We start from the raw sequence: 144,179 nt of genomic DNA, 5'->3' as shown, positions 1-144,179 counted from the left end.
TTGTCTAGCCACCTTGTGTAGCAACGTTCAGTGTGAAGATAACAGCCTTTGTATACTTGATAAAATGATGAAATCACTGGGCAGCAGGATTCCTAAGTGGGGTCAGCATTTTATAGCAATGTGATAATTCTGTTTAATGAGGAAATGGTCACAGCACCTAATATGCGTGGAGTTTTTACTTGATGGCCAAATGTTTAAAAAAATCTGTAAGAAATTCTAGTCTGGTTATTTCATTCTGAATAAATTCCTAGCCATTGTATTTAATTGAACCCACTGAATGGTATATTAGTTCATACACATTCTCTGAAACATAATGTCTCTCCTCAGGCCTCTAAATTACAATTTTGCTGGAAAAATAGCATAGGAAGCATATTCTTTTTTTATTTCCCACAAATTTTCCCCTTGCTTTTTTCCCCCGAGTAATTTACTATGGTGACATTAGTTAATAAAATTACACAGACTTCCAGTACCCGGCGCTCTAATACATAATCTGTGTACTTATCATTCTATCACCATTTATCTCCCTTTACTCTAACTTCTCCCTACCACCCATTTCCCTCAACAGTAATCACCCTACTGTCTGTGTCTGAGTGTTTTTCTTTGCTTAATCCCTTTACCTTTTAACCCTGCTGCCAAGCCCCTCTCCCCCCCCATAGCTGTCTGTCTGTTCTCTGTATCTATGAGTCTGTTTCCATTTTGTTTGTTAGTTTATTTTGTTCATTAGATTCCATATATAAGTGAAATTATATATTATGTGTTTTCCTCTGACTGGCTTATTTCACTTAGCAGAAACTCAAAATGTATTGAAGATTTAAGTGTTAGACTAAAAACTGCAAAAATTTTAGAAGGAAAATATAGGCAGTAAAACTAGGGTATTTCTTGTAGCAATATTTTTTTCTGATATATCACCTCAAACAAGGTAAACAAAAGAAAAATAAACAAATGGAGCTACATCAAACTAAAACTTTTTGCACAGCAGAGGAAACCAAATGAAAAGACAATCTACTGAAGAAAGAACATATTTGTTCTACATTTGATAAGGGCTTAATATCCAAAATTTATTAAAACTCAACACCAAAAAACCTCAAACATCATAATTAAGAAATACAAAACCAAAACACTAATTTGAAAGAATATAAGCACTCCCATGGGTCATTGCAGTGTTATTTACAATCGTCAAGATACGGAAGCAGCCCAAGTGTTCATCAGTAGATGAGTAGATAAAACAACTGTGGGACATTTATATGATGGAACACTACTCAGCTATCAAAAAGAAGAAATTTTTTTCCTTTGTGACAGTATGGATGGACCTGGAAAACATTATGCTAAGTAAAATAAGCCAGTAAAATAAAGACAAATACCATATGATTTCACTCATATGTGGAATTTAATAAACAAACTAAACTAATAAAATAGAGACAGATTCATAGATAGAAAACAGGATGACAGCACAGGGGACATGGGAGAGGTTAGAGGGTACAGTGACTGAGCAAAAAGGAAAAAGGACTTATGGATGCTGACAACATTGTGGTGATTGTTCAGGGAGAGGGGTATAAGAAAGGTAATGGGAAAATACAATAAAAATTTAAAAAGAAATAAAAATAAAAAAAAAAAGAAATATGCAAAGGACCTGAACAGACACTTCTCCAAACAGGATATACTGATGGCCAATGACATATGAAAAGATGTTCAACCTTAGTAATCATCAGATAAATGCAAATTAAAATGACAATGAGATATCACCTCATACCTGTCAAAATGGCTATCCTTAATAAATCAATAAATACCAATTGTTGGCGAGGATGTGGCGAAAATGGATATGACCCAGAAATTCCCCTTCTTGGAATACATACCAATATATCCAAATAAACCCAAACACTAATTTAGAAGAATATATGCATCCTTATTGTTTCTGAACAAAAATGGGTTCATCTGCGTGCTACCACAAAAGCCAAACTTATGAGGTAGATGCTTTAGAAAAAGGAAAGAGGCTTTATTAAGGTTCTGCATGATCTGAGAGAATGGTGAACTCTCCATTTCAAGGCCCATCTATTCAGCAAAACCATGGGAAAGCTAGTTTCCAGAGTTCCTGCTGCAGCTAAAAGCACCTTCCTTTGAAGCTCACAGGAGGCTGCTAAGTGGTCATCCAAATAGCTTAGCATGTTCGTGGCTGCTCTCCATTTCAGGCTCCCTCCTGGGGACTGCACATGGAGCCCATGTGGCCATGGACCATGTGGCTGCTATGGCTTAGAGGTTGCATTAATGCATTTGTGAATGCATCATGAAGTGGGCAAGAGAGCAAGAAAGGCTCCCTCCTGGAGGCCATGGGCCATGTGGCTGCTATATTAGTTTTGGGTGTGGGGTGGACCAGGTGTTTTTTCAGAATGACTAAACCTTCATGTGCTTCAGATGGGTCTACCTCCCCTGCAGTCCCTTCTGCAGTCACCTTATCTGCTGCCATTTTGACGTCTATGGTGCATACGTTTGCCCTCTCTTGATCCCACCCCAATCTGGCACTGGAGGGGTGGGGGACAGCGCTTTTCATGCGTTCAGGGTAAACTCCCCTTGTTGCCATCTTAGCTGGGGAGGTGACTCCCCGGGCTCTGACCATCTGCCAATAACACCATGTTCATTGCAGTATTATTTGCAATAGCCAAGATTTGGAAGAAGCCCAAGTGTCCAACAGTAGATGACTAGATAAAACAACTATGGTACATTTACATAATGGAATACTACTCGGTGAAAAAAAGGAAATTAATATTTGCAATAGCATGGATGGAGCTGAAGCATATTCGTGAAGAAAGAAATTAAAGTAAATTAGAGAAGACTATCTTATGAACAACGCAAAGTGTCATTAACTCACTTAAGAGAGTAGATTTTAAATGTTCTCAATATAAAGAATAAATGGTAATTTTGTGACAAGACAGATGTGTTAGCTAACTCTAAGGTGCTAAACATTTTGTAGTATGTAAGTATCAAATCAATGTTTGTACACCTTAAACATATACAATGTTATATGTCAACTATATTTCAGTAAACCTGGAAAAATGTCTAGGTGAAAGGCTGGGTCTAGTTCAATTCTGTACATAGGTTCTTTTAAAGGTTAATTAAGGTTATCCGGTCTCACAGTGGGCAAAGGTTTTTTCCCTTCTTCTTTTGATCTACATGCCAATCTTTTTATCTCTGCTTTTTACAAAGTTTTTTTTTAGGACATTTTAAGTCTAAAAATCTGATGCTTAGATAGATACCTAAGAATGTCATTAGCCACTTTTTTGTGTCTTTTTCTTGAAAACTTGGAATTTATGTGTCTTAAATATGTGGAATGCATATAGATTAAAGAAAGGCTTTTTTTACCCTGACGATAGCAAAAACTTTAAAATTATTGATGAGAGAAAATACAAATAATATATTATGCATTTATTTTAGTTTCCTTCTTCTAAACTTGGATATGCCAATCACTGTTTTTTCATAGACTATGTTCTTGTTAGAAGTGCATGTGAACCTTTAATTTTTCTTCAGGATATTTTCAGGACTATCTGACCTTCCAAGTTTCATTCTCCCCTCAGCCTGACCTTTTGCTAACCAGTTTCTGTTCCTTTATTTATCTACCATCTTTTACATATGGATTGATTAGTTTTTTGTTTATTTAGGTAATGTTCCTTACCTGCCTATACTTCTTTGGTCCAGAATTGAACATGGAGACATGATCCTAGTGTTTATCCTCAGAGTGCTTACAGTCTGACCAGGGAAAGATGACACTGATAATTGAATTATAATTACAATGTTAAGCTCTGAAATATTCTTAGACATGCATATTTTCACATCTTCAAACTAGAGATTATTGTGTGTTTGTTCTATGACCTTTAGAAGCAGCCTCCATTTTTTGTTTATATGGGTGGTTGGGAATGGAGAGAGACAATGTTGGTATATTATTTGTGTAAGCACAGCTTTAGTGGCCCATAATTATGGGACATTGCCCACTGTACTGTCTGAGGTTTTTCAGCTCCAGAATATTCCTTACTTCCACAGATTTCTCTCAGGGCTCATGTTCAGCCACTCTGTATCAAGATGGCTTTGGCCTAGGGCCTTTGCCTCATCTCATCTCTTGATTGACAAGATATCTTCTGGGTTTTCTTCCCATATTTTCCCTGCAAGCAAGTTTCCTCATCCCCGTGTATGTGTGTGCATATATATATATATATATATATATGTCTGTGTGTGTGTGTATACATGCATATAGTTAAATTAATAAATATAACTCCACAACTAAGCATTGTGTATGTGTATTGTATTTCTATGTTTTAGGCTTAAAGGAGTTGGGAGTAAAGATTCACATATTTACTCGACTCCACCCCACCGTTAAAAAGACTCCATAACTTGACTTAGTGTTTGTGGTAATTATAAATAAATGTTAGTTAATATAATGATTATTCTTTGTATATGACCCAGCTCAAGTTGTAGTACAAAAATATGGATCTAATTAATTTGTTAATTTTTTATAGGGTTCTGAAGAGAAAAACATTTTTTAGGCAAGATTGACTCTTCCATCTGTGTTCATTAAGTTTGAAATTATTAAGGATCTGTCAAAATGTGGATATTGGGTACTGGCTGGTATGGGTCAGTGGATTGAATGCCGGCCTGTGAACCAAAGGGTCACCAGGAAGATTCCCAGTCAGGGCACATGCCTGGGTTTTGGACCAAATCCCCACTAGGGGGCACTTGAGAGGCAACCATGCACTGATGTTTCTCTTCCTCTCTTTCTCCCTCCCTTCCCCTGTTTCTAAACATTAATAACTAAAATGTTTTTTAAATATGGGTATAGGCCACTAGATTGCATATATATGTATATATGTGTGTGTATGCACACACATATAAATATATATATGTATCTATGAAATACAAGTTTTTAGAGTTTTCTAATTGGTAAAGTTCTAGGAAATAGAGGTTTGTGTGCATGAATCTCCAGAAATCTAAAGCTAACTTTAATTCTTTTTACTTTCTCACAATTATTTGCTCAACTAATTCAATGATGCTTACAAAATAGTTAATTAATTTGAAAACCACAAACAACATTGCTATTCCTGGACTTTCTCACTATTAAATGTCCTATTAGAGTCCTTATAGAGAGTTTGGGCTTGCTAAAGAGTTATTATAAATGTTCAAATTTTCTGACATAAAAAAGCAATGAATAACTTCTGAAATTTGAACAGGAATTAAAGTTAATATTAGTATAGTGTTAACATAATTATTTTTTGCATATTACTTTATTGAAAGCCTCCTTAATCACTACCTGGGAGGCTATTGTTTTCTTTAAACCAGTATTCTACTGAACCATTACTTCTTTCTAAGATTGATTATAGTTTTATCCCCATTAAAGATTTCTGTTGGTATTGAGTTACTCTGCAGTTTTGTTGGCATTGATAAGCTAAAAGAAAACTGTAAATTTGCCTTCTTGTTCTGCCACTTCCCCACTTGTTGCTGTTTGGGCTGACTCAGGTTTCCTGCTATTCCAATCGGCTGTAGGCTTGGGTAAATTTAATGGTTAATTTGGGGAAGGGAGGGACCAGAGAAAAAGAGCACAAAACCTAGTTGCTGATGTATGCCACTCCAGAATCCAGTGGTCCATGTTTTATCTCTGAAAATTATAAACTTATGCTTACTTCTTAACACCTACCCTTTTTTTTTGCTTGTGAAGAAATCAAGGAATTTTGTCTAAGAAGGCTTCTAGATTGATAGCAATAAGGTGAGGGAGGGTTCACCAAGTTTTTCCAGTCAGAGGTTAAACTCCCTTCCTGGATAGGAGTCAGAAGGTCAAATAGCTAGGGAGAGAGGCCTGCTAGAGCAGTATTTCTTAAACATTGCAATGTTTCATAATCTGGAACTCTAAGAAAGACCACAAAGGCCCAGGCTCCTTGAAATAGCTCCTTTTGCATTTATACTAAGTTCCACCAGCTGATTCTAATAACCAAGCAAAATTTGAGAACCTCTGCGGGTAGGGTTGAGAGATTTCTCTGGTGTGCTTTTCTTGGACACAGTTATAAAGAGAAAGGGGTAGAGGAGACAGAGAAGGACTGTCCTTCTTTCAGAGCCTCTTATATCCAGGTAATGAGTTGGTGCTTTCAGGGGTTATCACATTGATCTTCAGAGGAACACAATAAAGTAAATATGACCTTTATTTTACAGCTGAGCAAACTGAAATTCAGAACATGTATGTATTTTTTCAATTTATTTTTATTTAATATTTTTTATTTTTTAATTACAGTTGACATCCAAAGTTATTTTGCATTAGATTTAGGTGTACAGAAGGGTGGTTAGACAACCATACACTTTACAAAGTGTTTCCCATGATGTTTCCAGTACCCACCTGGCACCAAACACAGTTATCACAGAATTATTGACGATATTCCCAGTGCTGTTTATATCCCTGTGAGTATTTGGAAACTACCAATTCGTTCTCCTTAATCCTTTCACCTCTTTCAACCAGTTCCCCAGCACCCTCCCCTCTGGCAACCATTGATCTGCTCTCTGTGTTTATGAGTCTGTTTCGATTTTGTTTGTTTATTTTGTTCTTTAGATTCCACATATAAGTGAAATCATATGGTATGCAAATTTCCCACAGTGGCACAGTGTGTAATAACCAGAATTTGAATTCTAAATTCTGTTTTTGTCCAACCACCATATGCTTTCCATATTATCCATTATGTTGACTGTCTGAGCCTCAGTTTTCTCATTTGTAAAATGAAATTAATAATAGTAGCTTATTGAGTTGTGAAAACTGAACAGTATATGCAAGTCACTTAAAACAGTGCCAGGTCTTACGGTAATAAGCTCCAGTGTTAATTATCATAATCATTATTATTGCTATAGTTCTTGCTGTGGGATACACATGATGTTAGATGTGAGTGATATGAAGATGGTAAGATATTTCTTGTCCTGAAGTAGTTTAGGGATAGGGGAAAGACCCATGGTTGAAAGTAATATTATTCTTTCCAGGCTACCATTATATGATGTGAGTGAAGTTGGGTAGAAAAACAAGTTATGCTAAGATGTGGAGATGGAGTCTGTGGCAGGGCTCATGCTCATCCCTGGGCCAAGGGACAGGCTTTCTACACTCAAGCTTTGCAGTGAATGCAAATTCAAACTTGTGCTTCAGAAAAATTTACAATGAGGGCTCTAAAGATTCTTAAAGCACTTAGGCTTTGCTGTATTTCTTTCTATCAAACCTATTTCTAGAACACTGATTTTGATGTCTTTTTTTCTTTTGAATAAAGAAATTGAAATATTGTATTTGAGCACGATGCGTGTAAATAGTGACTTTATGTTTAAGGAAAGTTCTTCCTTTCAAGGCAGTGGAGATTTTAGATATTTTGAGTCTCCTCTTTAAAAAAAAAACTTTCTTATAACTCATAGGCAAATTCACCAGAACATAACTTTGCCAGAAAAATTAAATATAAACTTGGTTAAATTTTACTACACTTCAGCATTAGAATTAAGGTAATTGCAGAAGGAATAGTTGAACTTTGTGCCTACATTGAGGCTTTAAAAGTTTCTAAATTTCAGTGCTATCATTGACTCATATTTGAGTTGTTATGGATTATTTACTCTGTGTTTATTCATGTGGATCCTAGGTGTTAGTAGTGTCTGGCACAATGCTTGGCATGAAGTACATATTCAGGAATTATGTTTGGGATGGATGAATGCATGAATGAGAGTAGAGATGTAGCAAATACTAGTAAACTAGTGATTGGAGAATATTTTTGCGATATCTTACCATGTTGAATAAATTACTTTGGAATACATTTATATACTGGAATCTGAAAAACATGTCTGTAAAATCTATAATTATTTTGTGAGATTTTATTTCATTAGATCTCTTTTGGTGTCAGTTCCTTAGAAAATCATTTTATTACTTTGGTCTTCTTCACTTGTCCAGCTTTCAGGTTTACTCTTAGCAGTCATTGATAGATTCTATACAGTAAAGGATGCTATATTGTTACATATTCAACCAAGATTAATGGTTTTAAACCATATTTTTTGTACTTTATTTTCTGTCAAACTGATCATTTTTGGTGAGATGAGGTTTTTTTTTCATTTTTATTTTTTAATTTTTATTTTTATTTAATTCTTGTTCAAGTATAGTTTTCTGTCTTATATTCCCAGCCCTGCCCCCCGTCCCAGTGCTCCATACCTCCCTCCCATTTCCACTGCCCCACCTTAGTTATTGTCTATGTGTCCTTTATACTTGTTCATGTGAGTCCATCCCCTTTTCCCCTATGATTCTCTCCCCTCTGGACCGTATCAGCCTGTTCTGTATTTGAGTGTCATTGGTCATATTTTGCTTGCTTGTTTGTTTTGTTGTTTAGATTCCTGTTAATTGTGATATCATATGGTATTTGTCTTTCACCACCTGGCTTATTTCGCTCATCATAATGCTTTCCAGTTCCATCCATGATGTTGCAAAGGGTAGTAGTTCCTTCTTCCTTTCTGCAGCATAGAATTCCATTGTGTAAATGTACCATAGATTTTTGATCCAGTCATTTACCAATGGGCATCTAGGTTGCTTCTACAGGCCAATATTGCTGATGAACATAGATGCTAAAATCCTCAATAAAATATTGGTAAATCGCATCCAACAATACATCAAAAAGATCATACACCACGACCAAGTGGGATTCATCCCAGGGATGCAAGGATGGTTCAATATTTACAAATCAGTAAATGTAATTCATCACACAAACAAAAGCAAAGACAAAAACCACATGATCATATCAATAGACACAGAAAAAGCTTTTGATAAGGTACAAGGCCCATTTGTGATAAAGGTACTCAGCAAACTGGGAAGAGAGAGAGCATTCCTCAATATAATAAAGGCCATATATGAAAGACCTACAGACAACATCATACTCAATGGGCAAAAACTAAAAGCTTTTCCACTAAGATCAGGAACAAGACAAGGTTGTCCACTTTCACCATTTCTATTCAATATAGTATTAGAAGTTCTAGCCACCATAATCAGACAGGAAAAAGAAATAAAAGGCATCCAAATCAGAAAGGAGGAAAAAAAACTGTCATTGTTTGCAGATGACATGATAGTGTACATGGAGAACCCTATAGACTCTACCAAAAAACTGCTCAAATTAATAAATGAATTTGGCAAAAGAGCGGGATACAAAGTCAATATCCAGAAATCAAAGGCATTTTTGTATACCAACAATGGAACAGCAGAAGCAGAAATCAAGAAAAAAATCCCATTCGATATAGCAAAAAGAAAAATAAAATATCTGGGAATAAACCTAACCAAGGAGGTAAAAACATGTATGCAGAAAACTACACAACACTGAAGAAAGAAATCAAGGAAGACACAAGCAAATGGAAACATATACCGTGTTCATGGATTGGAAGAATTAACATCATCAAAATGTCCATACTACCCAAAGCAATTTACAGATTCAATGCAGTACCTGTTAAAGTACCAGTGGGATGAGTTTTAATGTAAGCAGGGGAATTGGTATTGTATCATGTAGAACCATATTTCCTTTCACTTTAACTGCATTTAAATGTACTCAGGATTAATTAGATTTTGTGAAGAAATTATAAATATTTTTGTTAAAAGCAAAAATATTTTGGTACTTGGTATTTAATATTTATAATGTATCTCACTGAGAACATTTCATTTGCTGTCATTAATAAATTATATTCTTCTAGCTACAAAGTACACTGAGCAAAGAAGGTGGGTAGCTAATTTAGTGTTTATTGTTCTTATTTTCTTTTCAGTGAAAGTGACCTATTTTAAATAATATATCAATATGAATTTTTAGCTTTCCTCCTGATTCAGTGTTTTTCTCAGGAGTGTTGCCTTTTTTAGATCAATTTTTAAGTTCACAGCAAAGTTGAGGGAAAGGTATAGAGACTTCACACATACCTTCTATCCCCGATGCACAGCCTCCCCTTTTATTAAGAGCCCCCACCAAAGGGGGGCATTTATTGCAATTGATAAATCTGCATTGGCACATCATTATTACCCAGAGTCCATACTTTATGTTATGGTTCATTCCTGATGCTGTACCTTCTATGGGTTTGGACAAATTCATAATAAGATATGTCCAAGTATTGTTACTTTTAAAAAAAAGAATAAAACTTGGTTAATTTTTCCTAGGTAAATTTGATAAAGTACTGTGATTTTTCTCCTTAGATTTAGTTATGTTATGAATACAGATGTATTTTACATATATAAAATGATTTATTTCTCTTATTATTCAATAAACACTCTTCCTTTTCCCATCTTTCCCCATCTCATCTTCTCTGTCTTCCTTTCTTTCTCCATGTTGCTCCTTCCTTTTATCTTCTTTCCTCTCCCTTTCTCTCTGATTTCATACCTCCTTCTCACCAAATATACTCAAGTAAAAACTGAGTCTGGATGTAAAGATTAGTAAAGCTGACACAGAACTAAGGACCACATTTAAAAGTTGGCTTTTGATGAGGATTTGAATTAGAAAGCTGTGTGGCTATTGTCATTTAACTTACTTTTTTTCATGATGTTTATGCTTAATGAATAAATGCCCAACTATGCCTTAAAAGCCTTATCCAGTAGTTAAAAGAAACCTTAAGTTTGTCATAGTGAGTGTTATATATGAGCAGCTCATTGTTAATCACTTACTTTGGGATTATTATTATCTTTTTCCTAAATGAAGGAAAAAGATAATAATCATAAAGTCCGCCTCAGCAGACTTTAGTCTAAATAGCAAAAGAGAACATGAAAGTATTAGAAGAGATTCTCCTTTCCCCATCCCTCTCCCTCTCTCTCTCTCTCACTCATTTCTGATCAGTACAGGAATACAATTTTGTTTCTCTTTATTCTTTTGAACTTTCTTCCTGCCTTCTGATTTCATCTTCTCCATGCTTTTCCTTTAAAAGGAAAAGACTTTTTCATATGATCCATTTATTTCTATATATCCAGGCAAGGGAAATTAAACCATATGTTGACGCAAAAACTTTCACACAAATCTTCATGGCAGCATCATCATAATAGTCAAAAATGTGAAAACACCCAAATGTTTGTAAGATGATTGTATAAATCAAATATGGTATATAAAGCAATTATATATTATTCAGCTATAAGAAATAAACTACTGATACATGCTACAACATAGATTAACCTTGAAAACATTGTGCCACATGGAAGAAGCCAGACACAAAAGACCATATAGTGAATGATTCCATTTACATGCAGTGTCCAGAATAGGCAAATTCATAGAGACTCAAAGTAGGTTAAGGGTTGCTAGGTGATGGGGAGAAGGAGGAATAAGGAGTGACTGCTAATGTTTTTTTTGGGGGGGGAGGGCACTATGAAATATTGTGTAATTAGTAGAGGTGATTACACAATTTATCTCAATAGTTAATATACTCACAAGAATAAATCGTATAGTTTTAATGTGAATTTTATTATATAAGAATTATATCTCAATAAAACATGAATTGAAAAGCAGAAAAAAATAAAAGATTTCTTAGCTGGAAATCAATTCAGATAATAAAGTATATTTTATGGTAGTAGTGTTTTATTGGTAAGAAAAAACTTTTAGCCATAAAAAGAATGATCAAAGAGAGAGATAAAAACAATGAGGAATTCAGCCAATTATAAATATACCAATGAGGATTAGAACTGAAAATGATAGAGAAGAAAAGGTAGTTGTGACAATGTCATATTCTATTTCAAAATAACAGGGATTGTGATTCTGCAACAAATACATCATGTAACATCAATCATGGCAGCAGAAATTTCCTCATTTGTTTTGTATAGTGGAGTGGTAACATCCCCCAATTTTTTCTTTCTCAAAAAATTATAATTTTATGGGAAGTGTATACATTATATGTATATAATTCCCAATATATATATAATGACTATATAAATATATATAGTCATTTTTGCTAAATTTTATAATTTGAAAAAATTGCCTTTTTTGTAGAAGTAGTACATATTTATTATAAAGTGAACAGAAAATGCAGAAAAGCAACAAGAATAAAATTAAAAACATTTGTAACCACCACCCCATGGATGAAGTATAGCTATATTTTGATGTATATATTCTTTAGGTCTTGTTCTACATATAAAATTGTATTTAAATTTTGAAAATGGAATTATACTCAGCATACCATTTTGTGGCCTCTTTTTTTCTCTACTTCTCAACAGGTAATGATCTTTTCATGTCATACAATACCTTCTAAAATATGAGTTTCAATAACCATATCTTATTATATATGTTATAGCCGCTTAATTCTTCATTGCTGGGCATTTAAGCATTTTAATAAATAATTACATTATTATAAATTATACTATTATGATGATTATATATTATACATGTTTATATGCTTTCATCATTATTATCTTAGGGTAAATTCTTATAAAGGGATATGGAGACCCAAAGGTTAGGCATTTTTAAGGCTCTTGATACACAGTTGCAGGTCATCCTTTATAATAGCTGTTGTTAATTGTTCCTTATGTCTGTGTTTATGAATGGCATAGTATGAAACTGTACGGAAGCCATCTGCATGTCCTTGTATGTGCTCAGTTGTAAGGATACCTAGTAAGCAGTAGTACTGTGTTGAGCTCATTGCAGTTATAATAATAATAATTATCATTAATCCTCACCTGAGGATATGTTTATTGATTCCAGAGAGCGTGGAAGGGAGGGGGAGAGAGAGAGAGCAGCGTCAATATGAGAGAGAAACATCAATCAGTTGTGTCCCATATGTGCCCAACTGGGGATTTAACCCATAACCCAGGTATGTGGCCTGACCATGAATCAAACCAATGACTTTTGGTGCATGGGATGACACTCTAACCAACTGAGCCACCCAGCCAGGGCTTATTGTAATTATTTTTATTTTTATGTGCGATTTATATGGTTGGGTAAATAACCATATGGATGGATAAAATAGGGTTAACTACTTTGTTGGTGTGTATTTTATGTATACAGTGCCTAAGTCGACTTTTCAAAATATAACCTAAGGGAATTTTGCTGAATGATATTCTGTAAAAGCAGAAGGTCTATATTTATCACTCAGCACTAAATAATTATAGATAGGTTTCTTCCCAAAGTATTAGAAAGAAGTATGCTTGTGGCTGAACACATAATATTTATGATAACATCAAAAGAAAGATGAGTGAGCAACGGTGGGTCAGCAGATGAAGTTGAAAGTCTGCGCTTGGTGCTCATGATCCTGAATTCTCCAGTTTGAAGCCCATATAAAATAAATTACACTTAGCTAATCAAGAATTAATACGCTGTGATATTCATCCTGGATTTAGGATGTATTCTCTCTCTGAAAACAGATAATTATTTGGAATACTGTGACTATTCTCTCATTTTTAGGAACTTTGAGTTGGACCTATAGTGAATGAAATTTTGAGCCAGTTGATGACTTAGCCTGTTAATTTTCAGGTAGTATAATCTGATGAAGTAGATCTCAGAACTGGGAATCATTTACTTTCCGTTGTTTGAAACTAGCTTAATGACTGTCACTTAATGTCTTTCACTTACTAGGAGGGCAGTTGTGGATAAAAGATGTTAAATCATTGAGATATTGTTGGAACTCTGTTACATCTAGTCAAATTTCATGTTACACATTATGAACTTAAAGAGCACAGTAGTTTTTTTTTATTTTTTTCATAATTTTTTTATTTAATTCAAGTTCAAGTACAGCTTTCTGTCTTATATTCCCAACCCTGCCCGCCCCCCGCCCCATGCTCCCCACCTCCCTCCCCTCTCCACCCCCCACCCTCAGTTATTGTCCATGTGTCTTTTATACTTGTTCATGTGAGTCCATTCCCTTTTCCCCTATGATTCTCACCCCTCTCCCCTCTGGACCCTGTCAGCCTGTTTCGTATTTGAGTGTCATTGGCCATATTTTGCTTGCTTGTTTGTTTTGTTTAGATTCCTGTTAACGGTGAGATCATATGGTATTTGTCTTTCACCACCTGGCTTATTTCGCTCAGCATAATGCTTTCCAGTTCCATCCATGATGTTGCAAAGGGTAGTAGTTCTTTCTTCCTTTCTGCAGCATGGAATTCCATTGTGTAAATGTACCATAGTTTTTTGATCCAGTCATTTACCGATGGGCATCTAGGTTGCTTCCAACTCTTGGCTATCGTGAATTGTGCTGCTATGAACATCGGGGAGAGCACAGTAGTTTTAAAGACACTTCAACAGTACTATAACTAGTGTAGATTTTTCTCTAGTCTCTGAGTTCTTAACTTGAAGTTATGGACCCATGACTTGAGGGTGAGAATGATGTGAAGGAATGTCTAATGGACTTAGTTTTATGTGTATGGTTATTATGCACATTCTACTGCAGAGGGTCCTAAGGCCAATAAAGATTAGGACATTGTGCTGTTAGGCCCAGGTAAGAGTTTGGCTTGAGTGCAAGAAGAAGGGAGGTATTATTCTCATAGACTGGGCCATGAAATTATGCTTTATGCTTCTGATCTTTGCTGCCTCTTGGAAAGAATGTTCTCTGACCCCAAGTATTGTGTTTTTATTTGGATTCTCATGTTTTTGAGCAGAATTATTAACTAATTATATGATAATTACGTTTGAAAACCATGGACTGGTTAAATGGCAGTTATCCAAAAGTATCTCCAAAGTTTATTTCAGGGTAAAAATTTTATCTTAAGTAGTAGCTTTATTTTATTTATTGTTTTTAATGATTTTATTATATTTTATATTATTTTTATTTTTTTATTGTTGTTCTAATACAGTTGTTCCAATTTTCCCTGTTGCTCTCCCCTGCCCCACCTACCAACCCCAACTCCCACAGTCAATCCCCACCCTGTTGTCCATGGGTCATTTATACTTGTTTGTTTAGGCCCTAGCCCTTTTCTCCTCCCTTATGCCCCTTGCCCCTCCACTCTGGTTCTGGTCAGTCTGCTCCTTGATTCTATGCCTCTGGTTCAATTTTGCTCATTTATTTGTTTGTGCATTAGATTCAACTTATAGGTGAGATCATAAGGTATTTGTCTTTTGCTGATTGGCTTGTTTCAGTTAGCATAATACTCTCCAGTTCCATTCATGCTGTCACAAAGAGTAGGAATTCCTTCTTTCTTTGTGCTGCATAGTATTCCATTGTGTAAATGTACCACAGTTTTTTTTATCCACTCATTTAGTGATGGGTGCTTAGGTTGTTTCCGGCATTTGGCTATTGTACATAATGAAGCTATGAACATAAAGGTGCTTAGGTTCTTTTGAATTGGTGTTTCAGAATTCTTAGGATATAATCCAAGCTGTGGAATCACTGGATCAAAAGGCAGTTCCAGTTTTAGCTTTTTGAGGAAATTCCATAGTGTTTTCCACAGTGGCTTCACCAGTCTGCATTCCTACCAACAGTGCTCTAGGGCTCCCTTTTCTCCTAAACCTTGCCAACACTTGTTTGTTGATTTGTTTATGATGGCCATCCTCACTGGTGTGATGTGGTATCTCATTGTAGTCTTAATTTGCATCTCTCTGATGGTTATTGATATTGAACATCCTTTCATATGTTCCTGGGCCCTCTGGAGGAGTGTCTATTCAGGTCCTTTGGCCATTTTTTAAAAATTGGATTGTTTATCTTCCTGGCATTTAGTCCGATGAGCTTTTTATACATTTTGCAACTCAAACCCTTGTCTGAGGTATTATTGGCAAATATGTTTTTGCCAATACTTTTATGGTGTTGTGGTTTATGTTTGTCTTTTATTCATTTTAAGGTTATTCTGGTGTATGGTGTAAATTGGTGGTCTAGTTTCATTTTTTTTGCATGTACCATTTAAGAACTCTCAACACCCTTGTGAAGAAGCTATTTTCATTCCATTTTATGCTTCCGCCTCTTGTCAAATATTAATTGGGCATATGGACATGGGTTTATTTCCTTTTTAAAAAATATTTTATTTATTTATCTTTAGAGGGGGAGGGAAGGAGAGAGGGAGAGAAATATCAATGTATGGTTGCCTCTCATGGGTCCCCTGCTGGGAACTGGCCTGCAACCCAGGCATGTGCCTTGACTAGGAATCGAACCGTGATCCTTTGGTTCACAGGCCCGCACTCAATCCACTGAGCTACACCATCCAGGGCAACGTGGGTTTATTTCTTCACTCTCTATTCTGTTCCATTGATCTATGTGTCTGTTCTTATGGCAGTCCCAGACTGCTTTGATTACAGTGGACTTGTAGTATCGTTTGATATCAGGTATTGTGATCCCTCCTACTTTTTTCTTCTTTCTTAAGATTGATTGCTGCAGGTATTTGGGGTGGTTTCTGATTCCATAAAAATTTCCTGAAATATTTGTTCTAAATCTGTGAAATATGTCATTGGTGTTTTAATAGGGATTGCATTGAATCTATAGATTGCTTTGGGCAGTGTAGCCATTTCAATGATGTTGATTCTTCCAGTCAATGGATATGGTATGTTCTTCCATTTGTTTGTACCTTCCTTAATTTCTTACTTCAGTGTTTTGTAGTTTTCTGAGTCTAGGTCTTTTGCCTCCTTGTTCAAATTTATCCCCAGGTACTTTATTTTTCTTGTAGCTGTGGTAAATGGAATTTTTTCCTAGTTTCTGTTTCTGACATTTCATTGTATTCTGTTTCCAGAATACATCAATCATGGCAGCAGAAATTTCCTCATTTGTTTTGTATAGTGGAGTGGTAACATCCCCCAATTTTTTCTTTCTCAAAAAATTATAATTTTATGGGAAGTGTATACATTATATGTATATAATTCCCAATATATATATATAATGACTATATATATAGTCATTTTTGCTAAATTTTATAATTTGAAAAAATTGCCTTTTTTGTAGAAGTAGTACATATTTATTATAAAGTGAACAGAAAATGCAGAAAAGCGACAAGAATAAAATTAAAAACATTTGTAACCACCACCCCATGGATGAAGTATAGCTATATTTTGATGTATATATTCTTTAGGTCTTGTTCTACATATAAAATTGTATTTAAATTTTGAAAATGGAATTATACTCAGCATACCATTTTGTGGCCTCTTTTTTTCTCTACTTCTCAACAGGTAATGATCTTTTCATGTCATACAATACCTTCTAAAATATGAGTTTCAATAACCATATCTTATTATAGTATTACAGAATAAGTATTACAGAATACTTATTAAGTATTCTGTATTCTTTTTCATTGTATTTCTGTTTCGTTTGTATTTTTGTAGTATGGGTTGCAATTTCTACTGTTTCATTTCTGATTTTATTTATTTTGGTCCTCTTTTTTTTCTTGATGAGTCAGATTAAAGGCATGTTTATTCTGTCTATTTTTTCAAAGAACCAGCTTCTGAGTTTACTGATCCTTTGCATTGTTATTTTAGTCTCTATGTCAAGGGTGTCAAATTCATTTTCACTGGGGACCACATCAGCCTCATGGTTGCCTTCAAAGGGCCAAATGTAATTTTATGGCTGTATAAATGTAACTAATTCTTAACAGTTAAGTGAGAGCTTAGCACTGCCACCAGGTAGGAACAAGGTGCCAGGTTGGATAAAACAAGGTGGAGGACTGGATTTGGCCTGCGGGCCTTGTGTTCGCCACTTATGCTCTATGTCATTTAATTCTGCTCTGATCTTGATTCTTTGCTTCCTTCTACTTGCTCTGGGCTTTGTTGTCATTTCTCTAGTTCTTGTGTGGTTATCTTGTTTTTTGAAATTTTTCTGTCTTCTTTAGGTAGCCCTATACTGCTATGAACTTTCCTCTCAGCACTGTCTTCACTGTGTCCCATAGGTTTGGGGCTGTTGTGTGTTCATTTTCATTTGTTTCCAGAAAATTTTTGATTTCCTGCTTGATCTCATTGTTAACCCATTTATTATTTAATAGCATGTTACTGTGTCTCCATAAATTTGAATGTTTTTGAGTTTTTCCCTTGAGGTTGGTTTCTAGTTTCAAGCCATTGTGACCTGGGAAGATGCTTGACATGATTTTAATTTTCTTGAGTATGTTGAGGCTTTTATTGTGATCTAACACATAGTCTATCTTTGAAAATGTTCCAAGTGCATTTGCAAAGGTGTATATTTTGCTTCTTTGGGGTGAAATTATCTGAATATATTAATTAAGTGCATTTGATGTAGAGTATTTTTCAATGCCACAATATCCTTGTTTCTTTGCTTGGAACAGCTATCTGTTGTGGACCCCACTGTCCACAACAGTGGGGTCCACACTGTTAAAATCCCCAGAGGGAGAGAAACATCAATGTGTGGTTGTCTCTCAAGCGCCTCCTACTGGCAACCTGGCCTGCAACCCAGGCATGTGCCCTGAGTGGGAATTAAACCATTGACCTTTTGGTTCCCAGGCCCACACTCTTTCTCTCTTTTTCTTCATCTTCTTAAAGCAGTCCCTTTAGCATCTCTTGCAATGTTGGTTTGGTTGAAATGTGTTCATTTAGCCTTTTTGTTGTTGTTCTGGGAAGCTCCTTATTTCGCCTTTAATTTTAAATGAGAGCCTTGCTTGGTAGAGTAGTCTCCATTTCAGACCTTTGCTTTTCATTACTTGGAATATTTCTTGCCATTCCCTTCTGGCTCTAGTGTGTCTGTTCAGTAATCATTTGATAGCCTTATTGGGGTTCTCTTTTATGTTATTAGGTGTTTCTCCCTTGCTGTCTTTAAGATTCTCTCTTTGTCTTTAAATTTTGCCATTTTTATTATGAGGTATTTTTGAAGTGGGTCTCTTTAGATTCATCTTGGTTGGTATCCTCTATGGTTACTGGGTTTATATGATTTTTTTTCTCAACAAGTTAGGGAAGATTTCTGTCATTAATTTTTCAAACAGGTTTTCTATGCCTTGAACTTCTTCATCCTCTTCTGCTACATGTATGATGTGGATATTATTAGATTTCACGTTGTCCTGCAGGTCCCTTAATCCTTCTTCAGTTTTCTTGAGTCTTTGTTTTGTTTTGTTGCTTTGTCTGGGAATTTTTTCTGCCTTGTCCTCCAACTTGCTAATTCGATCCTCTGCTTCATCTAGCCTCCCTTTAAATCCTCCTACTGTGTTCTTCAATTCAGACAATTTATTATTCATTTCCTCTTGGCTCATATTGATAGTTTCTATGTCCTTTTCATGCTGGTATAGTTTGCAGTAAGTTCCTTGTTGTTTCTCTGCTGTTCTTTGTAGTTCTCACTGAGCCCATTGAGCTTCCTTATAACCATTATTTTGAACTCAGTGTCTGATAGTTTAGCTGCCTGTCTTTCATTGAGCAGTCTTTCTGGGGATTCTTCTTTCCTTTTTGACTAGGGGTTGTTTCTTTGTCTCCCCGCTTTAGGGGAAATTCTTCTTGCTTGCTTCTGCTTTTTAGATTGACCTGCTTTGACTCCCAGTCTTCATGGTAGGAGACTTGGGGGATTCCATGGTGCATTATCCTTGATCTTCTGAAGGTGATACTCTTGAGCTGCCCTTTATGCCATTTATATTGGCTCTCTGGTTGTTAATTGGGTTTTGATTGTTGTTGGGACTTTCTTTGGTAGGTTCTTCCCCCAAGCTGGGTGACTGAGGGTCACTTCACCCACCACATCTCATCTGCTATTGTGCAGGTGCTGCCAAAACAAAACCACACAACCCAGGAAACAAACCCACACCCCCCAAAATAACCCCCACCACGATCACACTATCAATAGCAAATGAGCCAGTATTAATAAGGGTGTAAAGAGATTAATATTATTATAAGAAAGGAGAAACAAATATGAGATGACTAACTGAAGGAAAAGTGATTTTGAGATGGTATAAGAAGGAGCAATAATGAGTAGGGAATTGGAATAAGGCAAAGAGAGAAAATAAAATTTACATCATAAATAAAAAAGGGAGTGAAGAAGATGGGATGGAGAAAGAGAAGGGAAATGTACAGTATTATTTAAGCAAATTAAAAAAAATAAAGTCAGAGAGAAAGAAAAATGAAAAAAGTAAATATAAAAAATGAGAGCCAAATTTGAGAAAAGGATCCACCACTGCACTATCAACAACAAATTAGCTAAGATTAATATAGTTGTGATGGGAATATAAAAAGGGAGGGAAAAAACAAAGAAGGAAAACTTAAGAGATGTCTAGAGGAAAGGGTAGTGATTTTGAGATGATGGAGGAAGAAGGCATACTTAGAATGAGGAAGGAAAACCAGGCTAAGACAGGGAAAAATTAAAATTTGAGGGAAAAAAGAAAGGGAAAGAGGAAGGCAGAATGGAGTAGGAGAGGGGAACAGTAAAATTTGAGATCTGAAATACCAAAATAGTGACAATCTAGAGAGAAAATAAAAGATATGCAGCAACAATCAATGAGCAAATATTGGGAAAGGTAGATTGAGAACACAGGTATTTTAAGAGCAGGAGAAAGAATATGAGATGAACAATGACAAGAAAATAGTTTTGAGAATCTGCAGGGGGGAGAAATAGTAATAGTGTGGAATGGAAGCAAGTTGTAGCAAGAAAGAAAACAAAATTTAAAATGAAAATAAGGAAAGGAAAGAAGAAGGTAAAATGGGTTAAGAGAAGGGAGGAGCAAAATACTAGATCTGGAATAAACTATAATATAAAATCTACTGACTTAATATGCACAAACTTGAAGGACAAGAAATGAATGTTAAAAAACTATACAGGAGAGGAAATATTGCAAATCATGAAGAAGACTGTGGTGGGTTTCATCCTGGTAGCATGTAGTATTTACCACTGTTTTTTTCTTTCTGGATCTACCTCTGATGATGTCAGGTGGTGTGGAGACTACCAGCAATCCACCACCTGTGGCTGACTCCTTCAGTTGTTAATCTGGTCACTCTGTAACCGTCAATCAGACTTAAGCACCACAGAATGAGGCAGAGTAATTCCTGCAGGTGGGACTATTGCTTCCCCTCAGACTGATGACACTTGGAGAGGACTGCTCTCCCTGAGCAAGATGGCTCCAGCAGTATGGGGGAAGGACTCAGCACCAGGGTTCTGGCAGCTGTTCTTTTAGTTCTCAGCCCAAAGCCCCCGTCCTCAGTTTCTCCTCAAGTATCTTTAGTGCACTCTGCCCTGCCTTTGCTGGAGCCCAGGGTAAGTGGCTACAAATGAAAATTTATTGTTTGGCCCTTTAAAAACCCTGTGTCTGCAGCTCTTTGTCCCTGGTAGAGAGAAAGCCTGTTACTGTATGTTGTCTGGATACTTTTGGGGATCTGGTGCTAAAGATTGGGGAGTCCAGCTTGGGGTTTATATCTCACATTTCTCAAGGAGAATTCCCCAGCTACTGAAATATTCCTCAGTACTTCAGCTGCCTTCAGTGGAAGCCCAGCCAGCCCTCTCACATTTCTTCTGCACTCCCTACCATTCACGTTGTGGTGAAACTCTTTCTTCTGTCTGTCCTTGGTTATAAGTCTTCTCTCCCACTATTGTTCAGTTGTTTATTCCAGATGATTTCTCCACAATTTAGTTATATTCCATATTGGTTCTGGGAAGAGGTTAGTGTAGCCACCCTCACTCCTCCGCCATCTTGGATTTCTTAAGTAATAGCTTTATTATCACACACTTAAACTGGTAACTGCTTTTGCTTTTTTTGTGTTTTAACTTTATATTTATTTCAAGTCCTTTATTCATTAGGCTATGTACTTTATGTATGCTTCTCCATGTCTTGGAGATGTTTTGTCTCAATAGAATGGTATTTTTTTAAAGCTTTGTTATTTTTCTTTCTTTTTTAAATCAACCAACAAAATATCTGCTCTATTAGCAGAATTTATTATTCTGTTAATACAATCAGTTTTGTTGCATTTGACACAAATACTTGATTTTTTCAGTGCTTTGAGTAAATTATATCAGTGAACAATTAAATCTTTTGAGTCTTTTTTCATTGTTTCTTTTAGCTTCTACATATTTATTTATTTTATTATGTGTTTTAAATTATTTCCAGCTACTGATACTTGGTAGTGTGACTTGTTGATACATACTTTTGACAACTCTTTTGTTTTTCTGTTGGTGAAATATTTTCATGGATTCTATTATAGTGTTATGTGTTATCTTTTATTTATATCTGTCATCAAGAAGTTTTTCATCATTGTATGCTAACATTAATTTTCCATTCTTCATGGATAACCTCTCATATTAACAAAACAATTTGCTTTGATTGTAAGTTAAAATCAGGCTGAATGTGTAGACATATATTCATGTCTATAAATATATCTCTATATTTATGAATATCTATTATCAATAATCAACTTTTTATTTTATTTTCTGATTAAAAGGGAATGCTAGGATTATAATTAGAAAAGAAAATATATGTAGGACTTTTCTTGGTGCCACCACAATGTTTGAGAAGAAAGTTCAAGGAATGAGCAAGAGGAATGATGAATTTAGCACATGTCTCATTGGTGGTAAGGTGTGATTGTGAGAAAGGAATATCTTCTTGGGTGAGAAATGAAAACAGTTGTGGGAATAGTCTATGGTCAAGAAAGCAGTGGAAACCCTTCTTAGTGGTTGGCAGGTGACCCTAGGAAGTTTAGTGTAATTTTTAAAAATAGGAATATTCAAAGTATAAAGAAAATAGTGAAAAAAAGTCCATCTGGGAATGTTGAGAGGAAATGAAGTCCAAAGTTGCAGCTTTTTTGTGATCATGTGTGGTAAGTGTGGGATTAGTGGCTGTTCAGTTCCAAGAGCATACGAGACCTGTCCAGAAGGTGTCCAGCCATGTACTATAAAAAATGCAGTCATTTATTGTAGGAAATACAAGAAACATTGCACATAGGACAATGACGCTTCTGCCTCTTTCAAAGTAGGCATCTTGGGACCTAACACAATTCTCCCAATCTCCATCAGCTGCCCCATTGTATTTTCTTGAACCTCAATGATGATTTAAAAATCTCTTCCCTTTCAAAGGTGGAGTTGAGTTTTGGGAAAAGTCAGAAGTCACAGGGTGCCAAGTCTTGGCTCTAGAGATGCTTAGTCACGTGTGTGATTTGATGTTTTGCCAAAATCTTTACCAGATGTGATGTGTGAGTGGACACATTGTTGTGGTGAAGCTGCCAATCACCAGTTGCCAATAGCTGCAGCCTCCTGAATCGTCTGAATAGTATCCACAGGGGGACGTTCAAGCTTAATGCAAAATCTGTTGCAGATTCATTGCTCCATTCACTCAGTCAGTTTGAATGTGATGCCCACACAGTATATATCTCACTCAATGGTGTCTACCGCCCCTACTGATTAGTGCAGTGAAGCCGTCATTGTTCAGGTATGCACATTCCAATTCACTGTCCTTGGCTGCCAGATTATATTGGTGTTGCACAAACCGTTCTCATCATATTAACAATAGCTGGACTTTTTTAGGACAGACCTCATGTTATGATTTTTTTCATAATTTATGTGCAGGTATTGAACAAATCATATTAAAATATTATTGATCCTCAAGGGAAAAAACTCAGCATGTGGTTTCTGAATGTATAAAATGAAAAAATTAACTGGCAAATGATCAAATTATTTCCAGTAAAAATGTGGTATATACATTCTGTGATTCTAAAATAAATGTAAAAGTGAGAGAAAAATATGTCCTTGATGAAAAGACATTCATTATGCAATGAAAAAAATTCACAAAATTATAATTCTAGTGTATGGTAATTATAAACCTCTTCACATAAAAAAGAGAAGCAAATATTTTAATAATATATTTATTTAGTGTCAAAAAAGGATGAAGTTCTTTTCTTTCTTTTCTGCTTGATGACTCTTGTTTTAAATCTAATTTCAGCACTCTTTGCCAGATTGGAGAAGTGATTGGTCAGCAGCTCTGTGAAGAAAGCTAAAATGTGATAGGAATATTTGAAATGCACAACTATTAGAACGAAAGGGCAGGCCTATTTCCCAAGACTTTGAAGTAATTTTACCTTATTTTTAAATAGTGTTAGATATGCTAAATATTTAAGAAGCTCTTAAAGATAAGCACTTTTTTCACTCCTATTTTTCATTTCTCATGGTGCCTGATCACTTAGTTTTATCTGATTTTGGACTGATGTCATCAGTATTGACTTGAAACATTACTTGAGTCTTGTTCTCATTTTGCCTGATGAAATGTTCTGGCCAGTTTTTGTTGCAGGATGAGACCTTTTTTTATGATGAGAATATTGGCAACAGATGGATGTATTCCATGGGCACTGTCAGTGGAACCTGTCAGGGTAGGCTCAGTAATTTAGTCATACTTTTATTAACGCTATCAGTGAACTCTCTGCTGAAGCTTTCCTTGGGAAACTCTGGCCTTCACATTCCCTTGATGGCCTGGAGCTGTTCATCTTCCCCTGGGCCACAGGCCTGTGTAATAACTCATTTCAGTTTCGGAAGCGTTATGTAAGAAATGCCTATTTTAGTGTTTATTATGTGTGTCATAATTACTTTTTTACAAGTCACTCTCCCCAGCTTAAATGTGAGCTCGTTAAAAACAAGAGCTAAGTGCTTTTTTTTTTTTTTTGCATCTCCCCAGCACTCAACCCTGGGGTGCAAAGGAAAGCTCTGGGAAGGGTCTGGAAGGGAGTCGCAGGAAAGTCTCTTGGCTGTGTTTTACAGTTAAAATCTATTGATTTAAGTTAGAATAGGAGGACATTGTTTTGAATAGAAAGTCCTAGTGAGATTCATTCTTTAACCAGGAAAGTTAAAATGTTTATGTTAAATTTAATATATATTGATATATACCTATAATATACATATAATGTATTACATGTGTAGTATATATATATGTATATAACATTGAGATTCATCATAAACAGTTCTTTTTTTGTTTTTTATTTTTAAAAGATTTTATTTATTTATTTTTAGAGGGGAAGGGAAAGAGAGAGGGAGACAGATATCAATGTATGGTTGCCTCTTGTGCGTCCCCTACTGGGAACTGGCCTGCAACCCAGGCATGTGCCCTGACTGGGAATCAAACCTTGATCCTTTGGTTTGCGGGACCATGCTCAGTCCACTGAGTTACACCAACTAAGGCTTAAACAGTTCTCTAATAATATTTCGAATTGAAGGAAGATGATTGTTTCAACTGGTTGGAGTGCTTTTAAAATTTTCTCCTGGAGTTTCTACGTTTCATGTGTCTCATCATTTTATGTGTATTTTACTTTCTTTACAATTAAATATTTCTATAAACACCTTCCAATCAGTATGCTATTTCACATATCAGTTGACTATATCTGGTATAAGAAATGTTATAAATTTTAAAAATTTAGATTCTTGTCTTTTTGAAGTTTGACTAGAATCCACAGACATGACTAATGAAAAGAGATTATTGGCTTTCACTGAATTTAACTTTAAGCCTTCAATCTAGCTTCATTTAAATAATTCAAGAGAGTTATGTTCTTGGCTTTATTAATCTTAAGAGATTCCACAGACTGTTTGGTAATTTATTTGACCACATTTTATTATTTTTCCACTGTTTTGGTTAAGCTCATTTGAGAAAGCTTTTTAAATTTTTTAAAAGTATATATTTTTTGTATTTTTAAATTACAGTTGACATACTTTATTTTATTAGTTTCAGGTGTATACTCCAGTGATTAGAAATTATATAACTTAGAAAGCTTTTTAAATTCATGATACCCTCTTCTCAAAACAAACAGAATTAATTTGTTATTAATATGAAACCTATAAAAGTTATCTATCATTTTAACATTTAAACATTTTAATTATATCACATTTTAATTTATAACTGCTGTGCCTATTTTACAGTTACATTAATATCTTTAACATGTATTTATTTTAAAAATGCTTATATATTTTTACATATAATTAGTAATTCTCTCAATTTTCTTGAAAAACTATGCAGGTGTGGGCAGAGTCTATGTTACAGCTGTTCATTGCTTTGTTTGGATCCATTTCTCAAGTGAAATAGAGAAATAATACTTTAAGAAATGTATTAACCCCCTTGGCTTTCTTATTCTGCCTTTCCCAGAGGCTATTTTTATTTGCAGTGTTGCTTAACTGTGAAGTGCTAGAATTTCTAATCCATTATCTATGTTTCCTTCAGGTTATTAACTTAATAAGCCGAACAAAAATTTATTCTGGTAGTACTGAAAGTGACATTTCCTTACTGATATAACCTGTTAGCCCAGTTTTGAGTTCCCATTAAATTTTTATCATCAGTGGCAAGATAAATTAATTTATAAGTATAATCACTAAAAAGGTTTACTGTGAAAGTTTTTAAAAAGTACACTTAATTTCATTTTATTTATACTCACTATTGGTTTTTTATATTTTAGATTGCTTTCTATTTGAGTCATCCGTGTAGTGAGGAAAAATCAATCTGAAATTAACCATTGCAAAGTTTCTGCTTTCCTAAAACTTTCTTTTTGAAGATTGGATGTCATATGATTGGTTGAGTTGTTGATTGCAACTACTGAGAGACAATGTCTAAAATACAATTTCTGACTGGAATAAATGAAACTATGTGCAGTAGTTAATGTAATTTTTCTGTATGGGTCATTATCAGTAGATGGTTCTTCATCCTGATGGATTTTAAATCTTGAATTCTGTAGAGTTTGGTAGTTTGAACATTACCAGGAGTTTATTATCAAAGTTGTTAAGATACGGATTTCAAATTATTCCCAACTCTGTTTAACTTTAAGGGAATATTAGTTTATATTCCTTTATACTCCATTTCTTGAAAGAAATCAGTTCTCAGATGAAATTAAGGTGAATGAATATCAGATTGGCCCAAATTAAGCTATAAAGGATGGATTAGAAGAAATGAGAAAGGAACAAGTGAGACTACTCATACTGTAACAGTCTTTTGTAAAATCTGTAGAGCAAAGGGCTGAGGCACACATATGCTGTCATGAGTGTCACCCTCCAGTTGACTGACTTGCAAAGTATATGTCTTTACAGGAATAAAGTATTTCTATGTTGTCTTGCCTAATATTCACATGTGTTTTGGTTAAGGACAGTAATGCCATGGATGTCAGTCATGTGTCTTATTCATATTTGTATTTTTAATACCTGATACAGAGTGGCTGCTTAGTAATTTAAAGACTATATGAGTGAATGTGTTGATGAATGAATGAAAAATTCTCAGTTTTAAGCATGGAAATTCTAAATTATCAGGCTATATTAGCCTGCCTGTCTGTCCTATTGCAATGTCTCTCTACTAGTTAAGCCTCTTTAGAATATTAAAATCTGAAATAACGTTCTTGTCACCATGACTTTCAGAATGGAACTGACCTCCTCCCATATTTAAGAAATCCTAAGCACTGTCGCATATGTCTTAATGAAATTAACAGTATTACTTTGGGTTCATATCATATCACTACTTATTTTGGTTTATTCCTGAATAATACAGCAATAGTGAGTAATTTACCAATAATGAATAGTAAAATGTTGTTGTCATTGATTGTCCCTTGAGGCTAATATCTTTTGTATAAATGAAAGAAATATTTTTAAAATAAAATATTTTCTGATGATTATAAGATTTTGAAGTTGTTAGGGTTATGGGCTATCAGGAAAGGTTATCAGACAGGGTTATCAGGAAAGATTTTCATGATAATATGGGACAGGCCACAAAATTTTGTTTAGTACTCTTGATGTTTCTTTACTTTCCTCTTTGATTTGTGTGTGTGTGCATGTTTTTTACTGGTGTCTGTTCCTTCATCTGTGTCTTAAAAGTAGGTTCTCCAGATTTTGGTTGACTTTCTGTTTTTATCTCTCTAAAGATAGTTTCTCCTTTGGAGAATAGCTTCTGTTTTCAGGGATTCAATAATCACTTCTATGAAGCTAATTCCAGAATATTTCTCTTTAGTTGTAATCTCACCATTCACCTTCAATTTCAATATTATATTATTCAGCATACATTTTAACCTATGGTCTCCTAGAGAGTCTAACATGGCTAAGAACAGTTTTTTCATTCTTATCATTCTCTAGCTTCAGTAACTTGTACTCACCTTTGACCTCAGACTCACCTTTGAATCCATCTACTTTATTTCTCTTCAACAATGTTTTCCTTTTAGGGGTGAGTGGTGATGACCTTTGTTATCCTTTTCGTTTTCATTGCCAGCTTCCCAATTTAGTCACTTGCCTCATCATACCCATAATCATTTTTCTTAACTATTCTTCAGGTCTTCCTACCTCCTTGATCCAATATATACTGCATATAGCTGTTTATTTCCGCATATTTCTTTGCCATAAAAAACTGTCAGTATTTTACATTGCTCATAGTTATTATCTAAACTAATTTTCTTGGAATTAAAGATTTTCCTCAATTTTTCTGTGCCTTGCATTTCTGGTTTTGACTCCATTCCTCTGGCTTCTGAAATCAGCCATTCCAGCTAAACCAGTCAGCACAGGTACTCTAAACATGCCTTGATATTTTACTTTTTGCTCATGCCCCTTCATAATCTAACTCATATCGTTTCTCATGAAGCTGGCCCATTCCAGCATGCAGCTGTTTTAAGCTTTCCATGAATTATACTCTTTATAATATTTTCCATGTGTCTGAAAAATATTAATTCAAGAAACATTGAAAACTTTATTAAGATTATCCTGTGTGCCAGGAACTGGTTTTAGGATCTGTTCGCTCTAGTGTAGTATGATATGTTCTATATGTAGGATAGTAATCGATCACATTAATTGATAAAGCAAGTTGGGTGTATAATTCAAGGAAAAGAAGTGGTGATTAAAAACTGGGTACATCTAATTTAGACATATTTGGCAACTGACTTATCCTCATAGTAACCTATAAAAATAACTCTCAGAGTTTCTATCAAAAGGACCCCTATAATTAATTTAAGATACTAAGCTTGTACAACACATGATCTGTAGTCTCCAAATATAATATAGTATGAGCAAATATTTTAAAAGGAGACAAAATGACATACAATTTATATATATATTTTATAATGTATTTTATTGATTATGCTATTACAGTTGTCCTCTTTCCCCCCTTTCATTCCCCTCCACCCTGCACACCCCGTCTCGCCCACATTCCCCCCACTTTAGTTCATGTCCATGTGTCATAAGTTCTTTAGCTTCTACATTTCCCACACTACTCTTGCCCTCCCCCTGTCTATTTTCTTCCCACCATCTATGCTACTTATTCTCTATACCTTCTCCTCCTCCCACTCCCTGGTTGCTAACCCTTCATGTCATCTCCATTTCTGTGACTCCATTACTGATCTATCTGTCTGCTTAGTTTGCTTTTGTTTTAGGTGTGGTTGTTAATAACTGTGAGTTTGCTGTCCTTTCACTGTTCATATTTTTTATCTTCTTTTTCTTAGATAAGTCCCTTTAACATTTCATATAATAAGGGCTTGGTGATGATGAACACCTTCACTTCACCTTATCTGTGAAGCACTTTATCTGCCCCTCCATTCTAAATGAAAGCTTGGCTGGATAGAGCAATCTTGGATGTAGGTCTTTGGATTTCATGACTTGGAATACTTCTTTCCAGCCCCTTCTTGCCTGGAAGGTTTCTTTTGAGAAATCAGCTGACAGTCTGATGGGAACTCCCTTGTAGGTGACTGTCCCATTATCTCTTGCTGCTTCTAGAATTCTGTCCTTCATTTTAATCTCGGGTAATGTAATTATGATGTGCCCATACAATTTATATTTTCACCAACAGTGTATAAGGCTTCCTTTTCTTTGCATCCTTGCCAATATTTGTTATTTATTTTTTTGCTAATAGCCATTCTAAGAGATATGAGATGGTATCTCATTGTGGTTTTGATTTACATTTTCTTAATGATTAGCGATGTTGAGAATCTTTCCATGTACCTGTTGGTCTTCTGTTTTTGTTTGGGAAAATGTATATTCAGATCTTTTGCCCATTTTTAAAATTGTCTTATTGTCTTGCTTTTGAATTGTATGAGTTATTTATATATTTTGGATTTAACCCCTTATCAGATATGTGATTTGCAAATATTTTTTCTTGTTTGGTAGGTTGTTTTTTAAAATTTTTAAATTATTTCCCTTGCTTTGCAGAAGCTTTTTGGTTTGTTGTAGACCAACATGTTTATTTTGGCTTTTGTTGCCTTTAATTTTGGAGTGAGATTTAAAAAATTATTGTCAATACTGATGTTGAGGAGCTTACCAACTACATTTCTTCTAGGAGCTTTATGCTTTCAATTCTTACATTTAAGGGTTTAATTTATTTTGAGTTAATTTTTGTGTATGGTGTAAGGTAGTAGTCTAGTTTCATTCTTTTGCATGTGGATATCCAGATAACTCATTTCTTTTTATTGCTGAGTAATATTCCATTGCATAGATTATTGTAGTTTGTTTATTTATTTATCTATTGAGGATATCTTGGTTGCTTCCACTTTTTGGCACTTATGAATTAACACTACTGTAAACATTTGTTTGTAGGTTTTGTAAATTTTGTTATTGTTGTAAAAATGCCTAAGAAATTTTACCATCTAAACCATTTTTAACTATAGTTTTATAGTTTTAAGTATATTCATATTGTTGTGCAACCATCTCCAGAAATTTTTCACCTTAAAAAATTAAAGCCTGCCCTGACTGATGTGGCTTAGTTGGTTGGGTGTCCATCATCCCACAAAGTAAGAGATTGCCAATTTGATTCATGGTTGGGTACATGTCTGGCTTGTGAGTTTGGTCCCTGGACCAGGGTTGTGTAGGGGCAGCCAATTGATTTTTATTTCTAAAATTGATGTTTCTCTCCCTCCCTTACCCTCTTTAAAAATGAATAGATAAAATCTCAAAAACAAAACAAAAACAAAACAAAACTAAGGCCCAGTAAACAGCAACTTCTCGTTTTCCTTTACCTCTAGCCCCTGGAAACCTCCCTTCTACTTTCTTTTTCTATGAATTTGACTGCTGTGTAGATACCTCACATAAGTAGCATAAAATAGTATTTTTTGTTACTGGGTTATTTCATTTAGATAATGTCTTCAAAGATGTAGCATATATCAGAATTTCCTTTCTTTTCTAAGGCTGAATATAATCCATTGTATGCATACACGACATTTCTTTATTCATTTATCTGTTCATGTGTACTTGGGTTACTTTTATCTCTTGGCAATAGTAAGCAGTGTTGCTATGAACATAATGTGTGTAACTATTTTCTCAAGATTCTGCTTTCAGTATGTATACACACACACACACACACACTCAGAAGTAGAATTGCAGGATCATGTGGTAATTCTATTTTTAAGTTTTTAAGGAACCATCCTACTGTTTCTCAGCATAGCTCTACCAGTTTTCATTTCCACTAACAGTGTAAGAATATTTTGATTTCTCCACATCCTCACCAATATTGGTTATTTTTTGTTTGTTTTATAGTAGCTATCCTAGTGAATATGAGGTGATATCTTCTTATGGTTTTGCTTTTCCCAGTGATTAGTGATACTGAGCATCTTTTTGTATTTTTATTGACTGTTTGTATAGGATCTTTAAGAAATATCTGTTTAATTCCTTGGCCCATTTTAATTTAAATTTTTAAAAGTAAGAAACAAATTTGGCTTTATTGAGATAACATTGTATAAGTTTAATGTGTACAATATGATGCTATGATATTATTTATTTGTTTGTTTATTTATTTTAAGTTCTCTTCTGAAGACCCCAAGAGATGTTTTTTATTGATTTTAGATAGAGAAGAAAGGAGTGTGGAGAAAGAGAGATAGAGAGATAGAAAAAGAGAGAGAGATCAATGTTAGAGAGAAACACTGATTGGTTGCTTCCCATATGATCCTTGACTGGGGACTGAATCCACAGTCGAGGTAAGTGCCTTGACTGTGGATCAAATTTTCAGCCTTTTGGTATATGGGATGATGCTCTAACCAACGGAGTCCCCTGGCTAGGGCTGTGATGTAGTGATTTGATACACATACATATTGCAAAAAAGACTACAGTAAGGTTAGTTAATATGTCCAACATGCTATACATTTGATCTCCAGAACTTAATCATTTTATAACTGGTAGATTATGCCCTTTGACCATGACCTCCCCATTTCCTACACCCATCAGCCCCTCACACCACCATTCTACTCTATGTTTCAGCCCTTCTTGGAGCCCACATATCAGTGAGATTATACATTATTTGTTAGTCTCTGTCTGATTTATTTCACTTAGCATAATGTCCTCAAGGTATTTTGGATATTAACTTAATCATCTCTGTTGTTTTGTAAGTATATCTTCTCACTCTTTAGGCTGTGGCATAATTTTTGTTAATTGTTGCTTTTGCTGTGCAGAAACTCTACAGTCTTATGTAGTCTACGGATTTGTTTTTGCTCTTTTTTGCTTGTGCTTTGGTGTCATGTCAAAAAAAATGTTGATAAGATGGTGCCAAAGAGAATTTTCCTTACTTTTTTTTCTAGAAGTTTCATGGATCATGTTTGATGTTCAAGTTGTTTATTAATTTTAAGTTATTTTTTGTGAATGACATAAGATGGGAGTTCGGTTCCATTCTTTTGCATGTGAATATCCAGTTTTCAAAACACCATTTATTGAAGAGACTATCCTTTCCCCATGGAACATTCTTTTCTTGTCTTTTTTATTATTGTTCAAGAATAGTTGTCTCCCTTTTTACCCCACCTCTGCCCTACTCCCACCTCCCACCCTTGAACCTACTCCCTTTGGCTTTGTCCATGTGTCCTTTATACATGTTCCTTGATGGAACTTCTGTTTCCCCCTATTATCCCTCTCCCCAATCTCTCTGGTTAGTGTCAATTTGTCCGTTAATTCAAGGTTTCTGTTTATATTTTGGAGTGTTCTTGACCACTTTTCAAACAGTAATTGACCATATATGGATAGGTTTACTTTTGGGCTCTCTATTCTGTTCTTTTGATCTATGTCTCTTTTTTATGCAAATACTATTTTGATCAATAGCTTACTGTATTTAGTTTGAAATCAGTACATCTGATGCCTCCAGCTTTGTTGTTCTTTTTCAAGATTGCTTTGGCTGTTCTGGGTCTTTTGTGTTTCCATACAAAATTTAGGATTATTTTTTCTATTTTTGTAAAAAATGTTGATGAAATTTTGATAGGGGTTGCATTGAGTCTATTGATGACTTTGGGAAATAGGGATGTTTTTACTATTAATTCTGACCAATGAACACATGATATCTTCCCATTTCTTTCATTAGTGCCTTATAATTTTCAGTGTTTAGATCTTTCACCTTTTTGGTTAAATTTATTGCTAATCGTTTTTGATGCTATCATAAATGGGATTTAAAAATAAATTTTTTTGGAGATAGTAGTTAGTGCATAGAAACACAACTTTTGTGTGTGTGTGTGTTGACTTTGTATCCTACAACTTTACTGAATTTTTTTACTAATTTTCACAGATTTTTTTTTTTTGGTGAAGTCTTTAGGATATTTTATATATGAGATTATATCACCAGTAAAGAGTGACAGTTTACTTCTTCCTTTTTCATTTGGATGTCTTTTTCTTCTTTTTCTTGACTGATTGCTCTGGTTAAGACTTCCAGTAGTAGGTTGAGCCCTGGCTGGTATAGCTCAGTGGATTGAGCGCTAGCCTTCGAACCACACAATCACGGTTCAATTCGCAGTCAGGGCACATGCCTGGGTTGCAGGCCAGTTCCTGGCAGGGGACACACCAGAAGCAACCATACATAGATATTTCTCTCCTTCTCTCCTTCCCTTTTTCTCTAAAAATAAATAAATAAAATTAAAAAAAAAGACTTCCAGTAGTAGGTTGAATAGGAATGGTGTGTGTGTGTGTTGGGCGGGGGGGTGCGTCGTGGGAGGGTGCTGTTGTTTTGTTCCTGACCTTAGAGGAAATATTTTCAACCTTTCATCACTGAGGCTGTGCATTTATTATGTATGGCTTTTATTATGTTGAAGTACTTTCCTTCTATACTTAATTTTTTGAGAGCATTTTTAATCATGAAAGGATATTGAATTTTGTCAAATGCGTTTTCTGTATCTCCCGAAGTGAGCATGATTTTTATTTTTCATTCTGTTAATATGATGTATTGCATTTATTGGTTTGCATATGTTGAACCCTCCTTGTATGCACTGGATAAATCCTATCTGATTATGGTATATGAATGATTTCTTTAATATGCTGTTAAATTTGGTGTGGTAAGACTGTTGAAAATGTTTCTATCTATATTTGATGTGGACATGGGCCAGCAGTGTCTGTGGCATTATGGATGAGATGAGACAAATTCACACGGACTACTGAGTCTTGTGGAGGAAAAGGAATGGCCCAGCCACTCTCTCAGGAGGAGAGTGCCCTGACCCTTGCCTTGACAGGCTTCTACTGGCTTTCTAATAGCATACATCAAAGAGTGTTTTCATTCATTATACTCAGGTTTGCTTTAGGTAATGATTTTTTACAGATAGCAATGGAAGGGATGTTACTGATTAGTTCTTACAGATCAACAAGGAAAAAATGTTGCAAATGCAAGGGAACAATAAGAGTAATAGGTCTGGTTACACTTCAATCCTTGGGAGAATTAACTTCAGGAAGTTACTTGAAAGATATGCAACAAGCACTCGCCACCTAAACTCAGGGTGAGGGAGTTTTTGCAAGAGCAAGTCACAAAGCAGCCTAGTTGTAATGCAGGCCTGATTTCCCATGGGAGAACAGATCTGTGGGTTTGGCTTCTGCATGCCATAACCCACCTATTGAGTTTTTCAATAGGGCTGAGCTACATTTGTCATTGCCAGGCAGATCGGTTCCCTATATATATTCATCAGAAATATTGGTTTTACTTTTTTTTTTTCTTACAGGGATTTTACCTGGCTTTGGTATTAGAGTAATGCTGGGTTGGTAAAATGAGTTCAGAATGTTCTCTCATCTTTAGTTTTTGGAAGATTTTGAGGAGTGTGCTAAATTTTTATATATTTTGTAGATTTCACCTTTGAGTCCATCTGGTCCTGGCTTTTTTCCTTTGTGTGGAGGTTTTTGATTACTGATTTAATATCTCATTATTGGTGTTTAGATTTTTTTATTCATGATTCAGTCTTGGTAGGTTATATCTTTCTAGGAATTTTAAATATTTATTTGCCTGTTTATTTATTTATTTATTTAAGAGAGGGAGAGAGAAGGAGTAAGAGAGGGAGAGAAACATCAGTGTGTGGTTGCCTCTCATGTACCCACTACGGGGACCTGGTTTATAATCCAGGCATGTGCTCTAGACTAGTAATGGAACTGGCAATCCTTTGGTTCTCAAGCTGACACTCAATCCAGTGAGCCACACCAGACAGGGCTGTTTCTAGGAATTTATCCATTTCTTTTGTGTTATCCAAGTCATTGGTGCATAATTATTTATAATAGGTTCTTATGATTCTTTGTATTTCATCGGTATAATGTCCTTTCTTCATTCCTGATTTTATTTTATTTATTTATTTATTTTAAAGATCTTATTTATTTATCTTTATGGGGGAAGGGAAGGAGAGAAATATCAATGTATGGTTGCCTCTTGTGAGTCCCCTGCCGGGAATTGGCCTGCAACCCAGGCATGTGCCCTGACTGGGAATTGAACCGTGATCATGTGGTTCGCAGGCTAGCGCTCAATCCCCTGAGCTACACCAGCCAGGGCCATTCCTGATTAATTTGAATCTTTTTTCCTTAGTTTTGATAAAGGTTTGTCATTTTGTTTATCTTTTCAAAAAAACAGTTCTTCATTATATTTATCTTTCTATTGTTTTTCTGGTCTTTATTTCATCTACTTATACTTTGGTCTTTGTTGTTGCATTCCTTCTGCTAATTCTGGGTATAAATTGCTATTTGTTCTAGTCCTCTGAGATATAAAGATAGGTTGTTTATTTGAGATTTTTCTTTTTCTAGATGATTTTTTTCTTTGCTGTTATAAGTTTTGTTATGTTATATTTCTATTTCATTTGTTTTAAGATTTTTTTTATTTCTCTTTAGATTTTTTCTTTGACCCCTTTCTTTTTTTTATTTGATTTCTTATTGTTCAAAGTGTGTTGTTTAATTTTCATATATTTGTAAGTTTTTTTAGTTTTACTCCTGGTAGTGAGTTCTAGTTTTATACCATTATGTTTGGGAAAGATACTTGGTATCAGTTTTTCTTTTTAAGTTGTTAAGAATTATTTTGTCATCTAACATATGATGTATCCTGGAGAATATTCCATGTATGCTTGGGAAGAATGTGTATTCATTTTGCTGCTGGTGCATGGAGTGGTGGTCTGTGTGTTTCCAGTAGATCCATTTGATGTAAAATGTAGTTCAAGTTCATTTTTTCTCTATCAATTTATTTTTGTCTGGTTGACCTATCCATTGTTGAAAATGGGATATTGACATTCCTTACCATCATTGTAAATTATCTCTTTCTCCCTTCAGATCTGTCAATATTTGCTTAATATATTTAGTTGCTCCAATGTTCTGTACATATGTATTTATAATTATACTCTTATAATGAGTATAAGAGTTATACTCTTTTGATGAGTTAATCCCTTTATTATAGAATCATTTCCTTTGCCTATTGGTACTGAATTTGACCTAAAATCTATTTTATCTGACATAGATATAGCTTTCCTTCCTCACTTTTTGTTTCCAGTTGCATGGAATATCTTCTTACATCCCTTCATTTTCAGTCTATGTGGGTCTTTAAAGCTGAAGTGAGTCTCTTGTAGGGAGTATTTATTTGGGTCTTGATTTTTTATTTTCATTTAGCATTTCATACCTTTTAATTGGAGAATTTAATTCATTTATAATTGTTATTTATAATTATTCATGAATAATTATTGATAGATAAGGGTTTACTATTGCCAATTTATTAGACATTTTCTGGTTGTTTTGTAGTTCCTTTTTTTCTTGCTGTATTTTTTGTTGTGAATTAACGATTTTCCATGGTGGTATACTTTGATTCACTTTTCTTCATATTTTCAGTGTCTGTGTAGATTTTTGCTTTATGGTCACTATGAGGCATATAAAGCATCTTATAAATATAACAATACATTTTGTCTCCTCAGTTTGGCGGCCTTCCTGTGTATTAGGTACAGCTGCTTTGACTCCCTGTCTTAGTACTGTGGCCTACTGTAGAAGAGAGCACCTATAAATTATGTGGGGTGGAGCCTTAGGTAATCTCTAGAGTAGGGCAACCCTTGTCACCATTTTGTGGCTCTATGTAGGGGAGGGCTCGGAGAGGGTGCAGTGCTGCTGCCTGGCCTCTGGAGTTTTGCCTCGGAGGAAGCTGTCTCCTGGTACTTGCCCTGTTGCCATTCACTTCAATTTTTCCTATATGCCACTGGTGCCCATCCAACTGTTTTGGTGCTGAACCCCAGAGAGGGTGGATCTGTGTAAGTCCTAAGTTCTTTGTGGGCCCTTTAAGAGGGGTCACCTGAGAATACCACAGTTTCTTCCACCACCCCAACCCCCACTGGTTTTTGCAGCCTAAAGTTACAGGGACTTATCTTCCTGGCTCTGGAGCCCTGGGCTGGGTGGTCTGGGCTGGGGCTGGGATCCCTTGCACCTAAGGTATCCCTCCCAATTTTTTATCTACCACACATGGATGTGGGACCACCTGCTCTGTGTCTCTACACCTTTCCATGTCACCTCTTATCTCTGTACCTCTCCATGGCTCTCTACCTTTCTCTGTGCCCCTCCAGGCTTCTCCATCTCTTTGCACCTTCTACTTGTCTGGATGAATATGGCTTCTTTAAATCCTTCCATACAGCTTGATTTCCTAATGAATATGGCTGATATTTGTTTTGTAGTCTAGTTGCAATTTTGCTAGAGTTGTGAAAGGAGGCAAAGCATGTTTACCTACACCTCTACTACAGCCTTGATTATTCTATCCTGCAAATCTCTCATTTAGAATTAAAGGGGAGATAAAGTGCTTTCCAGACAAAGTAAAACTGAAGTTCATCATCATTAAGCCATTATTATATGAAATGTTATAGAAAATTAAATAAGAAAAAGATCAAACCTATAAACTTTAAAATGGCAATAAATTTGCAACTATCAACATCTGTATCAAAAAAATAAACTAAGAAAACAAGTAGAATAGGAACAGAATCATAGATATGGAGATCATTTGGAGGGTTATCAGCTGGGAGGGGGAAGGTAGAGATTGGGGGGAAAGGTACAGGGATTAAGAAGCACAAATTGGTAGGTGCAAAATAGGCAGGGGGATGTTAAGGACAGTATAGGAAATGGAGTAGCCAAAGAATTTGGATGTACAACCTATGCACATGAACCGTGGTGGGGATTGCCGTAGGTAATGCAGGTATCGGGCAGAGAGGGGCAAAGGGAGAAAATTGGAACAACTGTAATAGCATAATCAATACAATATATTTTTAAAGTACATTTTAAACAGATAACTTGGCTTGAATTATGCATAAAACTGTACCCTTTTATTCCTCCCCTTAAATTTTATGTTTTTGATGTTACAATTTATATCTTTTATATTATATAGCCATTAAAATTATCATAATGTTGTAAGCATAGTTATCTTAATATTTCTTTCTTTAATCTTTATACTAGAGATGAGTGATAACTTACCACCATTTTACAGTGTTAAAATTTTTTGAAATTCACTATATTTGCCTTTACCAATGTGTTTATAGTTTCATATGTTTTCACATTAATAATTATTTCCTTAAATTTCAGCTTGAAGAACTCCTTTCAAATTTTGTGTAAGTCTCGTCTAGTAGTGATGAATTCCCTCAGCTTTTGTTTGTCTGGGAACATCCTTATGTATCCTTTATTTCCAGAAGAAATCTTTGCCAGGGAAAGTTACACCATTTTGCTTTCAGAGTATATTATTCCACTGTCTCCTGGCTTGCATAGTTTCTTCTGAGAAACCTCTGTAAACCTCAAGTGTTTTCACTTGTTTGCGTGTAGTGTTTTTTGTTGTTGTTATTGTTACTTTTTAAATTCTCTGTCTTTGATTTTGTACACTTTTATATAATGCATCCTGGAGAGGATTTTAGGGGTTGAAAGTTGTTTGAGTCTTTAGGGGCTTCATGAACTTGGATATCCAAATCTTTCCCCAAATTTGGGAAGTTCTCAGCCATTATTTCTTTAAAAAGCTTTCTGCTTCTTTCTCCTTCCATTCTTTGCCTGGGAGTCCAGTAATTCATGTTTTCATTATTGGTATCCGTAGTTCATGTAGCCTTTATTTTTTTTTCATATTTGTCTTCATTCTCCTCTGACTGGGTAGCTTAAGATGGATGACATTCTCCTCCTGTTCATTTTCCTCTGACTGGGTACTTCACAGATTATTTCTGCTTGATCAAGTCTGCCGTCCATGCTTACTATTGTATCTTAATTTTATTCATTGCATTTTTCAGCTGTAGCATTTCTATCTTTAAAATTTTCTTCTTTCCATTTTCTTTCTCCTTTTCCTCCTTTGTTTCCCCTGCCTCCCTCTCTTTCTCTTTGTTGCCCTTCTTGTATTCCATTATGCAAAATTATACCTATTGTAATTGTCCCACAGTTCTTGCATGTTCTATTCTGTTTAAAAGCTTTCATTTCTGCCCTGGCTGGTGTAGCTCAGTGGGTTGAATGTGGGCTATGAACCAAAGGGTTGTGGTTTGATTCCCAGTCAGGGAATATGCCTGGGTTGCGGGCCAGGTCCCCAGTGGGGGCCATGTGGGAGGCAACTATACATTGATGTTTCTCTCCCTCTCTTTCTCCGTCCCTTCTCCTCTCTCTAAAAAAAAAATAAATAAATAAATAAAATATTTTTTTAAAAACCCAAATTTCTGTTTGTTTCAGTTTGAGAAGTTTCTGTTAACATCTTCAATCACACCGATTTTTTTCCTTGCACATGTCCAATTTATCTGTGAGCCCATCAAAGGTATCTTTTTCCATTTTTGTTGCAGTGTTTTTTATTTTAATCATTTTCTAGAAAAATTTTCTAGAAATTTTTTCTAGAATTTACCTTTTTTGGCGTATATTATCTGTCTGTTCTTCCATGTTGTCCCCTTTTCCCAGTAGAGCTCTAAACATATTAATCATATTATTTTAAATTGCTGATCTGATAGTTAAAATATCTCAGACATATCATCTGATTTTTATGCACCATTTGTTTCTTCAGATTGTGTTTTATTTCCTTTTCAGCATGTCTTGTAATTTTGTTGTTGCTGCTGAAGCCAAGACGTGACATACCATGTAAAAGGAATTAATATCTGCTGGAAAATGTACAACAACTTGTTTGTTCAAATTGTGCCTAAAATCTAGGAAAAGTAAATATTGGGTGAGAATTTTTAAAACTCTCCTCTGAATTTTGTTTATAAACTTTATGATATTACGTTTGAGACATCGGTTAAGTGTGTCTTAGGGTTTGGGCATTTGGTGGATGGAGATGCCAACTTAATGGCTTATGAGCAAATGGGGTTTTATCCCATTGCCCTAATTTTTAATGAATTATTTATTAACATTAAACTCCAAACAAATGTAAATATTGTTCTAGGACCTATAGAGAATCTGCATATATGTCTCCTGTAAATATTTGTAACAGTTGTTAAACATATTTGAAAGCTTAGGTTTGATCATGGATTTCATAACATCAATTGCTGAAATATGGAATCCAGAATGAATCAAACTTGAATCTGTTTTTCTGTCTGGTTTATTAGATATGTTTATCTGAGAGATTGCTATTAATCATAGGATTGTGAGAGTGCCTGTAGTGACGGAAAGCATTTCTTACAAAGTAGAGCTTCTGTAAGTCACCAAAATAATTAAAATGTGTAAGACACATGTGACAGATGGTAAAAGTGTTTAAACTAAATGTGTGTGAGTTTTCACTATGCAGTTTTAAATGATAATATGTACAGTGAAGGTGGTGGCCTTTAGTGATAACTTCTGTAGATATATAAAATGGAATGTGCTCCCTGGAGTTACCAATATCTGGCGATATTAGAATCAATATGTGACTACTTTCCTAATGCTTTATTTATAACTTTACTATTGTAATATCAAGTGAAAAACTGTCATTTGAGGTTTCTTTTCTGTGCTATTTATCCCTTTTCTTCACTCAAATGCTTTGAAAAAATTAACTGGCAATTAATGTTGTTTCTGTAGCATTGAGATCCCCCTATTAAACTTTAAAAGTAATGTACAGTTTAATTTTCTTAATTAAAAAACACAACTATTATATTTAAAAAAAAAGAAAGAAAAGGTTCTCCCAAATAATCAACCAGCCAAATGAGAACACAGCATATGGAGTACCACAATGTTAATAGAAGAAGAATGTGTACTCTGTCAGAAATGGAAGTACAGTATAATTTGTACAAACAGGACTGAAAATAAAACAGAAATAGTGATTAGAGTATTTTACTACATTGTTCTGAATAATGGCAGAGATCATATGTAAATTTGGTGTGAATAAATCACTTTATTAGCCTCAAAAAATAAAAAAATGCATATGAATATAAAGAGAAACATTATACTCTTTGATTTCATTGCATTAAGGAACAATTCCCATTTATTATTTATTCCCTTTATCCTCAAAGAAATACAGTCATATATCTGGGTTTATTTTCCTGTGATGATAGTGGACTTTTGATAATTCAAATGTTTTGATTATCGATTGTGTAAGAAACCACCCCCAACTTAGTAACTTAAAGGAATAATGATTTCAATAGCAACAAAGACTAAGTCCTTAAATAAGCCAGGAGGTGAAAGACAAATACCATATGATCTCCTCTATAAGTGGAACCTAATCAATAAAACAAACAAGCAAGCAAAATACAACCAGAGACATTGAAATTAAGAATAAACTGACAGTAACCAGAGGGGAGGTGGAAGAAGCTACTGTGTTGTAGACTACTCTGCCTGGTTCTAGGAATTGTATCTCAACCCCTTGTGGCTAAGGGTAAGGAATGACCTCTGGAATGAGGGCTGCAGGAGACAAAGCTTGTCTCTGGTAGCAAACGCTGCCTCAGTTTCCTCTCCATGCCCCCAAAGATTGGTCAGAAGTCAATAATGGGTAAGACCCCTCACAGTGGGAGTCTGGCAACCTAAGCCAGACTCAATCACTTGGGAGGCCTTCATGGAAGGACTGGGGTGGGGGCTGCAACAAAGAGAGAGCAGTGGACTCTCTTCCCCCGGCTTTGACATAGCCCGAGTCCCCATGTTCTCTGGGAGAAATATTTCCTGTCTCTAATCCCCTTAAGCCTAAATACCTGTTGAGGAGAGGTGCAGCTCCTTGCCTTGCTAGAGTGTGTCCTGGGGAAAAATCTGGCATCACAAAGACTTGCTGATAAACCTGTGAAATCTGCTCTGCTATGAGTGCTTTCATTCATACGTTAAGGGTTCGAGCAAGAAACCCTAAAACTCTGTTCCTAACAGACTCTGACTTATAGTAAGCCCTCAGATTTCTTTGAAATGTTATCTACTGTTTGATCCTTGCCACCCTGTATTCTTGTGTATTAGAACCCAATAAAAGGCACTGGAGGAAGGGGCCTTCTGAACTGGCTGCTGCTGGCCTTTGTCTCCCCTGAGAAACTGGTCACTGCCCAGGGCCTTTTTCCTCCAGGAAAATGGCCACTTCTCCTCCCCAAGCAGATCACATCATGTCTCAGTCATATTTACTCTCATCTGTGGCAGCTGGGGGGACTTGTGAGGAAAGTTGCTCCCACACTACTGGTGAGGGAAAGGGGAAGGGTTGTCAAGGAACATGTATAAAGGACACATGGACAAAGCCAAAGTGGAGTAGGATTGAGGATGGGAGGTGGAAACGTCTGGAGGGGTGGGGGAGTGGTAGAGGAAAATGGAGACAACTGTACCTGAACAACTATACAAAATTTTAAAAAGAATAAACTCGATGAGAGATGCACAAAACCTGTACTAGAAAAAATTTAAACATTACTGATGCATGACTAGAGTTAGAACAAACAGAATGACTTCCCTGTTCTTATATACACATCGAACATTATGAAAATGCCAGTTCTCTCCATATTAGTGTACAAACTGAATAAAATGCCAACACAAGTACCAACAATCCATTTTATGGAATTAGGTAAGTTGATTCTGATGTTCATAAAGAAAACAAATGTAACAGTAGCTAGAAAAATACTGAAAAGAAAAAACTACAAGTGGTAACTAGACCTACCAGACATCAAAACATAATTGAATACTAGATAACCTCTATAATTAAAACATTGTAGTACTTGTGCATAAATAGAGCAATGGAATGGGAGAAAATGTTCAGAAATAAATCTAAATACATATGGAAATTTAGCATATGTTAAATTGAGTATCTCAAATGACTGTGATAAAGATAGACTTCTTGATAATGATTTTGCAAACACTGTGTGGCCATTAGGAAAAAGTTATTTTATACCATATCTTACATTATACCTTAAAATAATGGATTTGGGGTCTCAATGTTAAAAAAATGAAGCCATGCAAGCAGTAGAAGAAAATATAAATGTATTCTTTTTTAAATTTGGTGTAGGGAAAGATTTTCTAGCTCTGACTCAAAATCCAGAGGCAATAAAGAAAGAGTTGATAAATTTGACTACAAAAAAAAATTTTAAATAGTGTATAGCCCCAAACACCACAAAGTTGAAGGACAAATGCCAAAGTACAAGAAAATATTTGCAACATATATACAGACAAAAAGCAATATCCCTAAATACACAAAGAACTATTAAAAATGGGGGGGGAGACCAACTGCCCTATAGAAAAATTTATTAAAAATATATAAATATATGATAAACATGAAAAAACTTCAAATTCACTCCTGATTAGAGAATGTAAATTAAAACACTAAAATACAATTTATTAATTTTTGGAATGGCAATATTTTTAAAAGATCTTATTCATTTATTTTTAGAGAGAGGGAAAGGGAGGAAGAAAGAGAGGGAGAGAAAGATTGATATGAGAGAGAAACATCAATTGGCTGCCTCTTGAATGCATCTTGATCAGGAACCAAACCTACAACCCAGGAATGTGCCCTGACCTGGAATTGAACTGGTGATGTGGACTTGGGCTTGTGGGGTCCACCACATTGTGGATGAGATATGAGAAATTCTCGTGGACTACCAAGTCCTGTGGGGGGAAAGGGCAAGCATGGCTTTTCTCTCTAGGGGAGAAAAAAACCACGGCCTGTGTTGTGACTGGCCTTTATTGGGTTTCTCGGCACATTACATGATGGCCCTCATTTATCAGGCACAGGTTTGCTTTAGGTGGTTACCTTTTACAGAAAACAAAGGAACCAATGCCACTAATCACATCACAGAAGGAGGATATTAGCAAATGAAAAGGGAAAAGTAGTCCAACCCGTTACATTCCATACTGGAGTTTTCGCATGGATTTTAGGAAGTTACAGTAAGCACTTTCTGTCTCAATTCAGGGTGAGGGAGTTTTAGCAAAAGCAAGTCTCAAAGAGGCCTAGGTACATTGTAGACCTGATTCCCCACAAGAGAACCTATCTGTGGGCATGGGCCCAGCTCCCACTCGGAGATGCACAGGACCCATGCCACACAGAATGGTCTCCTATAAACTGGTGACCTTTTGCTTTGTGGTAGGACTCCATAGTAACTGAGATACATTGATCAGAACAAAACAAAAACAACAACAACAAAATTTAAATGACAAATTCTGTCAGTGAGACATTCTGTCAGAAGGGAGACATTCTTATACATTTTCTGGTAGGAATTAAAAATGACACAGTCATTGAAAGGAAATTTTGTAATACATAACAAAAGTACATATTTATATACTGACCTAATAATTCCACTCTTAGAACCTATCATGATGATATACCTCCAAAAACAAGAAAATGAATATGTATGAGGTTACTTACTTCAGCATTATTTGTGATTGAAAAATATTGGAAATCACATCATTGTCCATACATTCGAGAGTGGTTGAATATTGTGGTATATTCCTTATTTACCCAACGAATATTATGCAGCTGTAAAAAGTAAGTAAGATATCTATGTTAGAAAACTTTAAAAAATGCAAAAGAGCATTTATAGGGTGCTATTTTTAATATAACAAAAAGGACATAAAATAAACATATTTGTTCAAAAGAAATATAGGAGTGATAAACCATGATCTGAAAAAAGCAGTTATCTATCTCAAGTGGGTAGAAGTGGTATATAAAAGAGGAAAATAAGAACAGAATAGTAAGGATGAGTAGGGAATACTTTTTGTTTTATATTACTTTGACTCTAAGAATCATAGTAATATTTTACATATTAAATGAAATCATTGAAAATCAAGCAGGGCAGGATTATCTAAAATGAATACAGATGATAACAAGTGCACCTATTGTATCACAAATGAATAATATAGCTATTTAAGGGGATGGGAACCAAAAGAACTATAAGTAACTTTGGCAAACAGTATTTTGACTAGACTATACAAATATTGTATCCTGTTTATAAAGTATGGTTTTTCAATGGTGTGGGTTAGTAATTTGCTAACTGCAAATCAGCAGTTAGCGAATATTAGGTTTGAATATTAGGTTTGAACAAATAAGTAAGTATACTATAGATAATGAGAGCCAGGTTTCTCACTGTCAGAGAAAGAAATAACAAATAAGGGGAAGACTGTAATGAACCTTGTAATGAACTGGAATCAGAGTTATCAGCATGAACTTATGGTTACATCTATCTATAATATTATCTATCTCTATACCTATATATCTATACATATATTGAATGATGTAGAAATAAGTACAGATGTATATATTCATAAATTAGTGTGTGTGTACATATACATATATACATATACACACATATATACACATACACACACATATCTCTTAGCATCTTAACTCTGTTCACTGACAGGGCCTAAGAACAATGATACCTCCATAGTGGAGAGCCTACATACAGGTCTTGGTTTTTAAATACCATTTTCCAGTAAAAGAAACCAGAGCTTCATGGAAAAGTGATGCATTTTGGGGATGGAGGAAATACATATGAGCCTGAAAATTCTTGTGGTAGGATAGGGGCTAATTAAAATGATGTAAGAGCCAATGGGAAGGAGTTCCTAATGGCCAGAACTTGGAACAGTTTGAGCAACACCACAACAGGGAGGGAGGGAGAGAGGGAGGTAGGATGAGGGGGAGAGAGAGAGTGACATATGTGAGAGAGAAACATTGATTAGTTGTCTCCCACACATGCCCTGACCAGGAATCGAATCCGTAAACTTTTAATTCTGAATATGTTTCCTTTTGCTAATTATTTTATACTTTAATAAATTTTCACATGACTATTATAGTTGTATATTTATTTTAGTGAAGAACTCCCTTTAACATTTTCTATAAAGTTATTTTAGTGGTGATGAATTTCTTTAGCTCTTGTTTGTCTGGAAAACATTCTGTTTCAATTTTCAGTGACATCTTTGCTGGGTAGAATACTCTTGTTTAGAAGATTTTCCTTTTGGTATTTTGAATATATNAATGGCCAGAACTTGGAACAGTTTGAGCAATACCACAACAGGGAGGGAGGGAGAGAGGGAGGGAGGATGAGGGGGAGAGAGAGAGTGACATATGTGAGAGAGAAACATTGATTAGTTGTCTCCCACACATGCCCTGACTAGGAATCGAACCCGTAAACTTTTAATTCTGAATATGTTTCCTTTTGCTAATTATTTTATACTTTAATAAATTTTCACATGACTATTTAGTTGTATATTTATTTTAGTGAAGAACTCCCTTTAACATTTTCTATAAAGTTATTTTAGTGGTGATGAATTTCTTTAGCTCTTGTTTGTCTGGAAAACATTCTGTTTCAATTTTCAGTGACATCTTTGCTGGGTAGAATACTCTTGTTTAGAAGATTTTCCTTTCGGTATTTTGAATATATTAATCTATTGCCATCTAGCCTGCAAGGTTTCTGCTGCAGAAATTCACTGATAGTCTAATGGAGGTTTTCTAGTACATAACAAGTTGGTTTTCTTTGGCTGCTTTTAAGATTCTCTCCTTGTCTTTAACATTGAGAACTTAATCATAATGCATCTCAGTGTTGGTGTCTTGAAATTTATCTTATTTGGTACTCTTTGGGATATGGATGTCTTGTTACTTTCCCCAGGTTAGGGACATTTTCAGCCATTATTTCTTTAATAATCTTTCTGCCCCCTTCTCTCTTGTCTTTCTGGGACTCCTGCATGTGTGTATTTGTCTGTTTCATGGTTTCTTGTAAGTTCCTTAAGTTGTCTTCATACTTTTTTTCCCCTTTGTCTAATTAAATCTATCCTGGTAACATTGCTTAGTAGCATGTGTTTCAATTTTATAATATGTCATTTGTATATTGCATTTTTGTGCTTAGCTCCTGAAGTTTAGTCTTTTTCTGTCACCATATATTTGACCCCCTTTACCCTCATAATTCTCTGCCCACCCCACTTTTTTCTGGTAACCACTCTACTGTTGTCTGTGTCTATGAGTTTATTTGTTTTGTTAGTTCATTCATTGCATTCCCTTTTGTGTCCCACATATGAGTGAAATCACATGGTTCTTGTCTTTTTCTATCTCATTTCACTTAGCCTGTTACTCTCAGGATCCATTCATGTTGTGGCAAATGGCAATATTTCATTGTGTTTTATGGGCAGGTAGTATTCCATTGTATGTATGTGCCACATCTTTTTTTATCCAATTATTGATTGGAAGTCATTTAGTTTTCTTCCATGTCTAAGATATTATGAATAATGCTGCAGTGAACATAGAGGTACGTATATTTTTATGAATAAGCATTTTCAAATTTTTCAGGTAGATGTTCAGAAGAGGGATTACAGGGTTATATGTTAGTTCCACTCTTAATTTTTGAAGAAACATCCATACCATTTTCCATAGAGGTTGCACCAGTTTACATTCCTACCAATAGTGTACTAGGGTTCTCTTTTCTCTACATTCTCTCTAATGCTTTTTAGTTCTTGTCTCATTAGTTGCAGCCATTCCAACAGATATGAGTTTTGATTTGCACTTCTCTTATAGCTAGTGAAGTTGAGCATCTTTTCATATATATGTTGGTCATCTCTATGTCTTCTCAGGAAACATGTCTTATTTGGGTCCTCTGCAGCTCTTATCTCTGTCCTGTCCCATCTCACTTCCCCTGCTTTGATTTGCCTCACCTTCAGATATCTCAGTGCACAAATATCTCAGAGGTGTTTGTGTGTGGAGCAGGGAATCCTTTGTTGATTTATAGTAGTCTAAGTTGTAACTGTTTATTTTTTATTTTTTTTATTGTTCAAGTACAATTGTCTCTATTTTCTCCCCACAACTCTCCACCACCCACCCACATCAACCTCCCATCCTCAGTCCTACCCTGCTTTGGATTTGTCCATTGGTCCTTTATACATGTTCCTTGACTACCCTTCCACTTCTTTTCACTGTTAATCACCCTCCCCTCTGGTTACTGTCAGTTTGTTTTTCATATCAAGGTCTGTGGTTATATTTTTGCTTGCTTGTTTGTTTTGTTGATTAAGTTTCACTCCTATGGGGAGATCATGTAGTATTTGTCCTTCACTGCTTGGCTAATTTTACTTAGCAAATGCTCTCTAGATCCATCCATGCTGTCTCAAAGGGAAGGAGCTCCTTCTTTCTTTGTGCTGTGTAGTATTCCATTGTGTAAATGTACCACAGTTTTTTGATCCATTCATTTACTGATGGGCACTTAGGCTGCTTCCAGCACTTGGCTATTGTGAATTGTGCTGCCGTGAACATTGAGGTGCATAGGTTCTTTTGAATTGGTGTTTTAGGATTCTCAGGATATAATCCCAGTAGAATTGCTGGGTCAAAAGGCAGATCCATTTTTAGTTTTCTGAGGAAATTCCATACTGTTTTCCACAGTGGCTGCACCAGTCTACATTACCACCAACAGTGCCCTAGGGTCCCCTTTTCTCCACAGCCTCACCAGTACTTGTTGGCTGTTGATTCATTTATGATGGCTATTTAGAGCAGTGTGAAGTTGAATCTCATTGTGGTTTTAATTTGCATCTCTCTGATGGCTGGTAATACTGAACATCCTTTCATATACCTCTGGGCCCTCTGTCCTCCTTAGAGAAGTGTCTGTTCAGGTCCTTTTGCCATTTTTTTCAATTGGATCAGTTGTCTTTCTGGCATTTAGTCCTATGAGTTCTTTATATATTTTGCATATCAACTCCTTGTCCTATGTATCGTTGGCAAATAACATTTTCCATGTGGTTGGTTCCCTTTTCATCTTGCTGATGTTTTCTTTAGCCACGAAGAAGATTTTTATTTTGATGAAGTCCCATGTTTATTTTTTCCCTTATGTCCCTTGCTGTAGAGGACATATTGGTGAAAATATTGCTGAGTGGAATATCTGAGATTTTCCTGTTTTTGTTCTCCTCTAGGATTTTTATGGTATCATGACATATTTAAGTCTTTTATCTACCTCGAATTTATTTTTGTGTATGGTGTAAGTTGGTTGAGTTTCATTTTTTTGCATGTAGCTGTCCAGATCTCCCAACTCCTCTTGTTGAAGAGGATATTTTTATTCCATTTTATGCTTCTTGCCCCTTTGTTGAATATTAATTGGCCATAGAGACATGGGTTTATTTCTGGGATCCCTATTCTGTTCCATTGATCTATGTGTCTGTTAATATGCAAGTAGCAGACTGTTTTGATTACAGTGGCCTTATAATATAGTTTGATATCAGGTATTGTGATTCCTCCTACTTTGTTCTTCTTTCTCAAAAGTTTCTGAGACTATTGGGTTGTTTATAGTTCCATACACATTTTTGAAATGTTTGTTTTATATCTCTGAAATATGTCATTAGTATTTTAATAGGGATTGCATTGAATGTATAAATTGCTTTGGGTAGTGTGGACATTTTGATGATATTCTTCCAATCCATGAACACAGTATATATTTCCATTTATTTGTGTCTTCCTTAATTTCTTTCTTCAATGTTGTGTAGTTTTCTGAGTACAGGTCTTTTACCTCCTTGGTTAGGTTTATTCCTAGGTACTTTGTTTTTCTTGCTATAGCACATGGATTTTTTTTCTGATTTCTGTTTCTGATATTTCATTGTTGGTATATGAAAATGCCTTCAATTTCTGAGTATAGACATTCTATCCTGCTGTTTTGCCAAATTCACTAGTTAGGTAGAGTAACTTTTTGATGGAGTGTGTAGGGTTTTCTATGTACACTATGATAGTATCTATAAACAATGACAGTTTTATTTCCTCCTTTCCAATTTGGATGACTTTTATTTCTTTTTCTTGTCTGAATGCTGTTGCTAGGACTTCCAATACTATGTTGAATAGAAGTAGTGACAGTGGACATCTTTGTCTTATTCCTGATCATAGTGGGGAAGGTTTTAGTTTTGCCTGTTGAGTATGATGTTGGTTGTAGGTCTCTCATATATGGCCTTTATTTTGTTGAGGTATGCTCCCTCTACTTCCACTTTGCTGAGTGTTTTTGTCACAGATGGGTGCTGTATCTTATCAAATGGTTTTTCCGCATCTATTGCTATGATCATGTAATTTTTGTTTTTGCTTTTGTTTACATGATGTATTACATCTACTGATTTACAAATATTGAACTATCCTTGCATCCCTGGGATGATTCCCACTTGGTCATGGTGTATGATATTTTTGATGTATTGTTGGATGCGATTTGCCAATATTTTATTGAGGATTTTAGCATCTATGTTCATCAGCGATATTGGCCTGAAGTTTTCTTTCTTTGTTGTGTCTCTATCTGGCTTTGGAATTAGGATGATGTTGGCTTCATAAAAAGAGTTTGGGAATTTTCCCTTTCCTTGGATTTTTTGGAATACTCTGGAAGGATAGGGGTTAGCTCTTCCTTAAATGTTTTGTAAAATTCTTCTGTGAAACTGTCCGGTCCAGGACTTTTGTGTTCTGGGAATGTTTTGATTAGTGCTTCAATTTCTCTGGCTGTTATTGGTCCATTCAGGCTTTATGCTTTTTCTTGATTCAGTTTTGGAACAGTTATATTTGTCTAGAATTTTGTCCATTTCACCCAGGTTTTCAAATTTCTTTGCATATAGTTGCAGTAATTTCTTATAGTCCTTTGTATTTCTGTAGTATCAGTTGTAATTTGTCCTCTTACATTTCTTTTTTTTAAAACAATTGTTTTTTTTAAGATTTTATTTATTTATCTTAGAGGGTACGGAAAGAGAGAGAGCGAGAGAAATATCAATGTATGGTTGCCTCTCATTTGTCCCCTGCTGGGAACCGGGAACTGGCCTGCAACCCAGGCATGTGCCCTGACTGGGAATCGAACCGCAATCAAGTGGTTCACAGGCCTGTGCTCAATCCACTGAGCTACACAAGCCAGGGCTGTCCTCTTACATTTCTAATTTTATTTATTTGGGTCCTCTCTCTTTTTTTGCATGCATGAGTTTGCTTGAAGACTTGTCAGTTTTGTTTATCTTTTCAAAGAACGCTCCTGGATTTATTGATCCTTACAGTTGTTCTTTTGGTCTCTATGTCATTTAATTCTGCTCTGGTCTTGGTTATTTCCTTCCTTGTATTTGCTGTGAGCTTTGTTTGTCATTGTTCCTCGAGTTGTTGTAGATGTAGAGTTAGGTAGTTTATTTGAAATGTTTTTATCTTTTTTAGGTAGGCCTGTATCATTATGAATTTCTGCCTCGGGACTGCCTTTGGTGTGTTCCATAAGTTTTGGACTGTTGTGTGTTCATTTTCATTTGTTTCCAGAAACTTATTGATTTCTTCCTTGATCTCATTATTCACCCATTCATTGTTTAATAGCATGCTATTCAGTCTCCATGAGTTTGAATACTTTTGTTTCCTTGAGGTTGGTTTCTGGGTTCTGGTTCTTCTGGTCCAAGACTATGCTTGATATAATTTCAATTTTCTTGAATTTCTTGAGGCTTGTTTGTGTCCTGTCATATGGTCTATGTTTGAAAATGTTTCATATGCATTTGAAAAGAATGTGTATTTTACTTTTTTGGGACGAAAGGAATCTATATCAGTGAAAGGTATATCAGTTAAGTCCATTTAGTCTAGGGCATTGTTCAATGCTGCTATATCCTTTTTGATATTTTGTTTGGAAGATTTATCCATTGTTGACAGTGGGGTGTTAAAATTTCCTAGTATAAGTGTGTTGCTGTCTCTATCTTTCTAGAAGTCCTTCATTATTTTCCTTATATATTTGAGTGCTCCTGTGTTTTGTGCATATATGTTTATAATGTTTATGTGTTCTTGATGGATCTTTCTCTTGAGTATTATGAATTATCCTTCTCTGCCTCTGTTTTATGGCATTTGTTTTGAAGTCTATTTTGCTGATATGAGTATTGCTACCCTGGCCTTTTTTGTGTGTATCCATCTGCTTGGAATATCTTTTTCTAGCCCTTCATATTCAGTCTTTGTAGCTTTTGTTCTGAGGTCAGTTACTTGTAGGCAGCCTATGTGTGGGTCATGTTTTCCCATTCATTCAGCTTTCGTATGTCTTTTGGTTGGAGTATTTAATCCATTTATGTTTGAAGTTATTATTAATAGATACTTAATCATATTTTCCATTTTGTACCTCTCTTTCTCTCTCTCTCAGTCTTTTACTTCCTCTTCTTAAATCAGTTTCTATAGCATCTCTTACAGTGCTGGTTGGTAGAGGTGAATTCTTTTAGCTTTCTTTTGTCTGGACTCATTATTGTCCTTCTATTTTCATTGAGAGCCTTGCTGTTTGCAGTAGTCTCTGTTGCAGTCCTTTGCTTTTCATTACTTGGAATATTCCTTGCTATTCTCTTCTGGCTTTGTTTCTGTTGAGAAATCGGCTGCTAGCCTTATTGGACTTTCCTTTGTATGTTACTTTCTGTTTCTCCCTCACTGCCTTTAAGATTCTCTCTGTCTTTAATATTTGGCCTTTTAACTATGATGTGTCTTGGAGTAGGCTTTTTTGGGTTCATTTTGATTGGAACCCTCTGTGCTTCCTGAACTTGAGTAGCTTTCCCCACTCCAGTTTTGGGAAGTTTACTATCATTATTTTTTCAAACACATTTTATTTTTTATTTTTATTTTTATTTTATTTAATTCTTGTTCAAGTACAGTTTTCTGTCTTATATTCCCTATCCCTTACTCCTTTTCTTCTCCTTCTGTTATTCCTGTGATTTGAATGTTGTTGTGTTTCATGTTGTCCTGCAGTTGTCTTAGGCTGTATTCATATTTTTTTAGTCTTTTTTGTGCAGCTGCTCTACCTGGGTATTTCTTTCTACCTTGTTTTCCAGCTCAGTAATTTGGTCCTCTGCTTCATCTAGCCTGCTTGTAATTATTCTAGTGTATTTTTTATTTTGGATATTATATTCTCCATTTCTTCCTGGTCTTGTTTATAGTTTCTATTTCCTTTTTAATATGGTTTCTTCCTCGATCTCATTTTTCACCCATTCACCCATGATGCAGTTCCTACTCAGTTCCTTTTTCTTGGCAGTGAGTTCCTTGAGCATCCATCCTTATAACTATTCTTTTGAATTCTGTATTTTATAGTTTGCTTGCCTGTACTTCATGTAGCCCTTTTACTGAGTATCTTCCATTCCTTTCAGTTGCAAGTTCTTTCTTTGTGTCCCCATTTTAGATGATTCTTTTTGTTTGTTTCTGTAGTTCCCAAATATTCTGCTTTGCCAGCTCTCTTTGTAGGGTGAACTTCTGTGGTAGGGGTTCTTTGGGTTTCATTGACATGGTCTCTTTGATCTCCTTTTCTGGATGCTCTAGGGTTGCTCTTTCTTCCATTTGTGTGGGTCTCTTGTACTTGGGGTTTACATGTTGGTGGCTCCTTTGTTGATGGGTTCTCCCTTCCAGTGGGTTTACAGATATTCACAACTTCCACCTTGTCTTGTATGCTGTTGTACAGGTGTTGGTCAACAAAGCAGTATTACCAGACAACCAAACTTATGCTGGCAAAAAGAATCCCCCTACTACATCAGCAGTCTCAACATCAATTGAACTAAGATGAAAAAGATGAAGAGAAGTTGCCGACATTATAAGATATGACAAAGGGAAAAAGGAAAGGGAAAAAGGAAAGGAAAAAAGGGGGAAGAGAGAAAACAATGATATAAAATTTCTTACTCAGCTGATCAGGGGCAGGGCAAAGGCAAAATGGAGTAAGACAGTGGGGTTGTATTCCATAGGATTTAAAGTACAATCAAGTAGTGAGCCAATAGGAGTTCCTTTGGAGAAGTAGAGCAATAACTGTGAAATTTCTCCCAACTAGCCATTATTTATAAAACCTGAAAAAGAAATAAGACTTTTATTAGAAGGGAAAAAGAACGTGAACAGACTTTAGAAAAAAGAGTGCTTATGCAAGGTTAGAGGGAGGAGAAATAGTGAGAGTAAGGGTTAGAAATTTGGCGTAGTATAACAGTAATAAAGCTCAGGAAGATAGCAAAATGGATTAAGACCAGTGTGCTGTGTGGGATTTGGAATAACAGTAATATGATAAGAAATATATAATCTGAATAAAAAGTAAAAGAGCAAGAGTAATGTGTTATTTGGAATATGAGTGAAGTGGAAAAGAAAATTAAAATGCTATATGAAAGGGAGAATAAAAAGCAAATCAAACAATAGAAATAAACAAAACAAAAAACTAAATAAATGGAAAGAGAAATTTTAAAAAACATGCAAGTTTTGAAAGATAGCAAAGTGAAATTTGTCTCAGCTGTTGGTTATTTGCCTTTTGACTTCTTTCTCAGTCGACTGTCTCTGGTTTTTTCACAGCTCCAGGTCTTATTGTCTTATGCTTGCAAAAATAAAATTTAAATTTAAAAAGCCTCCTGCTGATTTTAACCTTCGAAACCTATTTTACAGGTCTTCCTGGATCCTGCAGAAACAGAGGGGCTGGGCTCCTTTTTTTCCTCTTTCCTGTAGTGCTGCAAGGATGGGGACTCTCTATCTGGGCTACAATAATCACACGTGCCTACTTTTCAGCCTACTTCATCAGAGCACTGTGTAGCCCACACTGTCCCACTCTGCGCATTTTCTCCAGGCTGTCACCAATAATCCACCTTGTTTTGCAACCCTTTGATCAGACCGTGATGTGCACTTAGTGGGAGCAATCACACCCCCTCTGAGCTCCTGCTGCCCTCTTTTGATCAATCTGTGAGGCACTCCGAGTGGGAGCAAATCCCATCTCCACTCCTCCCTCTTTACTGGTAAAGCTGCTGTGCTGCACATGGTCACTGCATGCATGAGGTCCCTGCACAGAAACTAGTTCCACTTTTGAGAGAATTCCCCTTGGGTGCCACCTGCCACTCCAAACAAGTGCTCGGCTTTCCACACAGTCCAGCTCTCTGAGCAGTCCAGAATCTAGCTGGGTCATGGCCAGTTGTAACCCATCTCTTCTCCCAGCTTCAGGTGTCACCCAGCTCCCCAGTTTCTCTGGTATTGTCCCAGGTGGTGACCACTGCCCCAGCCAATATATGCTGCTGGCTTTGTGCCACTTACTGCATTTTTATTCCCCCAGTGGCTTTAGGCATCCAGGCCTCTCCTGGTGCAAGTTTGAGACTCCCGTTCTCTGGGAGGGCAGGGAGATGTTAGGTTACTAGCACTGACAGGCTCTCCTCCAATGCTTCCAGGGCAGCTGTGGTCTCTGGTGCAAGGCCCAGGGACCTTCCCGTCAGCCTACAAAATCTTCCTATCATCTGTTTTAAGCATCCTCTGCGTACTTTGGCTTCTGAACTTCATATCAGCTGGGATTCTATGGACTGTTCATTCTGTTCTTCTGAACATTGGCTAGGTGTCCCAGTTGGGTGCATGAGCAAGTGGGCTCAGCTCCCACCTACATCACCCCCGTCTCCCAGAGTGAGTTGTAACTTTAAGGGGAGAGATTAGGAGGTTCTCTCCATCTGCCATGGTGTTGATGTCACCTCACTCTTTCTAGTTCTTTTTTTCCCTCCTCTGATTGGATTAATTCCACTGCCCTTCCTTCAAGTTTGCTGGTTCTTTATTCCACTTTATCTATCTGCTATGAACCCCATTATTGAATATTTTAGTTATTTTATTCTTCCTCTGTATGTTTTCAGTTTGGTACTTAACATTTTCTCTCTTTTTAAATTCTGACTTTGTTCATGCAGTGCTCTCATTATCTCCATGAACATCTTTATGACCACTACTTTGAAGTTTCTGTAGACATTATATCATTTCTCTTTGTTTCTTTTTTTTGTTGTTGTTGACTATCTGTATTAGTTTCAGTGCATTTGATAAAACGATCTCCTCTCATAGTCTTGACAGAATGCTCTCATGTAGGAGATGAACCTTGTCTTAGCCCCTGGCTTTCTTTTAAACCTTTGTGATTGTCCAAGGCACTGTCTTTGTTCTTAGTGGCTGCCAGTATTTGAGGATGTACAAAGATGCAGGCTGATTAGAAACCAAATCCTCAGGCAGGAGCAGGGATAGCATACAGTTATGCATCTAACAGGGAGAAACTGGGAGATGAGTGTTTTTGCCTGATCTTTTTGTGCAGAGCCCAGATATATAGCTGTGTAGGGGTATTCCTGCATCTGTTTAAAATCTGCTGCTTTGTTTTTATAGTCCTATGAAACTTGTGAATGCAAGCTCCATTGGTTGCCAGAGCTAGGTGGTTTTGGAGCATATTCTTCAGGTGGCAGCCATAAAAGTTGGGATGCTAGATGTGTGACCAAGCTCCTTCCAGAGATAATTGGACAATTTGGTTTTATTGTTGAAATGAACCAGAGGGAGAAATCAGGTGAAATACCCACTGGCCTCCCCAGGATCTGGAGAGGATTATACTCAGATACTAGATGCATGCTAAATTAGAAGTTGATGAACCGCCAGGCAGCAGCTTATAAAGTATACAGTCAAACCCCTTGGAGGGAAAGACTAAGAGATGAATGGTTTTGCCTGTTCCCTCTGCACCGAGCCTTGAGGGTTAAGCTGTGGTTATTATGTGCACGTCTGTTAAGAACTGCTGCTTTTTTCCCTTGTACTCCTGTGAATGTTGGGGATGCAAGCCATAGTGGCTTTAGGAACTGGGTATTTTGCATGCCTCTACCTTGAGTGGCATCCCTAAAAGTTGGGAGCTAANTAGAAGTTGATGAACCGCCAGGCAGCAGCTTATAAAGTATACAGTCAAACCCTTTGGAGGGAAAGACTAGGAAATGAATGGTTTTGCCTGTTCCCTCTGCACCGAGCCTTGAGGGTTAAGCTGTGGTTATTATGTGCACGTCTGTTAAGAACTGCTTCTTTTTTCCCTTGTACTCCTGTGAATGTTGGGGATACAAGCCATAGTGGCTTTAGGAACTGGGTATTTTGCATGCCTCTACCTTGAGTGGCATCCCTAAAAGTTGGGAGCTAAATATGCAGTTCAAATCCTCTGATCCTCAGAGAGCAGTAACTGGAAATTTTCTCCGAATTGTACAGCACTGTTTTGAGGGTGATGTTTATGTTGAGAGTGTGTCTCAGCCTTTCCTACCCATTTTATGTGGATTTTTGTTTAATATTTTATTTTTTAAAACATATTTTATTATGTTACTACATCTGTCCCATATTTTTTTTCACCATTATTTCCCTCCACCCTGTAACCACTTCCTACCAGCATTCCTCTACCCTAGTTCATGTCCAAGGGTCATGCATATAAGTTCTTTGGCTTCTCCATTTCCCATACTATTCTTAATCTCCCCCTGTCTATTTTGTACCTACCATTTATTCTTCTTTTTTGGGGGGAGGGACCAGGGACTGTATCTTTTTATTCTTTTTTTAAACATTTTAAAAATATATTTTATTGATTATACCATTACAGTTGTCCCATTCCCTCCTTCATTCCCCTCCACCCTGCACACTCCCTCTCCCACCATTCCCCTCCTTTAGTTTATGTCCATGTGTCACAAGTTCTTTAGATTCTATATTTCCCACACTATTCTTGCCCTCCCCCCTGTCTATTTTCTACCTACCATGTATGCTACTTATTCTCTGTACCTTCTTCCCCCTTCTCCTCCTCCCACTCCCCTGTTACTAACCCTCCATGTGATCTCCATTTCTATGGCTCTGCTCCTGATCTAGCTGTCCTCTTAGTTTGCTTTTGTTTTAGGTGTACCTTTTTCCTCATTATCCCCCCTCCCTCCCCACTGATACCCCTCCATGTGATCTCCATTTCTGTGAATCTCTTCCTATTTTAGTTGTTTGCTTAATTTATTTTGTTTAATAGGTTTGGTTGTTGATAGTTGTGAGTTTGTTGTCATTTTATTGCTCATATTTTTTATCTTTTTCTTAGATAAATCCCTCTAACATTTTGTATAATAAGGGCTTGGCGATGATGATGAACCCTTTTAACTTGACCTTATCTGGGAAGCACTTTATCTGCCCTTCCATTCTAAATGATAGCTTTGCTGGATATAGGAAATCTTTGATGTAGGTCTTTGGATTTTATGACTTGGAATACTTCTTTCCAGCCCCTTCTTGCCTATAAGCTTTCTTTTGAGAAGTCAGTCAATAATAGTCTTATGGGAACTCCTTTGTAGGTAACTGTCTCCTTATCTCTTGCTACTTTTAAGATTCTCTCCTTATCTAGTTTAATGTAATTATGATGTGCTTTGGTGTGTGGTTCCTTGGATCCAACTTTTTTTTGACTTTCTGAGCTTCTTGGACTTCCTGAAAGTCTATTTCCTTTGCTATATTAGGGAAGTTCTCCTTCATTATTTGTTCAAATAAGTTTTCAATTCCTTACTCTTCCTCTTCTCCTTCTGGCAACCCCCATGATTCATATTTTGGAAAGTTTAAAGTTGCATTGGAGGTTCCTAAGCCTTTCCTCATTTTTTTGAATTCTTGTTGTTTCATTCTGTTCTGGTTGAATGTTTACTTCTTCTTTCTGGTTCAAACTGTTGATTTGAGTCCTGGTTTCTATCCTGTCACTATTGGTTCCCTATACATTTTTCTTTATTTCACTTTGCATAGCTTTCACCTTTTCCTCTATTTTTGTGACCATACTCAACCATTTCTGTGAGCATCCTGATTACCTGTTTTGAATTCTGCATCTGATAGGTTGGTTGGTTATCTCTTCATTGCTCAGTTGTATTTTCTCTGGAGCTTTGATCTGTTGTTTCATTTGGGCCATAGTTTTTTGTCTTGGCATGCCTGTTATGTATAAGGGGCAGAGTCTGAGGTATTCACCAGGGCAGGGCAACCCAGATCTCTGTGTTGTGGTGCTGTATGTGGGAGAGGGGTCCAAGAGGGAATAATGCCACTTGTTTGTCTCTCTGCTGGTTTTCAGTCATTTCCTCCACTACCCACAAGCAAATTGGGCCCTTCTGGTGCTGATTGCTGGGTGGGTGGGTTTGTGTACATTCTAGGACCCTGTGAATCTCTCCACTGAACTCTTCTGTGAGGCTGAGAGTTTCTTCCCCTGCCACAACCCCCACAGGTTTTTTCAGTGAAAAGCTTTGAGGCTTTACTTCCCCACACTGGAAATCTGGGTTGTGTGGTCTGTCTCAGTCCCCAGTTGTTTCTCCTCGTTTATCTGCTCCCAAATGTGGGACCTTCTGGTCCACCATTCACCACCTTGCCCGTTCTACTCCTCCAGCCACAGCCTTGCCATGAGTCTTCTTCGTCCCGGCTGCCCATCTCTGTCTGACTTATTTTGTTTAGCATAATACTCTCTAGGTACATCTGTGGTGTTGTAAATGGTAGGGTTTCGTTTTTTTTGTTTTTATGGCTAAGTGATATTTCATTGCATATATGTACTACTTCTTTTTCCACTTGTCTGTCGATGAGCACTTGAGTTGCTTTTGTATCTTGGCTGTTGTAAATAATGTTGCAGTGAAAATAAGGGTGCATATATTCTTTTGAATCAGCACTTTGGGTTTTTTGTATGTATACCCTGTGGTGGAACTTCTGGGTCATATGGGAGTTTTATTTTTAAGGACTTTTCTTTCTGTTTTCCACAGTGTCTACACCAGTCTGCATTTCCAATTACACTGCATGAGGATTCCATTTCTCCACATCCTCACCACCACTTCTTGTTTGTTGATTTATTGATGATTGCCATTCTGACAGATGTGAGGTGATATCTTAAAGTGGTTTTAATTTGCATTTCTCTGGTAATTACTGACATTGAGCATCTTTTCATAAGTATATTGGCAGTTTCTCTATCTTCTTTGGAGAAGTGCTCATTGAGGCCCTGTGCCCATTTTTAAGTTGGATTGTTCATTTTCTTTGGTTTTGGATTTTATAAGTTTTTATATGAATTTAGGATTTTAACCCCTTATTAGATGTATCACTGGTGAATATATTTACCCATTTAGTAGGTTGTCTTTTCATTTTGTTGATGGTTTTCTTTGCTGCACTAAAACTTTTTAGTTTGTTATAGTCCCATTTGTTTCTTTTTTCTTTTGTTTCCCTTGCCTGAAGAGATATGTTAGAAAACAACATTCCTGATTTTTCTGATGGCCTGCCTGGTGGAGCTTGCTGGATATCTTCTGAAAGATTTTTTTTAATGCTGACTACTTTTTTGGATTGCCATAAGGGTGGTTACCAGATTGTTTATAACCCACCTAGGTCCTATGGGGAATTAAAGTAAGCCTGACATAAAAACATTTTCTAGTGAGGTTGACATATGTAATATTAGGGTTCACCCGGATTTATCTAACGTAGTTTCCTACATCTTCCATCACAACAATTTTTTCCATTCTCTTAGCAATTAAAAGGTATAATGAATGTGTTTGTGTTTGTTAATTGACTATTTCAGACCTTAAAGAATACCATGTAAATTGGCTGTGAATAATAGAATAAATTGAGAAAGACACAGATTTCATGAAGTTGGTGTAAATGATATTGGAGAACTTATTGAATCATATCTAAAGCCATGGTAAATACAGATTTTGCAGTTTATAATTGAAACAGAGAAAATTGGCAAAGGTTATAGGATAATACTTCAAAAAGAGCCTGCAATAGCAAAGGATTAAGAAAAATTCTTTGGAAAGCTGATGAAGTCCTCAAACATTTGTTAGATGATATTTATTTCTGTTTTTTTNTTGTTAATTGACTATTTCAGAACTTAAAGAATACCATGTAAATTGGCTGTGAATAATAGAATAAATTGAGAAAGATACAGATTTCATGAAGTTGGTGTAAATGATATTGGAGAACTTATTGAATCATATCTAAAGCCATGGTAAATACAGATTTTGCAGTTTGTAATTGAAACAGAGAAAATTGGCAAAGGTTATAGGATAATACTTCAAAAAGAGCCTGCAATAGCAAAGGATTAAGAAAAATTCTTTGGAAAGCTGATGAAGTCCTCAAACATTTGTTAGATGATATTTATTTCTGTTTTTTTTAGGTGTTAAATGTAAATTTACTGATGTTATATTTCACAGTATCATGAAATAATTTCAGAAAAATCAACAGCAACTTTATTGCTGCTATATTTCTTGATTTAAAATTATCACAAAATTATGTTCCATTTAACTAAAATTTTGTTACGTGTAACATAAAGGCAGATTCCATTTGTGTATTTAAAAATTCTTTTTTAAAGATGAATTGCTATAAATGGACTCAAGTGAACTTTGTAGAGATCAGTTAGTCTTAGATATTTTCTCTGTACCACCTGTTTCTTGTTTCCCTATGCTCCTCCCCACACCTCACTTAGGATCTCTCTAATTCAGATGTCTGAATTAAGGCAAACACCTGTTACCTATTTTCCACATCCCATAAACTGGCCTTTAAGTGATCTTACCAAAATTGTGATATAAAGAATTAATTTTAAGAGATTCAGATTTAGATTTTGGTACTCTACACTAAACTAAGGTGGTGGTAATGAGATCCAGTTGATCAAATTGAGTAGTTCTTCCTACAGAGTAAGTTTGAGGTAGAATAAAACCAGCTTATGAAAGACTTTAATTATTAGTCTAAAGGAAATGAACTTTAATCCTACAGTTAGTGTTTCTCAAACTGTGGTCCATAGCCCACTTATATCCCCATTACTTGTGATTTATGTTAAGAAACCCCACTCTTAGTTATGTTGATACTATTGATTATGACGATGTAATGAGTACTGTACTGCATCTCAGGGAAAGCCACAGTGAAGGGAGAAGCTGCTTAGTTTTCATATTCCAGCTAGCAAGTTACTTAAAGTGTAGCACAAGTTATGAATAACAGCAAAGTTCTTATAAGGCAGAATTAATTTTATACTGTTGGTGTAGTACATTTGACTTGGGGTGGTGTGGAAGAATTTGTATGAATTCAGTATAATCTCCATAAAAACGATTTAACCAGAATTGTCTTTATGGAGAATGTACTGAATTCAGATATTACGGTATGGCCAATAATTTCTACATTGAAGACCCTTCTTATAGTCCCTCTATAGGCTCATAGAAAGCTGGTTTTCAAGCTTTTGAATCCTTAATAAGCATAGTAGAAATTGGCTTTCTGTGACAATACTTTAGATTTCATGGCTCATGATTAGACTCATATTTAATCCTAATGTGGACAAGATGCAAGTAAATGTACTTGTAGGTTGATCATATACTTCTAGGTTGAGAATATGTGGTTTACACCTAGAATGGATGATTTTTCTCATCAGCAAATATTAGTTGGATATAATAGGAGGTGCTTAGGATAAGACATTGCTCTATAATAGTTTGCTTTTGAAGGATGGAATGGCAACTTTTTTCCATTACTCTTCTTTTTTGTCATATTTTAGATTGATATTTTTTATTTTTTTATTGTTGTGCAAGTACAGTTGTTTCCATTTTCAGCCCACCACAGCCCCCTGCCCCACCATCCCTGCCTCCCATCTTTGAACCTACCTCCCTTTGGCTTTTCTTTTTAGAGAAGGAAGTATGTTAACTGATCATCTTGAAAGTACATTTCTGATTGCACATTGACTGGAGTTGTTTCTTTGTGTATATGTACTAATGATTCATTTGTAAAGTGAGGATTCAGAACTGGCTTGCATAGCCTTTAACTGCATGTAAGATCTTCATATCCTGTATCCTTGAAGCAATTGTGCTACTCTATAAAATTCCCAAGAGCTCTGACAGCCTCCTTTAGAAGGATCAATTCTCTTCCTAGAACTTACCTGGAATTTATTCTTCACTAAGAAAAAATAAATTACAAAAGAATTTTTCCCAAATCTCACTCAGAAATCAGTAGAATTTTTAAAAAGATTTTATTTATTTATTTTTAGAGAGAGGGGAAGGGAAGGAGAAAGAGAGGAAGAGAAACATCAATGTGTCGTTGCCTCTTGTGTGCCCCCTGCTGGGAGACCTGGCCTGCAACCCAGGCATGTGTCCTGGCTGGGAATTGAACTGGTGATCCTTTGGTTCACAAGCCTATACTCAAGCTACTGAGCCACACCAGCCAGGGCTCGGTAGAATTATTATTTGTAATTGGTAGTATAGGTCTGGCCAAAAGGCTTGTAATAGCATACAGTGATGTCTTACAACAAATAGAGGAAGGTACATGTAGAGAAGGTCTTTGAAGTCATCAGCTTAGCTCACAGGCCTAAGTTTAAAAAGGGATCAGTCTCCCCCAATGCTTTGATACAGTACAATCCAAACCCACAGGACTCATGAATGTTTGAATAGTTTTGTGCTTTGAACCACTCTTTAACAAAAATAACTCTATTTTTTCCAGTCTGTGACTTTCTTAAACTAATTCAGTGTTTTATAATCTCCTAGTAATAAAGTAGTGTTGTTTTCTGAACTATAACAGTTCACTTTATTTTTCTGCTCTGAAAAATATTGACTTGAGTGTATAGAATATAGATAAAGGGAGACTTAATAAATTTGTTTTCATAATTAATTTTTTTGTATTTATTCTTGTATAATTGTTTTTAATAGGAAATATTACAGAATTGAAGGTGGAATTCTTAGAACCAAAGTTATTCTTAATAAAAATCATGTTGTTGGACCATGAAAAAAAACTTAAATTTTTGCTCCTCACCTGTGAATTGGAATTTCTATGGCTAGTTCATGAAATACACATTAAAAAATTCAGAACTATTACTAAACATATAGTTTTAGGAATTTTCCTCTGCTTTTTCTTTTTTAATTTTAGGTGTTATGATGGTATATTATAGGAAAACTTTATCACAAAAATCTTTATGGTAATGTCATAGTTACCTGAAATTATAGTTTCATTAATTGTTTCTTCAGATATCATTTCTACTTGCTATAAAGAGAAATAAATGTTTCATATGTTAACTCTGTGTATGAAGTAGTGTAAAGATAGCATTAGCACTTAATTCTGTTTTGAGATTCTCTTATACAAACAAATTTTCTTTGAAAGTGTTATTTAAATCTTTTTCAGTTTCTTCATATGCAGACCCCTACTGTTATGCAACATTGAAATAACAACATTGTTTTCACCCATTAAAATACCACTGTAAGATATTGTGAATTGGCTCATTTGCTTTAATTTTTTTTAACAAATAAGGCAGTGTTTTGAGTTATGCCAGATGTACAAATGAGAGATTTGAATGCACTTGTAGAATTTAAATTGAAATGCTAATGAGATTCTGACAGGCAGAAAAAAAAAACAACACAGCCTACATTTTCATCTGTTTTAGTAAAGTTGTTATTTAACTGGAAAAACACATTATTTAGAGCTTTTTATTTACGTGACATTGGTAATTCAGTGCTTACATTTTCTCCAATTAAGATGCTTCTCATTCCATTTCACTTAATGTGGTGAATTGTTTTGGGCATTCATCTTTTGCTCTGTTTCATTCAGTTGAAGAGTGGCAGTAACTCAATTGAATGAATCTTTCTCTCTTTTTACTAATGCTTACATGTGCTGCTTCATGCTGTGGTGCTGCATTGACATCTTTATTTTTTATCTGCAGTAATTCCAATAAGATTTCATCATAGATTATCGTACCAGATTGTTTATGGTTGTATCACGCTTACATTATTTTCCTAAAATTTCTAAAATGGGGAAGTAAGGGAAAAATAACCTTGCACAAAACCAAACTTTCCAGAAGATAAATTGACCTTAGAGAGAAATAGACATAGTGCACTAAAACACAAAAGTCCTTATTTTAATAGAGATATCCAATGCCTTAGCAAAAATATTGCTAATTTTTAAACTTTTAATTATTACCTATTTGGATATTACCTATTTGGATATTTTTAAAGTTTTTTAAAGTTCCTTTAAACACAGACTTTTTTCAAATGGGACTTGTTCAAATGTATTTTGTGCATTGACTTAGAAGCGCTTTTAGGTTTCTTTTACTCATGCTTTCTACCTACCTCATAGATGAGAGAGAATATTTGAGGTTATAGAGTTTTAAAATTTCACATATATACAAAATCAGTACTTTTAGATGAAGAAATAGTACTACGAAATTTCAAGGGATAGCGTGAGGCTGGCTGAGGTCAAGCTCGTGTTGGAATGCAGACATTATGGGAGGGTCTGGAAGACATTGTTCTTCCTTGAAAAAGCAACTTGTATGAAGAAAATAAAATATGAGTCCAGAATTGTACAGATGTCGCCATGAATGTCTGATCTTCTTTTGATTACATTTTACAACAGGATTCTAATATTGTAAGAATGCCTCATGTGTTTTAAACTGCTTGATGTTGCTTTTAGGAAAATCTGTGGTCGGACAAACTATTAGCATAAAAACCATTTCAGTTAATGTTCAGTGAATAAAATGCTACACTAACTGGAAATTGAACCAGTGACTGTCAGTTCTGAGACATTTATGTAGAGGTTCTCTCAGGGGTGCTCCATGAGGCAGCATTAAGGAATTTCATGCATAGAACTGTATTGTTATATATAAAATCTTGTGAAGGGGGGAGACTTTTGATGTGGCAGAAAGGATGGTGAACTTTCAATCAGGATCCTGAGTTCACATTCAGACTCTAGCTACTCATGTGTTCTGTGAACCTGGATATGTCACTTGACTTCTTTAGGCTCAGATTCTGTGTCTGCAAAATGAAGAGTTTGGTGATGACCTTGAAGAGCACTGCTAGCTCTATATCTCTGTAATTTTGTGATTCTCTCCTTTCTACCACCAGTGTAACCTCAGTCATTGTATTATTTATGTAGCTGCATTTCTAATGGTGATACTCTTATTTATGCTTAAGAAGCTAGGGCATATAACATCTAAATGACAGATTATGTTTATCATATCTTCATGCCTTCTTAACATGGTTGCCAGAAATATTTTCGAAGATGCAATAGTTGGGCTGAATGAATTTTTAATTAGTAGTCAAAATACTTTTAGAAAATAACTTTTGGGTGCAGCCAACTTTTGATTATCAAATAATGCAGGATCACTTGTCTAACTGAAATGTGTATAAAGTCTTTACTCCTAATTTTATTTTCAAATTTGTCTGTCTTTGTAAGGAGCGTATGAAGAGTTGCTGAAAAATACTTGTTTGAGTTACATCTTTAACCTGTCTTTAGTATCTTTATGTAGCTCTATTTTTACACACTGGCTTACTTTGGTAAAGAAAAGAATATAATTCATTACTAAATCATAGGAATTTACCTTGTTTTATCCAGGTTTGTTTTTGTTTGTATGTTTGTTTATCTCCTTAAAGGCACAATACACTCAGACCCATATTCTTCTGATGTAAGTTTATATGCATGCAGGTACTATATTATGAACATGCCCCAGCTTTTGTGCCTCCTTACATTTACTCATGTTCTTCTTGTCATTTTTTGACTTCTGTTGCCTTCAGATAAACTTAGCTAAATTCTACCCATCCTGTAAAGTCCACCCTTCTACTTTTTGATGTTTTCCTTTAGCATACAAGCCTATTATCCAAAATATTGATTCCATACATATTCTGGTACTAAAATTTCATACTTCTCTGATCTTGAGAAAAGTAACAGTCACTCTGCCCTTCAGTTCCCTCATCTTTGGGATAATACCTGAATCTTAGGAGTGGTTTTTTTTTTTTTCATTTATTTTCTTTTTTTTAAATTTTTAATTTAATTATTTTAAAAAATATTTTATTTATTTATCTTTAGAGAAGAAGGGAAGGAGAGAAGGAGAGAAATATCAATGTATGGTTGCCTCTCATGAGTTCCCTGCTGGGAACTGGCCTGCAACCCAGGCATGTGCCCTGACAGGGAATCGAACCGTGATTGTGTGGTTTTCAGGCCCGTGCTCAGTCCACTGAGCTACACCAGCCAGGGCTTTTATTTAATTCTTGTTCAGGTAGTTTTCTGTCTTATATTCCCAGCCCTGATCCCCCCAGTGCTCCCCACCTCCCTTCCATTTCCGCCCCCCACCTTAGTTATTGTCCATGTGTCCTTTATACTTGTTCATGTGAGTCCTTCCCCTTCTCCCCTGAAATTCTCTCCCCTCTCCCCTCTAGTCCCTGTCAGCCTCTTCTGTATTTCAGTGTCTTTGGTCATATTTTGCTTGCTTGTTTGTTTTGTTGTTTAGATTCCTGTTAACAGTGATATCATATGGTATTTGTCTTTCACAGCCTGGCTTATTTCACTCAGCATAATGCTTTCCAGTTCCATCCATGATGTTGCAAAGAGTAGTAGTTCCTTCTTCCTTTCTGCAGCATAGAATTCCATTGTGTAAATGTACCATAGCTTTTTGATCCAGTCATTTACCAATGGGCATCTAGGTTGCTTCCAACTCTTGGCTATTGTAAATTGTTCTGCTATGAACATCGGGGTGCATAGGTTCTTTTGGATTGGTGCTTCAGGGTTCTTAGGATATACTCCTAACAGTAGAATTGCTGGGTCAAAAGGCACGTCCATTTTTAGTTTTCTTAGAAAATTCCATACTGTTTTCCATAGTGGTTGTACCAGTCTGCAATCCCACCAAGAGTGAACTAGGGTCCCCTTTTCCCCACAACCTCTCCAGCACTTATTGTTTGTTTCTTTGTTTATGATAGCCATTCTGACTGGTGTAAAGTGGTATCGCATTGTGGTTTTAATTTGCATCTCTCTGATAGCTAGCGATATCAAGCATCTTTTCATGTGTCTCTGGATCCTCTGTATGACCTCCTTGGAGAAGTGTCTGTTCAAGTCCTTTGCCCATTTTTTAATTGGGTTTCTCTTCTTCTTTGAGTGGAGTCATGTGAGTTCTTTGTATATTTTGGAGTGTTTTAAATTTTAATACATAATTCAGTCATTCAGACATTAAGTTGTGATATTATACATCAATGATCACAATAGACAAAAAGCCCTCCCCTCATAGAACTTTTATCCTGGTGGGGATAGACAGATAAATACATAAAAACCAAAATCTGTAATATGAGAAATGGTGAGAAGAGGGAGGGTAGAGAATGCAGAAAGTAGAGGAATAGCAAAAATTCAATTTTAATTAGGATAATTTGCAAATAACTTACTGAGGTGGCAGCATTAAACCTGGAAGAGACTAGGGATATCTGAAGAAAGAGTATTTCAGACAGAGGCAACTACATGTGTGCAAAATTTCTGACCAGGGTGTGTGAATAATGTTCCAAGAACAGCAAACAGGTTAGTCAGCTATTTCAGGGTGAAATGAGGGCAGATAGAACAATGTCAGGTCATGCAGGGTCTTTAGGTCAATTTCAGTAAGAACTTTGTCTGTGAATGTGATGAGGAGCCATTGGAAAGTTTTGAGGGCAGGAGTCACAGGAACTGACTTTTTACTTTTATAAGTACTGTCTGGCTTCTGTATAATTTGGGGGAAAGGAGCAAATGTAGATATTGAGTAGGCTGTATTGAATATATCAGGTGAGAGCTCAGCAAACTATGTACAATGCCACTCGGCGTCTGACCTGTAGTATGCATTTTGTAATTGTTAAACGCCTTCCTTCTCACTTCCCTTTACTGGTATCCCTAGTCAGAAGTTGTTTCTTGTTCCTTTGAACTCTGTATTATGGCACACATCATGGTTAAAATAAAAGTCATTTGTAAGTTTTCCTTATTTCTTTTACTAGTCTAAGCACTTCTTGAGGACAGTTTCTAGAAACTCAATTCTACTTATCTTTATATAATCCAGAGTTCAGTGCAGGGCATTGTATGCAATTATTGAAAACATTTTGATAGAATGAATAAATTTGTGAATAGATCTACTTGTTTTTTGGGAGGAAACTTATAGCAGAATGTAATTCTGGGATGTTGGCAAGATAGGTTGGTTAGAGTGAGTACCCTGTGATAAATTCTGGACTTTTGTGGAGGTATAGTTATAAGGAAGAAGTGTGCCTTGTGTGTCACTCTGATATGGGGTGTATGAGAAACATAAGGCAGTAAATACAGTACGTTGGATCCTTCTTTGGATGGTGTTATATGAGGAACATGTTAAGAATATGTTTGAGATATGATGGTCAGTAGCATTCAAGAGGAAATGGTTAGTTAGTGTGGGAGGACAGGGAAGTAATAGCTCAGGTTGGCATATCTTAAGATATATTAGCAAGGAATAATGGCTTAATTTTATTAAGTAGGATAAGTGTTTAGTAAGTAGGAAAATACATTGGTCCTTTTACTACAGGTGAGAGATGCCAGGACAGGTCCAACTAGGTATGCTATCCAGGGATATTGGCCATCTTCATTTGTGATTCATGTAGAAGTATAGTGGTGTCCCCCTGACACCTTCAGCTTGAAGCATTACAAATGTCATGTCTTCAATACAGTCTTATCTGTATTACAGTCTTATCTGGTGGAAGAAAGCCCATGTTTTTATACAGTCTTATCTGGTGGAAGAAAGCCCATGTTTCTTAGCTATCAATGGAAGCTGTGAAGCTCAGTCCTGTTAGACCATCCTAAGACAAGTGTCCATTCTTACCAGTTTATTTATAGTGTGCTAGGATTATATTGGTGAGCATGGCCCTGAGCATCATACTCTATGCTCAGGGTCATGGATGGAGTAAGTTTACCTGGAAACATATGGGCTCTGTGTGGTGGTAGTAGAAATCTGAAATGAAAATTAGGTTGCTTTATTCAGTGACATGTGTGGGTGAGGTATGGATTTAGGCCCACCCAAACAGTAGATATTTAGTTTAGAAATTATATTGTTAGGGCCTCAGAAGAAAACACAGTTCACATGTATTCTATCTTGCCCTGATTGGAATAGTTTACTACTCACAGTTGAGTCAAAAACTCAACAGGTAAATCCAGTTCAAACAGATGATTTTGTGAAGGGAATTAGGATGGCTTTGTCAATATTCCTCCAGAGACAATTCTATAGGTTAGATGTTAATTGCAGTCACCAACTGCTGTGACAAATACCTAAATGACACTGTGACAAGAGGTTAAAAACCACCTAGGTTAGGCAGGAAGCTCAAACTGTGGCCAGTAATGAGGTGGCAAACAGAAGTAGCATCGAACCAATTCCACTGGCAAGCAGGGCAAGTAACAACGTTCTTTGAATCAGCTGGGGTTCAGCCAAGAACACCTGATGCAAAGTTGGAAAACAGGGGAAGAGATGGATGAACAATAAAACTATTAGCTGAGTCTAATATTATTTCATAGCAGAAAAAGGGTAGTGTTGTTTCACATTGGATAAGAAAGCTTGGTTGATGTATAGAGAGAATTACATGATGTTTAAAAAAAGGTCATTATTTATTACACAATCAAGTAATGCAAACATTATCAGCAAGCTTGGAACAGTCGTTTTTTTTCCCGTCCCCCACTGGATGTCCTGTATTTTTATTTGCTAAATCTGCAACCTTGAGAAAGAAGAAATTGAAAAAATTACTTTAGATAACTTAGAGAGTTTGCCATACATGGTATCATGTTAAAGAAATAGTTAACTTTTTATGTTTGCTCACAGTTTAAAATTTTTTTAAAGTGTGGTTTTAGCGTGTCATTTTTAAAAATATATATTTTGTTTATTTATTTTTACAGAGAGGGGAAGGGAAGGGGAAAGAGTGGGAGAGAAACATCAATGTGTGGTTGCCTCTCATGTGTCCCGTACTGGGGACCTGGCCTGCAACCTAGGCATGTGCCCTGACTTGTGAATAGAACCAGTGACCCTTTGCTTCACAGGCCCGTGCTCAATCCACTGAGCTACACCAGCCAGGGCCTAGTGTGCCATTTTTTAAATATATTTTGTTACTTATGCTATTACAGTTGTCCCAATTTTTTCTTCCCTTTATCCCTTCTGCCTTGCACCGCCCCCCTCCAGCCTTCCCCACTCCCCCTGATGTAAGAGTTCATGTCCATGGGTTGTACATATATGTTCCTTGGCTTCTCCATTTCCAATACTATTCTTAACCTCCTCCTGTATATTTTGTGCAAACCAATTATGCTTCTTATTCCCTGTATCATTTTCCCTCTCCCCTTCCCCACTGATAATCCTCCATGTGATCTCCATTTCTGTGATTCTCTTCCCGTTCCAGTTGTTTGCTTCGTTTTTTTTTGTTTGTTTGTTTGTTTTTTTAGGTTCAGTTGTTGATACTTGTGATTTGTTGTCATTTGACTGTTCATAGTTTTGATCATCTTTTTCTTGGATAAGTCCCTTTAACATTTCATACAATAAGGGTTTGGTGATGATGAGTTCCTTTAACTTGACCTTATCTCCAAAGCACTTTATCTGCCCTTCCATTCTAAATGATAGCTTTGCTGGATAGAGTAATCTTGGGTGTAGGTCCTTGCCTTTCATGACTTTGAATACTTCTTTCTAGCCCCTTCTTGCCTGTAAGGTTTCTTTTAAGAAATCAGCTGTTAGTCTTATGGGAACTCTTTTGTAGATAAATGTCTCCTTTCCTCTTGTTGCTTTTAAGATTCTTTCCTTGTCTTTGATCTTGGGTAATGTAATTATGATGTGCCTTAGTGTGTTCCTCCTTGGGGCCAACTTCTCTGGGACTCTCTGAGCTTCCTGGCATTCCTGGAAGTCTATTTCCTTTGCCAGATTGGGGAAATTTTCCTTAATTATTTGTTCAAATAAGTTTTCAATTTCTTGCTCTTGTTCTACTTCTGGCACCCCTATGATTCAGATGGTGGAACATTTAAAGTTGTCCTAGAGGTTCCTCAGCCTCTCCTAATTTTTTTAAATTCTTGTTTCTTCATTCTGTTCCAGGATGTTTATTTCTTCCTTTTGTTCCAAATCATTGATTTGAATCCCAGTTTCCTTCCCTTCACTGTTGGCTTCCTGTATGTATTTCTTTATTCCACTTTGTATAGTCTTCATTTCTTTCTTTGTTTTGTGACTGAACTCAACCATTTCTGTGAGCATCCTGATTGCCAATGTTTTGAATCATGATAGATTGGCTATCTCCTCATCACTTAGTTCTTTTTCTGGAGTTTTGATATGTTCTTTTATTTGGGCCATATTTCTTTGTCTTGGCATGTCTGTTAAGTTGTAAGGGGTGGCACCTTAGGTTTTTTTGGTAAACCTAAATTATTTATTTATTTATTTATTTTTAGTTTTAATTGTTGTTCAAATATAGTTTTCTGTCTTTTACACCCATCCCAGCCCACCCCTCAGTCCCCCCCACCTCCCTCCATTTTTATACTTGTTCCTGTAAACCCTTTCCCTTTTCCTCTGAAATTCCCTCCCATCTCCCCTCTGGTCACTGTCTTTATCTGGGGTTATTAGACCTGTAGTTCAGGTGAGAGACTGTTACCAAGTCTAATCTATTTATCAACCCTTGTGTAATGAGAACATAATAGTGAATGAAAGTATATATTCAGTTTGCAGCTAAAGAGACATATTATAGACACATATCATTTTTTCCTACTTTGTGGGTTTGAGCCTAAATTTTACTTGAATTCTTTTTAAAATGAGCTCCTTATTCAGCCTTTTAAAATGAAAAATTTGCCATTTGATGGGAAATTTTATTTATTTTTAAAAATTAACTTTATTCTGGAAAAGTTAAAGAGTATGAAGAGGACAAATGAGTTGGAAAAAAATATAAAAAGGAAAAACTGTCAAAAATATTTAAAGATAGAGGCATAGCACAACAACCCCCACAGACATATGCCTAGGAAACACATCTTGTTTTCCCCTTGCATTTCTGTTGGTCCTTCCCTGCTTAGGTGCTTGGAATGCCCTCCTCCTTTAAAGGCTAACTCTTGCTTGTCCTTTAAGATTCTCGGCACAGGTTGGCTTCCACACTGTCTGACACCCTCCTTACTCTCAGTGCCACCCCAGATAGGCTTATGGTATGCAAATCTATGTTTTGATTCACTTCTCACACCATATTGATATGACTTTCTGATACATCTTCTTCATTACACTGTTAGCCGTTTGAGGGAATGAGCCACAATGAAGCAGCAGATAATAGCCAGAATAAATAGCTTAAGTGTAAGGGAGAGCATAGAAGCAGTTTCTTGGTGCATACTTCAGCATGAATAAGGCATGATGAGGACAGGGATACAGCTGGGCTTTGGGAATAACTGCAAGTAGAGACTTGTATGCTGTTTGGACTCTGGCTATTTTTTGAATATATGATTTTATTATATATGTATTTTATGGTTGTTCAAGAACAGTTGTCTCCATTTCCCTCCTATCATTTCCCCTCACCCCACCCATCTCCACCTCTCACCCTTGATCATACCTTTTTTTTGGCCTTGTTCATATGTCTTTTATACATACTCCTTGATGACCCTCTTCCCCACTTTCACCTTGTTATCCCCTTCCTTCTCCCCTCTGGTCACCATCAGTTTGTTCTTTATTTCAATGTCTCTGATTATATTTTGCTTGCTTATTTGTTTTGTTGATTAGGTTCTACTTATACGTGAGATCATAGGCTATTTGTTTTTCACCACCTGGCTTATTTCATTTAGGCTAATGTTCTCCAGATCCATCCATGCTGTCAGGAAGGGTTGGAGCTCCTTCTTTCTTTCTGCTGTGTAGTATTCCATTGTGTAAATGTACCATAGTTTTTTGATCCACTGATTTACCAATGGGCACTTAGGCTGCTTCCAGCACTTGGCTATTGTGAATTGTACTGCTATGAACATTGGGGTGCATAGGTGTTTTCATTTGGTGTTTCAGGATTCTTAGGGTATAATCCCAGCAGTGGAATTGCCGGATCAAAAGGCAGTTCCATTTTTAGTTTTCTGAGGAAATCCCACAGTGTTTTCCACAGTGGCTGCACCAGTCTGCATCCCCACCAAGTGTACTAGGGTTCCCTTTTCTTCACATCTTCTCGACCACTTGTTTGTTAATTTGGACTCTGGCTATTTTTATATTGGCTTTTTTGTGTATTTGGATTTTCTCTTTCTCTGCAGAATGGTTTTCTATATTCAGAAAATACAGTTGCTGACAGCAGTTAAGTGTTACATAATAAAGCTTTGCCACTGCAGAAGGACTAAAGATTTTGACTTGGCTTTCCTGCTTCAAAGGTCCATGTATCGCAGGAAATGTCCCAGTTTGGGGCAGTTGTGCCCTCCCCCTCAGCTGCTCTCATTGTAATTAGGTATATGTGTGTGTTGGGGCGGGGTGTGATTCTTGTAACCAAACAGTATATGCTGTGTGCTCAACATATTAATGTACTATGAAGTAATTACATTTTGAGGGCTGTGCTTGCCAGTACATATATTTAACTCTAGGCCATGAACATTTATGGAGGGGAACAATAATGAAGACAAGTGCTTCAAATGGTTAAATGAATGTTATTTTGGCATTTAAAATGTATATTATTACTTTTATTGGAGATATACCTTCTTGTTTCCTGTTGGCTTAAGATGCATTTTTTTTCTTGCATTTGTAAGCATAAACTGACAGAAACTTTCAAATTGGGAAACGTTGTCTGGATAATAAAAAAAAGTTGACTTGGGATAAAACAGGTTATGGTTAATTGATAAAGCAAAGATATTGCTGATTAACTAAACATAATTTTTAGTTTCCCGAAAGGTATTACTGAGATATTGCAAGTTAATTTTTAAATGGCACTTTCAACTGAAACTTTCCTAACAGCTACTTACTGCTCTCAGGGCATGACTGACATTAAAGCAAAAGAAACTGGCATATTTGCCACTCACAACAGATGAGTAGATGAATATAAGCTAGAGAATCTTTTAAAATATCATGTGTACAGCATTAAAATTTGTGTGCATGCATGTAGCTTATATTCACTGGAGGCTGATCTTAGATGTTAGTCAAATGGGTATGATTTTAGAAGTGATACGTTTATATTACGGAAGAGAGAGGCAGAACAATGAGCTTATTTCTCTTTCTCTTTTTTGCACCACAGGATGGGAAATAGTGGGTGGTGACCCTGGCTATAGGTCGAATTACTGCCTACTTTATAACACCTTAATTGGGTGCTGGATGTAGATGTAGTGGACAATTAGGGGGCAGGGGGTGTGCTCTGTGATTTAGTTATCAGAGAGAGGACCTCTTGTAATTTGATGTCTCATAAATTTATTGACTATCCCCTTTGTGTACACATCCTTTAGGAATGACCAACAGGGAATGATAAGGCATGGGTTTGCATGGCCAAATATTTCTTGTAATTTGAATCTATGAGTCTCTGAAACCAGATATTAAGTTGATGGACCAATCAAATGAATCAGGAGATAATCCATTATTTCTGTAATAATTCAATTGGCAACTTGATCTTCTTTCACAATCTAAAAACCTGGTTATCCATCAAATGGGAATAAAATGTTATAAGACAAGGACCTTTCTCCTATTCCATATTAATGAACTCAGTCCACCGATCTTTGTCCAAACATGATACCCCTGGCGGAGTGTCTGCTACTTCTGTTTTTTGTTTGGCAAGAGACAATTAATGTATCTTTACCTATTTCATCTCCACCCTTCACCCCTGTGTTCTCCCCAACTCCTGCTCCTAAAACATGCTTTTCTGTGAGAATTCAAGAAGCCAAAGTGCCCTATGTAACCTTTGTAAATGACCTAAATGAAGATTTTTTTCTGTAGCAACAGGAACTGCTGATCTTAAATATAATTGCATTTATTTATACATCTTGAAGCCAAAAGGGTTTTCTTTCTCTTGTATTATCATAATGCAATTTGGATTTCTTTCTCTCTCTCCCTCTTCTTAGTAAAAAACATAGCAATGTTTGACTCTTAGTTGTTACTGAAACTTATCTACTGAAAATAACTTTGAAAATTAGTTACCATAAATAGAGTACAAACAGTCTTTGGCTTCTATATAATAAGTGATCCTCTTCAGGAACTATTGATTCTAGTCTGTTAATATTGCAAATCGAACTAAAATAGACATTATCTGTGCTGTATGGGGGTGAGTGACAAGGGTTCTGCACTTAGAGCTTTTGCTGGGAAACTGGATGGCAGCCAGCTGAGAGCACTGTGACAGACTTTTAAGAAGTTGGAATTTGTGAATGGTGTCTCAGGAAGAAAGGCTTTCAGTTTAGACAGTTGTATAGTTAACGATGATTAGCTCCAGACAACTAGTAATTAGCTCTAGTCAATGAAGCCAATTTCTAGCTTTACACCTGAAAGGATAGCTTACATAGCCAAAATGCACAGTAAACTCTTAATTTATGCTGTCAAATTCCTTAGCAAAATCATTGTTTGTTTTTTGTTTCACTGTTCACATTTTGGTGTAGTTTCCTTTGCTAGTTGGTTGATATGACCCATGTTAGTGTCTCACTTTTTCACATAGCCTTCTACCTTAGCCTTTTTTATGTTTTTAATTTTGATTGACTGCATATATTTTTATAGCAATAATTGTGTACCAGATTGTCTATTTCATATACATTAATTTATTTAATCTTTAAAACAACTCTCTGATGTGGGTACTATTATCCTCAGTTAAAAATGTGAAGCAGCTCTGGCTAGTGTGGCTCAGTGGATCGAGTGCCATCTTTTGAACCAAAGGGTCACTGGTTCAATTCCCAGTCAGAGAACATACCTGGGGTGCAGGCCAGGTCTCCAGTTGGAGGCATTCAAGAGGCAGCCACATGTTGATGTTTCTCTCTATCTCTTTCTCCTTCCCTTCCCCTCTTTCTAAGAATAAATAAAAGCTTTTATAAAATCTTTTAAACAAATAAATAAAAATGTGAAGCAGTCATGGCCAGTGTAGTTCAGTTGGTTGGAGCTTCTTTCCATAACCAAAAGGTTGAGGGTTTGATTCCTGGTCAAGGAATATATCTAAGTTGCCTCTTATGATCCCTGATCCAGGTGGGTACAGTGGGCAACCCACCTATGCTTTTCTATGGTATCAATGTTTCTCTCTCTCCCCTCTTCTCTCTCTAAAAGCAATGGAAGAAAATGTCCTTGGGCAAGGATGAAAAATTATGAAACAAAAACTGGTGGTGGATTGTTGACGGTCCCAGTGCCAGTACATGGCAGAGTAACTTGGAAGAATGTTGATAGAGGGAACTCTAAGGAAAAGATGGTTATAGGAAGGAACTGTAAGGGAAAGATGGGCAATATGTTAAATTAGTTTATACTTTGTGAATATTAGGTGCTGATACACCTAAGGTAGAAATATTCATGACTTGGAATCAGGGAGAGAGAATAGAATCAAAAGCTCAAATGGAAGAGTCACTTCTTAACTAATAACAAGGAAAAAGAAAGGGAAAGTGAAATACCATTGCTATGGAAATAGGCAGAAGTTACAGGAGCTTTAAGAGAATGGTTTCAGTTGTCTCTGTGAGACTGGCGCCTCAGTACTTGATAAAATTGCTAATGTCCCCTTAGCATGCACAAGTATACCGACTCTTCTTATGGGGAAATCCCTGTGAAAACTTGATTAAGGATAAAAATTAGAGATGATTCTGAAAGCTATTTAAGTATAAACCAGAAATGAAGTGCTGCAGTAGTGCAGCCCTATCTGCAGTGGCAGTAAAGAACACCGATGAAGAAAAAAATCTCAGCGCACTTCAGGCAACACTTCTCACTGTCCACTTAACATGGAAAGAGAGATAGCCTGAGGTCATACTGTATACTTATTCCTGGAGTAATACTGGAAAATGTTTCTCAGAGGTTTGGGGGATATTGTGTCATTGAAACTCTCGGAGTGGCCTAGAAACAAAATCTATTTGTATTTAATGTGGTTGCTCAAGTAAAGGGTCCTATTTTATTTTTATTTTTTTAAGATTTTATTTATTTTTAGAGAGAGGAGAAGGGAGAGAGAAAGAGAGACATAAATGTGTGGTTGCCTCTTGCATGCCCCCTACTTGGGACCTGGTCTGCAACCTGGGCATGTGCCCTGATTGGGAATTGAACCTGTGACTCTTTGGTTCATGGGCTGGCACTCAATCCACTGAGCCACACCAGCTAGGGCTCAACTGAAGGCTTTTAATAAAAAGATGCTGGGATTATATCCTAAGAATCCTGAAACACCTTTTCAAAAGAACCTATACACCCCAGTGTTCATAGCAGCACAATTTACAATAGCCAAGTGCTGGAAGTGACCTGAGTGCCCATCAGTAAATGAGTGGATCAAAAACTGTGGTACATTTACACAATGGAATACTACACAGCAGAAAGAAAGAAGGAGCTCCTTCCCTTTGTGACAGTATAAATGGAATTGGAGAGCATTATGCTAAGTGAAATGAACCAGACAGTGAAAGACAAATAGCCTATGATCTCACCTGTAAGTAGAACCTAATGAACAATCAAGCAAAATATAACCAGACACATTGAAATAAAGAACAAACTGACAGTAACTACAAAGGAGAGGGGAGAGGGATAATGGGAGCAAATAGGGGAAGGGCCATCAAGGAGCTTGTATAAAGGACACATGGACAAAGCCAAAGAGGGTAGGTTTGAGGGCAGTAGGTGGGGATGGGTGAGGCAGGGGGCTGAGGTAGGGCAAAAATGGAGACAATGTACTTGAACAACAACAAAAAAATTAAAAAATAATAAGTGCATGTGGTGTTCTTCTTTGAAGATGTCGGTTATTTTCTCAGTGAACTCAGAAATAAAGTGCATGTGGTGACAATGATGGAAGCTATGCATGGCTGAGTAGCACAGACCTCTCAATGAAACATACCTGGTTTCTTCTACTTCTGAATGACAAATATTCTAGCAACATTAACATGTAGCTTTGTCCTGAGTCCGAGATAGGTTACCAGACATTGAGAACAGTGAGTTACATGGTGTTTGATTATAGTGGCCCAATTACACTGTCAAGTGTGCAGGAACTTGTCTTTTTTTGTATTTGTATTCCTTTTTTTATGTTTCCTGCTGCTACTACCATCAGAAATTAATTGACCACTTTTTATACAAGCCTGATATAGTAATTCACATACTGTTGCCTCAGATTAAGCAACCCACTTTACAGAGAAAGGTTTAATGCCAGTGGGATTTACTGTCTTATCATGTGTCCACTAACTCCAAATCAACTGATCAAATAGTGTTGGAATGGCTTACTAAAGACTCCACTAGAAAGCCAGCTGGTAACCTTGTCATTATGGGATCCTGACCCAGAGTTTTGTATAGGATACTATCCTTCTCACATACTGGCCTCTCTGAGATGAAGGTTAGAGGTATACACTTTTCTGAATTATACCTAATGACCTACTAAAATTATTTTTGCTTCCCATCCACATGACTCTTAGCTTTTCAAGCATAGAGATTTTAATTGCTGGAGGATGGATGCTTTTCCTCCTTGGAATCCTAGTTCTATTGTGAGAATTAGGTGATATCTTCAGTCTTTGGCTTGGAGACTGCTTCTGCCTCTTCATGTTACCTGAATCCTAACTTGCCACGGTCCAGCTGCAGCAGAGTCCAGGGATTCCTAAAAGATGGGTAAGGCGTCGGCGATGGGTAACAGATGACAACACACCTTAAAGGACAGTGAAGCTCTGTTCCGTTTATTGCAAGTACAAGCAGATTTTTATATTTTCATTTTTGGTAGTGATTAATATTTGCAGGTGCATAGCATGATCAGTTAAGCAGAAAAAATCAATAAAAAGGTAACCAGGAAAAGTACGAAAGTTCCCATAGATTCAGTTATATTAAACAAAAGTTGTTTTGACCTGGAGAACCATTAAGCAGACAATTTAAAATAGCTCTATGTACAGAGTTTGAATGTCTTATTGTTTATTAAAGTTCTCTTAGTTTGTCATGGGGCAAAAGGTACGCTAGACCAGGCAGAGGTTAGGAAATTCATTATAAGCCTTTGTGATGTCTACCTTAGCTATCTATCTTTCTGTCTAAAATGTTTCTTTATGTACTATGGACTCTAACTCCTTGGTAATCATTTCTACATGCTTAGTTTGTAGTAGCTAACCAGCTTCTCTTGTTTCTTTGCCTGTCTAATTCTAATCGATATATATTCCTATTCAAGGTAAAGGATGGGCTGTTATTCCAACAACTTTTAGACATTCAGAGACTATTTCATTAGAGGGGATTTTTCCATCTTTTCAGGCAGTTCCATGGGGAATACTAATGTTTTCCCCTGAACTGTCCCTTCTTCTTGGATAATTTTCACAGGAATAAGTAAGTACAGTACAATGCCTATATTCAGTAGTAAGAGTAAAATAATTCAAATAAAACAGCCAATTGTTAACCCATTTTGGATGCTATGTTCTCTTCCGTGGAGACGAATTCCTTGAACTCGAGTCCTCCATGCCTGGACCTTGTCAGACAACATGGCTGAAAGAGGACGTGGGATTAGCTTTTGCAAAATGTTCATGTTCCTCTGTTAACAGTGCTTGGGATAATAATGATTCGAATGAAGTAGGAGCTTAATGATGTCATCAGGCTAATTTTGCTTCCTCATGCCACTATGGGTATAGGTAAAAAAGGAAATCATGTATTAGCTGGGATGATTGACTCTGTCTATAAAAGGGATATAGATTTGTTTATTCCAAGTAGACATCAAGAGGAGTATGGTAGAACCCATGGAATTCCCTGAGATTCCTCTCACTCCTACCATGCCCAGTAGTATGGGCAATAGAATTTTTCCTACAATATTATAATAGAAACATTAAGGACTCAAATGGAGATTTGGATTACTCCACTAGACAAAGAACTCATTAGGCAGTGTTTTTGAATGTGAGGTACAACCCATAAACCTAAATTTGAAGCACATGGAAAGGATACTGGAGGAAAGAATTCTCAAATACCAGATAAGGCAAAAGTAAGTCCTTGGTTTTATTTGTACTTTTTTATTGCTGATAGAGAATAATAATTGTTTCCTTTAAAATAGTTATGATAATTAAAATGAAAATAATTTCCACATTGACAATTGATATAGTGTGTATATATAGCTGAACTAGGGGAATTCTGGAACTTCTAGAGATTCTGGACTTGAAGAAGAGTATATCCATGATATCAAACCTGGTTTTAGTTGCTGAAAGTGTCTTTGGTTCAACTCCCTTTAGGGAGGGGAGCAATTATGTTGCCTTTATGACGGAATAATTGAATTATGACATTGTTAGATATACAGGAATCAGGGAATATTCCAATAAGCTGTAGGGGCAGGAGTTGAATGCTATAGGTATTTTTGGAGGTAGTGCTCAGCACATAGCCATTTTCCAGAAAGACTTTCTCTTTTTTTTCCCCCAATTTTTTTATTTAATTATTTCTCAAGTACAGTTTTATGTCTATTACTCCCATCCCATCCCACCCCCGTGCTCCCCCCTCCCATTTCCACCTTTCTCAGTTATTGTCCATGTATCCTTTATATATGTTCCTCTAAATCCCTCCCCTATTTCCCCTGAAATTCCCTCCCCTCTCCCCTCTGGTCACTCTCAGCCTGTTCTCTATTTCAGTGTCTTTGGTTATATTTTGCTTGCTTGCTTGTTTTGTTGTTTAGCTTCCTGTTAACAGTGATATCATATGGTATTTGTCCTTCAACACCTGGCTTATTTCACTCAGCATAATGCTTTCCAGGTCCATCCATGATGTTGCAAAAGGTAGGAGCTCCTTCTTTCTTTCTGCAGCATAAAATTCCATTGTGTATATTTACCATAGTTTTTTGATCCATTCGTTTACTGATGGGCACCTAGGTTGCTTCCAACCCCTGGCTATTGTAAATTGTGCTGCTATGAACATTGGGGTGCATATGTTCTTTTGGATTGGTGCTTTAGGGTTCTTAGGATACAATCCTAACAGTGGAATTGCTGGGTCAAAAGGCAGGTCCAATTTTAGTTTTCTGAGAAAATTCCATACTGTTTTCCATAATGGTTGTACCAGTCTGCAATCCCACCAACAGTGGACCAGACTCCCCTTTTTCCCACACCCTCTCCAACATTTGTTGTTTATTGCTTTGTTTATGATAGCCATTCTCACGGGTGTAAAGTGGTATCTCATTGTGGTTTTAATTTGCATCTCTCTGATAGCAAGCGATACTGAGCATCTCTTCATGTGTCTCTGGATCCTCTGTATGTCCTCCTTGCAGAAGTGTCTGTTCAAGTCCTTTCCCCATTTTTTAATTGGGTTAGTTGTCTTCTTAGAGTGAAGTCTTGTGAGTTCTTGGTATATTTTGGAGATTAAACCTTTGTCTGAGGTATCATTGGCAAATATGTTTTCCCATACAGTTGGTTGTCTTTTTATTTTAATGCTGTTTTCTTTAGCCGCACAGAAGCTTTTTATTTTGATGAGATCCCATTTATTTATTCTTTCCTTTATATTCCTTGCTCTAGGGGACATATCAGTAAAAATGTTGCTGTGTGAAATATCTGATATTTTCCTGCCAATGTTCTCCTCTAGTACTTTAATGGTGTCACAGCTTATATTTAAGTCTTTTATCCACCTTGAATTTATTTTGGTGTATGATATAAGTTGGTGCTCGAGTTTCATTTTTTTGCATGTAGCTGTCCAGTTCTCCCAACACCATTTGTTGAAGAGGCTATCTTTACCCCATTTTATGATACTGCCCCCTTTGTCGAATATTAATTGACTGTAGAGATTTGGGTTTATTTCTGGGTTCTCTATTCTGTTCCATTGGTCTATGTGCCTGTTTTTATGCCAGTACCAGGCTGTTTTGATTACAGTGGCCTTGTAATACAGTTTGATATCAGGTATTGTGATCCCTCCTACTTTGTTCTTCTTTCTTAACATTGCAGCTGCTATTCGGGGTCTTTTATGGTTCCATATAAATTTTTGAAGTGTTTGTTCTATGTCTGTGAAATATGCCATTGGTACTTTAATAGGTATTGCATTGAATCTGTAAATTGCTTTGGGTAGTATGGACATTTTGATGATGTTAATTCTTCCAATCCATGAACACGGTATACGTCTCCATTTGTTTGTGTCTTCCTTGATTTCTGTCTTCAGTGTTGTGTAATTTTCTGCATACAGGTCTTTAACCTCCTTGGTTAGATTTATTCCCAGATATTTTATTTTTCTTTTTGCTATATCGAATGGGATTTTTTTCTTGATTTCTGCTTCTGCTGATTCATTGTTAGTATACAGAAATGCCTTTGATTTCTGGATATTGACTTTGTATCCCGCTGTTTTGCCAAATTCATTTATTAGTTCCAGCAGTTTTTTGGTAGAGTCTATAGGATTTTCCATGTACACTATCATGTCATCTGCAAACAGTGACAGTTTTGTTTCCTCCTTTCCGATTTGGATGCCTTTTATTTCCTTTTCTTGTCTGATTGCTGTGGCTAGAACTTCCAATACTATATTAAATAGAAGTGGTGAAAGTGGACAACCTTGTCTTGTTCCTGATCTTAGTGGAAAAGCTTTCAGTTTTTGCCCATTCAGTATGATGTTGGCTGTAGGTCTTTCATATATGGCCTTTATTATATTGAGGAATGCTCCCTCTATTCCCACTTTGCTGAGTACCTTTATCATAAATGGGTGTTGTACCTTATCAAAAGCTTTTTCCGCGTCTATTGATATGACCATGTGGTTTTTGTCCTTGCTTTTGTTTATGTGGTGTATTACATTTACTGATTTGCGGATATTGAACCATCCTTGCATCCCTGGGATGAATCCCACTTGGTCATGGTGTATGATCTTTTTGATGTATTGTTGGATGCGATTTGCCAATATTTTGTTGAGGATTTTAGCATCTATGTTCATCAGTGATATTGGCCTAAAGTTTTCTTTCTTTGTTGTGTCTCTATCTGGTTTTGGAATTAGGATAATGCTCGCTTCATAAAAAGAGTTTGGGAGTTTCCCATCATTTTGGATTTTTTGGAATAGTCTGTGAAGAATAGGGGTTAGCTCTTCCTTAAACGCTTTGTAGAATTCTCCTGTGAAACCATCTGGTCCGGGGCTTTTGTGTGATGGGAGTTTTTTGATTACTGCTTCAATTTCATTTGCTGTTATTGGTCTGTTCAGGCTTTCTACTTCTTCTTCATTGAGTTTTGGAAGATTATATTTTTCTAGAAATTTGTCCATTTCACCTAGGTTTTCAAATTTCTTGGCATACAGTTCTTCATAGTAATTCCTTACAATCCCTTCTATTTCTGTGGTATCAGTTGTAATCTCTCCTCTTTCATTTCTGATTGTGTTTATTTGTGTCCTCTCTCTTCTTTTCTTAATGAGCCTACTTAAAGGCTTGTCTATTTTGTTTATCTTTTCAAAAAACCAACTCTTGGATTCATTGATCCTTATAATTGTGCTTTTGGTCTCTATGTCATTTAATTCTGCTCTGATCTTGGTTATTTCCTTCCTTGTACTTGCTCTGGGCTGTCTTTGTTGTTGTTCTTCGAGTTCTTGCAGGCGTCGGGTTAGGTTGTTTGTTTGAAATGTTTCTATTTTCTTTAGGTAAGCCTGTATTGCTATGAACTTCCCTCTCAGGACTGCCTTGGCCGTGTCCCATAAGTTTTGGGTTGTTGTGAGTTCATTTTCATTTGTTTCCAGAAACTTTTTGATTTCTTCCCTAATTTCAATCTTGACCCATTCGTTGTTTAATAGCATACCATTCAGTCTCCATGATTTTGGGTGTTTTGGGTTTTTTCCTTTGGGGTTGGTTTCTAATTTCAGTCCCTTGTGGTCAGAGAAAATGCTTGGTATGATTTCAATTTTCTTGAATTTGTTGAGGCTCATTTTGTGTCCTACCATGTGGTCTATCTTTGAAAATGTTCCATGTGCATTTGAAAAGAATGTGTATTTAGCTTCTTTGGGATGAAGCGCTCTATATATATCAGTCAAGTCCATTTCTTCTAGAGTGTCGTTTAATGCTGCTATATCTTTGTTGATATTTTGTTTGGAAGATCTGTCCATTTTTGACAGTGGGGTGTTAAAATCCCCTACTATAATTGTGTTGCTGTCAATATCTTTCTTGAAGTCTTCTAGGATTTTTCTTATATATTTGGGTGCTCCTATGTTGGGTGCATATATATTTATGATGTTAATGTCTTCGTGGTGGATTCTTCCCTTGAGCAATATGAAGTGACCTTCTGGGTCTCTCTTTATGGCCCTTTTTTTGAAGTCTAATTTGTCTGATATGAGAATTGCTACCCTGGCTTTTTTTCTTGACCATTTGCTTGGAAAATTTGTTTCCAGCCTTTCACTTTTAGTCTGTGATGGTCTTTTGTCCTGAGGTGGGTCTCCTGTAGGCAGTATATGTGTGGGTCATGCTTTCTTATCCATTCAGCTATTCTATGTCTTTTGATTGGAGCATTTAATCCATTTACATTTAAGGTTATTATTGAAATGTAGTTATTCATTGCCATTTATGTACCTGTGTTCCTCTCTGTCTCTCTATTTTCCTTCCTTTCCTTAAAGCAGTCCTTTTAGTATCTCTTGTAGAGCTGGTTTGGTGGAGGCAAATTCTTTTAGACTTCTTTTGTTTTGGAAGCTCTTTATTTGGCCTTCTATCTTGATTGAGACCCTTGCTGGGTAAAGTAGCCTTGGTTGTAGGCCTCTGGTTCTCATTACTTGAAATATTTCTTGCCATTCTCTTCTTGCTTGGAGTGTTTCCACTGAGAAGTCCATAGCTAAGCTTATTGGGGCTCCCTTGTATGTTACTTCCTTTTTCTCCCTTGCTGCCTTTAAGATTCTCTCTTTGTCTTGGAATTTTGCCATTTTAATGATGATATGTCTTCAAGTGGGCCTCTTTGGGTTCCTCTTGAATGGGACTCTCTGTGGTTCCTGGATTCGTGTAACTTTTTCTCTCATCAACGTAGGAAAATTTTCATCATTACTCTTTCAAATAGGTTTTCTATCCCTTGTTGTTCTCCTTCCGGTATTCCAGTTATTTAGATATTATTACGTTTCATATTGTCTTGCATTTCTCTTAATCCCTCTTCATTCTTTCTGAGCCTCTTTTCCCTTTCTTGCTCTGTCTGGGAGATTCTTTCTACTGTGTCCTCCAACTTGCTGATCTGATCTTCTGCCTCATTGATCCTGCTTTTCATTCTTTCTATTGTGTTCTTCAGTTCTGAAATTGTATTCTTCATTTCCTCTTGGCCTTTGCTGATAGTTTCTATTTCCTTTTTCATGTTGATATAGTTTGTGGAGAGCTCATGGTAGCTCCCCTCTAGTTTCTGGTAGCTCCCCTGGTAGTTTTTGGTAGCTCACTGTGAGGTCTTTGAATTTCCTGATAACTAGTGCTTTGAATTCAATATCTGATATCTGACTTGCCTCTCTTTCATCTAACATTATTTCTGAGACTTCCACCTTTTCTTTCATTTGGGCATTGTTTCTTTGTCTTCCAATTGTTTATGAGACTCTTCTTGTTAGCCTCAGCTTCTTAAATTGATCTTTTCTGACTCCCTGGGCTTATGGTGTGAACTTGTGTGGTAGAATAACTGTGAAATTCAGTGGTGCAGTCTCCTGCAGGTATCTTGATGTTCTCCGCTTCCACCTACTCCTTTCTTGGTGTGTGTGATCAGTTGGAGGGGAGGCAAAATGGTTTATGACAGCAGGAGAGTACTTTATGATATTTACAGTCACAGCCGGTAGAGAAGAGATAGAAGATCTTTAGGCTATATATAGTGTTAACTGTAATCTTCATCCCAATTTGCCACTTTTAAGAAAGGATAGACCAAAGGTAAGTCTCTTGTTGGGGAGGGAAGTCTTGTGAGTTGTATCTAGAAAGCAGTGAGGTTGTGGGTGGTCAGATTTTGAGGTAAGGTGAGAGTAAAGAATAGTAAATAGACGTAGCATGTGAGCAAGTAGAGTTAATCACTACAGTAATAGAATTCAGGAACCTGTAAAGTGGGGTAAGATCCGAGAGATGTGTTGTGAAGTATTTACAGTGGTATAGAAAGCAACAAAACAAACAAACAAACACACACACAAAAAAAGGGCAAGAGAAGTGAGGAAAAAACAATAAGTTTGGGGTGAAAGGAAGAAGTACTAAAACAGGAAAAAAGAAAGGAGAGGAACAGAGTACTGAAAGATACAGCAACAATAAAATTAAAAAATATATACGATTACTGAAAAAAGGTTAAAAAAAGTTAAAAAAACAAAAAAACTCCTTCCTTGTTGGTTTCAAACTGTCCAATCCGGTTTTTCTGGTTTCAGCAGGACCCCTCTGTGGGCTGGGTTGTAGGCCCAGGCACACACCCGCCCGCCAGCCAGGCTACCAGACTGGGGTGTGGGCGCCCGCCCTCCCGGCAGGCTGCCTGGGTCCTATGGGATCTGGTACTGGTCCTTCCAAGTCCTGTGGCTGGGTGAGAAGGAAGTCAAGCTGCCTTCACAGGAGAGCACCCCAGTCCACTTTCCAGTAAAAACTTCTCCAGAAAGCGTGCCTCTCAGCCCAGCCCAATCCCCAACCTGCCTGGTTAGGACAATGCTCCTCTCAAATTTCCTGGGCTGGCAGGCTGGTGGGCTGGCAACCACAGAGATCACAACGGAACATGGTCCCCTCTCCTTGCCACCCTCCCTGCACACCTAGGCAGACCGGTCTCTGCCACCCAGCCCTACCTAGATGGTGAGGGAGGGAGCCAGCTCTTCCAAGGACCCCGCAACCGGCCCAATGCTCCACTGGGTGGTGGGCTCCCTATGAGTTCTCCGTGGCACTGGCTGCAGATGGAAGCCTCTATACCCCTAATGCAGTGGCAGTGGCGGCTCCAAGGCGTTTTGGGCTGTCCTAGGGCAGCTGGCCCTGCCGCTGCCGCTTTTGTCTTTACTCACAGGTGCTGGGCTCCCGATGAGTCCTCTGCGACAGACACCCCGATGCTGGCCATAGACAGAAGCCTCTGGGCCCTAGAAGCTGTGGCAGCAGCAGCTCCAAGGTCTTTATGCACCGGCCAATGGATGCTAGTCCTGCCGCTGCTGCTTATGACTTTACTCTGGGGTGCCTGGCTCCCAAGGGCAGCCGGCCCTGCCGCTGCCGCTTTTGTCTTTACTCACAGGTGCTGGGGTCCCGATGAGTCCTCTGTGGCAGACGCCCCTGTCGCTGGGCTTAGGCGGAAGCCTCTGGGGTCCGACCGCTGTGGCAGCCGCACTCCGAGGTCTTTCCGTGCCGGCCAATGGCTGCCACCGGCCTGGCTGCCTCCGTCCTTACTCGCGTCCCTGAGTCCCCAACTACCTGTAGCTGTCTGGTTCGTCACTATCTCTGGTCTCTTATTTTCATAAATGCCAGGGAATTGTTGGTTGGGGAATTGATTGCACTGTTCTTCAGTAAATCTGCCAGGATTTTCTCCCAGGGGTACGAGAACTGGAGTCGCTCCGTCCTACTCTGCCGCCATTTTTCTCTCCCAGAAAGACTTTCTCCCAAAGTGCACAACGGGAGTTCTGTTTATCGTGCTGGTGCCATGTAGCCTTGGCTGTAATGCTACAACTGAAGGACCAGAAGTTGACAACTGATCAAAGCTGGACTACTCAGATTCTTTTATGGAAATATGAAATTTGGAACATTGTGGTTGATAGGGCTAAGTTATATTAATAGCAGTGCTACAGAGAGTACGTTCTCAAATTCCTACTGTAGAGGTCTCCAGAGCTGATTTGATTTCTATTTTTCCCAAAAGTACTTGTTGATCTCTTTTTTTAAAATTTCCATTAAGACTATCTAGTGCTCTTTCAATAAATTCCCCTTTTTGTTTATGCTGATTGGACTTGGTTTTCTGTTTTATTCCAAGAGTCCTAACTTATATAAATAAGTTAATAAATAAATAGAACCTCAAAAGGAGTTCCAAACTTGAATTTTGACAGTAGACTAAGGAGCTAGAAGTGGCGGTGAGGAACAAGGGACATATTGACCACTTCTCCTAAAAGTAGAGGGAAGATGCCTAGTGTTTGAGAGAGTTGGGAAGGACATGGCTCATTTGGTGAAAATAGTTTTCAGGTAATAAGAGGAGGTAGAAGCAGTATCACAGCCTAGAGCTGACAGTGTTACTGAGGTTCTCACAAGAGATCTGGGATGGCTAGAGGACTAGAGAAGGGGTCATATAGCAGATGTTCAGTAAATACTTATCAATTGTGGAGACACATAAATAGAAGGAAATGATCCCTTCTCATTACAACCTCAGTAAAGAAGGATGTGTGCCACTATTGACCTGTGATTCTCAAATTATAGCTCACTCCCGTAACTACTTCCCCAGGGTAAAACTGCCTGAGCTGCCTGGGGCTGTGTTCTCTTCCCTATGACTCATCCTTGGTCAATACTATTTTAGTAGAGAGATTTAGTTAGAAAGGTTTCAATAACTTCGACTTTTAGGGAGAAGAGTTTTAGGATCTCTGTTTCTTCCCTCCGAGAAGGTCTCTAGAGTTCTGAAAATTTTCTCTCTAACAAATGTTAGTGGTGCTGGAAAAAAATAAAAATTCCATTTTTACCTTGTATAGTATGTGATATTAGGTTAATGCTAACTGTGAAAACAAAACGATGCCAAAATAGTTTTGAGCTTTGGAAAATGACTTGAACTCAGTAACTTATTTCTCTCTCATGTAACACCACTGAAAGGGTAACAGGTCATTTAGGGGCTCAGGCAGAGCTTCGCCATCATCGGCATGTGGCTTTCAGGCACTGCCTCCATCCCAGCCAAACAGAAGAGGAAAAGAGCGTGCATGGCATGAGTTTTGTCCAGAGTGAAACTGGAATAAATAGATCACTTCTGTCCATGTTCAGTCGGTTAGAATTCAATCTCCAAGCCACTTAATTTCAAGGGCGGCTGGGAAATGTAATCTACTCTGTGTGAAGAAAAAATAAAATATGTATTTGGATGATTAGCTAACAGTCTCTATCTCCCATTATTACCCATTGTTACCTAGATTTCACTCTTAGGTGATTTTTATATTTACAAGTTTACTGTACTTTGAAACGAAAGAAAGTTGGTGACCTTGCCTCTCTTCACAGTTCCTGTAAGTTTCATAACTTAAAAATTTTAAGTTCATACTGGGAGAGGAAAATAGATAAATTTGAAAAAGCTAAATTATATACACTTGCATCTTACCATGTGTATTCAGAATTACAAAACACATTTTTCATATTCAGTCCTTGTTAGAAACTGTAAAATTCTAAGCTAACACATAATTATCCTTCACAAGAACAATTTGAGGAGCAGAAAAGACAAGTCAAGCTGAGATTTGCAGATTGGGAAGTACTAAAGAGAGCCGTCCGGAAGGCAGTACGAAGAAGGCAGCAGCTGGGATAGAGTCCGGGGTTAGATTCTAGATATGGAGGTGAGGGAAGAAACCAATACAGGCCCCCACAGAGAGAGGATGTGGGAGCCAATATGCCTTATTTGTAGGGACTTTCAGTATACTTACTGCTGGGCAGGAGTCAAGCCCATGGCATGGGCAACCTACTGAGAAGAAAGCAGGTAAATAGGTTCGCTTGGCTGGAAGCAGGATTGAAAGGTGGAGCTTTTAAATCACTTGCTGAGAAGAACGGGCACAATAACTCAGGATTAGCAAATTGTTCTCCTGGTAGCTTTTGAATTTGAAATGACTATGTTGCAAAGTTGGTATTTTTAGTGGAAATATAAAAATATAAGGTTATTCACACTCACATTAATTTTATTTTTTATCTACTTGGAATGATTGATATTGGAACGCAATTAAACTTTAAGGTGTATAAAATTCAATTAAAATCGTAACGAGTACCCAGTAAGAGTGAAAATTAGTCAGAGGAAGTTTTAATCTTTGATGCTGTTTGTGGTCTGTGAAATAGGAAAATGTTTTTCAGATGGCAGGTGACTGGTGACTCTGAACTACAGGAACACATTGACTCTGAAAACAGTGCTTCTTGGAAGACAAAAGAAATGCTTGTGATTACATGGCTAGCCAGTACTTTATGCAATGGGATTTTGAAACTGCAAGCATAGTGCTTCTTTGTCAATGTTTATTGATACTCTGGGGTGCACTTTTCATCCATACCAATTTTGCATGGCTTCATAAGAGGAAGAATTACACAGTAAATATATAAATTGTGAAATTCTTTATAACTCTTGACTTACAAAGAATTATAGAGAGTATAACTCTTTATAACTCTCTATAGAGAAAGTAATGAGTTGGGTCAGAGAGTGGCTAGCCACTGAGGTGTAGAGTCAGAACTGGCCTCAAATCTGGACTTTCATTTATTAGCTTTGTGTCTTTGTATAAGTTATTGTACCTTTATCTACCTGTGTTCTCATCTATAAAATTGTCTCCCTAATAACCATATCTAAAGGCCCTGAAAATTAAAATATTTTTATGGTATCTAATTTAAAGCAGCAAAACCTGATGTGGAATGAAGAGAAATTTTAGTCTTTATCCCATTTTGTGTCCATTTTATGCATTTTGTGGCAGAAGTATTAATATATTTGATAAAGGTATGCTGCCCCAAACCCCACTCAGGGTGAATGCTGGATAGATTCTGTTTATTTCTCTAGATTCACTCTTCAACTTTCTCAGCCCAGCTAAGCAGTAGAAAATCTGACCTACTTTTTATACTCCCTTGTGGTGTGTTTCCCATTGTATTTGACCAGTGGAAGTCATTTGCAAGAGACTGGCGAGAGGAGGCAGAGTGAAGAAACTTAATTCTCCTAGCTTCCTTTATGATGAGTTACCATAGTGTCTCTCTAGATTGAAGGTCTCAGCACCTGAAAGGTTAGCCAGTCCCCACAAGCCTTTTAGTCTCCAGCTTTCAGTAACTGCATTCTGCCTGTACCTCTTCCAGCCTAAATGTGTAATCACCACAGTACTAGTCCCAGGTTACCAAGCTACCCTAAGGCTTCTCTATACCTTGGTAAAATGTGTCTTAATTAAATTTTTCTTAAATTACCCTAATTTGTATGTTAGCTGTTTTGGGGGGGGGACCCTGAAAGATGGAGAATGTCATTTAATTTTGAAATATATATTGAATTACTTTCTAAACATATACACAAATACACATTCTAAATTCTAAAACACATGTGGCCCCAAGGGTTTTTGATAAAGGATTGTGAATCTGTATTCTAGTAATATTAGCCCAGGAGTTTTACCATGTTTTATAAACTATTACTCTGTTCAAAAGTTCCTGTTGAGCCCTGGCTGGTGTAGCTCAGTGGATTGAGCACAGGCCTGCAAACCAAAGGATCGAGGTCGGATTCCCAGTCAGGGCACATGCCTGGGTTGCAGGCCAGTTCCCAGTAGGGGACATATGAGAGGCAACCATACATTGATATTTCTCTCCCTTTCTCCTTCCCTTCTCCTCTAAAGATAAATAAATAAAATCTTTTAAAAAAAATTCCTGTTGATACTCAGTTAAACTCAGAGCATTTTAAATGGTTCATGGGTTGTGCCACCCATAGCTTAGTACTAAAAAAGTAAAAATTGTCACTGAGCTATGAGTTTAAATAAACCCCTGAGAGGGGGTACAATATTTGGACAATAGTTTCACAATTATAATAAACTTGTCTTTGTTACTTTCCTTAAGAGGAAAAGAAGATGCAGAAAGGTTAGAGCTCAAATCTGCTTGATTACTTTTTCACAACAGGCCTTAGAAAGGGTACCTACCTGGTAGGAATAATGTAATTTTAAATTACTTCACCTTTGCTCAGTGCTTCAACAAGAATAAATTTCACCCTCCAGGTTTTTAATTTTTGCTTGTGTATGATTATATTTTATAGTAGCTCTTCAGTGATAGAACAGAATTTAGAGTCAGGAAGGCTAGCTTTGAGTTACCTCACTCACTTTTAATTTACCACTTGATTTCTTTAGTCCTTGTTTTTAAAATGGGGGTAAAAATACATATTTTACAGAATCCTGAGGATTGACTAGAATAACTGTATCGATCATCTTCTATGGAGCTCAGCTCATAGCAATAGCTCCCGTGCTTCTCAAACCAGAAAGAGTTTGTGAACATAGCCACTCAATGAGGATGGTGTGTTCCTGAGACTGACAGTAACTGCACCTGTGTCACTGCTGCTGCTGGGGCATTTGAAATCCTCATGGACTGAACAGAACCTCCAGGCACTACATGTGAAAATTATGACCCATTTGGGACTGTTATATGCACACATCACTGCAGCAACAGAATAAGTGTAGAGTGGTACATGTCAAGTTCTGCTTTGCCAGAGAAGTAAAGAGCTGAACGGAGTGTTTTCTTGTTTGGAACCACACATTTCATGTTTGCTTCTATTAATTCACAAATATATTTAATACTTTAATATTTAATGTAGTGTTAATAAATGTGAATCAACATGTTGGGCTTATAATAACATATCACACAGCCATTATTTTTGAAAAATTATTTTATCATTGTTCAATTACAGTTGTCCCCATTTACCCCCACCAGTGGCCCCCACTCCAGCTGCTTCCCCACCTCCCTCCCCTGCTTCCACCCCCTCCCTTGGTTTTGTCCATGTGTCCTTTATAGTTGTTTCTGAAAACCCTTCCCCCTCCCCACATTATCCCCCCCCCTTACTTCCCCTCTGATTACTGTCAGGTTGCTCTTAATTTCAATGTTTCTGGTTATATTTTGCTTGTTTGTTTGTTTTGTTGATTAGGTTCCAGTTAAAGGTGGGATCATATGGTATTTGTCCCTCACTGCCTCAGCCATGATTTTTTAATACTTTATATTACATAGTAAGTTTCAGTCTTTTCTAGTGGAATTTCCTAACCAATTTTTTTATTGTTGTTCAAGTACAGTTGTCTCCATTTTCCCTCCACTACTCTCCCCCTCTACCCCAGCCAGAGACATTGAAATAAAGAACAAACTAATCATTCTAAGCAAACAATAAGGTTAGCCCAAAGTATTACATACTATGAAGTAATACAGTTTCTAGAGATGAGCTACATAGTTGACTTTGAGCTTCTTGTGGCTAAAGAAAAAGAAAGCCGAGTACACAATTTTTAAGGGTTCTTAGTTTCTTCCTGGTACCAATATCTGAGTATAATTTCTTCTAAGGGCCTCATAAAGTGGCATACCACATTGAGAATTTCCACAGGCAATTGTAAAAAGAAAAACAGAGCCTTCAGAAATAACATTAAGAAGCAGCGTTGTTGAGCCAAATAGTCCTGTGAAAGTTGGTGTATGTTAATGGGATATAGCTTTCACAGTGATGATGGAATAAGAAATAATTGTCCTTTTGTCTGTTTTTTAATTTATTATAAAAATTAGTAATCAGCTCTCTGTGGATTGGGAGATCTTAAGAACAGTATAGATAAAGAGTTTTTCTTTGGCAGTCAAAATCAAATATTGTATTTTAAATTAATTGAAACCTGTGATTATGATTAAGATAAAATATTGATATTTTAAAACTACATTAAAAGTTTTCTTGTGTTTTTAATCACTATTCTTCTTCTTAAATTAATATTCTATCTGAGAAGGCTGAAGGGATAAGATTAAAAGAAGTCATTAACAGAAGGAAGTACATTTAATGGAAATATGATTATCATGTAGTTTGAAGAAAATTACATTGTGCCTCCTACTAATTGCTATTTTGTACTCCCAGTTGCCTTGCTTATCTTAATATAGTTTTGGCTTTAGGAAAAATATTAAAAAATAATATATACATACATTATTTAGAATAGAGCAAAGTTAAGGCATAAGTATATATCCTTTAGTACTTGAAGAATGTGAGGGTGTTTTTTTTACCTTAAAATTGTCCTTGTTAGTCTTTGTTACTTTTTTGGAGTGTCGCACAATTTGAGAAATTGCTAAGTCATGATCATGGTCTTGTCCCCTTGTAGTAGTAGTTATCTTGCATGGGGACTGTGAAGACCCTCAGAATAAAAATAATAAAAAGCAAACAAACAAAACAAGGAAAACACCTAGTTCTATCCTCTTATTCCAGTGTCATTTCTGCATTAGTTTTTCTTGGCTGTGTTAAATTTTCCAGAGCTTTCAGACAGTTTTTTATTTTTATTTTGTTTTGTTCAAAGTTTATAGTTGTTACCAGAAGTTGGCATGATCATGTCTCTGCCTAAATTTTTAAAAGCTTTTAAATTAAGACATTTAGTTTTTATTCTGAATTTAACCTACTGTAATCTTAACTGTTTCCACCCGAGAAGTTACCCAGCAGTGTTCTGGTACCATTCTAGTTCTTTTAGATGCTGTAGATATTGTTGCTTTAGGTTCTGTTTTGTTTGAGCTCCCTAACAACAATACTAAATTTTCCATTCTTTGTATCCTTTGATAGGAATAAAACATTTTTTGGTCATACACTTATTTTTTATGATTAGTATTTTGAATGGGAGAATCTTTTTTTTCCTTTTTAAATATATTTTATTGATTATACCATTACAGTTGTTCTATTTCCCCCTTCATTCCCCTCCACCCTGCACACCCCTCCCTGACCCTTCCCCCCCGTTGGTTTATGTCCACGTGTCTCAAGTTCTTTAGATTCTATATTTCCCCTACTATTCTTGCCCTCCCCCCTATCTATTTTTTACCTACCGTCTATGCCACTTATACTCTGTACCTTCTCCCACCTTCTCCTCCCACTCCCCTGTTGCTAACCCTCCATGTGATCTTCATTTCTATGGTTCCACTCCTGATCTAGCTGTCCTCTTGGTTTGCTTTTGTTTTAGGTGTGGTTGTTAGTAACTGTTAGTTTGCTGTCCTTTCACTGTTCATATTTTTCATCTTCTTTTTCTTAGATAAGTCCCTTTAACATTTCATATAATAAGGGCTTGGTGATGATGAACTCCTTGAATTTGATCTTATCTGAGAAGTGAATGGGAGAATCTCAATCCTAATCCAGCTCTGCTGTGTACATTCTTTTTTTCAGTTTCAATTTCCTGCCTTGTAAAACAATCACTCCCCACAGTGCTGTTTGAATCATGCATGTTAAGGGGCTAACACAGATACTTGGCAGACGGTGTGTGCTCTGTAAAAGCTTAGGTGTTATTATATGCTGCTTCCTGAGTTATTCACAATTCTTAGAGTTTGGGAACTAGATTCTTTGCTCTATAGTTCAACATTGGGTTTCTGAAAGAAATTGAGGAGACTTTTGGAGAACAGATTGGAGTTCTTTGAATAATTAAATTAAGCCTTTGTATATGAATACTGTCTTTAAGAATCACATGGGCTGAAGTACCAAAATTTTAATCTCAGCTGTGTCTGGAAGGGATTTATTGATTGTCTATTGTATGTCAGGTGGTACCCAGGCATGGTGTGGGAGGCCAAGGTGAAGCAGATAGGTCTCCTTCCCTTGAGACTCTCATGCCATTGAGTGATAGCTCTAGGAAAGCCCTCCTAGGGAACTGGGCTGTGTGAGATGAAGAAGCAGTGCTCCAATGCTTGTTGTTGGCTCATGTGACTGTGGAGGCTTGACAAGTCCAAAATATGCAGGGTGGGTCATTAGGATGGAGACCTAGGGAAGAATTGCAGTTTTAGTCCAAAGGTGGTCTGCAAGCAGAATTTGCTCTTATTCCAGGCAGATCAAATGAGGCCCACCCATGTTATCCAAAATAATCTGTTTTACTCAGTCTACTGATTTAAATGTTAAACTCATCTAGATGTATCTTTAAAGAAATATCTAGAATAATGTTTGATTTGGAAACCATGGCCTAGCCAGGTTGACACATAAAGCTGATCACCACAGGGACCTGTTCTTGAAGTTTGCCTGGACCCCATAGCAGATTCAATCTTAGGTGGTTCTCCTAAGAACCTCCTAAAAACCTGGCCTTACATTTTCATCACTACTTCTCTCTTAACTTTGTTCATGACTGTTCTTCAAGTCTTGACTCCTGGTACTGCTGAGACCTTGGGCCTGTCTGACTACACCATTAGCCTCAGTCTTGCCAGCATTGTTTTTGCCCTGTGCAAACTTCTGCCTGGCCTCCTCCTGTAAACCCATGTCCCACCTTGATCCTAGCATGCTTCATTCGGCCTTCTGCACAGATTACTCAGTTTACGGATTCCTGACCAGAACTAGGACACATATGCCTCTTAGGGGGCCATTAGTGTCCTAGAAGTTAATCTCTTTCCCTTAGCTTTATATATTATCTAGAATTTATAGGAATTACTGGGATCTTTATTATAAATTTCAAATACTTCCAGTCTTTACTAACAGTTTTCACAGGACATTGTATTTCATTTGTCATATTTCTTTTCTGCTTTGGTTTGAGCTCATTTACTGTAAGACTGCTCCTGCCCTCTTTATTCTCTCATCAGTGTTTTGTGGATAGGAGTGATTATTCAATATACTGCCATTCTTTTAACAATTGAATGAGTGTGATATTTATGATAGCAGAGTATTCCCCTTATTTTGCTCCATTATGATTTTTATTCTCAGGGACCTGGGGTTTCAAATGCCACTGTTTGGAGTAGCTGTCTTTAGAGTTCTTATCAAGGTGCTTATTAGATCCTGTAAATAGTTGCCCTACCTGATATATTCCAGTGAGTGATGTGCTTACTGCTTAGCATTTCAGATTGGATCTAACTTTCTGGGATTAAATTCCAGATGTTATTTTACAGCTTGCCATCTGTCTGTTTGAGGAACTTTCTTTCAGGTTGTAGGTCAGATGTGTGTTTACTAGCGTATTAAAACTTACTTATTAGGTCTTCATTTGCTACTGTGTTTTCTCCAATGGCACAATAATTTGTTTTCCTCTTCAGAATTATTGAAGGGTAGAAACAAAAATTTTTAGCTTAAAACTACATCAAATGATTTCATTGGTTGTATTTAGTGGCTTAGAATATTACAGAAAAGAAGTACATATTTTTTCTTCTTTGAAAGGATAAACTTAAATCGAGAGCCATTTAGTCTATAAACATAACTACTTTTAGAAAACATATATGAGAAATGTTATAGAAACAGTAAAATCTGATTCATCTAATAGCCTGCTCTGACATTTGGTTTTATTTTTCAAATATGCTAGCCATATATTAACATGTAGTTATTCTCTTTGAAAAAAGTATACATATTCCTTTCTTTTTAATCATACTTAGCTTTTCAAATATGGTTACCATAGCCTCTTATGCATTGTAAGAAATTATTACTGAAACAATTTTACTTTGAAGTATACTGTTTTAAATCTTTAGATCAATATAACCATTTATTATCTTATAATAATACCTTAATACCTTATTTATGTCAATCAAATTGGAAATGTAGTGTGATAAGGTAGAAACTACTTGAGTTTAGTAAAATTGTAACAGACCAATCAATATTTCAAATATAGGATTTCATAATGAGATTTTAGATGGGTATTGATGTCAGTTTTCTGTGTTACTGTTAAGAACAAGTGATCTCAAACTTAGGTGGTTCAAACTATTATTTATAAACAAGTTGTTTGAAAATTAGAATGCTTTTTCAAAGAACTATTATAGTAATTGGCAAGTTCCCAGGCCTACATATAAAAGCCTATTCAAACATAGTATTGCTGAAAAGAGTGTTTTAATGGTGTTTGTGACTTCTGAAATCCAAAAACCATTGTAAGTTCTGATTTTCTTTGTATTTCTCTGACTCTTGAGCGTGGAGGAAGTTTGGAAGGAATGGGTAGGCAGTACATATGTGTGGTGAGACTAGAAGTGAAAACAATGGTTGTTGATCAGTTCAAGTAGAGTTTGGATGTGGAAGCTTCATGGAGAATTCTTATGCTCAGGTAATGGACAGGAAAGTCATGGCCTCTAGAGCTTAGCAGCAATGAGAATGTTGCCCTTCCCCTTAGTAGAGGACTTCAGTGGTCCTATAGGATGAATGAAAGATCACTGAGGGTATGGTCCTGGTAGAGGTCTTGGTGGTGGTAGCTTTTCGTGTGTATTGGATCCCTGTCAACTGTTTTTAAGGATTTAGTGTTAGGCAAGATTTTAATACCAGCTTTACATTTTTGAGGATCTGCTGGTGCAGGGCTTTTAAAATTTCATTTGCTTTTAAAATTAATTACAAAGTGAGTAGAAGGAAGGAGATAATAAAGATCAGAGCAAAGAGAAATGAAATAGAGTCTTAAAAATGGTGCAAAAGATCAATGAATCCAAGAGCCTCTTTGGAAAGATAAACAGGATTGACAAGCCATTAACCAGACTCATCAAGAAAAAAGAGAGGGACTTCTGCCAAGATGGAGGCATAGGTGGAAACACTGTGCCTTCTCCCACAACCAAGTTTGGATACAACAAAAGTTTTGGAGAACTAAGACACACCCAGAGACCAGAAAATGGAATTATACGGAAGTCCGACAGCTACAAACCGTTCAACGAGGATGGTAAGAGAGGTGGAGCCAGCAGCGGAGCTGGGTTGGGCACGACAGACCTAGGAGTGCAGGCAGCCCAGAACTAGTCGGGGTGCGGGGCAGACTGACCAAGGTCGCACATTCGCGCGCAGTGAGACTGACCTTGCAGACCCCAGGGGGTGAACCCAGTGGTGGAGGGTTGACAGTGGTGGCACAGTAGCATGCTGTGGACCGAGGCGCGTGGGCCTGGTGACGGTGGTGGCTACGGTGCTGGTGGGGGTCGCGGCAGCAGGCGGCGGAGGGAAGCCATTGTCCCTCTTTGACCCTGCCCCACATACAACGTCACAACCCAGCGACTTAGTTGCCCTGCTCTAGTGAACATCTTAGGGCTCCGATCCTGCTACTTAACAGGCACGAACAGCCCAAAAGATGGTGCAAGAACTCAAAGTCCCAGAGCCGATAACTCTAAGCGACCAAGAGATTGCCAGCCTCTCAGAAGCCCAATTTAAGACACTGTTTATCAGGATGCTCACAGAATTGGTAGAGTACAGTCACAAATTAGAGGAACATATGAAGGGTAAACTAATTTAAATGAAGGGAGATGCACAGGAAGCCAATAGTGATGGAAAGGAAACTGGGACTCAAATCAATGGAATGGACCAGAAGGAAGAATGAAACATCCAACCAGAAAATAATGAAGAAAGGAGAATTCAAAAAAATGAGGAGAGGCTTAGGAACCTCCAGGACATCTTTAAACGTTCCAACATCCGGATTATAGGGGTACCAGAAGGGGGAAGGAAACAGCCATGAGTGGAAAACGTATTTGAACAAATAATAAAGGAGAACTACCCCAATCTGGCAAAGGAAATAGACTTCCAGGAAATCCAGGAAGCTCAGAGAGTCCCAAAGAAGTTGGACCCAAGAAGGAACACACCAAGACACATCATAATTACATTCGCCAAGACTAAAATGAAGGAGAGAATCCTAGAAGCAGCAAGGAATAAGGGGACAGTCACCTACAAAGGAGTACCCATCAGACTGTCAGCGGATTTCTCAAAAGAGACCTTCCAGGCAAGAAGGGGCTGGAAAGAAGTATTCCAAGTCATGAAATCCAAAGACCTACAGCCAAGATTGCTTTATCCAGCAAAGCTTTCATTTAGAATGGAAGGGCAGATAAAGTGCTTCTCAGATAAGGTCAAGTTCAAGGAGTTCATCATCACCAAGCCCTTATTATATGAAATGCTAAAGGGACTTATATAAGAAAGAGATGATGAAAAATATGAACTGTGAAAGGACAGCAAACTCACAGTTACTAACAACCACACCTAAAACAAAAGCAAAGCAAGAGGACAGCTAGATCAGGAGTGGAACCATAGAAATGAAGAACACATGGAGGGTTAGCAACAGGGGAGAGGGAGGAGGAGAAGGGGGGAGAAGGCACAGAAAATAGCATAGATGGTAGGTAGAAAATAGATAGGGGGGAGGGCGAGAATAGTGGGGGAAATATAGAACCTAAAGAACTTGAGACACGTGGTTATAAACTAAGGGGGGGAATGGTGGTGGAGGGAGTGTGTGGGTGGAGGGGAATGAAGGGGGGAATAGAACAACTGTAATGGTATAATCAATAAAATATATTTTAAAAAAGAAAAGAAAAAAGAGAGGACCCAGATAAATAAGTCAGAAATGAAACAGGAGAAATAACAACTGATCCCAAAGAAATACAGGGGATTGTAAGAAAATATTATGGACAAGTATATGCCCAAATTGGACAATCTGAATAAAACGATGAAGTCCTAGAAACATACTATATTCAAAAACTAATCAGGAATAATCAGAGAATCTGAATAGACAGATTTCACCTAGTGGAATCAAGCAGTAATAAAAAAAAAACTCCCAGGAAAAAGAAACCCTGGACCAGATGGCTTCACAGGTGAATTTTATCAAACATTTCAAGAACTAATACCTCTACTTCCCTATTTCATGAAAATTCAAGAGGAGAGAAGAACCCCAAGCTCAATTTATGATTCCAGCATTATCCTAATTCAAAACCACATAAAAGCACTACAAAAAAAAAATAAAATTATAGGCCAATATCCCTGATGAACACAGACACTAAAGTCCTCAAAAAATATTAGCAAATGTAATACAACAGTGCATCAAAAAATTCTAACACCATGGTCAAGTGGGATTTATTCTAAGAATGCAAAGTTGGTACAAATTTGAAAAAGAATAAATGTGATACACCACATTAAAAAAAGGGATAAAAACCATGTGATCATATCAGTAGACACAAAAAAGCATTTGATAAAATCTAGCACGCACTGATGAAAGGAACTTTCAGCAAAGTGGGAATAGAGGGGACATACCTAAATATAATAACCAAAGTTGGAGGAGTCACGCTACCTAATATCAAACTATACTATAAGGCAATAGTAATCAAATCAGCATGGCACTGGTATAAAATCAAACACATAGGTCAATGGGGCAGAATGGAGAGCCCAGAAATAAACCCACATCTTTACAGTCAATTAATATTTGACAGAGGAAGCAAAGGTGCACTATGGGCTAAATATAGTTTATTCAATAAATGATGTTGGGAAAATTGGAAAGATAAGTGCAGAAAAATGAAACTAGATAACCTTCTTATACCACACACAAGAATATATTCAAAATGGATCAAAGATTAAATGTTAGACCCAAAACAATAAAAATGTTAGAAGAAAACATAGGCAGCAGAATTTCAGATATTGCTCATAGCAGTATTTTATCTGGTATGTCTCCTGAGATAAGAGAAACAAAAGAAAAATAAGCAAATAGGACTACACCAAACTTAAAAGCTTTTGCACAGCAAGGGAAACCATCAACAAAACCAAAAGACAACCCATAGAATGGGAGAGCATATTAGCAAATATATTTGATAGGAAGTTAATATCCAAAATATAAAGAACTCATAAAACACAATATCAAAAGCCTAAATAATCCAACTGAATAATAGGCAAAGGTCCCAAATAGACACTTCTCCAGAGAATATACAGATGGCCAACAGACATATGAAAAATGCTCAATGTTACTAATCATCAGAGAAATGTGAATTAAAACCACAATGAGATATCATTGAGATATCTCATTAATGAGATATCATCTCATACCTGTCAGAATGGCTATCATCAATAAATCAACAAACAACAGGTGCTAGAAAGGATTTGGAGAAAGGAGAACCCTTTGGAACTGTTGTTAGGAACGCAGACAGGTGTAGTCACTGTGCAAAGCAGTATGGAGATACCTCAAAAAATTAAAAATCCACTTATCTTCTCACCCCAGCAATCCCACTTCTGGGAATACATCCAAATATACTAGAACACTAATTCAGAAGAACATAAGCACCCCTATGTTCATTGCAGTGTTATCATTTACAGTTATCAAATAAGGAGGCAGCACAAATGTTCATCAGTAGATGAGTGGATAAAACAACTATGGGACATTTCATGATGGAATACTTCTCAACCATAAAAGATGAAAGTTTTACCCTTTGTGATAGTATGGATGGACCTAGAGAACATTGTGCTAAGTGAAATAAGCCAGTCAGAGAAAGACAAATACCACAATTTCCCTAATAATGTGGTATCTCATGAACAAACTGAACTAAAAGGAAAAGAGAGACAGACTCAGAGAAAGGAGGATGAGCTAGTTGGGGTGGGGGGCAGTTAGGTGGTAGAGGGATTGAGGAAAAAGGACCCATGGATGTGGACAATAATGAGGTGATTGTAGTGGGGAGAGGTGCATAAGGGGGATAAATTGTAATGGAAATTAAATTTTTTAAATATGGAAAATTTATAACATAAAAATAAATTACAAATTATATATTCAACATTGCTAAGATCTTAGTTTTTCCCAACTGTAAGTTCAACACATTCCAAATATAAACCTCAGAACTGTAACACTTCTAGGAGATAACATAGGACAAAACATAGATGAGCTGGGGTTTGTTAGTAAACTTTTTAGGTACAGCACCATAAGCATGATTTATGAAAGAAAGATGTATTTGTGGGACATTATTAAAATTAAAAGTTTTCTGTTTGGAAGAGAATGAAAAGACAAGCCACAGGCTGTGGGAAAACTTTGCAAAACATATATTGATAAACAACAGATACCAAAATATGAAAAGAATTCTTAACACCCAATAATAAGAAAGCACTTAATCCAAATTATAACTGTGTAAAAAATCTGAACAGATACTTCACCAAAAAATATTACAGATTGCAGGTAAGAGTAGAGAAGTATGTTCAACATCATATTTAATTAAGGAACAGCAAATTTAAATAAGTTAAAATCACTACCCACCTATTTAATGGCTAATCTCCAAATTGGTGGGAATGTGGAGTAATAGGAAGTCTCATTCATTTCTGGTGGAACTTACATTGATACAGTCACTTTGGAAAAAAGATTGACAAATTTATAAAGCTAAGTGTAATCTTATGGTAAGAACTAGCAATTGTGCTCATAGGTATTTATTCATATGAATTGAAAACTTATGTCCACAAAAGAAACTGCACATGAATGTTTATAGCAGTTTTATTCATAATTGACCTAAAGTGGAAGCAATCAACTTGTCTTTCAATAGGTGAATAAATTGTGGCACACTCATTCAATAGAATTATTATTCAGCAATATAAAGAAATGTGTTATCAAGCCCAGAAAATATTGCAACATAAAAGAAAAACGGTTTGCCCTGGCTGGTGTAGATCAGTGGACTGAGCGCAGGCCTGCGAACCAAACAACTGTGGTTCGATTCCCAGTCAGGGCACATGCCTGGGTTGCAGGCCAGTTCCCAGCATGGGACACATGAGAGGCAACCATACATTGATATTTCTTTCCCTCTCTCCTTCCCTTCCCCTCTAAAGATAAATAAATAAAATCTTAAAAAAAAGACAGTTTGAAAGACTATGTAATACTTGAATCCAGCTATCTTACATCCAGGAAAAGGAAAAACAGAAACAGGAAAAAGGTCAATGGTTGGAAAGGGCTGAATGGGGATACTGAATGGGCAGAGCACATGGCTCTTTAGGGCAGTGAAATGATTCTGCATGGTATGGTGGTAATGGTGGATTTATGACATTACCAATTTGGTGAAAGTCGTACAATAGTAAAGCGCAAAAAGCAAACCCTAGTGAAAACTATAGACTTTATTTAATAACATTATATCAATTTTGGTTTATCAATTACAACAAATGTGCCACATCGCATAACATGTTAATATTAGGGGTAACTCTGGGAGGAGGAGAGAGAGTATATGGAAACTCTACTTTCTTTTCATTTTGACTGTAAACCAAAACTTTCCCATTAAAAAAAATAAATCTCACTTAAAAATAAGTAAACAAAAAACAAAAATAGGTAAACAAAAAAACCCCACATTTACTATCAATTGCTAATAGTAACATATTTTTTCACAATTCTCTAGTATTTTAAGGTAGTACTTGATTTTAAGCAATTGTGAAATAATATTCATGTAATTTCAGGGTTTCTCAGACATGTTTTATTGACTCTCAGTGACAAATCTTTCACATTTGGAAGTTTGTTCTACAAATTGCTTTATTATCCTTCTGAAATCATATATGTTTTCATCATATATGGTGTCAAAATATACCCATTTATCTTTTAGATGCTTGTTTATTTGAAAGTGGTTTCTTATGTTGCATTTTTTGCACTGAAGCTGATTTATTTTTTTAATAAAAAATTTTAGCTTAGGTATCAACTTTATATTTCACACTCTTACCTAGATTTCTAAATTAATGCAAAGTAAAGTAGTATCAACTAATTTTTTAAAATATATTTTATTGATTATACCATTACAGTTGTTCTATTCCCCTCTTCATTCCCCTCCACCCTGCACAACCCCTCTCCCTCCATTCCCCTCCTTTAGTTTATGACCACGTGTCTCAAGTTCTTTAGATTCTATATTTCTCCTACTATTCTTGCCCTCTCCCCTATTTTCTACCTACTGTTTATGCTATTTTCTGTACCTTCTCCCCCCTTCTCCTCCTCCCACTCCCCTGTTGCTAACCCTCCATGTGTTCTTCATTTCTATGGTTCTGCTCCTGATCTAGCTGTCCTCTTGGTTTGCTTTTGTTTTAGGTGTGGTTGTTAATAACTGAGTTTGCTGTCCTTTCACTGTTAATATTTTTCATCTTCTTTTTCTTAGATAAGTCCCTTTAACATTTCATATAATAAGGGCTTGGTGATGATGAACTCCTTGAATTTGATCTTATCTGAGAAGCACTTTATCTGTCCTTCCATTCTAAATGAAAACTTTGCTGGATAGAGCAGTCTTGAATGTAGGTCTTTGGATTTCATGACTTGGAATACTTCTTTCCAGCTTCTTCTTGCCTGTAAGGTCTCTTTTGAGAAATCAGCTGACAGTTCTCCCAGCAACTCTTCCACTGTTCAAAATGCTGCAAAATCCTTTGTTGGAATCACCATCAGCTGCCCAGTTGTATTCCTGAGTCTTATTAACTGAAATCTCTTCCCTTTCAAAGGTGATATTAGTTTTGGGAAAAGCCAGAAGTTATAGAGCACCAAATCTGGGCTGTAGAGAGGCTGAGTCACCTGGGTGATTTCATGTTTTGCAAAAAATCTCTGCTCAAGACATGAAGCATGAGTGGGTGCATTGTCATGATGAAGCTGCCAATCACCAGTTTCCCATAGCTACAGCTGTTTCCATCATATTGCATCTCTCAACTGATGAAGAACATTGGAGTAGTACTCTTTCTTGATCTGGCTACAATTTTTCCATGCCTACTTTAGGCATGAAAACCAGGTGACTTCCCCTGGGATGACTGGGCCTTTGTTTCTGGATCATAGCTGTAGACCACAGGTGGCAAACACAAGGCCCAAGGGCAGAATCTGACCCTCCACCTTGTTTCATCCAGCCAGGCACCTTGTTTCTACCTGGCAGCAGCACTAAGCTCTTGCTTAACTGTTAAGGAGAATATACACTTGTACAGTCCTAAAAGTACATTTGGCCCTTTGCAGGCAATATCGAGGCTGATGTAGCTCCTGGTGAAAATGAGTTTGACACCTGTGCTGTAGACCCACTATTAACCATTCATCTCTGGTTATGACCTTGAGGATATCTGGTTCATTGGTAGTGGTTTGAATCATGTCATTAACAACTGCATCACAATGTTTCTTCTGCTCTGGTAGCAAAAGCTGCAAAACGAATTTTGCCATGAAACATTTCATGTCAAGATTCTGTGTCAAAATTTCAGACATTAGTTTTTGGACTCCCCAGATCAGCTTCTAGTTCTCACGCTGTCAGTTGCTGATCTTTGTTAATTACAGCCCGTACACATTCATCATTTTTAGGTGTTCTGCTTGTTCTAGGCCTTCCAGAATGTGGATCACTTTCAACAGATTCTCGACCATCTGTGAAATGTTTGTGCCACACTTTTATTTGCACTGCACACATTGCATTGTCCCTATTATCCCCAGAAGCCTTCTGAATCATCCAGATAGTTTATGCAGAGGGATGTTCAAGCTTAACACAAAATTTGATGCAGATTTGTTGCTCTTTCACTCAGTCATTTTGAATGTGATGGCCACAGAGTACACATGCTCACTCAATGGCTTCTGCCACCCCCATTGATTAATACAATGAAGCTGTCATTGTTCACACATGCAAATTCCAGTCTTCTCCCCTTGGCTGCCAGGTGACATTGATGTGCAAACCGTTTACATTATATTAACAATGACTGGACTTCTTTTGGATAGACCTCATACCTACATTATTGAAGCTTTTAGTAAAGACTGCTCTAAGCCTTAGAACAAAGTTTCTGCTGATATTTTGTAGAATTCTTCTTGGGTATACATTTGCTATTCCTATTTCATCTATTATTTTCCTGTAAACATGCATTTTCTGAAGCTATATAGTTATATTTTCAAATAAAATTAGAAAATAATTGTATTAAACATTATTTAAGCTAATTTAAAACTAGCTTAAATTAATTGCTTAATTATTAATAAATTATTTTGGATTATTTAAGTTCTCTGCATGTTTTTAATATGTTCTGTGCTCCATGAACTTTATTATTATATCCTTTCCATGTACTCTATTATTACATCCTTTGTTTCTTTGCAAATTGAATGGCTTCATTTCTCTAACTTTTACCAGTGTCATACCACATTCTCTCTCTCTCCACCCCCATATCTGTCACACACACACACCCCTTCACAATGAGACAAATATATATACACATACAGATTATTTTTGGACCTTATAGGTAGGTTGCATTCTTGGCAAAAAGCTTGACCATTCCAGAGTGAATGCAGCTGCCTCTCCCTTCCTTTGGGAGATCAGCATTACTAATCAACTTGAATATTCTTACTTCACCTTTTTGCTTACTGTTTTGCATATGCAGAGCACTTAAATATTTGCTTTTTTAATTTATCAGAATAAAATGGTTATTATACTTTAAAAGCCAAATATAGATCAAAGTAATTTTTAATAAAGTTTTGTTTTTTGTAAAATATGGAAAACAAACCCCTACATTTTCTGTTTATAGTTTGCCATTGGAACTTAGTAGTAAAAGGGCAGTCTAAACAGAAGTCATCTCTCTTCGGGGAGATTTAAAAAAATATCAAGTTATACAAGCTTACCTAAAGCTATATCTCAGGACTAATACTTTCAAATGTAAAAGGGATAAAATTAACATTATGAACAGCTATAGGTTTAACTTAATAAAGCTTAACATTATAGTAAAATATTTCTTTCTTAAAAATATTACATCTTTTAAAATATGGAAGAGGTTGATTACACTATGAGATACTTTGTGTAATGATTAATATTTATCACACATACACTAGCACCACAAAATTTGCAGAAAATAGTCTACATGAGAATTTTTTTTTAAATTTCTGGATAGTAGAGAGCCTTGTTTTTACCAGTAGTAAGTAGTTTAACATTAATGTACATTACACATTATGGATTAATATTAGGACCTTGAATAAGCACATTTTCAATCAGAGAAATGTAGCATTTATTCCTAATGGTGAAATTGTACTTGATTGGTTATTGTAATACAGGAATACTTTTCCTGGCAGTTTCTAGCCCCACATTAAAATGATGATAATAATAGCTAACATTTATTGATTATTTACTATGTCAGATGTTCTATTTGCTACAGTTATTCCCATTTTGCAGATTAGGAAACAGAGGCAAGCAGTGGTTAAACTTACGCAAGCTTATATACCTAGTAGTGAGGCCATGATTTGAACTCCAAACAGTTAGGGCTCCTTAGCACCCACTCTGCACTGTTAACGTGTATTGCCTCCATCATAGCTTAGGTAACTTATTTTTCTCCCTTAAAATGTCTTGACAGGTGTTCTAAAGAAATACCTCATTCAGCTTCAGCAGAACAACCAACTACACCTATTTTTGTACTTCTATTCATAGACTTCTACAAGTAGAGCAATTGCATAACATGGTCTATCTATGTCGATTACACTTTTTTTTTTTACGATTCATTTAACTACTTGCATTTGGTATCATTTCCTTTCAACCTAAAGCACATGTGATGTAGATTTACTGGGACATTCACACTATATTTGGATTTAAAAGCTGTGGACCTCATATAAAAGTGCATGAACAACATAGTCCATTGGAACTACCCCATTCTTTATTGGTTTAGCTTTGATCTTTTACTGGAAAGGAAAATAATATAAGGAGAGAATACATTTATTGGACTACTTGTTTTTTATTATGATTGAAATACTTCTTATGGACTGACTAGCTGTAAGTTAACCCACTGATGTATAAAATTTCTAAACTGAGTGGCTTAATTGAATATAAAAACTAGTTTGCTTAGCATAGCTAACCAAATTTTCTATGAAATCTTTCATAAGCTTTTGAAAAGATTTATTTTTATCCCCTCCTTTTATTTTGTCTCTGAGAAGCAAGCCCACAGATATTTTTGAAATCAACTGCAGACTGTTTTGATTTGCTTGTGTTTGTGTCCTACAATTTCAGAGTCAACGTGTAGAATTGGAATGGTCATTCCTTGGAGTGGTTCAAAATTGAAAAGCAGTTTTATTATATATTCATTTTAAATTAAGTGAGAAATCAACTGGAGATTAAAACTCTTCTAGTTCATGCAATTCTTGAGGCTTTATAATCTTTAAAATAAAAATAAAACTTTTATGCTCCATACTTGAGACTTATGGTAGTCTGGTTCACTCCAAAATAATAATAATGCCTGTATCTGCAAAAAAGTAGAATAAAAAGAATTAAGAGAAATAATTAGCATTTTTATATTTTTGTTCAAATTATTTTTTATTGAAAATATGACATTCCATTACAAAAATGTTTGGTTGAAATACCATCTATTTCCTCTTTAGTCCTATTATCCTTCCTCTATTGAGAGGCTACTACATTTATAAATTTAGTGCATATTTCTCTAGTTCATAGTTTTGTCTGTTTTTTCTACTAATTTGGGAATTACTATCCCTACATTATTTTTAAAAGTCTGAAGTAGATATATCTTTAATGGTTTAAATTTAATATGCCATCTTGCATAAATCATTATATTGTTCACTATTTTAGATCTATTTTATTTTTAACTCCTGCCAATCAAACTGTCACTCAGAATTTTAAAAATTAGTGTTTATTGTCAGTTCTATGTTTGTCTTTTTTTCTTGCAACTAATTCCTTATTTCCAAAGTTTATTTAGAGTAAGAGGCCGTGAGTAGTAAACTCTCATTCATTTTATGTCTAAAATCTTTTTATTTTATCTTCTTTCTTTAATAATTTAGACTTCTAGGTATGGACTTCTGGGTGTAGAATTCTAGGTGGGCAGTTAGCTTTCTTCAATAATCCGGTAATATTTTATTATTTATAGCATTTTTTGTTGCTGACAAGAAGCTGGCTGTCCATCTAATTGTTGCTTCTATAACTATCTCTCATATCTTTTTGGTAGCTTTGAAGGTTTTGTTTTTGTCTTTGGTGTCATAGAGTTTAATTAGAATATGTCTAGCAGTACAAAAAATGAAAACTATAGGCCAATGTCGCTGATAAACATAGACACTAAAATCCTCGACAAAATATTAGCAAGCCAAATATAGCAATGTGTCATAAAGATCATACAACACAATCAAGTGGGATTCCATTACCAGAATGCATGTGTGGTACAATATTCACAAATCAATAAATGTGATTCACGACATAAAGAAAATGAAGGATGAAAACCACACAATCATATCAATAGATGCAGAAAAGGGATTTCATAAAAATCCAGCACCCATTTATGATAAAGACTCTCAGCAAAGTGGGAATAGAGGGAACATACCTAAACATAATAAAGGCCATAAACAAAAACCCACTGCAAACACCATACTCTATGGGCAAAAACTACAAATGTTCCCCTTAAGATCAGGAACAAGACAGGGATGTCCACTTTTTTCTCTTATTCAACATAGTACTGGAAGTCCTAGCCATAGCAATCAGACAAGAAGAAGAACTAAAAGGCATCTGAATTGGACAGAAAAAAGTAAAACTGTCTTTATTTATAGATGATGTAATACTGTGTATAGAGAACCCCAAAAAATCCACCAAGAAACTACTAGAACTGATAAATGGTTTCAACAAATTAGCAAGATACAAAATTAATATCCAGAAATCAGTTGCATGCTTATATGCCAATAACAAACTAATAAAAATGCAAATTAAGCGCTGACTGGTGTAGCTCAGTGGATTGAGTGCAGGCCTGCGAACCACACAATCATGGTTCGATTCCCAGTCAGGGCACATGCCTGGGTTGCAGGCCAGTTCCCAGCAGGGGACTCACGAGAAGCAACCATACATTGATATTTCTCTCCTTCTCCCTTTCCCTTCCCCTCTAAAGATAAATAAATAATAAAAAAATCTTTAAAAAATGCAGATTAAGAAAACATTTTCACTCACAATTGCTTCAGAAAGATAAAATACCTAGGAATAAATCTAACCAAGGATGTAAAAGACCTGTAATCAGAAAATTATAAGACAGAGAGTGAAGAAAGAAATTGAAGAAGATGCAAATAAGTGGAAGCACATACCATGTTCATGGACAGGAAACATTAACATCATTAAAATATCCATACCACCCAAAGTAATCTTACAGATTCAACACAATTCTATTAAGATTCCAATGGTGTATTTCACAAAACTAGAACTAATGTTTCAAAAATTTATGTGGAACCACAAAGTGCCCTACATAGCAAAAGTGATCCTGAGAAAGAAGATCTTGGAGGAGTCACACTACCTAATATCAAAGGCCATATACTATAAGGCCATAGTTATCAAGACAGCCTGGTACTGGCATAAAATCAAACACATAGATCAATGGGACAGAATGGAGAGCCCAGAAATAAACCCACACCTTATAGTCAATTAGTATTCAACAGAGGAAGCAAATGTGTACAATGGACTAAAAATAGTTCATTCAGTAAATGATGTTGGGAAAATTGGTTAGATATGTACAGAAAAAATTAAAGTAGATGATCTTTTTAAACACACACAAAAATATATTAAAAATGGATCAAAGGCTTAAATGTTAGACCCGAAACACTAAAAATGTTAGAAGAAAACATAGGCAGCAAAATCTTGGACATTGCTCATAGAAATATTTTATGGGATATATCTCCCCAGGCAAGGGAAACAAAAGAAAAAATAAGCAAATGGGACTACATCAAACTAAAAAGTTTTTTCGCAGAAAGAGGAACCATCAACAAAATCAAAAGACTACCCACAGAATGGGAGAGTATATTTGCTGATACATCTGATAAGGAGTTAATATCCAAAGTTTATGAGGAACTTATACAACTCAACACCAAACAAACAAACAATCCAATTAAAAAATGGGCAAAGGACCTGAATAGACCCTTCTCAAAAGAGGATATACACATGGCCAATGGACATATGAAAAGATGCTCAGTGTTACTAATCATCAGAGAAATGCAGATTAAAACCACAGTAAGATATCATCTCACACCTGTCAGAATGGCTATCATCAATAAATCAGCAAACAAGTGCTAGGGAGGGTGTGGAGAAAGGGGAATGCTTTGGCACTGTTGGTGGGAATGCAGATTAGTGCAACTACTGTGGAAAGCTGTATGAAGATACCTCGAAAAATTAAAAATCGGTCTGCCTTTTGACCCAGTGATCCCACTTCTGGGAATACATCCAAGTATACTAGAACACTAATTCAGAATAACATAAGCACCTCTATGTTCATTGCAGTGTTATTATTTACAGTTATCAAGATATGGAAGCAGCCCAAGTGTCCATCAGTAGATGAGTGGATAATACAACTAAGGGACATTTCACAATGGAATACTTCTCAATCATAAAAAAAGAAGAAAGTTTTACCCTTTGCAGCAGTATGGATGGACTTAGAGAACATTGTGCTAAGTGAAATAAGCCAGTTAGAGAAAGAGAAATACCACATTATTTCACTCATATGTGCAATCTAATGAACAAACTAAACTTACAAGCAAAATAGAGACAGACTCACAGATAGACAGCAGGTGGGGGTAGCTTAGGTCGTGGAGGAATTGAGCAAAAAGGAAAAAGGACTCATGAACCTAGACAACAGTGGGATGATTGTGGAAGCGAGGGTGTATAAGGGGACTAAATAGTAGTGGAAAAATACTATAAAATTTTTAAAAAGAATGTGTCTAGGTGTCGATTTGTGAGCATGTAATATGTGCATGTGTATGTAGGTATAGATATAATTTCCAGTTTCTTCAGTATGAGAATTCTTTTCTTTTTAATTTTGGCAAATGAGCATCATCTTTATAAATACTGCCTCTTCATATTTCTTTCTTTTCTCACTTATTGGGACTTCTATTTGACATATAATGTACCTTTTTTATTCTTGTACTCTAAATTTCTTAATTTTGTATTTACGTTTTCATTTTTTTTTCTATCCATATATGTATCTGCCTCATGTCTCTCTTTAACTGACTCTTATTTATGGCTCTTCTTTTTCTTTTATTGATGTTTCTCATTTCCAGTCTTTTTTGTTCTTTTTGAAATTAATTATTTTTACATTGTTCTATTCTTGTTTTATATACCCTTAAAACATTTTAAACATACTTATCTTAATATTCAGATGTTTAAAATTTTCTTTAGGAGATATATATATATGTACACACACACACACACACACACACACACACACACACCATATTTTTTGGACCATAAGACACACCTAGGTTTTAGAGGAGAAAAATAGGAAAAAAAATTTGAAGCAAAAAATGTGGTAAAAAAATGCATCTTATAATCTGAAAAATATGGTATATAATTCTATTCATGTAGCTGTTGACTTTCCCCTCCTTGTGTGGGTATATATTTTTTTAGATTTTTTTTCTGACAGTGGTAAAAAAGAAAGTCCTATGTGTTAGAAGTATTCCTACAAATAGTTTTATATTTGATTTTGCAGGGATGCTACATATAGCTTTAATTCTAAACCAGTTTTTTATGTTAGTTTTTAACTGGGGTCTCTATGACTTGTACATACTGTGACTTTGGACCCGACACTTGTATGTGTAGCACATATTGGAATTCTAATTTTCTGTGGGTGACTGTTCTTCCATCCATCACCCTGGCTAACTTTTTTGCTGATTCTCTGCAGTGGTGGAATGAGTGTTTCTATATCAAGTTTCAGAGATGGCTTTTTTTGCAGATAAATGTTTCTATGTTTACATTTTGTACCCAGGACATTATATATTATAAAAATGCTTTTTTCTTTTATATTGTTTTGTTGACTTCTGCTACACATGATAAAATAGGAGTTAATATATTCATTTGGTTATTTTACAAATATTTATCAAATGCTTGCTTTTTGCCTGGCACTATTTTAAACATAGGGGATATAGCAGTAAACAATATTTCTGCTTTAACATTAATATATGATGGGGAAGGAATCAGTCAATAAACAAATAAATTAATAAACAAATAAATCAGTAAATGTTTAGGTTTTATAAGAGCAATGAAGAAAGATAAAGTAGAGTAACAGAGATAGAGTGTGACTAGAGGGTGCTATATAGTAGTCAGGGAAGAGCTGTCTAATGAAATAATATGTGAGCAGAGACCTCTCTCAAAAATAAAATTTGTGATTTATGTATACATCTCATATATGATCACTACAGGCAGCAGGTTGAACAGTGTTATACTCAACGTGCTCTAACAATGCAGGGAGTGGAATGAGGTGAGAGTAGGGTAGGTAAGGTCAGATAGATTGTAGAGTTGCCAGTTTATGGGGATTCATTTTGACTTAGAGTAAGATGGGAAGTTCTTGAAGGATTTTGAGAAAGCACTGATCTGGCTGGTTTGTTGAAAATGGAGTGTAGAGAGATAAGAATGGAAGCATAAATACCAAATGAGCTGATGTTTTAGGGGTGTCCAGCCTGCAGCTCATGGACTGCATATAGCCCAGGACGACTGTGAACACAGCCCAACACAAGACTGTAAATTTACTTAAAACATTATATACATTTCTGTTCTATGTGTTGCAATGTATTTAATGTGTGGCCTAAGACAAGTTTTCTTCTTCCAGTGTGGTGCAGAGACTCTACAAGGTTGGACACCCCTGTCAGTAGTTCAGAGTAGAGATGACTGTGGTTTGAACAGTGTGGTCAATATAGAGATGTTGAGAAACAGTTGTATTATGGATCTGTTTTAAAGGTGGAGAAGGAAGCTTTCGTTCAAGATGGATGTAGAAAGAAGAGAAGGAAGGAGTTGAGGATGGTCTTGAGGTTTTGGCATAGCTATTGGAAAAGTAGAGGCGCTGTTTAATTAAATGGGGTAATTTGTAGAAGTAACAGATGTGGGTATGGAAAGAGCATAGTTTGGATATGTGAAGTTTGAGATAACTTTAAATACTCAAGATGCTAGATAGAGAATTGAGCCTGCTCATATAATTTTTGGAGTTAACATTGAAAGTACAGTAATTAAAGGCATTGTTTTAGACAAGATTACCTAGGTTGTGATTATAAAAAATAAAATGACCTTATCCCTGGGTTTTCCACTGTCTAGAGTTTGGGAAGTGACCAGAAATGGAGACTAAGAAAGAGTAGCTCATGAGGCAGAAGAAGGATTAATGGACTCTTCAACACTGTGAAGCAAATGATGTAAAAAACTAGAGAAGTGATCAACTCAGTTCAATGTTTTTAATAGATTGGGTAAGATGTGAAATGAGAATTGGAGTTGGTTACTAGGTCAGTGGAAACTGATAACTTCCTTATTGTATCTCTGATGATAAATATAGCATCATAGAACATCTGGATGCCTTGCAAGTTATTTTGTCTCATTTTACAGTTAAGGATTCAGAAGGATGCTTTCACATATGACACTCTTGGTTTTAGGTTATATATGTGTGATTGCAAAATAATGAGATTAAAAAAGATAACAGTATTACAGGATTGCCTTGAAGGTCTGTATTCTCATTCCAGTATTCCTGTTCTATTACTGTATTTTTCAGACTATGAGATGAACTCCCCCTCTAACCCTCATGAATTTGGAAGGGATAATGGTTGTTAGTGCTGCTGTTGAGTTGTGTTTACATTTACATTGGCGAAATATTATGTTATTTATGTTAAATATTTTACCACATTTAAAAAAAGATTTTATTTATTTATTTATATTTAGAGGGGAAGGAGAGAGGGAGAGAAACATTAATGTATGGTTGCCTTTCGTTCGTCCCCTGCTGGGAGTTGGCCTGCAGGGAACCGGCCTGCAACCCAGGCATGTGCCCTGACTGGGAATCGAACTGCGATCCTCTGGTTCGCAGGCCCACGCTATTTTACCACATTTTTTGCTTCAAATATTTTTGCCTATTTCTCTCCTCTAAAACCTAGGTGTGTCTTATGGTCTGAAAAAATGGTAAATCATTTTTATAACTCCTACTCTATAATTGTTTTCAGAACTATGTTATAAGCCATACATGAAGAAGACTGACATTATTAATAACCGTTTAACTATTATCATACTTCACATTTTGATAGTTTTTTTTTAAAGAATAACATTTAAGCCTTTAAAAAATTAAACCCATCCCCAATGAAGGCACTACTTTCCCATAATTTATGTTGAAATGATGCAGGCTGTCTTAGTCCATTTGGACTTCTATAAGAGAATTACCATGGATTAGGTGGCTAAAACAACAAACATTTGTTATTTATAGTTCTGGAGTTTAGGAATTCCAAAATCAAGATGCTGGCAAATTCTGTTTGCTGAGGGCTGCACCCTGGTTCATGGGTCAACTTCTTATCGTGTCCTCACATGATAGGAGTAGTTAGAAAACTCTCTGAGGTCTCTTTTGTAATTGCACTAATCCCATTTATCACAGATTCACCATATGACCTAATTACCTACCACATGCCCACCTCCTAATACCATTAAATTGGAGGTTAGAGTTTTAACATATACATTTTGGAGAGGGGGGATACAAACATTCAGTTCATTGTGCTGGATCAGAAAAAAATGTACACACAACAGTAATACTGTTGATGTAACAGTATTAAGTATTAAAGTATTAAGTATTAAGCATTAGACAGGGATAAAATGCTTTCCCAAGAATAGAGACAATCCTCATTTGTATAAAAACTTCTAGTATTGATATACATATTATAGGTAAAAAACCCCAAAATAGTTCTGGTATCTTATTTCTTCAAATACAGTGGTTGTTCCTTTAGTGGTTCTCATGAATCTCTTTGGTGAGGTTAATTTTCACCCTATTTTCTTGTCAGAGGAGCTGACTTATCAGCAACAACCTACGTACATATATTCCCAGTTTGGAATATAAGACTTCCAAATGGCTAAAAGGTTTTTAAAATTAAATCATATACACACACACTCAGCTTTGTCCTAAGAGGAATTTGGAAAGAGAGAAGGTCTGTGCCCTCATTAGGGTTCTCAGGGATGTTTGATTAATTTAACTGCAAAACATGACATCATTACCCAAATGAAAAAAAGTGGGAGTTTAAAATCAGGATATTTACGGGTTAATAACCGGATTCATTTTTTTTATTATTGTCCAACTAGAATTGTCTCCATTTTCACCCACCACTCCCCTCCGTCACACCCATCCCAACTCCCACCCTCAATTCTACCCTCCTTTGGCTTTTGTTTATGTGTCCTTTATACATACATGTTCCTTGATGCCCCTTCCCCTTTCACCCCATTATAACCTCCCCCACCCATTTGGTTACTGTCAGATTGTTCTTTATTTCCACGTCTCTGGTTACATTTTGCTTACTTGTTTGTTTTGTTGATTAGGTTCCATTTCTGGGTGAGATCAAATGGTCTTTCACCACATGACTTATTTCACTGAGCATATTACTGTCCAGATCCATCTATGCTATTGTGACGGGTAGGAACTACTTTCTTTCTGCTGCGTAGAATTCCATTGTGTAAATGTACCATAGTTTTTTGATCCACTGATTTACTGATGGGTACTTAGGTTGCTTCCAACACTTGGCTATTGTAAATTGTGCTGCTATGAACATTAGGATGCATAAGTTCTTTTAAATTGGTGTTTCGGGATCCTTAGGATATAATCCCAGCAATGGAATTGTTGGGTCAAAAGGCAGTTCCATTTTTTGTTTTCTGAGGAAATTCCATACTATTTTCCACAGTGGCTGCACCAGTCTGCATTCCTACCAACAGTGTATGAGGGTACGGCATTAAAGAATGACCTAGATGAAATGTAGTTGACTGATTATATGTATATATATAAACTTTCATCCTAAAGAAGCAAAATACACATTCTTTTCAAAAGCACATGGAGCATTTTTAAAGATATACCACATGATAGGACACAAAAGAAGCCTCAACGAATTCAATAAAATCGAAACCATATCAAACATTTTCTCAGACCACAGGGGCCTGGAAAAGCTCAAAAATACTCAAATTCACAGAGATCGAATAGCATGCTATTAAACAGTGAATGGGTCAATAATGAGATCAAGGAAGAAATAAAAAGTTTGTGGAAACAAGTGAAAATGAACACACAAAAGCACAAAACTTATGGGACACAGCAAAGGCAGGACTGAGAGAGAAGTTCATAGCAATACAGGCCTACCTAATAAGGATAGAAGCATTTCAAATAAACAACCTAACCCTACATCTGCAAGAACTGGAACAACAACAAACAAAGCCCAGAATGAGTAGAAGGAAGGAAATAACCAAGATCAGAGCAGAATTAAATGGTATAGAGACTAGTGCTCGCTTTGGCAGCACATATACTAAATGACATAGAGACTGAAAGAACATTCCAAAGGATCAGTAAATTCAGGGGCTGGGTCTTTGAAAAGATAAACAAAATCCTCAAGCCTTTAAGCAGACTGATTAAGAAAAAAGGAGAGAGGACCCAATTAAACAAAATCAGAAATGAAAGAGGAGAGATTACAACTGATACCACAGAAATACAAAGAATTGTAAGAAATTATTATGAAGAACCATATGCCAAGATTTTGAAAACCAGGGTGAAATGGACAAATTAAAAAAAAAAATATAACCTTCCAAAACTGAATCAAGAAGAAGCAGAAATCATGAACAGACCTGTAACAGCTGATGAAATTGAAACAGTAATAAAAGACTTCAGGCACACAGAATCCCTGGACTGGACAATTTCACAGAAGAATTTTACAAAACATTTAAGGAAGAGCTAACCTCTATCCTTCTCACACTATTGCAAAAAATACAAGAAGAGAGAGGACTCCAGAGTCCTTTTATGAAACCAGCATCATCCTAATTCCAAAACCAGATAAAGACACAACAAAAAAGTAAACTATAGGCCAGTATTGCTGATGAACATAGACACTAAAATCCTCAACAAAATGTTGGCAAATTGCATCCAGGAATACATTACAAAGATCATACACCATGATCAAGTGGGATTCATCCCAGGGATGCAAGGATGGTATAATATTCACAAATCAATAAACACAATACATCACATAAACAAAAGGAAAGACAAAAATCACATGATGATATAAATAGATGCAGAAAAAGCAGTTGATAAGGTACAGCACCCATTTATGATAAAAACCCTCAGCAAAGTGGGAATAGAGGTAGCATTCCTCAATATAATAAAGGCCATATATGAGAGACCTACAGCCAACATCCTATTCAATGGGCAAAACCAAAAATCTTTCCCACTAAGATCAGGAACAATAGAAAAGAGGAACATTCTAGGACATGCTTTTTAGGTAATTTTGTTGTATGGATATCATATAGTGTATAGATTACTGCATACCTAGGCTATATGGTATAGCCCATTGCTGCTAGGCTACAACTCTATACAGTAAGTTACTGTACTGAATAACTGTAACACAGTGTAAATATTTGTGTATATAAACATACATAAACTTAGAAAAGGAATAGTAAAAAATACTACATAAAAGATAAAAATACTACACCTTCTGCAGGACACTTAACATGAATGGAGCTTACAGAATTAGTAGTTGTGCTGAGTGAGTCAGTGAGTGGTGAGTGAACGTGATATCTAGGACATTACTGTCTACCATGGCAGATTTTAAACACTGTACACTAGACTACGCTAAATTTATAAAGTAACATGAGATTAAATCAAGCCCAAGAGAAAATGGTGCAATCAGAAACATGGTAAGCACAAGATGTATGAGGCTGCTGCCAGTATAGCATGACATACTTTTTTATCCCCTAAAAGACACTTTTTTATGGTAGAAAGGTCCATGACCAGTAGATTGGGATATGTGAGTAGACCTAAAAAATGTCCATAATATTCATGAGACAAGCATTCAGGGAGAAAGAACTGCATTTCTAAGGAAGAAACATGTGGTTAGAGGGATGTGGCAATCCAAAGTATGATATACAGTAGAGGCAAAGGAAATGTTGCAGTGTGTGTGACACTGTACCATAAGGGGTGGCCTTTTGTGGAGGAAGAGAGTGGATGACTTTCAAGATTTTCTAGAGAGAAAAGTCAAAATATTTTATAGAGCCCTGGCTGGTGTAGCTCAGCGGATTGAGCGTGGGCTCCGAACCAAAGGGTCACCAGTTCGATTCCCAGTCAGGGCACATGCCTGGGTTGCAGGCCAGGTCCCCACTGGGGTTCCATGTAGGAGGCAACCACACGGTGATGTTTCTCTAACTCTCTCCCTTTCCCTGTCTAAAAATAAATAAAAAATTAAAAATATATATTTTATAGAAGTTACTGAGGACTTTTTTTGGACATATTTGAATATTTGAAATATATACAACTAAGAATTAGAGTTCTTGTTTGGCTTATGTTTCTACAAATGAGATATCTTTCCAGGAATATGTGACATGGTTCATGGTTTTAAATAATATGTACAGTGAAAGCTGTCAAATCTGTATTTCCAACCTTGATATTTCTTCTCAGCTCCAGACTGTAGTAGATTCAGTACAATGGCATACTGTTTTATGGCAACTCCTTTTTTTTTTAATAAGTAGAAAGCATATATTCCAAAATCATAATAAGAAGTACAATAAATTAAAAAACCAGTAACAGTCATTTAATATCATTATCAGTTGTTATATACTGTACTAATTATAAGTCTATAATTTTTTACGACTGGCAGCACAATAGGTTTGTGTACGCCAGCATTACCACAAACACATGAGTACTGTTTCATATGTTCTCTTGGCTAAGACATCACCAGGCAATAGGAATTTTTTAGCTCCATTATAATCTTATGGGACCAATGTTGTATCTGCAGTGTGTTGTTCACTAAACTGTAGTGTGAAGCACATGACTATGTATGTGTGTGTATATTTTTAATTGAGGTGAGGTTCAAAGAATATAAATTTATCCTAAAGTGTACAATTTAGTGACTTTTGGTACATTCAATATGTTGTGCACTCATTATGTCTAGGGCCAAAACACTTTCATCACCCTTCGTGGAAACCCTTATTCTTCAGAAAGCAGTTACCCCCTATTTCCTTTCACCAGCCCTGGCCCCTGGCAAGCACTGATCTACTGTCTCTTTGGATTAACCTATTCTACATATTTCTATAGTGGAATCATACAATATTTGTTCTTTTGTGTGTAGCTTCTTTGGCTTATTATAATATTTTTGAGCTGTATCTACAGTGTGGCATTTATCAAGACTTCATTTCTTTTTATGGCTGAGTAATATTATATGAATATACCTATTACATTTTCTTTATCCATTCATCTACTGATGGACTTTGGAATGTTTATATTTTTGGCTATTGTGAATAACATTGCCATGAACATTTGTGTACAAGTATTTGAGCATCTGTTTTCAGTTCTTCTGAGTATATAGCTAAGAGCAGAATTATGATAGTTCTTATTATAGTTCTGTGTTTAACCTTTTCAGAGCCAGCCAAACCGTTGGCCATAGTAACTGTATTATTTAACATTTTCACCAGCAATATGAAAGGGTTGCAGTATCTTCACATCCTGACAACACTTGTGCTTTCCTTAAAAAAAAAAAAACTTATAGCTATCCCAGTGAGTTGGAGTGTTACTTGTATTTTCCAAATGAATAATTATAATCAAGCATCTTTTCATGTTCTTGTGGGCCAAATAGAAGTGTATCTTCTTTAGAGAAATAGCTATTCAAGCTTAATTGAGTTGTGTTTGTATTGTCAAGTTATAGGAATTCTTTATATATTCTGGATAGTAGACCCTATCAGATATATGACTTGCAAATATCTTCTATCATTCTGTAGGTTGTCTTTTTACTTTCTTGATGATGTCCTTTGAGTTACAAAAGTTTTAAACTTTTATGAAGTCTAATTTATTTTTTCTTTTGTTGCTCATATCTTTGGTATTATATCTTAGACTCCATTGTTTAATACAAAGTCATGATATTTCCCCCCTATGTTTTCTTCTATGTGCTTTATAGTTTTAGCTCTTACATTATACCTTTGATCCATTTTGTATTAATTTTTATAAATATAGCAAGAAAGGAGCTCAATTTTATTTTCACATGTAGATATTCAGTTGTTTCAGCACCATTTGTTTAAGAGATTATGCTTTCTCTATTAAATGGGTTTGACATTCTTGTCAAAACTTAGTTGACTATATACAGGGTGGGGCAAAAGTAGGTTTACAATTATTTGTATGAAAAATAATACAATAATTAATAAATGATAATACAAGAATAAGCTCTGTGTTTTATTTATTCACAAGTATAAACCTACTTTTCCTGACCTTGGATATTTGATTTATTTCTGGACTCTCATTTTTTATTCCATTTTTCCATATCTCGGTTTATATTATTTCTTTTTTGATTTACATTTCTTTTGTAGAATGATGTTGATCATATTTCATATTTCCTTGCTATTGGTGTTTGTTTGGCCATGACATACTTATTCATAGCCCTTTTTTATTGAGTTTTGTAATTTTATCTCAATTTTGTATAATTTGTGAATTTTAGAAATTAACCTTTTACTCTCATATATGATGAAAATATTTTTTAGTTTACACGTATTTTTAAACTTGCTTTTATGATGTTGTTAATGTTGAATTACTTTTTTCAGATCATTGTTTTTAATTATTTTATTTGAGACTTTTGGGTTTTATGTATTGCCTTTTATAAAGAGCATAAATAAATTTATCCTGTGTATTCTTCTAGAACTTTGATGGCTTCATTTATTTTCTTTAAAAATGTTTTTACCATTTTTATTATAAAAGTGACATATACTTTTATGATAAATTTTGAAAACCTCCAAACATGTGTATAAAAGAGTTATTTCCCCTTTCGTGTTATCATTCTCTTCATTCCATTTCCTCTGATGTAACTAAGTGTAGTTCCTTGGTGGTATTCCTTCATATTTTGCTCCACACTAATGAAAACATGCTTGTACATTTTTTTCACTCTTGTCTGTGTGTTTATATGTACGTGTGGAGGGGTGGGCTTAGAGGAATGACAGGCCTTTTGGTTTAGAAACCTAGCACATATATTGAAAATGTAGTATAAGATAGTTTTATAAAGTTTGATATATTAACATAGTCCAATCTAAAAAGAGCATATTTTGAGCAGTGAACTACTTTAATATTTAATTCATAATCTTTTTCTCCTATATGTAACTCAGATTAATGCTTTAACCTGATTTTTTATTACCTCATCACTCTCCTTCCCACTGCCATTTCCCATCCCACACACACAGAGGACTTAGGTCATTGGTTCATTTTCTAGCTCAATGAGTCTGTTTTTAAAGAATTCTGTCACTTAGGACACAATGTTTTAAAATTTGTATTTGCTGAGACACACATTAGAACAAAATGATATTTGAAAATATTTTTTTCAGTTTTCAACATTCTTAGTGAACAATTCATATGACAATTAAGTTTCCATAGTAAGATCAGTGATTTGAAACTTGTTCTTTTTATGTAGCTAAGAGAAAAATCCACTAAAGCATTCAGTGAAGTTACAGAGAGTTTGCAATGAAAAGGTGAAGGTGTATTGTAATTAAAAATCTAAAAAAGGCTCTGTTATTTTCTTGTCATTCTGAGTTGAGGAGATCTGCTCATTTTCTGACTATAGCCAGCCCCTGCTTATAGACTACAGAGCAGAGTTTTCTATCCAAGAGTTCAGGTCCAGGAGTGTGGGGGTAACTTTGCCAGCAAGTCCCTCGGTCTGCCATGGGTGAAAATAAAACTACCAAGACATGATCTACTTGGGAAGGAGAGGTGGTCAATCCCTCAAAGGAGGAAGACCAAAAACCTCTTCTTCAATGGCTTTTATTAGGTTTGGAATGCACAGGAATACAGGTAAAGCTCATCAATCAATGTCAGGTGGCAAGGATCAAACAGTAGATAACATTTCAAATAAATGTAAGGGCTTAGTCTGAGTCAGTGTCTGTCAGGAAAGGGGGTTTGCAGAAACTTTGGAAGACATACTCATTTCCTGCTTGGACATTTATCATATGAATGAAAGCACTCCTAGCAAAGCACTCCTAGCAAAGTAGGCTTCACAGGACTTTACAGGACTTTAGGAACTCTTTCTTATGGAAAGAGTTCTTTTTTTTTTTTCAAACACTTTTTTTTACATTTTTACTTATGTTTTATTGGGTATTCTTTAAAGATTTTATTTATTTATTTTTAGAGGGGAAAGGAAGGAGAGAGAGAGAAATATCAATGTATGGTTGCCTCTGGTGTGTCCCCTGCTGGGAACTGGCCTGCAACCCAGGCACGTGCCCTGACTGGGAATCGAACCGCGACGGTGTGGTTTGCAGGCCCGTGCTCAATCCACTGAGCTATACCAGCCAGGGCTCTGGAAAGAGTTCTTTAGGAACTCTTTCACCCTAGATCCCACTCTAGCCAGCAAAGGGCTGCACCAGCCTCCCCCATCATAGGTTTTTTGGCTTAAGTGGATTAGAGCCAGGAAGCACTTCTCCCAGATGGAAATGGGAACTCAGGCTATGTCAGAATAGCTGGGGGGGGGCAAGGGTCCATCACCCCCTCTTTGCTGAAGCCCCCTGAGTCCTTCCTTGAGGGCCTCCCAAGTGATCATGTCTGGCTTAGATTGCCCCTCCTCTGAGGGGTCACACCCATCATTGACTAACTGACCAAGGGTTGGGGGCCAAAAGATGGATGAAGCAGAAGCAGTGCTGCTGCCAGGGAGATAAGCTTTGTCTCCTTAGTGGCTCACAGTCTGAAAATCACTCACTTAGCCTTATTCATGGGGGGCAGTTACAACTCCTGAAACCAGGCATAGTGGTTCCCAACACAAGAGGCCAGGATAAGATTCTTAAGGAAAGAGGTTTGCAGTACATGTTGACAACACATGCTGCTTGATGTAAGTTAAATGTAGATCCTAATTTCCTTCTTGTCAAGTCAAGATTCTTGGAGCTTAAAACTCTCAGTGTCCTTATTAGCTGGCTTTCTCCGACTTGAACTACATAAATTACTATGAGTGTATTGCTCCCTATGAAGACTGGTGTTGCTCTTGTATTATGAATGTAACTAAATGCTTTTTAAGACATGATCTTAGGGTGTACGTGTCTGTTTGCTTTGTAACTGTGTTCTTTATTTTTTATTCTGCCTTTCAACATGTCGTGGTCATGTTAGTGTTCCTTGTATTGTATATTAACTTTCTTTTCTTCCACCTCCATGTTTTCATTTGCCCTTCCTTTTATTTGACATTTTAAGTTTAATCTTTATTGTATTTTTTCCATTACCATATAGTTCTTTTATATCCCCTCTGTCCCACAATCACCTCACTGTTGTCAATGTCCATGAGTTCTTTTTCCTTTTGGGTCAATCCCTCCTTCCCTTTATATCCCCCTCCCTCAGCTGTCATCCTGATCTCCATCTATGAGTATGTTCCCATTTTCCTAGTTAGTTCAGATTATTCATTAGATTCTACATATAAGTGATATCATATGGTATTTGTTTTTCTCTAACTGGGTTATTTCAGTTAGCATAATGTTCTCTAGGTCCATCCATACTGTCACAGAGGGTAAAACTTTCTTCCTTTTTTACAGATGAGTAGTAGTCCATCATGTAAATGTCCCATAGTTGTTTTATCCACTCATGTATTGATGGGCATTTGGGCTGCTTCTGTATCTTGGTGATTGTAGATAACACTGCAGGGGACATAGGGGTGCTTATGTTCTTTTGAATTAGTGTTTTGGGTTTCTTTGGATATATTCCCAGAAGTAGGATCACTGGGTTGAAAGGCAGATTGATTTTTATTTTTTGAGGTATCTCCGTGTTGCTTTCCACAGCAGCTGCACCAATCTGCATTCCGACCAACAGTACAAAAGGGCTCCCCTTTCTCCACATCCTGGCCAATGCTTGATGTTTGTTGATTTATTGAGGGTAGCCATTCTGACAGGTGTGAAATGTTATCTCATTGTGGTTTTAATTTGCATTCCTCTGATGATTAGTGATGTTGAGCATCTTTTCATATGCCTGTTGGCTATCTGTATGTCCTCTTTGAAGAAGTGTCTAATCAGTCCTTTGCCTGTTTTTTAATTGGATTGTTTGGGGGTTTTTTTGTGTGTGTGTATTGAGTTTTGTAAGTATTTTTTAAATTTTTGCTATTAACCTCTTATCAGATGTATTGGTGAATATGTTCCCCCATTCCATGGATTGCCTTTTAATTTTGTTGATTTCCTTTGCTGTGCAAAAACTTTTTAGTTTGATGTATATAGTCCCATTTTTAATTTTTTTTTTCGTTTTCTGAGCCTGGGGAGATATATCCAATAAAATATGGGTACAAACAGTACCTGAGACTTTGCTGTCTATATTTTCTCCTAGGATTTTATTGTTTCAGGTCTAACACTTAAGTCTTTGATCCACTTTGAATTTATTCCTACGTGTGGTGTGAGAAGGTGGTCTAGTTTCATTTTTCTGCATGTGTCTATTCAATGTCCCAACACCATTTATTGAATAAACTATCTTTAACCCATTGTATGTGCTTCCTTCCTCTGTTGAGTATTAATAGACTACAAATGTGTGGGTTTATTTCTGGGCTCTCTATTCTGTTCCATTGACCTATGTCTCTGTATTTTATGCTAGTACCATGCTGTTTTGATTACTATGGCCTTGTAGTATGCTTTGATATTAGGTAGCATAATTTCTCCAACTTTGTTCTTTCTCAGCATCACTCTTGCTATATGGGGCTTTTTTGGTTCTATATACATTTTTGAAATCTTTGTTCTGTTCAGTAAATTATGTCACTGGAATCTTGATAGGAAGTTTATTGAATCTACAGATTGCTTTGGGTAGTATGGACATGTTAATGCTTCATGTCCATGAACACGGTATGTGCTTCCACTTATTTTTCTCTTCAATTTCTTTCTTTAGTGTCTTATAATTTTCTAAGTACAGGTCATGTACATTCTTGGTGAGGTTTATTCCCAGGTATTTTATTCTTTTCATAGCAATTGGAGTGGGATTGCTTTCTTAATTTCCCATTCTCTTAGTTGACTTTTAATCAGTTTTTTTCTCCTGCCATACCTATAGTCTGTTCCATGAATGTATTTATTAAAGCTAAAAGCAAAATGTGAAGCCTTACGAATTTTTGCATTTTGAAGTATTGTGTTTATATGTTGTAAGGACAGATTAAGAATGATCAGATCAAAATGTAACTGATAAGGTAGACATAAAAAATGCCAAGAAGTAGTTGGTGATTGTCTTTGGAAACTATTGGGTTGGCCAAAAAGCTTTTTTTCCCCTTTAACTTCATTTGAAATGATTTTGTTAAATTGTATTGTGACAGTTGTCATATCAGTATGCATTTAGACAAAACTTATCAAAACTGTTGAATTTTTGTGTAGCCATTTTAATATTGAAAAATGGAAGAAAATATGGAACATTTTGGCATATTATGCTTTATTATTTCAAGAAAGGTAAAAACACAACCGAAATGCCAAAAAAAGATTTGTGTAGCATATAGAGAAGGTGGTATGACTGACTGAATATGCCAAAAGTTATTTGCAAAGTTCCGTGCTGGAGATTTCTCCCTGGACAATGCTCCATGGTCTGGTAGACCAGTTGAAGTTGACAGCAATCAAATGGAGACATTAATAGAGAAAAATCAATGTTATACCATGTGGGAATATCTGACATACTCAAAATATCCAAAATATTCAAGTTATTGGTGAAAATGAAAAACATGTCTTTTATTTTATGGAAAAAGCCATATGGACTTTTTGGCTAACCCAATAGCTGAGATACATAACCAGATAATGTAATCTTACAAATAATAATAAGAAAATAATACAACCCTTTCTTTATAATTTTATTACTTTACTTCCAAGAGGTAAAATTGACTGATTTGCATTTCATGAATCTTTGTCTTCAACCCTCTAATGACAATACTAATAACACTGAAAATAAGAAAAAAAGATGAGCATATCTGAAAAGAAAATAGAGAAGCAAGGAGTCCTAAATTTACTGAACATCTTGGGTCATCAACAACCAAATGGTCCAAGAGTTGTCTGACTGTATTTTTAAACTAGACATATTTCTTTGTTATTGCATTTCATTTCTGAGGCTTATAAATAGTTTATTTTATATGTATATGCATTTTAATAATTTCGGAAGATGAGTAAATATTTCCTATTGGTTTATTTTATGTATTTCCATTAAACATTGCCATAGTAATGTGATTTTTTTTAAAAGATATGCTGACAATTGAAAGAAATAATACAAAGTTTCATATTATGGATGTAAAGATTAGCAGGTGACTAACACCTATACCGACTAAATCTTATTCGAACCTGTCACTGTTTGGATTTGTTTCTGTGAAACAGTTTTCTTAAACTCATGACCTTTCCACTTGCTACATATTAGTACTACTTTTTTACTCTTGCTTACTTACCAGTAATTATTAGCCATATTGTAAGAAAAAGTACTGAATTTTTCAGAGTGTAAGATGCACCTAGGTTTTAGAGGAGGAAAATAAGGCAAGAAATTTTGAAGCAAAAAATGTGGTAAGATATTTAATAACATAAATAACGTAGGCCACCCCCCCACAGTGAGCCAGGCAAGCTACATTTGGACTATAAGATGCACCCCCATTTTCCTCCCAAATTTGGGGAGAAAAAAGTACATCTTATAGTCCAAAAATATGGTTTGTAAGTGTGAAATCACTAAGAGACTACTTTTTAGTTCCAAACATGCTACTAACTCTGTAGCCTTTTGCATAAGTCAATTACCCTCTCTGAAGCTCATACTTTCATTTAAAAGGGCTTGGTGCCACTTATTATCGCAAGTAGAGTTTTATTGGAAAACAGATTTTAAAAAAGGCAATTTACCCTAATACAAAAATTTGATGCATTAAATGAATTCTGGAATCTATCCTTTCTACCAGGCAGAAAACTTTAATGATGATTAAATTTATTATGTTTCATTTGTTTGTTTGTTTGTTTATCAACTATTGAATCCTAGAAGTAAGACTTTGAAAATCCAAAAATATGTCATGGGAAGAATTTGTTTTCCCTGGAACTACCAGTTGAGTGATTGAATGAAAGATATAGAGGGTAAAACATGTTTAAAGTTCTGTCTTTCTATACAAATTATAGATTAACCTTTCCTACGTTTGTCTCTCCAAAAATGAATAACCATGTCTTCCAGTTATCTAGCAAAAGCCCAGGCATTTTTAAGCCTTGCTCCCTGCACAGTCTTTTTTGTTTTTTTCTGTATTTCTATGCCACCTTGGGATGGTGGTAATTGATATGCCCTATTTTCTCTCCAGTGAACATCTGATGATCTTTGGACATGAAAGAAGCCAAGAGAATGGTTATTGATTGAAGTACTTCAATATTACAAAGTTTATACATTTTTAATTCCACAATGATTTNGAATTTGTTTTCCCTGGAACTACCAGTTGAGTGATTGAATGAAAGATATAGAGGGTAAAACATGTTTAAAGTTCTGTCTTTCTATACAAATTATAGATTAACCTTTCCTACGTTTGTCTCTCCAAAAATGAATAACCATGTCTTCCAGTTATCTAGCAAAAGCCCAGGCATTTTTAAGCCTTGCTCCCTGCACAGTCTTTTTTGTTTTTTTCTGTATTTCTATGCCACCTTGTGATGATGGTAATTGATATGCCCTATTTTCTCTCCAGTGAACATCTGATGATCTTCGGTCATGAAAGAAGCCAAGAGAATGGTTATTGATTGAAGTACTTCAATATTACAAAGTTTATACATTTTTTAATTCCACAATGATTTCTTTTAAGACAATAATCACCGGGTAAGAATTTCAGAAACCAGTGTATGTTAGGGATTGAGAAATAGACTTTGGCATCAGACAAACATTCATTTGAATCCACATTTTTTAAACCATTTATTTGGTTATTATGATCTTGGCCCCCCCTTTTTTACCTATCTAAATTTAGTACCCTCATCTATAAAATGGAACTAATACCTACATCACTTGGTTTCTATGAGATTCAAGTGATGTTGTACTTAGAAAGTGCATCATATAATATTTGGCCTGCTGTGAATCCTGAGTATGTGGTCATTAAGACCAATCATATTATATTATTCAATTATATTTTTGTTTAACTTTTTGTAATATAGTTTCTATACAACTTTCTGACACAAGTTATAACTCATACAGGTTTCTTCTGCAAATTTACTATGGTAATGCCAATGAACTAGTTATAGTCAATATCAAATGACAATGAACTACGCCTATAATCAAATATTTAATATCTATTTGGATTATATGTAGTACTAGAGGCTCTGACAGTAAATCTCCTGACACATTTTTTGTTCTGATGAATATTTTTCAATTTGAGGTGCTTTCTACTGGATAGTGAACTCAGGTAGGAATGGGTTTGGAAACACAGAGCAGTAAACATAGAATGGTAATTATGGTTAACAGCTAAATTAAACTTCGAAACCAAAAAGTTACCTTGAAATGAAATGGCCAGGATAAATAAGATGGGAACACTTTCTTGAAGAAATATGTACTTTAAAAGTTGTCTCTGTACACTTTTATAGCAGTATTCTTGATATGTGTAGAGATCAATTGTGCATTATCTTCTTTAAAGAGATGATAATCACCTAACAATGTCAAAGTTGTGCAATTTATCAAACAAATCACTTGGTGTTTTATTTTTAGATCCTTGAGTTGGAGTGTGGTACAAATAGATACAAGATAACATGGAGATCACTGGACAAAAATTAAAAGGAATTGAATCTCTCCTTAATTTTTTTTAATTTTTAATTTTTATTATTAATGTTCAAATAGAGTTGTCTCCATTTTCCCACCACTACCCACCCACCTCCACCTCCCACCCTCAATCCTACCCTCCTTAAAATTTTTTAAATTGGAAGTCATAAATTTTAAGAATAAAACTTTTTTAGTCAGGTATTTGTATGCACACAAATTGGGGTTATACTGCTATCTAAATCCAATTCAGATTGACATTTTAAAGATATAAAACAATATACCACACTCACAGCATCTGTTTTATTTTTATTTTTTACATTAAAGTGCATATTTTGCTTTCCCATTTCTTTTTAAAAGGTAATTTTTTTTCTAACAGTAGCAAACATATAGTCCATGTAAGTCAATTGTTTCTGAGCATCTAAAAACTGTTTTTTTTCTGACATGGACAGAAAATTGTCATAAAATACAACTGAGAAATAGGAAGATCTCATTTGAGTTTTCTGTTTATATTTGATATTATAAATCCCCTATAATTAATATTTAAATATAAAAAGAGATAATAAGTTTAGAATATGAGGTTGATAAAGATCCTTCATTTGTTGCATAATGAAGAATGCATTTTTATTGGGCATGCTTGGGTTTGTGATGGAATGATACAGACCAGGGAACTGAGATGGTGTGATCAGCTGTGGCTAGGGCACGTAAGAAGCTTCTGAAATAGTTGATTGGTAATAGGACTGGCCTGCAGGGAGTCTAGTGAAAGTTTAGGCTGATGGTCATTATTGATATGGGAGTCTAGTGTTATGATGCACACAATCACTTTTGAAATGACACAGAAAGTGGCACCTTGAGGATCTAGCTGCTGGCACTGGTCAGAAGTCCAGGTAGGCATAGGGAAGTGGGAAAGCTGACTTAGTCAGCTGTAAGGACTGTGATTCAGGTTAAGAAAGGACCTCATCCTATAGTAAGTCAACAAATATGCCTTTGATATCAATATGGTTCAAGCATTGAGCTAAGAATGGTTAGGGTTATAAATATGAATGTGAGATTGTTCTTGGTCACGGAGCAATTTACATAAGGGGTAAAAACATGTACACAGATGTTCTTGTGCCTTTGTGTGGAAAAGGCTGATAGGAAGCACAAAGGCAGCCATGGCTGGTGTGGCTCAGTGAATTGAATGCCAGACTGGGAAGCAAAGGGTCACTGGTTCAATTCCCAGTCAGGGCACATGCTTGGGTTGAGGTCCAAATCCCCACTAGTGGACACTTGAGAAGCAATCATACATGGATATTTCTCTCCCTCTGTTTCTCCCTCCCTTCCCTTCTCTAAAAATAAAATTGAAAAATCTTTTTAAAAGTGCAAAGAAAAATAGGCAAGCAAAAGAAAAAAGAAGGAAGGTTAATGGCAATCCATATACTGTATAATTACATGTTAAAGAAAAGAAAGAAGAAACATTTAAACTTGTTTTTTTTAAATAATTGAATGAGCTGCCTCATGTAAATATGGGAAAAGAGTCAAAAGATATTATTACAAACTTGTTCAACATAAAAGGCAAGTATTAGCTATCAAAAATAGCCATATTTTTGATAGCTAATAGAAGTTATCATTGAACAGCAAAACCCTGTGAGCCATTGAACAGCAAAAAATCAGTAAAGTGTGATTGCTTGGTATTTAAAATGTGGTATTGAAAGTTTTCCATTTTCTAATACAACAGAACCACTGATAAAATTGCAAAGTACAGTATTTTTAGCAACTATTACATGATGCTATCTCCTGTGTATCACAAAATACATAGATATCGACATATTGAAGATTAACCTCAAATTTGCCCTTAAAATGACTTTTTATTTTACATCTCATATAAATTTATCTTTGGGAAAAATGATAATATAAACAAGCCCCAGTGTAAGCCTATCTAATGAATTGTTTCTATAGTCTATTGCAGTGCATACCATGGACTCGGTAAAAGGAAATAAGGCCCCACAATGGGGCTATAAATCATTTTGCTGAAATGGATAAGATAGGAGATAGCTTTGAATGGATGGGGCACCTGGGATTCATAAAAACAGGAATAAACCTGATATTTTGTAATATCTCTCACACAAATGCCTTTGTTGTATTTCTTGTATAAATTATTTTAAATCTTTTTTTTAACACTTCTTAGTTTTGCTTATCTTTCTTAGGACTTGTTTTTATAATCATTTAAAAATATAATTTGAATGTATTTATTTCATCAATCAATATAAATTATTCATGGAATTAAGACTTTAATTTTCTTTCATATATAATGAAGGGACAATTAATATTTTATAATGAATCCTTTTATAAATTCTCATACTTAAAACTTTGAGCTTTAGAGTTTCATGGAAATGCATTTAAAATGCAACACATTTTTATGATGTCAAAATTTGTAATAGAAAATATATTTTCTATTCCTGCCATATATAAGTACCAAGACATGATCTGTTTGGGGAGGAAAGCTGATGTATCTCTCAAAGAAGGGCCAGGAGCCTGTTCCTCAATGGGCTTTTATTGGGTTCAATTTCCACAAGAATATAGGAAAAGCTCATCAATCATTGTCAGGCAGTAAGGAGCAAACAATAGATAACATTCAAAGAACTATGAGGGCTTATTCTGAATCAGGGTCAGTTAGCTAAAGGGCCATAAAACTTTGGGGAAACAAATTTATTCTATGCTTGGACCCTTAGCATTTAAATTGAGGGTAATTGAAAATCAGGTATCACAAGATTTTATGCATTCTTTCTTAGGCCTGATTGCCTGGGAGAACCTGCCCTTTCCAGCACAGGGTCACACCCACTCTTGCCTTGTTTCAGGCTTAAGTCAGGCAGGTGAAGTGAGGTGGCCAAGAGATTAGGAGACTTCTTGCAGACAGAATACAGAATCAGGCTATGTCAAAGCCAAGGGGCAAGGGTCCATCACCCCTTTTTCTATAGCCCCACAAGTCCTTCCCTGAGGGCCCCTTCGTGACTGTGCCTGTCTTAGGTCATCCTTCCCCTGAGGAATCTTGCCTGTCATTGGCTAACCAGTCATTCACCTGGGGCCAAGCAGGGTGAAGTAAAAGGGGGCAGAGACAGTGCCCTTTCCAGGGAGATAATCTTTGTTTCCTTAGTGCTTTATGGTCTCAAGATCCTTTACTCAGCCTCAGCCATGGGGAGTTATAGCTTCTGAAACCGGGCAGCATGGTTCCCAACACACCCAGCCCCTTCCCTCCACCCCACCTTCATCACACTATTATCTGTGTCCATGAGCTATGCACTTTTGTCCTTTGGCTAATCTCTTCACCTTCTTTTATCCAGTACCCCTCCCCCACTCCCCTGAGATCTGTCAGTCTGTTCTATGTATCCATGCCTCTGGTTCTATTTTGTTCATTAGTTAATTTTGTTCATTAGATTCCACATATAAGTGAGATCTTACAGTATTTTTCTTTCTCTAACTGGCTTATTTCTGAAGAATATGTGATATAGAAAAATATAATTCAAAGATTCAAGATTTTCTGAAAATCTTGAAAAGGAACTTATTTTTTCCAATATTTATAATATATCTGCTTATTTTTATATTATTATCAATGTATTAAAATTTATTTTTTTACAGTGAACCCCTTCAAAGGTTGGTTAACCAGAAATTATTTCTAATACACTTACTTACTGGCCTCCCTTCATAACATGAAGTAAATTTAATTTGTGTGCTATTTAGATTTAATGCATTTTTTGTTTTAAAAAGTACCTCAAACATTACATGGTAGTAAGTAGGTTATAAGTAATAATAGAATTACTCAAGGATTTCTGTTGTTTCTGAAGGAAAATCTAGTTGACAAGGAAGTTCAGTTATCTTTCTGCACTTTAATTCTAATGTTAGGGAATTTAAGAGTAAACATCTAGTTAATAGTTGACAATATGGGTATTATATCAGGAATAAGCTGGGATTGGAAGTAGAGATTTGGGAGTCATTTCAATGGAAGTTAGGAGAATGGATGATCAGAGGGAATGGTCTGTGGAGAAGAAACCCTCTCTAGTTGATATATTGAGAAGTCCCATTTTCAGGGAAAGAAACATCATTAGGAGACTATGACAGAAAAGGGAGATCTAACTGGTTAAGAAAAAAATCCAAGATTCTGGGATACTTTGGAATACAAGCAAACAAACTGTCAAGAAAAAAGGAGAGAGATAAAGAGTCTTTGGTTTGGGCAACCAGAGAGTTAGAGAAGAAGCCAGACATGCAGGGCATCAAGGAAATGGAAGCAGGAAGTTTTGCATATTTATCTGAAAAAAAAATGCCAAGACAAGGAATATAAGAAATAAAATAAGCCCTGGCTGGTGCAGCTCAGTGGATTGAGCACGGGCTGGCGAACCACATGATCGCAGTTCAATTCCCAGTCAGGGCACATGCCTGGGTTGCAGGCCAGTTCCCAGCAGGGGACTCATGAGAGGCAACTGTACACTGATATTTCTCTCCTTCTCTTCCCCTCTAAGGATAAATAAATAAAATCTAAAAAAAAAAAGAAATAAAATAATAGCAAAAAGAGGAATGGGGCAAAAGAAATATTTGTTTTTAAAATCAATGACCTATGAACATTTGAGAGAGTGGGAGGCATGTGAGAAATTAAAATGAAAATAACATGAAATCATAAACTTATTGAGGGGAAGAGATGGGAGTAGAAGTCAAGTTCTTAAAGTGAGAACACAGAGATTTAGAGTTCAGTTGAAGAAATCAACTTTAGAAATGAGTGAGCCACTTCTTTGGAGGGGGGGGCGGTCTTTGAGAGGCATGTGTAACAAAATAACACAACCAAATACCCACCTTTTTCAGAGCAAGTGAATGACAATTTCTTTGGGTAGGTTATGGTGGGATGCAAGAATTCCTATTAAATACTTCATAGTCTGTGTGTGCCATTCTGGCGTTAGATCATAGAATGCCATTTAGGACCCTCTCTTTTAAACTCTGCCATATAATTTTTTTCTATTTCATATTTATTTTGATTTAGAAATACTAGGGCCAAAAATTAAGATAAATAGTTTTTTTAAATTAGTCACATTTTGACAGGCTTTTTAAGTCAGAAGAATATAGTAGAATACATAAATTATTGTATAAAAATAAAATATCATGTATTTAAAAAGTAGAAATAATGAAATTTTAAATGATGAAAACCAATCTTTTTCTCTTAAATTACTTTTATGAGACTTTAAGATGCTTCAGAAACTTTATTTTAGGCAGTTGGGGAAATATTAGAGCCTATGTTCTATTATGATGTTTTTCAGCATTAGGCACTTCTCTGTCCTAAATCTTTAGAAATTTAACTTATTCCTGCTAAGCATAAGGAAGAACTATAGGAAACAACCCAGAGAATATCTAGTTTTCAGAGAATGTATACTTAAATTATGGTACATGCATTCATTGTATTATAATATAGTCTAAACTGTTATAAACTAATACTTATGATTGTTACAGAAAGGAACCATTTGGGGGGCCTAGATACTGGTACCAAAACAAGCCACCTCCCCTGGGGTTTTTCTGTACTATGGTTCTTCTTGCCTGCCATCAGGTATTAGGAACTGTGGCTCTCAACACCAGAGTTTGGTGAAAAGGAAGGGAACTATTTATTCAAAAGTCATACAGGTTTAGAGTAATGGCAGAATGTCACTGTTAAAATCCCAAATTCCCTTTAAAACACTCCACCACCACCCCCCCCNGCCCCCCCCCCCCCCCCCCCCCCCGCACAATCCTGCCTTCCTCCCTTTGCCCAAGGAGGCCAGTCAGGGATACTGTATCTCAGGAAAAAGAAATAGAAGTACATAGGTTGGCTAGACTCCTAGTTCCTTCCAGTAATCCATGCTCAGCTAGGCAGGTCTTCCACTGTCCCTAGCATCACCAGCTGTGACATTGCAATCTCCAGTTCTTAATGGAAAACCACGTGGCACTGCCTCATGGCCCACCAGTGAGAGTTCTTTTACCCTTTTTCTTCCCACATGGCCTTGCATTGTCCTCTTGCATAGTCTTGCATTGTTTATCCTCCCTAATGGCAGCCCACCTTTAGTTTAAATCCCAACCTGGAACCTCTTCTGTGATCCCATTTCCGGCTCTTCCCGCAGTTGGCTACACCTGCTAGTACTCCTGTATTTTCAGTCTTTTTTGGCTGCCATAGTTAGTCCTGGCAGGCATAGCCCCCTTGTTACTGAACAGAGGTCCAAGGGGGGCAATATTTGGCCCACTCAGGGATGCCAAAAACTGTTACAGAACAAACAGCTGCCCCCCACCCCCCCACCCCGCAAGAACGGTATACTAATATGGTCTGGACCACCTACTTGGCTTGTCTGTCCACCGCCAATCGGAAAGACATCTTTCAATGCCAGAGATTTGTGAAAAGGAAAGGAAAGGTTTATTTAAAGCTATACAGACTTAAAGTAGTGACCCAATGTACCCATTAATATATCAAAGTTCTTTAGGATAACCACAGATGCCCACAGCACTTCATTCCCCCCTGCCCTAATTCCGGGTACTGGAACTCAGGAAAAGAAGCACACATTTGTATTTCAGGCCACTGGCACTCTCAGCTGTGTCACCATCCAGGCAGGATCTCTAATTACTCCAAAGCCATGTGGCACCTTCTCATGGCCTACTGGCAAAGAGTTCTTTCACCTTCTTCCAGGCAAAGTCTCTCCTGCTTCCTGGGTCACGTGGACAAAGGGAGCACCCCAAAGCCAAGTGGTCCTCCTCTACCAAATCTGCAGGGGTCTGCGATTTGGCCAAAACTGCATGGTACTCTTCTCCACCAGAGCTGTGGAGAGGGTAGGGTCGCCACTCTGCCAAAGCCAAGTGGCGATTCTCTGCTAAAGCCGCATGGTGATTCTCTCTCACACAGCTGTGGGAGTCCCCATTCTGGCCAAAAGCATGTGGTTCTCCCTCCTTCACATGGCTGCAGGGGTCCCCACTCTGCCAAAACCGTGTGGTTTTCCCCCTTCTTCTTACATGGCTGTGGGGGTCCTCACTCTGGCAAAGCTGTATGGTACTCCCATCACATGGCTGCAGTAGTCCCCATTCTGGCCAAAAGCACGTGGTTCTCTTTCCAATGGCTGCCATATCTGCATTTAAATCCCCACACCAGTCCTCCCTTGCAGCCCCATTTCCGACACCTCCCATAATCAGCTACACCTGCCAGGTCTCCCATATCCCCCCAGCTTTACTGGGCTGCCATAGTGAGTTAGGGCAGGCAAGGCCCCATGGCGAGGAGCCAATCATCTCCAAGCTCCATGTAGGCACTATAACCAGGGGGTGTTGCCTCCCAGTTACATCCTGGGTGGAAGTCACTCCCTTCTCCTTGGCTCAAAGCATGGCCACAGCTATTTAACATGCCTATGAAATCAGTTAAAGGTTATAAATATGTTAAATGACCATTCTAGAGGTTATCTGCAAAACTGTTGCTACGCAAAACAATTCTCAATGGCGCTGCTCCATTTGTCTCTTCCCCCAACTGACACCTGTGGGAGGGGGGTAAGGGGTTAGGACATCTTATATGTCTTTCTAATATTTCCTGAACACCTTGAGTTCTGGACCCCAATTCCAAATCCCCTTTTTAGGCCCCCCCTCTTGGCTGCACCCTGTTACACCCTGGCATGGAGCAAACCATCTCCAAGCTCTCACGCAAGAACTGTAACCAGGGGGCATGGCCTCCCAGCTACATCATGGGTCAAAGTCACACCCAGAATTACAATGAAGAACTATTTTCTAAAGCATGGCTTTTCTTTCAGGAATATGTGTCATAGCATATCATATCAAATTAATTAGCCTCATCTTCCTGACAAATTAGTAAAGGAAGATATCAGCTAACCCCTATTCTTCACAGACTATTCCAAAAATTCCAAGAAGATGGAAAACTTCCAAACTCTTTTTGTGAAGCCAACATCATCCTACATCTAAAACCAGATACAGACACAACAAAGAAAGAAAATTATAGGCCAGTATCGCTGATGAACATAGTGATACTAAAATCCTCAACAAAATATTGGCAAACTGCATACAGCAATACATTAAAAAGATCATGCATCATGATCAAGTAGGATTCATCCCAAGGATGCAAGGATAGTGCAATATTCACAAATTACTAAATGTAATACATCACAAACACAAAAGGAAAGATAAAAATCACAAGATCATATCAGTAGATGCTGAAAAAGCATTTAATAAGGTACAGCACCCACTGATGATTAAAACACTCAGTGAAGAGGGAGTTGGAGGGAGCATTCCTTAACATGATAAAGGCTATATATGAGAGACCTGCAGCCAACATCATACTCAATTGCCAAAAACTAAAAGCTTTTCTACTAAGATTAGGAACAAAACAAGGATGTTCGCTTTCACTAGTACTATTCAACATAGTATTGGAAGTCCTAGCCACAGCAATTTCACAAGAAAAAGAAATAAATGGCATCCAAAACAGAAAGGAGGAAGTAAAACTGTCATTGCTTACAGATGACGTAGTAGTATACAGAGAAAATCCTATAGACTCCACCAAAACACTACTCAACCTAATAAGTGAATTTGGCAAAATAGTGGGGTACAAATTCAGAAATCAAAGGCATTTTTGTATACCAACAATGAAATATCAGAAACTGAAGTCAGGTAAAATTTCCATTTGATATAGCAACAAGAAAAATAAAAGTACCTAGGAATAAACCTAACCAAGGAGGTAAAAGATTTTTTTGCAGAAAACTACACAACACTGAAGAAAGCAATTAAGGAAGACACAAACAAATGGAAGCAGGTACCATGTTCATAGATTAGAAGAATTAACATAATCAAAATGTCCATACTACCCAAAGTGATTTATACATTCAGTGCATCTCCCTAATAAAGTACCAGTGGCATATTTCACAGATATAGAACAAACATTTCAAAAATGTATATGGAATTGTAAACAACCCTGAATAACTGCAACAATTTTAAGAAAGAAGAACAAAGTAGGAGGGGTCACAATACCTGATATGATACTGCATTACGAGGGTACTGTAATCAGAACAGCTTGGTATTGGAATAAGAACAGACACATAGATCAATGGAACAGAATAGAGAGCCCAGTTTAAGGAAGAGTTTAATGGGACAGTTTAAGTCTCTATNTTTGATATAGCAACAAGAAAAATAAAAGTACCTAGGAATAAACCTAACCAAGGAGGTAAAAGATTTTTTTGCAGAAAACTACACAACACTGAAGAAAGCCATTAAGGAAGACACAAACAAATGGAAGCAGGTACCATGTTCATAGATTAGAAGAATTAACATAATCAAAATGTCCATACTACCCAAAGTGATTTATACATTCAGTGCATCTCCCTAATAAAGTACCAGTGGCATATTTCACAAATATAGAACAAACATTTCAAAAATGTATATGGAATTGTAAATAACCCTGAATAACTGCAACAATTTTGAGAAAGAAGAACAAAGTAGGAGGGGTCACAATACCTGATATGATACTGCATTACAAGGGTACTGTAATCAGAACAGCTTGGTATTGGAATAAAAACAGACACATAGATCAATGGAACAGAATAGAGAGCCCAGTTTAAGGAAGAGTTTAATGGGACAGTTTAAGTCTCTACGGTCAAATAATATTTGAGGGAGCAAAAGTGTAAAATGGAGTAAAAGTAGCCTCTTCAAAAAGTGGCATTGGAAGATCTGGACAGTTACATGCAAAAAAATGAAACTTGACTCCCAACTTATACCATACATAAAAATAAACTCAAGGTGTATAAAAAGACTTAAATATAAGTGGTGACAACATAAAAGTCCCAGAGGAGAACATAGGCAGGAAAATTGCTGATATTCCATGCAGTAATATTTTCATTAATATGTCCTCTAGAGCAAGAGATATAAAGGATAAAATAAGCAAATGGGATCTCATCAAAATAAAAAGCTTCTGCACAGCTCAAGAAAACAGCATTAAAATGAAAAGAGAACCAACTGTATGGGAAACCATATTTGCCAATGATATCTTGCACAAGGGTTTGATTTCCAAAATATATGAAGAACTCACATAACTGCACTCTAGGAAGACAAACAACCCAATTAAAAGAAAGAGCAAAGGAATTCTGGCCAAGATGGAGGCGTAGGTAGACACACTGTGCCTCCTCGAACAACCAAAATTAAGGAAAACAAAAATTTAGAAACAAACAAACAAAAAAAAACTACCAGAACTGACAAAAAACTGAACTGTGTGGAAGTCTGACAACCATTCATCCAGACCTGTAAGAAGGGTGGAGTTGGCAGCCGGAGGAGAGGGGTCCCAGCAGGAAAAAGTGGTGGCTGGTGGACCTGGGAGCACAGGTGGCAGTTGGCAGACTCCAGTTGGCAGACCCCAGGTCTGCAGGCAGTGGCTAGCAGACCCTGGGCACAGGGAGGCAACAGGCAGACCCAGTGAGGCACACAAGGTGGCTAGCTGACTGCGGTCACACATTTGCACGCAGATAAGGCAAAAATGGGGAGTGAGACAGATTGCGCAACCCAGGGCTCCAGTGCCAGGAAATTAAGCTTAAAAGCACTGATTGAAAACACTTGTGGGGGTTGAAATGCCAGGAGAGACTCCCAGCCTCATAGGAGAGTTTGTTGGAGAGACCCACAGGGTCCTAAAACATATACAAGCCCACCCAACTGGGAACCAGCACTAGAAGGGCCCAAATTTCTGTGGGAAGTGGCAGAAGAGACTAAAATCTGAGAAAGTGGAGCAAGTGCCATTGTTCCCTCTCTGACCCTGCCCCCACATACAGCATCACAACCCAGCCACCGGTTGCCCCACCCTGGTGAACACCTAAGGCTCTGCCCCTCATACATAAAGGTGTGACCAGACCAAAAAACAAATAAACAAAATGGCTCAAATAGAAGAACAGATTAAAGCCCCAGAGCCAATACTTTTAAGCTACCAAGAGATAGCCAACCTATCAGATGCATGGTTCAAAGCACTGGTGATCAGGATGCTCACAGAATTGGTTGATTTTGGTCACAAAATAGATGAAGAAATGAAGGGTTCACTAAGTGAAATGAAGGGAAATGCACAGGGAAGCAATAGTGATGGGAAGAAAACTGGGACTCCAATCAAGGGAGTGGACCAGAAGGAAGAAAAACAACCAAATAGAATAGAATGAAGAAACAAGAATTCAAAAAAGTAAGGAGAGGCTTTAGAACCTCCAGGACATCTTTAAATGTTCCAACATCTGAATTATAGGGGTACCATAAGGGGGAGGGGAAGAGCAACAAGTGGAAAAGTTATTTGAACAAATAATAAAGGAGAACTTCCCCAATCTGGCAAAGGAAATAGACTTCCAGGAGGTCCAGGAAGCTCAGAGAGTCCCAGAGAAGTTGGCCCCAAGGAGGAACACACTAAGGCACATCATAATTACATTGCCCAAGGTGAAAGATAAGGAGAGCATCTTAAAAGCAGCAAGAGAAGAGGAGAGAGTTACCTACAAAGGAGTTCCCATCAGACTGTCAGCTGATTTCTCAAAAGAGACCTTGCAAGGAAGAAAGGGGCTGGAAAGAAGTATTCCAAATCATGAAAGGCAAGGACCTACATCCAAGATTGCTCTATCCAGCAAAGCTATTATTTAGAATGGAAGGGCATATAAAGTGCTTCTCAGATAGGATCAAATTCAAGGAGTTCATCATCACCAATCCCTTATTATGTGAAATGTTAAAGGGACTTATCTAAGAAAAAGAAGATAAAAAATATGAACAGTAAAAATACAACAAACTCACAATTAACAAAAGCAAACTAAGCAAACAACTAGAATAGGAACAACCAGAGAAATGGAGATCACATGGAGGGTTAGCAACAGGGGAGTGGGAAGAGGAGAGAGGGGGAAAAAGTACAGAGAATATAGATGGTAGGTAGAAAATAGACAGGGGGAGGGCAAGAGTAGTGTGGGAAATGTAGAAGCTAAGGAACTTATGACACATGGACATGAACTAAATGGGGACTGTGGGTGGGAGGGGGTGTGCAGGGTGGAGGGGAATGAAGGAGGGAAATGGGAGAACTGTAATAGCATAATCAATAAAATATTTTTTTTAAAAGGGCAAAGGACTTGAACAGACACTTCTCCAAGGAGGACATACAGAGGGCTCAGAGACATATGAAAAGATGATCAGCACCACTAGCCATCAGAGAGATGCAAATTAAAACCACAATGAGATACCACTTCACACCCGTCAGAATGGCCATTATAAACAAATTAACAAACAACAAGTGTTGGAGAGGATATGGAGAAAAGGGAACCCTAGTGCAGTGTTGGTGGGAATGCAGACTGGTGTGGAGTCACTATGGAAAACAGTATGGAATTTCCTCAGAAAACTAAAAATGGAACTGCCTTCTGACCCAGCAATTCCACTGCTGTGATTATACCCTAAGAATCCTGAAACACTAATTCTAAAGAACCTATGCATCTTAATGTTCACAGCAGCACAATTCACAATAGCCAAGGGCTGGAAGCAATGTAAGTGCCCATTGGTAAATCAGTGGATCAAAAAAACTATGGTACATTTACACAATGGAATACTACACAGCAGAAAGAAAGAAGGACTCCTACCCTTTGCAACAGCATGGATGGACCTGGAGAGCATCATGCTAAGTGAAATAAGCCAGGTTGTAAAAGACAAATACCATATGATCTCACCTATAAGTGGAACCTAATCAACAAAACAAACAAACAAGCAACATATAACCAGAGACTTTGAAATAATGAACAAACCGACAGTAACCAGAGGGGAGTTGGATGGGGATAATGGGGGAAAAAGGAGAAGGGTTTTCAGTAACATGTATAAAGGACATGTGGACAAAACCAAAGTGGGGTAGGGTCAAGGATGGGAAGTGTAGTTGGCTGAGGTGGGTGGGAGTGGTGCTGGGGGAATGGAGTCAACCATTCTTGAACAACGATTAAAAAATGTGGAAAAAAGTCTTAAATATTAAAAAAAGAAAAAAGTGTCCATTCTATACAAATCAATGTATAGATTCAGTGTAACTCCTCTGAAGATTCCAGTGATGTAGTTAACAGAACTAGAACAAATACTTCAAAAATGTATATGAAGCCACAAAAGGCCCCACATAGCAACAATGGTCCTGCAAAAGAGAAAGGAATTTGGTGGTATTATGCTACCTGATTGTTGGGAAATGCCCTGCCTGGTTTCAGAAGCTGTGACTCCCCCTAGGGCTAAGGCTGAGTGAGTGACCTTCAGACCATAAGCCAATAAGGAGACAAAGCTTAACTCCCTGGCAGGGAAGTTGCTCTTTTTACATAACTGGCCTCCAATACTTGATCCATTAGCCAATGACGGGCAAGATTCCCCAAGGGGCAAATGATCTAAGACAAGCATGATCACATGGAGGCCCCAGGGGAGGACTTGGGGGGCTAAAAAGAAAGGGGGTGTTGGACCCTCACCCCTTGACTTTAACAAAGCCTGAGTCCTCATTGTGTCTGTGAGAAGTCTCCTAATCTCTTGGCTGCTGTACTTCCCCTTCCTGACTTAAGCCTGAAACCATGACGGAGGGCAGTGCAGCCCTGTGCTGGAAAGGATGGCTCCCTGG

The sequence above is a fragment of the Sturnira hondurensis genome, unplaced genomic scaffold (genome assembly GCF_014824575.4).
Source record: "Sturnira hondurensis isolate 20B ecotype Veracruz unplaced genomic scaffold, ASM1482457v3 Scaffold0008380, whole genome shotgun sequence".
Taxonomy (NCBI): domain Eukaryota; kingdom Metazoa; phylum Chordata; class Mammalia; order Chiroptera; family Phyllostomidae; genus Sturnira; species Sturnira hondurensis.
The sequence above is the reverse complement of the archived record's forward strand: the minus strand, read 5'-3'. Positions refer to the sequence as shown.